Source organism: Coregonus clupeaformis, chromosome 6, assembly GCF_020615455.1.
Source record: "Coregonus clupeaformis isolate EN_2021a chromosome 6, ASM2061545v1, whole genome shotgun sequence".
Lineage (NCBI taxonomy): Eukaryota > Metazoa > Chordata > Actinopteri > Salmoniformes > Salmonidae > Coregonus > Coregonus clupeaformis.
In genome coordinates, this window is record NC_059197.1 from 52,698,610 (window position 1) to 52,842,788 (window position 144,179).

The following is a 144,179-nucleotide window of genomic DNA, read 5'->3' on the forward strand; positions in this document are numbered from 1 at the left end:
AACCTAAACAGCAAAGCGCAGAGACGCACAGCGTCTGTGTTCTGTTCCGCCAGCCGGGAGTGGAGCGGCGTTGGTTGGAATCGATGATTGATCAGCGGGTTGATTGATTATGATTCATTCATCTGTCGGCAACGTTCACCCGGATTGTCTCTCCCGACGCTGGCAGCTCATTTGTTTATATTAGAGGGACGTCAGGGTAAAGTAGCTTTGTGTTTTAAGGCCTGTGAGCATCAGTCTTCAGTCACTTCATCACAGCACCCATCTTTCTGGACTAGTCCGATAAAAATGTCATGGATTGTCACGCTCTGGCTCGGGGGACTCTTAAATGTTGAGCCAGGGTGTGGAGTTGCTGTTACATTTTCTATGCTTTTGTTCTAGATCGTTTATATCTATGTTGGCCAGGGTGGTTCCCAATCAGAGACAGCTGTAGCTCGTTGTCTCTGTTTGGGGACCATACTTAGGCAGCCTGTTTTCACTAGTTTATTGTGGGATCTTGTTCCGTTTAGTTTGGTGTGTATAACCTAGGACTTCACGTATCGTTTGGTTTGTTGTTTTGTTCGTGTTAAGTACGTTCAATAAAATGTACGCTTATCACGCTGCGCCTTGGTCCGAGTCTTCATGTAACGATCGTGACATGGATCCTGGTATCTAAATGTCCAATCATTAATACATTGTCAATAATAAATGTCCTCGACATGGATGAATGCTTGTGTCCACACTTTTTTCCAATACACATGTAAACCATGCAAATATTTAAGATGCTGTGATGTCAGTGAAAGCCATCACCAATCAACCATCAAATACAGGACAAAAGTTTCAGGTGCCTGGTCTCGTAAAACCAAAATATGCTCCTGTTTATCTGACCGTCCAGCAGTAGTATTGAACATTAAAGGTGGATATGATCAGTCAGAGAGTACGTGTTGATAATGTCAGACAGGCGTGTTGGTTAGAGGAGCTCGATGCCTCCCCAGACTGCTGTACTGTCCTGATATCTGACCTTTATTGTAATCTACCCATCTTTAATTGTCAGAGTGAACTTTATCTGAAATAGATTCATTATTATACCCCCTCAGTGCTCCAATCATCCCTTTTCTCTGGCGGTGATGTATATTGATATTTATTATTCTTCAGATGGCACCGGTAACCCTAGAGATTTTTATGGTTTATTTTTTCAGTAACTGAAAAACTGTCTGAGAGTGAAAGTGTTCGATCGATTTCTCTGTAATTATTTGAATTTCAATCCTGTCCTGAAATTGACTGAGTTGATTGAATGGAAGTTAGTGTAACGTGTCAGTCATAGTAGATTTGATAGAGTTGTTGGTCAACTTCATTAAGATATGATTATTATACCAATGTGTAGTAATTCATCTTGGTAGTAGTACATGTGTTCACCTCTTCAACACTAAGGACAAACCCCTGACACACACACGCACGCACACACACACACACACACACACACACACACACACACGCTCCTGTGTCGTTTCACCTGGAGGGACAGACTGTATACAAAGTCTGCTGTCGGTCAAAATCCCATTTTGTTTGACTTTACCGTTTCCCTGTTGAGCTTCCTTATGTAAAGCCTGCAGACATTTATTTCGTTAACACGGCACGGTAAGATGCAGTTTTGATTTATTTTAGCGCATTCGTTTCATCCTCTTGTCTCGGGTCTCTCTCGTGAATCCCCTGTTTGTGTTTTTTCCCAACCCCCTGGACATTATGTATGCGCCAAGCATGTCAGCCAGTAAATGGAGAATCAAGGTCATCGTTAGATGCAGGAAGCCTACAGTAATGAACCTTACAATCTAGGATATAGAACCAGAATGCATCAGAAGGCACTGCATTCTTCTCACTACAGCATGTTAACATTATAACCAGTCTAAATACAAAATAAGGTATGACTTTATTTGGATTGTCCATCTGTTGATGCTCTACAGACTATCTACTAACCCTAACCCTAACCTTAACCCTTATCCTAACCCTAACCTTACATTTTTTTCCAATTGCTAACACACTAAAATGACATGCACAGCACAATTATTTAAACTTACACACAGAGAGTGAAAACTGTTCTCAAGTCTCCAAAAGTGTAAACACATTTTCTGCTTTACACACATTTTGCAATTCAAAATGACACTTTTTAAATGCACTGCACATGGTTCTCTGCATAAGACACAACAATCTGACATAAAGTCACATGTTTGCCATTTCAAAACACTGCCATTCAAAATGACACTACATGAGCTAATTGGCCAATACATGTGCCACCTGGCCAAACACCTCAATGGTTAATTGTTACCACTTCAATCAGGAAGTAAGCACTATGAAAAGACCACAGGTGAGCACCTTTTGTTTTACAACAACAATGGAAGATGTTGCAGAGAGAGGAAGAGGAAGAGGAAGAGGGAGGGTGAAATGAGAGGGGGAGGAAGAGTGAGAGGTAGGGGTAGAGCTGGTAGAGGAGTTCATGGCCAAAGAAGACAACAACTTTTAAATGAAATCAGAGCAACCTTAGTTGATCATGTCATCAACCATGTGCTGACAATGCAAGAGGCTGGACAGAGAGTGCAGCCCAATTTGAGCCGTTTTACTGTCGCCTGTGTCATCTGGACATTTAGACTGGAGTACAGGTACAATGAGGGAAAAACGTATTTGATCCCCTGCTGATTTTGTACGTTTGCCCACTGAGAAAGACATGATCAGTCTATGATTTTAATGGTAGGTTTATTTGAACAGTGAGAGACAGAATAACAACAAAAAAATCCAGAAAAACACATGTCGAAAATGTTATAAATTGATTTTCATTTTAATGAGGGAAATAAGTATTTGACCCCTCTGCAAAACATGACTTAGTACTTGGTGGCAAAACCCTTGTTGGCAATCACAGAGGTCAGACGTTTCTTGTAGTTGTCCACCAGGTTTTCACACATCTCAGGAGGGATTTTGTCCCACTCCTCTTTGCAGATCTTCTCCAAGTCATTAAGGTTTCGAGGCTGACGTTTGGCAACTCAAACCTTCAGCTCCCTCCACAGATTTTCTATGGGATTAAGGTCTGGAGACTGGCTAGGCCACTCCAGGACCTTAATGTGCTTCTCCTTGAGCCACTCCTTTGTCGCCTTGCCCGTGTGTTTTGGGTCATTGTCATGCTGGAATACCCATCCACGACCCCATTTTCAATGCCCTGGCTGAGGGAAGGAGGTTCTCACCCAAGATTTGACGGTACATGGCCCCGTCCATCGTCCCTTTGATGCGATGAAGTTGTCCTGTCCCCTTAGCAGAAAAACAACCCCAAAACATAACGTTCCCACCTCCATGTTTGACGGTGGGGATGGTGTTCTTGGGGTCATAGGCAGCATTCCTCCTCCTCCAAACATGGCGAGTTGAGTTGATGCCAAAGAGCTCGATTTTGGTCTCATCTGACCACAACACTTTCACCCAGTTCTCCTCTGAATCATTCAGATGTTCATTGGCAGAACTTCAGACGGGCCTGTATCTGTGCTTTCTTGAGCAGGGGGACCTTGCGGGCGCTGCAGGATTTCAGTCCTTCACGGCGTAGTGTGTTACCAATTGTTTTCTTGCCTTGAGATCATTGACAAGATCCTCCCGTGTAGTTCTGGGCTGATTCCTCACCGTTCTCATGATCATTACAACTCCACGAGGTGAGATCTTGCATGGAGCCCCAGGCCGAGGGAGATTGACAGTTCTTTTGTGTTTCTTCCATTTGCGAATAATCGCACCAACTGTTGTCACCTTCTCACCGAGCTGCTTGGCGATAGTCTTGTAGCCCATTCCAGCTTGTGTAGGTCTACAATCTTGTCCCTGACATCCTCGGAGAGCTCTTTGGTCATGGCCATGGTGGAGAGTTTGGAATCTGATTGATTTATTGCTTCTGTGGACAGGTGTCTTTTATACAGGTAACAAACTGAGATTAGGAGCACTCCCTTTAAGAGTGTGCTCCTAATCTCAGCTCATTCCTATAAAAGACACCTAGGAGCCAGACATCTTTCTGATTGAGAGGGGGTCAAATACTTATTTCCCTCATTAAAATGCAAATCAATTTATAACATTTTTGACATGCGTTTTTCTGGATTTTGTTGTTGTTATTCTGTCTCTCACTGTTCAAATAAACCTACCATTAAAATTATAGACTGATCATGTCTTTGTCAGTGGGCAAACGTACAAAATCAGCAGGGGATCAAATACTTTTTTCCCTCACTGTATGTAACCAAAATGTATTTCACACCATGTCATAGTGTATCAGTTGGGTGACACCTGTTTACTTCATGAATGGCTGATGTCATACACTAACTGCACAAGTTTCCTGTACAATTTACTCTACTGTGGGGGAAATATCTTTAGACTGCATTGTCCAAGCCCTATATTTTTGTTTTTTTGTTTTTCTAAAGGACTGAGAGACGCAACCATGGTTGCCATTGTAAACTTGGTTTTGGAAAATAATGAAATCAGATTACGAGAAATTCAAAGCCACATCATCCAAGACAACACCATATACAACAACATTCAACGAGTCAGTCTGTCCACATTGGCTCGCATTCTCAAGCGAAACCAAATCAGAATGAAACAACTTTATAAGGTCCCTTTTGAGAGAAACTCTCAAAGAAACAAAGAGGTCAGACGAGCATATGTGGATGTACAGTGGGGAAAAAAAGTATTTAGTCAGCCACCAATTGTGCAAGTTCTCCCACTTAAAAAGATGAGAGAGGCCTGTAATTTTCATCATAGGTGCACGTCAACTATGACAGACAAATTGAGAATTTTTTTTCCAGAAAATCACATTGTAGGATTTTTTATGAATTTATTTGCAAATTATGGTGGAAAATAAGTATTTGGTCACCTACAAACAAGCAAGATTTCTGGCTTTCACAGACCTGTAACTTCTTCTTTAAGAGGCTCCTCTGTCCTCCACTCGTTACCTGTATTAATGCACCTGTTTGAACTTGTTATCAGTATAAAAGACACCTGTCCACAACCTCAAACAGTCACACTCCAAACTCCACTATGGCCAAGACCAAAGAGCTGTCAAAGGACACCAGAAACAAAATTGTAGACCTGCACCAGGCTGGGAAGACTGAATCTGCAATAGGTAAGCAGCTTGGTTTGAAGAAATCAACTGTGGGAGCAATTATTAGGAAATGGAAGACATACAAGACCACTGATAATCTCCCTCGATCTGGGGCTCCACGCAAGATCTCACCCCGTGGGGTCAAAATGATCACAAGAACAGTGAGCAAAAATCCTAGAACCACACGGGGGGACCTAGTGAATGACCTGCAAAGTAACAAAGCCTACCATCAGTAACACACTACGCCGCTAGGGACTCAAATCCTGCAGTGCAAGACTTGTCCCCCTGCTTAAGCCAGTACATGTCAGGCCCCGTCTGAGTTTGCTAGAGTGCATTTGGATGATCCAGAAGAGGATTGGGAGAATGTCATATGGTCAGATGAAACCAAAAGATAACTGGTAAAAACTCAACTCGCCGTGTTTGGAGGACAAAGAATGCCTAGTTGCATCCTAAAGAACACCATACCTACTGTGAAGCATGGGGGTGGAAACATCATGCTTTGGGGCTGTTTTTCTGCAAAGGGACCAGGACTGACTGATCCGTGTAAAGGAAAGAATGAATGGGGCCATGTATCGTGAGATTTTGAGTGAAAACCTCCTTCCATCAGCAAGGGCATTGAAGATGAAACGTGGCTGGGTCTTTCAGCATGACAATGATCCCAAACACACCGCCCGGCAACCGAAGGAGTGGCTTCGTAAGAAGCATTTCAAGGTCCTGGAGTGGCTTAGCCAGTCTCCAGATCTCAATGCCATAGAAAATCTTTGGATGGAGTTGAAAGTCCGTGTTGCCCTGCGACAGCCCCAAAACATCACTGCTCTAGAGGAGATCTGCATGGAGGAATGGGCCAAAATACCACCAACAGTGTGTGAAAACCTTGTGAAGACTTACAGAAAACGTTTGACCTGTGTCATTGCCAACAAAGGGTATATAACAAAGTATTGAGAAACTTTTGTTATTGACCAAATACTTATTTTCCACCATAATTTGCAAATAAATTCATAAAAAACTCCTACAATGTGAATTTCTGGATTTTTTTTCTCATTTTGTCTGTCATAGTTGACGTGTACCTATGATGAAAATTACAGGCCTCTCTCATCTTTTTAAGTGGGAGAACTTGCACAATTGGTGGCTGACTAAATACTTTTTTCCCCCACTGTAAGTACAATATTGAATGCAATACACTACACGCAACATTGTTTCCCAGTGTACTGGATAACATCATATTGACTGCTTTTGTTCTTTCTTTTCAGGGAGTACTGGAAATGAATGCTCATGCAATCCCACATGAGTTCATCTTTATAGATGAGGCTGGGTTCAACCTAGAAAAGACCAGAAGAAGGGGGAGAAACGTCATTGGACACAGAGCCATTATAGATGTTCCTGGCCAACGTGGTGGGAACATCACAATGTACGCTGCCATCTCCAATACGCATGGTGTCCTCCACTGTCATGCCAACCTTGGACCATACAACACAGCCCATATTCTCACATTCCTGGACAGACTCCACAACATTCTCATACCACCAGAGCGTATGAATGATGCAGACCATCAAAGAACCCGGTACGTTGTAGTATGGGACAACATGAGCTTTCATTGTGCAGCCCCAGTCCAAAACTGATTTGCTGACCACCCACCATTTCTTGTGCAATACCTGCCACCATACTCACCATTTCTGAACCCCATAGAAGAGTTCTTTTCGGCATGGCGGTGGAAGGTATACGACCGGCAGCCCTTTGTGCGCATGCCTCTTGTGCAGGCTATGGAAGAGACATGTGATGAGATTGATGTGGGTAAGATTCAGGGATGGATAAGGCACTCAAGGCAAGGGAAGATATTGCCTGTGATATGGACGAGGCGTTGTGACCAGACCCAGCTGTGCGGCAAGATGCTGCCTGATTATTTTTCTTGCCTCTTTTTTTTTCTGCAAATTTTTTCTGCAATTTTCTTTTTCAGTTTACTGTTTTTTGTGAGCATAGTTTTTGTTCAGTCCAATGTAAATATATCTGCTGTGCATATGTTGCACTGACTTGTGGTCCTCTGTAGCTCAGCTGGTAGAGCACGGCGCTTGTAACGCCAGGTTAGTGGGTTCGATCCCCGGGACCATCCATACACAAAAAAAATGTATGCACGCATGACTGTAAGTCGCTTTGGATAAAAGCGTCTGCTAAATGGCATATTATTGTTTGGTAAAAATAAAAAATAAAAAAATGTTTCAACAGCATGTGTGTGTATCTGCAAATATTTCTGTGCATGTGAACAATCTGAATAATTTTCTACAATATGAACTATTTTAGTATTATGGCAAAGCATACTAAAGATGAGAGTGCTTTTCATTATGCCCAACAGTGTGTAGTTGGTTAGACAAAAATCTGGTAATATGAATGAAGTGTGTGCCATTTCGTGCAAACGTTTAATTTTGATAATGCTATATGTAGTTTTTGGTTGCAGTGCTTCATTTTTCAGGATATATGAGGTATTTTGCAGTTTGGGTGTGTGGTTTTGTGAATTGTGTTAAGTATTTTGATAAAACCAGCCTAGTTTGCAAAATTGTGTTTTAGCAATTGGAAAAAACTGTAACCCTTACCCTAACCCTTATTCTATACCTAACCCTAACCGTAACTTTAGAAACCAGTTGCTTATTAACAGAGAGTTTGTTGATAGTATGACCATATTTAGTGCATCTCCAGATGGACAATATAGCAATTTTACAATGAATAGGAATATTTGTATTAGCTAGTCTACATCTTTCGACAACATTTGCTACAATGGTCTGTCTATTTTTGAAAAATACAGCTTTCACACCTGAAATATTTGTGATGTTTGTTAAAATCTCACTGACTATAGTAAATAGTGCTGTCTTCTTTGGGCATGTCTCCCTTGTAGAACACTGTAGTTGTGTAATGATCACTGGAGGTTTACAGGTAACTGCCAAAATAATGGAAACTCTTGAGTAAATGAGGGATACAAAGTATATTGAAAGCAGGTGCTTCCACACAGGTGTGGTTCATGAGTTATTAAGCAATAATCTATAAAAATTCTGGGCAGTCCATTATTTTGGCTACAATGGCTACGCCCCCATAGGATGACAATGCCCTCAGCCACAGGGCACGAGTGGTCACTGAATGGTTTGATGAGCATGAAAACTATGTAAACCATATGCCATGGCCGTCTCAGTCATCAGTTCTCAACCTAATTGAACACTTATGGGAGATTCTGGAGAGGCGCCTCAGACAGCATTTTCCATCACCATCAACAAAACACAAAATTATGGAATTTATTGTGGAAGAATAGTGTCGCATCCCTCCAATAGAGTTCTCAATTTGTAGAATCTATGCCAAGGTGCATTGTAACTGTTCTGGCTCATGGTGGCCCAACGCCCTAAGAAGACACTTTATGTTGGTGTTTCCCTTATTTTGGCAGTTACCTGTATGTCAGAGGTAACCCAGCAAACCAAAATTGGTTCGTTAGGTTGCGGCAAATATTCTCATTACAAACAACTATCCAGTTGTGGTGATGATTATACAATGTTTGTACAAAACATTTGCCTGATGTTGCAAGAACATTCTCAGAACACATTCAATCTGTTCATTACCTGGATACCTAATGAGAACGTTTGGAGAATGTTCCGTGGTGATTGTTACAGATGTTGTGCACAACATTATTCCAAGGATATATATATTTTTTAAAATCCAGATATTATTATTTTTCATCAAAAACATTATTTGAATGTTTTTAGGATGTTATCATCCTAATGTTAGATAAAACGCTAACTTGAACTTATTCTGAGTCTTAGAAAAATTTCCAGGAATGTTCCCAGTTTGCTGGAAATACAGTATTCCCAAATGCCTCCTCTGATCTTATATCAGTTTCTTTCAGTGTGCCACAGTTACTACAACTACCATTGAGCCTGGAGCGGGTTTACTTTGTGTTAAAGATGAATTGTGTTGCCGCACCAACGGATCAGTCAGGGAGCATTTACATTTCTAAGGAAGATCCCAGAGACGATCGACTCCATGACCAGACATTCTGGCTCCGCAGATCCCCAGGCAAAGCCAACATGGCCGTCAGTTTCCACACAGGAAGTGACAGAAGCTGCCAGAGGGCAGCGACAGGTTGCCTGTCTGTCTGTTCCTTCTGCACCATTAGAGTGCAATGCTGCTCCCAAGGGCCTTTTTACTCACTTTAAGTCTCACTGGCATGTGTGATACTGTGACCATGGTGAGATATCACCAGCTGCACTGCCACTGACTGAAAGACGTACCATGTCAGAGATGTGAGAAGGATTGTGTTATTTTGAGAGGTCAATCATCCATGTCCTAGTAAAATCACATAGTATGATAACCTGCACTAGGACTAGACATATTGCAGCTGCTCTGTAAACCAAATGACAAAAATAAAAAATATAAAATCATGCATATCCATGCCAATACATGATTTTAGTTTATTTTCTTCAAATATATATACAGTACCAGTCAAACGTTTGGACACACCTACTCATTCCAGGGTTTATCTTTATTTTGACTATTTTCTACATTGTAGAATAATAGTGAAGACATCAAAACAATGAAACAACACATATGGAATCATGTAGTAACCAAAAAAGTGTTAAACAAATCAAAACACATTTTATATTTGAGATTCTTCGAAGTAGCCACCCTTTGCCTTGATGGCAGCTTTGCACACTCTTGGCATTCTCTCAACCAGCTTCATGAGGTAGTCACCTGGAATGCAATTCAATTAACAGGTGTGACTTGTTAAAAATGTATTTGTGGAATTTCTTTCCTTCTTAATGCGTTTGAGCCAATCAGTTGTGTTGTGACAAGGTAGGGGTGGTACACAGAAGATAGCCCTATTTAGTAAAAGAACAGCTCAAATAAGCAAAGAGAAACAACAGTCCATCATTACTTTAAGACATGAAGATCAGTCAATATGGAAAATATCAAGAACTTTGAAAGTTTTTTTGAAGTGCAGTCGCAAAAACCATCAAGCGCTATGATGAAACTGGCTCCAATGAGGACCGCCGCAGGAAAGGAAGACCCAGAGTTACCTCTGCTGCAGAGGATAAGTTTATTAGAGTTAACTGCACCTCAGATTGCAGCCCAAATAAATGCTTCACAGTTCAAGTAACAGACACATCAACTGTTCAGAGGAGACTGCGTGAATCAGGCTTTCATGGTCGAATTGCTGCAAAGAAACCACTACTAAAGGACACCAATAAGAATAAGAGACTTGCTTGGGCCAAGAAACACGAGCAATGGACATTAGACTGGTGGAAATCTGTCCTTTGGTCTGATGAGTCCAAATGTCTGATTTTTGTTTCCAACCGCCGTGTCTTTGTGAGACGCAGAGTAGGTAAACGGATGATCTCCGCAAGGTGTGTCCAAACTTTTGACTGGTATTGTATATAATTTATATTACACTACTCACAGGTAGTTGACATAACGACATTAAATATTGAATCAATTAGGAGAACTTCAGAATCATTGTGAACCTCTAGATCTCTAGCCTAGAAGGCAATCGTGTGAGACGGATTATTCATGAGACATGGCTTGCGTCCCAAATGGCACCCTACTCCCTAACCTTAACCCTATCGGCCCTGGTCAAAAGTAGTGCACTGTCAAGGGAATAGGGTGCCATTTGGGATACAAGAATCAAACGAAATAAGAACATGAGAGCAAAGAAGCTGCTCATTATCATTCAAGAGGAGCTGCAAGACATTGACCTTTCCTCTGTCTGCAAGCTAAAACCATGTTGTGTTGCTAAATCACAAGTGGACAATCATTATTCACAAGTCCTTGAGTGAAGAAAAAACCCTAGACTTTTACCATTCAGGATTACACTCAAGAGGTCTTGGACCTTGTGATGAAGGCTTATTTCAAGTGTATATGTAACCTAACATAGCTGCGTTTCTTTATTTATTTTCCTGATGAGAAAAAAAAAACTGTTGGGGGATGTTCTCCTCTGCACTGTTCAACCAATTCAGTAAATATGGATTAAGAGTTAAGATGGAGTGTCGCCTTGTTACCTGTCAAAACTGGAAGTCACATCACAGGCTCTCTTTACATTTCCCCTGAAAACCAGATGCATCCGGTTCTTGCCGACCTGCTGAGGGTGGTGCATATGCTACCTGAGATGTTTTTAATTGAATTGGATGTCAGGATGTCAGTGCTGACATATCGTTCTCTCCTTCAGAGAACCGAGGTTACTCAAGAGTAACCAATATGCTTTGGTCACCCTTCAGTCTGTTCTGTTGTTCTCAACCGTCTGAAACAAGTAACATAAAGCACCAGTGGACATACTGGACCAGATCCCAGAGGAATTGAGTACAACTTCAGTTTGGTCATCTCTAAGGCTGCCTGCCTAACCATACATACAGTGCATTCGGAATGTATTCAGACCCCTTCCTTTTTTCCAAATTTTGTTACGTTACAGCCTTATTCTAAAATAGATTAAATAAAAAATACAAATCAGCAATCTACACGCAATACCCCATAATGACAAAGCGAAAAACAGATTATTATTTTTTTTATTTTTTTTACGTATTCAGACCCTTTACTATGAGACTAGAAATTGACCTCAGGTGCATCCTGTTTCCATTGATCATCCTTGAGATGTTTCTACAACTTGATTGAAGTCCACCTGTGGTAAATTCAATTGATTGGACATGATTTGGAAAGGCACACACCTGTCTATATAAGGTCCCAAAGCTGGCAGTGCATGTCAGAGCAAAAAACAAGCCATGAGGTCGAAGGAATTGTCCATAGAGCTCCGAGACAGGATTGTGTCGAGGCACAGAGCTGGGGAAGGGTACCAAAAAATGTCTGCAGCATTGAAGGTCCCCTAGCACACAGTGGCTTCCATCATTCCTCGGTGGAGATGGGAGAACCTTCCAGAAGGACAACCATCTCTGCAGCACTCCACCAATCAGGACTTTATGGTAGAGTGGCCAGATGGAAGCCCTTCCTCAGTAAAAGGCACTTGACAGCCCACTTGGAGTTTGCCAAAAGGCACCAAAAGGACTCTCAGACCATGATAAACAAGATTCTCTGGTCTGATGAAACCAAGATTGAACTCTTTGGCCTGAATGCCAAGCATCACATCTGGAAGAATCCTGGCACCATCCCCACGGTGAAGCATGGTGGTGGCAGCATCATGCTGTGGGGATGTTTTTCAGTAGCAGGGACTGGGAGACTAGTCAGGAAAGATGAAAGGAGCAAAGTACAGAGAGATCCTTGATGAAAACCTGCTCCAGAGACCTCAGACTGAGGTGAAGATTCACCTTCCAACAGGACAACGACCCTAAGCACACAGCCAAGACAATGCAGGAGTGGCTTTGGGACAAGTCTCTGAATGTCCTTGAGAGGCCCAGCCAGAGCCTGGACTTGAACCTGATCGAACATCTCTGGAGAGACCTGAAAATAGCTGTGCAGCAATGCTCCACATCCAACCTCACAGAGTTTGAGAGGATCTGCAGAGAAGAATGCGAGAAACTCCCCAAATACAGGTGTGCCAAGCTTGTAGCATCATAAAAAATAAAATAAAAAAAATAAAAAATGCCATTTAGCAGACGCTTTTATCCAAAGCGACTTACAGTCATGCATGCATACATTTTTTTGTGAATGGGTGGTCCCGGGGATCGAACCCACTACCTTGGCGTTACAAGCGCCGTGCTCTACCAGCTGAGCTACAGAGGACCACAGAAGACTTGAGGCTGTAATTGCTGCCAAAGGTGCTTCAACAAAGTACTGAGTAAAGGGTCTGAATACTTATGTAAATGTAATATTTCAGTTTATTTTTTATTTTTAACATTTATAAAAAATGTCTAAAAAACTGTTTTTGCTTTGTCATTATGAGGTATTATCAATTTTCGAATAAGGCTGTAACGTAATAAAATGTGGAAAATGTCAAGGGGTCTGAACACTTCAATAATGCACTGTACATAATCTAGGCCTACCTTGCCATACCCAGACTAATACCTCAGCTGTCAAGCTAGAGTTGACCTTCTGAGTGACCTCAATTCAACCTATCATAGATTATGTGCGCCCCCTGCTAGCCTTCCCTCAGCCAGTGGACAGCAGGGTCTGACACTCATCAAATTAACCTCATTCTGGAGCTGGCTGGATATTTGCCAGGCAGTAAAAGCACATATTTCTGGGCTTCATGCATATTAACTACAAGCAACACAAACATATGCATAATGTTACAACAACAGAGTAATATCTTTCTAGCAGCCCTGAGTCACGTATTAGTGGCCCCCTCAACATCCACATCTGTGATAATATTGGCAGATTGTCAACAAACTCTCACACACAGTGTTGTTGTAATTGATTTGGTGTGTGTGTAGGTGGGAGTGTGCATGCTTGCTTGTGTGTGTGTGTGTGTGTGTGTTTAGAACCCAGCCTCAAAACTAAGCCTTAATTGGACAAAAGCTACCCCCTGTGGTGAGGGTGGGGTACAATGTAGACACACAGATGAAAGATGCTCTGTCCTACTTTGTTTGTGTTTTTTGAGTGCATGTGTGTATTTGTGCCTGTCTGTGTGTGTGTGGCTTTGTGCGTTATGTGTGTGTGAGTGTGTGCGTCCGTGCGTGTGTGCATGCAAGTGAGTGAGAGTGTGTGTGTGTGTTTGCCTGTACGTGTTTTCGCTTGAGTAGCTCATGCAAGTAAAGTGTTGATTAGGACTCACACTGTGTGTCTCTGTAGCAATTAACACATACTCAAAATTGCTAATTAGTCTGTTTTACTCTCTCTCTCTCTCTCTCTCTCTCTCTCTCTCTCTCTCTCTCTCTCTCTCTCTCTCGCTCTTGCTCTCATTCGGTCAGTTTTTTGTCCAAAGTAATGTGTTTACTGGGCAATATGGAGGCCATAGCTTGTTGTGTTCTTGAAAAGCCTGGCAAGGTCATCCAAGAGCGCAAGGCAAAATAAATTGGCCACAAAAAAAAGAAGATATAATTCCTGAAATCTTTGGTTGAATTTTATTTGTCATGTCATGACTCATAGGTAGTATATTTTTAAGAAAGGAACATTCATGAATTCTCGGGTACTGAAGACTGTTTCAAGAATCCCATACTGTTAGTTGCCTCTCTACCCTGTATGTTTTCTGCCACTGTTGCTATGGTTTTTGATTAATATCCCTAGTGATAACGAGATGGCGGTCATCTAAGTCAGAAAATGAAGCATTCTCCTCGGCTTTGAATTATCGAGAAAGCACAGAGCATTTACCTACAATACAAGGAAATATAATTAACTTCTATGGCCTTACATGACATGCAGCTCTCTTTTCATCAAAGGTCAAATAGGGGGTGCTTATATTTGTCCTGTTTCGTACATGTATAAGTATGTAACCTGTACAAGTGTGTGGTGTGAAATGGAATTGTGTTTCTAGCATATCCCACTCCCCCTGAGACACCCCCAGACAGTGGGGTCACGCCTCTTTATCAGTGAGTGGTATTTATGCTGAACCGTAAAAGGCCCTGAAAGAAGATGTATTGTGGGAAAGGATGTCAGTGATTATAGTTATTACATATAGGCTTTGTATGGTTATGATTGTAGAACATTTAAGATAACACATTTGCTGGGGGAAATATGGACATAGATTTTTCAATGAATGCTGTGAATTCAGAGGAGGCTGGTGGGAGGAGCTATAGGAGGACTGGCTCATTTTAATGGCACCAAACAATTCAAACATATGGAAACACTGATTCCATTCCAGCCATTACAATGAGCCTGTCCTCCTATAGCTCCTCCCACCAGCCTTCTCTATGTGAATTGTAGGTCATGTAATTTCTGTCACATACTGTAGTGTGACAATGTCAACAAAGCTCCCAACCTGCGTATCCTTACCTTGTGTGCTGAACTCACGGCCATTTTCAATGGGTATATGTAAGCCTTGGTGAAGTTACTCACACACCTATCTCTCAATCAATTGTAGGCCTAAGAGTAACATTAATGTACTACATTTTACATCATTTAGCAGACGCTCTTATCCAGAGCGACTTACAGAAGTGAGTGCATACATTTTCATACTGGTCCCGTGTAGGAATCAAACCCACAATCCTGGCATTGCAAGTGCCATGCTCTACCAAGTGAGCCACACGGGACTACTAACATAAAATTGGCAAAAAAATATATCTGAAATTTAACAATAAATCATTTTCACCAATATGGCCTGACATCATAATCTGTAATATTCCCTTCCTACTTTCCCAATCAACAGAATCTCAGTGGAACCTTACAGGGCATTCCATTCTGTGGAGCTATACAGCTGGAACAGGAGCTGGGAATGCAATGTCTTGATTTTAGTTGACAGGTTTCCTTCGCACTGCGGCTTGCTTTGCTTGTGAGCTGAAGTGGATCCCATGTTTAAAGACCCGAGGTCTCTCTCTGAGCAGCTCAAGGACATTAGATGGAGTTACAGCCGTTTATTCTAATACACTGCTCCTCAATGGGTTCGCTGGCGAGAGAAACAGGCGCTGTGCTAAAGAGAAATCCTTCCTGGGAATTGTATGTTGATTTGTTAAACATAATACTACTACAGTGTCAGAGACATTAATGTTTGTCAATCAGTTGTAAATCATATATATTAATACAGTACAGTACAATCTTGCATAATTATACAGTATTTAGCGTATACAACCTATTATTCTCCTTCCCCGTGCCATAAAAGAGAGTGTTTGACAAATACATTTAGGAATAATGGAGATTAACTGTAGAAGACAATAACAAATTAATCAAAAAAATTGAGATAATGAGATAAAAGTGATCATATCAATGGAGCATCTCCTATTTGTTTAAACAACTGGGTCGGTTATATTCAAACCAGGTCGTACCTATTTACACGTTACCCATGGAGGGAAACCACATGATTGTCCTGGTGTTGTGATTCTCTTTCACCAGATATACAAAAGGTGTATCTCGCACGGGGTGTGAAAATTAAACTTTGCATTTAGTTACATTTGATGGTGATGGTGAAGATGGTGCTGGGGGTTGATTTGTGACATACACTACCAGTCAAAAGTTTGGACACACCTACTAATTCAAGGGTTTTTCTTTATTTCTACTATTTTTTACATTGTAGAATAATAGTGAAGACATCAAAACTATGAAATAACACATATGGAATCATGTAGTAACCAAAAAAGTGTTAAATAAATCAAAATATGTTTTATATTTGAGATTCTTCAAATAGCCACCCTTTGCCTTGATGAAAGCTTTGTAGACTCTTGTCATTCTCTCAACCAGCTTCATGAGGTAGTCACCTGGAATCTATTTCAATTAACAGGTGTGCCTTGTTAAAAATTAATTTGTGGAATTTCTTTCCTTCTTAATGCGTTTGAGCCAATCAGTTGTGTTGTGACAAGGTAGGGGGGGGGGGGGTATACAGAAGATAACCCTATTGTAACGACAGACGCTGGGAGACAGGAAGCAAGTACAAGGTGAGGATGTAATAATAAATAGACATGACACAAAGCAAGAACAGTGCCTGGACGAAAGAAGCAAAACAACATCAATGCAGACACGGGGATCAAACTGAGGAACAGACAGATATAGGGGAGGTAATTAAGCAGTGATGAAGTCCTGGTGAGTCCAATGAAGCGCAGATGCGCGTAACGATGGTGACAGGTGTGCGTAATGATGGGCAGCCTGGCGTGACACCTATTTGGTCCATATTATGGCAAGAACAAGCTCAAATAAGCAAAGAGAAATGACAGTCCATCATTGCATTAAGACATAAAGGTCAGTCAATACGGACATTTCAAGAACTTTGCAGACCAAATAAATGCTTCACAGAGTTCAAGTCACAGACACATCTCAACAGCAACTGTTCAGAGGGGACTGTGTGAATCAGGCCTTCATGGTCGAATTGCTGCAAAGAAACCACTACTAAAGGACACCTATAAGAAGAAGAGACCTGCCTGGGCCAATAAACACGAGCAATGAACATTAGACCTCAACCCAATTGAGATGGTTTGGGATGAGTCGGAACGCAGAGTGAAGGAAAAGCAGCCAACAAGTGCTCAGCGTATGTGGGAAATCCTTCAAGACTGTTGGAAAAGCATTCCAGGTGGAGCAGGTTTAGAGAATGCCAAGAGTGTGCAAAGCTGTCATCAAGGCAAAGGGTGGCTATTTGAAGAATCTCAAATATAAAATATATATTGATTTGTTTAACACTTGTTTGGTTACTACATAATTCCATGTGTTATTTCATAGTTTTGATGTCTTCACTATTATTCTACAATGTAGAAAATAGTAGAAATAAAGAAAAACCCTGGAATGAGTAGCTGTGTCTAAACCTTTGACTGGTACTGTACATTCATACATCCACCTACTTTCAATTCATGTTGGGTTAGCACTTTTCATTTATTGGGTATACCTGTGAGACAGTGTTGTTTATTGCCTCCTCGCGCCTCGTTACTGCCATTTGTTTCCTACTGCATAATACAGGAGCTTTGTGTACATTAAACACGTACCGGGAGGTGGTGAACTGAAAATCAATACAATCTCCTCCGGCTGTCACTACCTCCCCGTCTTCCTCTCACTTTGACAGGTCTTTACCTGGCCCTGATTAGGATCCCTTGGCATCCTAAGGGGGATGCTCGCTTGCATGATAATGTTGTCCATTTAGAATAGAGAACATGGGCCTCAGGTGAAGAGAGAGCGAGAGAGAAAGAGAGAAAGAGAGATACAACAACTTTGTCCTCTGTTAAGAACCTTTCAAATAATTTTGTTGGATTGCTGCTTGCTTCGCTCTTCTCTCTTTATCTGGAGTCACAGGAAGGGGCACGGCGTTACATTCTTGGCATAATAATTACGGATGACCCCATTAACCACAGGATAGTTCTGTGGGTGAGAAGAAGAGCTCTAGATGATAATGTCCTTGCTAGGGGGTTTCAATGCGCTCATTAACCCATCCTAAAACTCCTAAACGTTCAATCGTAAAGAAAAGTAGAGGAGATTAACATTTCATTTTGGGGGGATTTAATAATGCATGTATTCCTCCACCTTTGACATAGCAATGCAAAATGTTTCCCTCAATCCTAATCTTTGTTCAGTATGAATATTAAAACCAACTTAGTGTCTAATAAATATATCGGTCTGCATGTACTCCTGCAATCGGAACGCTGAAATATTAGTTGGGTATACAACATATCAATTTGAATGAGATTCAGTGGAATATACAGTATGTCTGCCAAATATATATTTTTTTTTTTTAAAGGAGAAAAAAAAGCATAACATCTGTTTTGGTCATGTGTGTTTCCTTTCTTTTTAGGAAGTTGTTCTCCTTATTACTTGTTACATGTGACCATACCATCGGTCTATTGACAGGGTCAGAGGCCTTACTCAGCACTCTGCGACTAGAATGCCAATTGTATTTTAAATAGACTATCCATAAACCAAGTAATAGCTGTAACCATGTTGACATGTAGCTTTCAATTACTGTGATAGAATTTAGAACTTAGAACATTCAACTAAAGCTACTGTTGAACGGAAGCCCTTGAACACAGGTGTCAAACTCATTCCATGGTGGGCTGAGTGTCTGCGGGTTTCCACTTCTCCCTTGATTGATGAATTAAGGTGACTAATTAGTAAGGAACTCCCCACACCTGGTTGTCTAGGGCTTATTAACTGAAAGGAAAAAATAAAAACCTGCAGACACTAGGCCCTCCATGGAATGAGTTTGACACCCCGTCCCTAGAAAATAATCTAATCCCCTAAATGTAATAGAGTAGAATGGAACAACTGTAGCGAATGTAACTTGCGTGATACAGCCTCTTATTTACAAAAGCCAATTTTACAGCAATAGATTTGGCCCTTTGAAATGAAAGAAAGCTATTCTAATCTCACAAACACACTACTCCCTCTATGGAGAGAGAGAGAGAGAGAGAGAGAGAGAGAGAGGAAGAGAGAGAGAGAGAAAGAGAGGAGAGAGAGAGAGAGAGAGAGAGAGAGAGAGAGAGAGAGAGAGAGAGAGAGAGAGAGAGACTGTTGTGTGTAGTATAGGCTGTGTGCAGCATAATCTTTAGGATCCCTAAGAGGATCGAAGCCAGGTAATTACAGATTTCTGATCCTGCAAATTGAAGTCAGTCACTGAGAGCATGGTCTATCAGATTTTATAAAAACATAGCAAATACGATGTGAAAATAAGTGCAATATCATTCATTCACACCCAAGCCTCACACACAGAGAGGAGAGATATGTTAGCCTGTAAGACCATGACAAATACCATTGTAATACCTGCAATTGTGGCATTACCCCTTCATCGGAACAATGAGGTATTCCAGTTTCCATACACCATTATGAAGCTAATCCACTACAGGCATTTGAGTACCACAGTAACTGAGTTTCTGTGAAGGAGCTGTCCCTTGGTGCGGAAGCCTACATTAAGCAAATGTTGAAGTGTCCAGAATTCTAAAGTACACAAGACTAATTTAAATACCTCTCGAGGCCAAAAATACAGTAGTTCATGGTTGGCTAGGCTAGGGGTTAGGATTCGGGGTTAGGGTTAAGGTTAGGGTTAAGGTTAGGAGTTAGGTTAAAGGGTTAAGGTTAGTGTTAGAGGAAGGGTTAGCTAAAAGGGTTAAGATTCATGTTAGGGGAAGGGTTAGCTAACATGCTAAGTAGTTGCAAAGTAGCTCAAAATGTGTTAATTAGATTGCTCAACGAGACCAGTAGCATAGGGCAGCTTTGAATCCCTGTAGCTGTTCAATTATGTTTGATCTGTGAGGTAAGCCCTTAGACAGATCATCACTGACTGCCTTGCATTTGCTCAATTCCATATCCATTTTACATTTGAGAAAAATGAACAGATATTGACATTTTAATGGAGATAATAATACAATAAATACCCATAATTTGTATGGAAATGATACTATAGTGAAGGTTTGAATTAATATGCTCGTCATTGTCAGTAATATGTTTTTCAATATGTGAAAGAAACGCCTCGATTTCACACCAATATCCAGCAACATGCATCATCCACAGATTACACACCAGTTAGGGAAAAAAAGAAAACGCTTTTGAATTCCCGAAAGAGGCTGAGGAAAGATGACATTTTGTGTGGCCAGAGAGCACCCTGTCATCCCGCATTATTAAAATGACCTCGCAGGAAGGAATGACTGATTGAATTTGTTAGCCTGAGACAGAACCCTTTGCATTTTGTGAGTAACCCAATTTTCTGTTGCATCTGCTAGGCCACTGAAAAGTTGTTCGCTGTGCTCTTGTCATCCTGAGATACAACATAAATCATAGCCGCCATTTTATCTCACCGGGGAAAGTGATAGGGCAAAAATAATCGCTGGCGACCCGTTTGTACTTCAGTGTGTGCATTTTATGTGCACTTATACATGTAGTTGATTTTGATCACATCATTAGTGATTTAAATGTTTCTGTCACAATTAAACCTATATTAAGACACGTTTGACTGATGTGTAAAGTTCAATGGTTATTGTTTGAATGGCTAAGCATAATCTAAATTTTTTCTAAATGCTGTATCTAAGAATCAAAAGGGACACAAAGGAATACCACAAAACACACACACACACACACACACACAAAACAACAACAAGAGGTTCATCTAATGAGAAACTCACATTCTTGCAATTTTGTACAGTATGTTATGAATTTCAATTTGTACAATATGTTGTGAATTTGCAAAACGTGCAATGTCTTACAAATTAGCAAAATGTATGATATGTTACAACTTCCAATTTGTTGTGGCTAACGTTAGCTAGGTGGCTAATGCTAATGTTAGCTAGCTGGTTAGGGTTAGGGGTTAGTGTTAAGGTTAGGGTTAATGTTAGGAGTTAGCTAAAAGGGGTAAGATTATGGTTAGGGGAAGGGTTAGCTAACATGCCATGTAGTTGCAAAGTAGCTAACAAGTAGTAAGTTGTTGAAAAGTTGCTAATTAGCTCAAATGCTAAAGTTGTCTGTGATGAGATTCGAACACTGTTGGCATTATACTGCCACCCATCCACCCCGACCAACATTATGTCTTATGTAACCATATCAAACATATTATACTACACTGAACATAAATATAAACACGACATGCAACATTTCTAAGATTGTTCTGAGTTACAGTTCATATAAGGAAATCAGTCAATTGAAATACATTTGTTAGGCCCTAATCTATGGATTTCACATGACTGGGAATATAGATATGCATCTGTTAGTCACAGATACCTTTAAAAAAAGGTAGGAGCGTGGATAGAAAAACCAGTCAGTATGTGGTGTGACCACCATTTGCCTCATGCAGCGCAACACATCTCCTTCGCATAGAGTTGATCAGGCTGTTGATTGTGGCCTGTGGAATGATGTCCCACTCCTCTTCAATGGCTGTGCGAAGTTGCTGGACATTGGCGGGAACTGGAATACGCTGTCGTAAATGTCGATCCAGAGCGTCCTAAACATGCTCAATGGGTGACATGTCTAGTGAGGATGCAGGCCATGGAAAACTGGGAAATGTTCAGCTTGTTGTGTACAGATCCTTGCGACAGGGGCTATGCATTATCATGTTGAAACCTGAAGTGATGGTGGTGGATGAATGGCACGACAATGGGCCTCAGGATCTCGTCACGGTATCTCTGTGCATTCAAATTGCCATTGATAAAATGCAATCATGTTCGTTGTCCGTAGTTTATGCCTGCCCATACCATATACCCACCGCCACCATGGGGCACTCTGTTCACAACGTTGACATCAGCATAGCGCTCGCCCACACGACGCCATCTGCCCGGTGCAGTTGAAACCAGGATTCATCCGTGAAGAACACACTTCTCCAGTGTCCCAGTGGCCATCGAAGGTGAGCATTTCCAACTGAAGTCGGTTACAATGCCAAACTGCAGTCAGGTCAAGACCCTGGTGACCCTGGTGAGGTAGACGAGCACGCAGATGAGCTTCCCTGAGACGATTTTTGACAGTTTGTGCAGAAATTATTTGGTTGTGCAAACCCACAGTTTCATCAGCTGTCCGGGTGGCTGGTCTCAGACAATCCTGCAGGTGAAGAAGCCGAATATGGAGGTCCTGGGCTTGCGTGGTTAAACGTGGTCTGCGGTTGTGAGTCCGGCTTTCTAAAACAACGTCATTGCCGGATTATGGTAGAGAAATGAACATAAAATTCTCTGGGAACAGCTCTGGTGGATATTCCTGCAGTCAGCATGCCAATTGCACGCTCCCTCAAAACTTGTTTAATTAGCTTTTTGATATTCCACACCTGTCAGGTGAATGGATTATCTTGGCAAAGGAAAAATGCTCACTAACGGGATGTAAACAAAATTGTGCAACCAATTTGAGATACTGTAAATTAGCTTTTTGTGCGTATGGAACATTTCTGAGATATTTTATTTCAGCTCATGAAACATGGAACCGACATTGACATGTTGCATTTATAGTTTTGTTCAGTCCAATTTAAGTTTAGTGTAATTTACGTTAACTATGTTACGTCTAGTCTATGACACCAGGCTGCTCAGAAAGATATCTTCAAGAGCAGATGCAATTATTCCGACAACTATAGAAATGGAAGAGCTAATCATAATAATGCAGTCTATCTCTCTGTAAAGCCTCACACATGTCTGCCATCCGCTAAGGCGTAAAGTTGGATCAGGTCCATGACAGAACAGCTTAGCACACAAGATGGCACTGCATCTGTGCTGTGTAGTCACACACTTCCAATTACATAATTATATTTCATCCCCCCTAAAAAAGTGTTTCTCATTCATTTTCTCCCTCTCTCTGTCTCTCTCTCTCTCTCTCTCTCGCTCTCTCTCTCTCTGTCTCTGTCTCTCTGTCTATCTCTCTCTCTCTCTCTCTCTCTCTGTCTCTCTGTCTCTGTCTCTGTCTCTGTCTCTGTCTCTGTCTCTGTCTCTGTCTCTGTCTCTCTCTCTCTCTCTCTCTCTCTCTCTCTCTCTCTCTCTCTCTCTCTCTCTCTCTCTCTCTCTCTCTCTCTCTCTCTCTCTCTCTCTCTCTCTCTCTCTCTCTCTCTCTCTCTATAACAACAATATTAATGAGAATAACAATACATTAAAGCAATAATAGTCGACCAGTCTCAACATGACTGAGAGGAACCATAACATGGTATGAAAGCCAAAACAAAACAGGAAATATTATTGACATTACATTACACTTTTCACTGGCTGTCCCTCAGGTTGTGGCAGGTTGGCTGCCAAAATTGCACATTTTGGCTTTTCACCCAATAAATATTAGATTTTTTCTTCCTCTTTTATAGTTTCAAATTCTTTGTACTGAATGATAATTTTGGGAAATAAATATTCTCTTAGGTCTGAGTATTTGTCAGTGTAATAGGAAATGCAGCTCTGTCTCTACCTCTCCCTGGGGGCAGAGTGAGCACAGCCTGTCCTCTCTGGGCAGCCAGGTTTGCCTGTGACGACCGGTCTCTATAGACTGTGCTCACTGAGTCTGTACCTAGTCTGCCACCATGTACTGTCTGTTTAGCGCCAAATAGCATTGAAGTTTACTTTGATTTTTTGTGGTATCTTTCCAATAGGTGATATATTTTTCTTTTTGCTTTGTGATGATTTGGTTGGGCCAGATTTTCTGAGTGCTGTCCTGAGGCTCTATGAGGTTGTTTTGGTTAGTGAACTGAGCCTCACAACCAGCTGGCTGAGGGGACTCTTCTCTTGTTTCATCTCTTGACATAGTAGAGCTGTGTGATGGAATGTTTTGGGGTCACTTGTTTTTAGATGGTTGTAAAATTTGATGGCTCTTTTTTCTATTCGAATAAGGAGGGGGTATTGGCCCAATTCTGCTCTACATGCGTTATTTGGAGTTTTTCTTTGCACTTGCAATACAGTCTTGCAAAACTCTGCATGCAGTATTTCGATTGGATGTTTGTCCCATTTGGTAAATTCAGTATTAGAGAACGGACCCCAAACTTTGCTGCCATATAGAGCAATTGGTTCTATAACTGATTGGACAATTTTGAGCCAGATTCTAATTGGAATTTCGATTTTAATATTCCTTTTAATGGCATAGAATGCTCTTCTTGCTTTGTCTCTCAGCTCATTCACAGCCATCTGAAAGCTATCTGTGTTGCTGATATTTAGTCCTAGATACGTGTAATTTTTGGTGTGTTCTAATAGAACTGTTTCCAAATAGAATTTATATTTGTCATCCTGATTTCCGGACCTTTTTTGGAATATCTTTATATTCGTTTTTTTTAGATGAACGGTCAGGACCCTGGTCTGGCAGAACCTGTGCAGATGATCTAGATGGTGCTGTAACCCCTCCTTAGTGGGAGACAGTAGCACCAGGTCATCTCCGTACAGCAGACACTTGATTTCAGTGTTGTGTAGGCTGAGACCAGGTGCTGCTGATTCTTCTAATGTTTTTGCCAATTCATTAATGTAGATGTTAAATAGTGTTGGACTTATTGGGCAGCCCTGTTTCACTCCACGTCCCTGAGAGAAGAAGTCTGTTTGCTTGTTGCCGATTTTAACCGCACATTTGTTTTTAGTCTACATTGATTTAATAACATCATATGTTTTCCCTCCAATACCACTTTCTATTAGTTTGTAAAAAAGACCTTTGTGCCAAATTGAATCAAATGCTTTCTTGAAGTCTACAAAACACGAGTAGATTTTGCCTTTGTTTTGGTTTACTTGTTTGTCAATTTGGAGTGTGGAGGGTGTAAATGTGGTCTGTTGTACGATAATTTTTTACAAATCCAATCTGGCTTCTGCTTAGGACGTTGTGTTCATCAAGGATTTTCCCCAAGTTGCTGTTAACGCAAATTCCTCTGTAATTATTTGGGTCAAATTTGTCTTCATTTTTATATATTGGTGTGATCAATCCTTGGTTCCAAATATCTGGGAAAATACCCGCAGTTAGGATAATGTTGAAGAGGTTGAGTATAGCCAATTTGAATTTGTGGTCTGTATATTTGATCATTTCATTTAAAGTACCATCAGCACCACAGGCCTTTTTGGGTTGGAGAGTGCAAAGTTTTTCCAATAATTATTGTTCTGTAATTGGAGTATCCACAGGATTCTGATAGTCTTTGACTGCTGATTCAAGGATTTGTAATTTTTTCTTTTTCTTGTATATCTTTTTGTTATATTGCTGTAGAGCAGGTTTCTTCAATTCCGGTCCTGGAGGGCCGAAACACCTCTGTTTTTCATCCTCTCCTTCTAATCAGGGGCTAATTCAGACCTGGGACACCAGGTGAGTGCAATTAACTACCAGGTAGGAATACAAAACAGAAGTGTTTCGGCCCTCCAGGACAGGAATTGAAGAACCCTGCTGTAGAGGTTTGCAAAGTGATTTCTCCACATATCCCCATTTTGGATAGCCAATTCCTCATTATGAGGTTTGTTAAATTTATTCAAATTCTCCCAGAAGTGGTTTGATTCTATGGATTCCTCAATTACATCCAGCTGATTTCTAATGTGCTGTTCCTTTTTTGTTCTTAGGGTGCGTTTGTATTGTTTCAGTGTTTCCCCATTTTGAAGGCGTATATTTTTGTTGTATATTATATTTTTGTTGTCTCTCTCTCTCTCTCTCTCTCTCTCTCTCTCTCTCTCCGAATTTGCTATGTACGTACATTATTTAATCGACTGGTATTAGTCAAACGTTGCTCTGAGGAGACGGTGGGAAAGTAAACCATTGAGAGGAACGAGCTACATTAAGGAGGCTGTCTGTCCAGATGCCGAGAGCTTTACGTCCCAAATGGCACCATATTCCCACTGCTTTTGCACAGGACCCACAACGCTCTCATCAAAAGTAGTGCACTGTATAGGGAATAGGATGCCATTTGGGATGCATGCTCAATCTCTCACTAGTCCAGCTGTGTGGTAATTGTTCTGCAAAATGTCCTGCAAAAAGTATTTGCTCAACCTCACTATTTCCTACCAAGCAAATCAATACAACTGGAAATCAGAAGCTACTGTGTAGACATGACTGTATCCTTTCAGTAACAAAGCTGTGAATCACAAGAGACATCCTTGAGCCAAGGCTCACACATATTGTTTATAAAGGAAAACTGTACTGGACACAAACAGGACTTGTTTCATTCACCTGTGAGTGCACAGTCACACTACTGTATGGAAACGTACAGAATATATAATGGTGAATGACGGCAAACTAAAGAAAGAACATAAAGGCCTATGTGTCTTTCGATATTACTTGGAATGACACCACATCCAGTTACATCAAGGTCTACATCAATGTAGTGCATTCTGTGTCCTCAGAGGCCTGTCAGCAAGGAAGATAACAACAGACAAGCTGGAAGGCACCAATGAGACAGCCAAAGCTATCAGGGTGTGTCATTCGTTTACAATGCTCCAGATTTAAAAATTAAGACAACATACTAGTCAGAAACACATGCAAATGCCAATTAAAAATGTTGCACACCCACACACCATTCACATGCATTCGCATACACGTACACACATACATACACACATGCACACACGCACACGCACCCTCACACACACACACACACACACATGCAGGCACCTGATGTATTACTATCTGAGTCATCAAACAGCAGCAGTCAGCAAATGGTTATTCTGTGGGGGTATGAGTGTGTTTGTTATGACAGAAGCTGCAGTGATAGAATATAGAAAAAATCAATTTACATAAGGAAAGAAATTGGTAACACTTTATTTGACACCCAGCGTCATAACACGTTATGACACGGTCATAACCATGTCATAATATGTCAAAACAGCTGACATAACTTGTCATAACCTGTTATAATATGGTCATAACACTGTCATGACACATATATTTAGACCTGTTGTTACATATATTGCGTTATTTTATGGCTGGTTATGACACCTACAAAAGAGTGTCAAAACCCACATAACCTACCACACAAGGCAAAACATTACATTACACAATAACCTACATGTCAACAGTATGTTTATGTTATATATTCTTTTTTGATTGACCATGTTAATTGTAATTGCGCACACATTGATGTCAGACATTCACCTACCTCTATTGCTGATGACTGGGATGAATGCAGGAGCAGATTTCAGGAGCAGGACAAGACACCCTCTTTTTGACTGATGTGGGTTTTGAAACTCTTATGTAGGTGTCATAACCAGCCATAAAATAACGCAATATACAGTTGAAGTCGGAAGTTTACATACACTTAGGTTGGAGTCATTAAAACTCGTTTTTCTACCACTCCAAATAAATGTATTGTTAACAAACTATAGTTTTGGCAAGTCGGTTAGGACATCTACTTTGTGAATGACACAAGTAATTTTTCCAACAATTGTTTACAAACAGATTATTTTACTTATAATTCACTGTATCACAATTCCAGTGGGTCAGAAGTTTACATACACTAAGTTGACTGTGTCTTTAAACGGCTTGGAAAATTCCAGAAAATGATGTCACGGCTTTAGAAGCTTCTGATAGGCTAATTGACATAATTTGAGTTAATTTGATGTATTTCAAGGCCTACCTTCAAACTCAGTGCCTCTTTGCTTGACATCATGGGAAAATCAAAAGAAATCAGCCAAGACCTCAGAAAAATGGTGGAACAAGCTCCCTCACAACGCCAGGACAGCGGAGTCACTCACCACCTTCCGGAGACATTTGAAACCCCACCTCTTTAAGGAATATCTGGGATAGGATAAAGTAATCCTTCTACCCACCCCCCTAAAAAAAAAAAAAAAAAAAAGATATTGTAAAGTGGTTATCCCACTGGCTATAGGGTGAATGCACCTATTTGTAAATCGCTCTGGATAAGAGCGTCTGCTAAATGACGTAAATGTAAATGTAAATGTAAAAATAATTGTAGACCTCCATAAGTCTGGTTCATCCTTGGGAGCAATTTCCAAATGCCTGAAGGTACCACGTTCATCTGTACAAACAATAGTACGCAAGTATAAACACCATGGGACCACGCAGCTGTCACGCCCTGACTCTGGGAACTCGTATTTGTTGAGTCAGGGTGTGTATTTTCTGTGTGGTATGTTCTATGTTGCATTTTCTATGTTTTTATCTAGATCGTGTAGATCTATGTTGGCCGGTGTGGTTCCCAATCAGAGGCAGCTGTAGCTCGTTGTCTCTGATTGGGGACCATACTTAGGCAGCCTATTGGCACTAGTGGGTTGTGGGATCTTGTTCCGTCTTAAGGTACGTTGTGTTGTGCTGCCTTGGACTTCACGTTTCGTTTTGTTTGTTATTTTGTCGTTGTGTTTGATATTTAATAAACATGTAGGCATATCACGCTGCGCCTTGGTCCGTCCCGTTCATCAACGATCGTGACAGAAGATCCCACCAAACGAGGACCAAGCAGCGTGTTCAGGAGCAAACGCCGGGAATTCAACAGGAGGTTACATTAGTAGATGTCCTCCTCGGTTGGGGGAGAATTACGGAGGAGGAGGCCGTCCGTTACCGGAAGGCGATGAAGGAGGATGCCCAGGTAGGAGAGGAGAAACGGTGCCAACAGTGCCGACGAAGGAGACCCGAGAGGCAACAACAAGAAAAAAAATTTGGGGGGGCACACGGTGTGGACGACGAGGCAGCAGGAGGCTGCGACAGGGTGGATCTGCAGGTTAGGAGAGGAGGCCACCATGTTACGGGGGCTATTGGTTCAGAGGGAGCAGGAGTTATTCGGTCAGAGGGAGGCGCTACAGGAGGATATAAGGGAGAAGGAAAGTGTAGAGGCACGTTGAGAGGAGCTGGTTAGGCAGCAGAAGGAGCGGGGATTAATAAAGGAACCCAATCCCGCTCCTCGCACCAAGCAAGTGGTGCGTGTTGCCAGTCCAGTCCGGCCCGTTCCTGCTTCCCGCACTAAGCCAGTGGTGCGTGTTCCCAGTACGGCCCGGCCCGTTCCTGCCCCTCGCACCAAGCCAGTGGTGCGTGTGTCCAGTCCGGCACGGCCCGTGCCTGTTCCACCGGTGCCTGGTCCGGCACCGGTCAGCTGCTCCACTCCTGAGCCAGAGCAGTCCGCTCCACCGGTGCCCAGTTCAGCTCCGGTCAGCTACTCCACTCCGGAGCCAGAGCAATCCACTTCACCAGGGTCCAGTCCAGCTCCGGTCAGCGGCTCCACTCCGGATGCCAGAGTAGTCCACTCCACCGGTGCCCGATCCAGCTCCGGTCAGCGGCTCCAGTCCAGACCCAGACGTCAGCCCCTCTCCAGGTTCGGGGTCTCCCACACCAGGGTCCAGACAGGGCTTGGTACTTCGTGGGAGGAAGGAGAGGGGAAGCAGCGCGCCGAGGTCCAGACCAGACCAGGGGTGCAACAGGGAGGCGGAGAGTAAGTGGTCGTCACACCCTGAGCCGGATCCGCCTCCGGAATGCCCACCCGGCCCCTACCCTGTTATGTTTATGTTGTGCGGTCGGAGTCCGCAGCTTTGGGGGGGGGGGGGTACTGTCACGCCCTGACTCTGGGGACTCGTATTTGTTGAGTCAGGGTGTGTATTTTCTGTGTGGTATGTTCTATGTTGCATTTTCTATGTTTTTATCTAGATCGTGTAGATCTATGTTGGCCGGTGTGGTTCCCAATCAGAGGCAGCTGTAGCTCGTTGTCTCTGATTGGGGACCATACTTAGGCAGCCTATTGGCACTAGTGGGTTGTGGGATCTTGTTCTGTCTTAAGGTATGTTGTGTTGTGCTGCCTTGGACTTCACGTTTCGTTTTGTTTGTTATTTTGTCGTTGTGTTTGATATTTATTAAACATGTACGCATATCACGCTGCGCCTTGGACCGTCCCGTTCATCAACGATCGTGACAGCAGCCGTCATACCGCTCAGGATGGAGACGCGTTCTGTCTCCTAGAGATGAACGTACTTTGGTGCGAAAAGTGCAAATCAATCCCAGAACAACAGCAAAGGACCTTGTGAAGATGCTGGAGGAAACAGGTACAAAAGTATCTACAGTGGGGAAAAAAAGTATTTAGTCAGCCACCAATTGTGCAAGTTCTCCCACTTAAAAAGATGAGAGAGGCCTGCAATTTTCATCATAGGTACACGTCAACTATGACAGACAAAATGAGAACAAAAAATCCAGAAAATCACATTGTAGGATTTTTAATGAATTTATTTGCAAATTATGGTGGAAAACAAGTATTTGGTCAATAACAAACATTTCTCAATACTTTGTTATATACCCTTTGTTGGCAATGACACAGGTCAAAAGTTTTCTGTAAGTCTTCACAAGGTTTTCACACACTGTTGCTGGTATTTTGGCCCATTCCTCCATGCAGATCTCCTCTAGAGCAGTGATGTTTTGGGGCTGTCGCTGGGCAACACGGACTTTCAACTCCCTCCAAAGATTTTCTATGGGGTTGAGATCTGGAGACTGGCTAGGCCACTCCAGGACATTGAAATACTTCTTACGAAGCCACTCCTTCGTTGCCCGGGCGGTGTGTTTGGGATCATTGTCATGCTGAAAGACCTAGCCACGTTTCATCTTCAATGCCCTTGCTGATGGAAGGAGGTTTTCACTCAAAATCTCACGATACATGGCCCCATTCATTCTTTCCTTTTACACGGAACAGTTGTCCTGGTCCCTTTGCAGAAAAACAGCCCCAAAGCATGATGTTTCCACCCCCATGCTTCACAGTAGGTATGGTGTTCTTTGGATGCAACTCAGTATTCTTTGTCCTCCAAACACGACGAGTTGAGTTTTTACCAAAAAGTTATATTTTGGTTTCATCTGACCATATGACATTCTCCCAATCCTCTTCTGGATCATCCAAATGCACTCTAGCAAACTTCAGACGGGCCTGGACATGTACTGGCTAAGCAGGGGGGACACGTCTGGCACTGCAGGATTTGAGTCCCTGGCGGCGTAGTGTGTTACTGATGGTAGGCTTTGTTACTTTGGTCCCAGCTCTCTGCAGGTCATTCACTAGGTCCCCCCGTGTGGTTCTGGGATTTTTGCTCACCGTTCTTGTGATAATTTTGACCCCACGGGGTGAGATCTTGCGTGGAGCCCCAGATCGAGGGAGATTATCAGTGGTCTTGTATGTCTTCCATTTCCTAATAATTGCTCCCACAGTTGATTTCTTCAAACCAAGCTGCTTACCTATTGCAGATTCAGTCTTCCCAGCCTGGTGCAGGTCTACAATTTTGTTTCTGGTGTCCTTTGACAGCTCTTTGGCCTTGGCCATAGTGGAGTTTGGAGTGTGACTGTTTGAGGTTGTGGACAGGTGTCTTTTATACTGACAACAAGTTAAAACAGGTGCCATTAATACAGGTAACGAGTGGTCAGAGGACAGAGGAGCCTCTTAAAGAAGAAGTTACAGGTCTGTGAGAGCCAGAAATCTTGCTTGTTTGTAGGTGACCAAATACTTATTTTCCACCATAATTTGCAAATAAATTCATTAAAAATCCTACAATGTGATTTTCAGGATTTATTTTTCTAAATTTTTCTGTCATAGTTGACGTGTACCTATGATGAAAATTACAGGCCTCTCTCATCTTTTTAAGTGGGAGAACTTGCACAATTGGTGGCTGATTAAATACTTTTTTCCCCACTGTATATCCACAGTAAAACGAGTCCTATATCGACATAACCTGAAAGGCCGCTCAGCAAGGAATAAGCCACTGCTCCAAAACCGCCATAAATAAGCTCGACTACGGTTTGCAACTGCCCATGGGGACAAAGATCGTACTTTTTGGAGAAATGTCCTCTGGTCTGATGAAACAAAAATAGAACTGTTTGGCCATAATGACCATCATTATGTTTGGAGTAAAAAGGGGGTTCTTGCAAGCCGAAGAACACCATCCCAACCGTTAAGCACGGGGGTGGCAGCATCATGCTGTGGGGGTGCTTTGCTGCAGGAGGGACTGGTGCACTTCACAAAATAGATGGCATCATGAGGAAGGAAAATTATGTGGATATATTGAAGCAACATCTCAAGACATCAGTCAGGAAGTTAAAGCTTGGTCGCGAATGGGTCTTCCAAATGGACAATGACCCCAATCACACTTCCAAAGTTGTGGCAAAATGGCTTAACGACAACAAAGTCAAGGTATTGGAGTGGCCATTACAAAGCCCTGACCTCAATCCTATAGAACATTTGTGGGCAGAACTGAAGAAGCGTGTGCGTGCAAGGAGGCCTACAAACCTGACTCAGTTACACCAGCTCTGTCAGGAGGAATGTGCCAAACGTATTGTGGGAAGCTTGTGGAAGGCTACCCAAAATGTTTGACCCAAGTTAAACAATTTAATAGCAATGCTACCAAATACTAATTGAGTGTATGTAAACTTCTGACCCACTGGGAATGTGATGAAAGAAATAAAAGCTGAAATAAATCATTTTCTCTACTATTATTCTGACATTTCACATTCTTAAAATAAAGTGGTGATCTTAACTGACCTAAGACAATATTTTTACTAGGATTAAATGTCAGGAATTGTGAAAATCTGAGTTTAAATGTATTTGGCTAAGGTGTTTTGTAAACTTCCGACTTCGCTGTATGTCACAACAGGTGTAAATATATGTCATGACACTGTTATGACCATATTATGACAGGTTATGACAAGTTATGTCAGTTGTTAATGTTTTATGACACTGGGTGTCAAGTAAAGTGTTACCCAGAAATCAATTCTGCAAATTCCTTTCTCTCTCTCTCTCTTTCTCTCTCGCGCGCCCTCTCGGCGCCTCTCTCTCTCTCTCTCTCTCTCTCTCTCTCTCTCTCTCTCTCTCTCTCGCGCCCTCTCTCTCTAATAGAAATTGTATTTCAATTACATAATTATACATTTTTATTAGGATTTGAATGTAATATGTTTGAATTTGTAATGCACAAATTGAATCATTGAAATAATAAATTGAACTTGTATTTCATGGTTTGAAAGTATTGCATTCAGTTTTAAAATTCAATTTAATTAAATATTTAAATTGAATATTTATATATTCAGTGTGTATCAAGTTTACAAACGATAATTTCAAGTTTATCAACCATATACAGTGGGGAAAAAAAGTATTTAGTCAGCCACCAATTGTGCAAGTTCTCCCACTTAAAAAGATGAGAGAGGCCTGTCATTTTCATCATAGGTACACGTCAACTATGACAGACAAAATGAGAACAAAAAATCCAGAAAATCACATTGTAGGATTTTTTATGAATTTATTTGCAAATTATGGTGGAAAATAAGTATTTGGTCAATAACAAAAGTTTCTCAATACTTTGTTATATACCCTTTGTTGGCAATGACACAGGTCAAATGTTTTCTGTAAGTCTTCACAAGGTATTCACACACTGTTGCTGGTATTTTGTCCCATTCCTCCATGCAGATCTCCTCTAGAGCAGTGATGTTTTGGGGCTGTCGCTGGGCAACACGGACTTTCAACTCCCTCCAAAGATTTTCTATGGGGTTGAGATCTGGAGACTGGCTAGGCCACTCCAGGACCTTGAAATGCTTCTTACGAAGCCAGGATTATTGTCATGCTGAAAGACCCAGCCACGTTTCATCTTCAATGCCCTTGCTGATGGAAGGAGGTTTTCACTCAAAATCTCACAATACATGGCCCCATTCATTCTTTCCTTTACACGGATCAGTCGTCCTGGTCCCTTTGCAGAAAAACAGCCCCAAAGCATGATGTTTCCACCCCCATGCTTCACAGTAGGTATGGTGTTCTGTGGATGCAACTCAGCATTCTTTGTCCTCCAAACACGACGAGTTGAGTTTTTACCAAAAGTTATATTTTGGTTTCATCTGACCATTTGACATTCTCCCAATCCTCTTCTGGATCATCCAAATGCACTCTAGCAAACTTCAGACGTGCCTGGACATGTACTGGCTTAAGCAGGGGACACGTCTGGCACTGCAGGATTTGAGTCCCTGGCGGCGTAGTGTGTTACTGATGGTAGGCTTTGTTACTTTGGTCCCAGCTCTCTGCAGGTCATTCACTAGGTCCCCCGTGTGGTTCTGGGATTTTTGCTCACCGTTCTTGTGATCATTTTGACCCCCACGGGGTGAGATCTTGCGTGGAGCCCCCAGATCGAGGGAGATTATCAGTGGTCTTGTATGTCTTCCATTTCCTATTAATTGCTCCCACAGTTGATTTCTTCAAACCAACCTGCTTACCTATTGCAGATTCAGTCTTCCCAGCCTGGTGCAGGTCTACAATTTTGTTTCTGGTGTCCTTTGACAGCTCTTTGGTCTTGGCCATAGTGGAGTTTGGAGTGTGACTGTTTGAGGTTGTGGACAGGTGTCTTTTATACTGATAACAAGTTCAAACAGGTGCCATTAATACAGGTAACGAGTGGAGGACAGAGGAGCCTCTTAAAGAAGAAGTTACAGGTCTGTGAGAGCCAGAAATCTTGCTTGTTTGTAGGTGACCAAATACTTATTTTCCACCATAATTTGCAAATAAATTCATTAAAAATCCTACAATGTGATTTTCTGGATTTATTTTTCTCAATTTGTCTGTCATAGTTGACGTGTACCTATGATGAATATTACAGGCCTCTCTCATCTTTTTAAGTGGGAGAACTTGCACAATTGGTGGCTGATTAAATACTTTTTTCCCCCACTGTATATATTCAACTTCTCAGATGCACTCAGATTCAGTTTTCAAGTTCAGTTCTCTAAATTCAGATTCAAAACCAGAGACAACATCCTGGTACATTGCCAGCCAGGAAAGGCAAACAGAAGCTTCTGGTGGTTTCTGAAGCCAATGTGGCATGATCCCTAAAAAATATTCAGATGAATTTGGTTCTAGTGTTTGCACCATTTTGGCTGTAAGATTTTATGACCCCATTCCTGAAAGCTAAGACTTTCTGGAACATGGACATGCCTTCTGTTCCCCACTATGATGATCACAGGCCACGCAGGACAGGTTGGAAGGGAGTGTCACAAAAAAAAAACTTAGATAGCCTTTCCACTCCCTATTTAAACGTGTGACTCACTGGGTTCAAAACCAGGTCTCTTGTATACCACAAGATTGTGTTAGCCCACTTAGCTAAAGCCTATAAAGAAAAGTTAATGTAAAGGATGACACGCTGCTTGATTATCGAGTACCGCTTCTCTCTGCGTCGCAAACACATGGCTGACCACCCTCCTGAAGAGTTCCAACCCACCACGCTGTTGAAAAAAGCCAAGGGGTGACGCTTCAGGCTGATGAGTGAGTTTCACAGATCCCATTTGCTACATTAATAAAAGTCTTCAAGGTTACTCATCAAAAGAGCATTGTTTGGTGATCCATGCTTATGTGATGAGAAACCGGAAGACATCATTTCAAGTCTCCGGCAAGGGTAGTCATTATAAGGGTAACGTGATTGACTGGGTTAAGACTGTGTTAGCCTGCTGAGCTAAAGCCTTGGCATTGGTCCTGTGACTTGGATGGGTATTTTCAAGAAGGAGGTCAAAGGGGGGTGCTAAGTGGGCTAGCACAGTCTTGTAACATGCAGGAGACCTGGTTCGAACCCAGTCAGTCACAAGAGCAAGATGAAATATGGAGTGGAAAGGCTATCCTTAGAATGGCTATGACAGGGCTATTCAATTATATTCTTATGGAGGCCAAATAGCGGGGGGGTTTTGGGACATTTCCTTCACACGTATCTTGCACGGCCTGTGATCATCATAGCGGAGGCCATGTGCTAAACAGAGTGAGTAAGGTAGTGTAGTAAAAAACCAATGATTTCAAGACTAAAAGTGGTGAAAATAGTAGCCTAAAATAAGGAAAAACTCCAGGTAAAAATACACTTTATCTAATAATATTGTATAAATATGATATAATTATTAGATGATGCTTACCTAGACACATGTCTAAATTGATGGGTCATATGAAAGAAATGCTATAACCACCCCCCAGCCTCATCTAGCTAAGTGCATGGGTCATAAGTGTCTAGACATGTACACATGTTCATGAAATACAATAGATGGCCGTAATCACCCCCTGACACACCTGGCTAACTTGATGAGTCATGTGATCATCTGGTAAAGTAGAGTCTTTTGTTTAGACATGTAGCTAGCTAGCTAAACAATGAACCATAATCCCAACCCATAGCTACAGTACAAACGGATTGTCATAGCTAGCCACCATGCATGAAATGCTTGGAGTATGAATCTGCAGGTAGCTAAAGCTAACCAACTAGGTTCAACATTAGCTAACTAGCTAACATTAAGCTATAATTAGTAATGCAAATTTCTGAGATACAAATAATATTACTACACAGATCATACACGTAACGCTAACTAGCTAGCGAGCCAGCAAGCGTACGTTCGCTAGCTAGCTAACAGTACGTTTTAACTTGCAATGAAAATGACTTTCTGACAAATTAGAAACGTATAATATCTGAAAATGTAGCTAGACTCTTACCGGTATACATGGATGAGCACTTCACGGCAGCGTGTCTTTTCCGTTTGCTTTGTAGCTAGCTACAGCTTATTTGGCCAGTTGTTGTGTCAAGACACCACGGTTCACACTGACCATGTGCAAAAACTAGTACATCACAACTTTTTCCCACTGATCTTTTTTTTTTTTTTGGGGGGTGGTTGGTAGATCAGTTTAATATTGCAGATAGATTGTAACTTCCATCAATGTAATTGTCTGCATCACTTCCAATCCCCCATGTTTATATATATATATATATATATATATATTAGGGGTGTAACGATCCATCTACTACATCGATGTATCGATTTATATTCCTATGATCCAACTACATCGATCTGTGCTCAGCGAGTTGGCCTTTTGGACAACATATATCAATCTAACATCGTTTTAAAATGTAATAAATCGATTGTATCGATACTAGGAAATAACCCATTGGATTTAAGCACGTCATACTTTATATGGATGTTTTTTCTTAGCACTTTTAATGATAAAGGCTTTAAACATTGCTCGATTCAGTCTGCCTATCCGTGACGTCATCGCCCCGCGCCAGCAGCAGCGCAAAGGCGCAAAGACAACAAAACATAGCATGGCGGACGACAGAGGAGAAGCCGACGAGCGAGAAATTATCAAGCCACCATTGCGGTCCAGTGTGTGGAAACACTTTGGCTTTTGCAAAGACGGAGATGTTCTAAATAAGTCGCTCGCTGTTTGTAGGATATGTAAAGGTCAAGTAAAGTACAACGGCAACACGACAAATCTCTCCAACCACCTACTAAGGCGCCATGGGATTTCACACAACACCGACCGTCCAGGCACCTCTTGCAGCGTTCCCGCTGCTACAGCAGCGAAAGGTAAAGTCAACTCTGCAGAAGCCTCAGGTCTCGCCTGCATGTTTAGTCAGAGACTAGGCCAAAACTCAGCTCGGGCCAAAAACATCACGGCAACAATTGCCAAGTTTATCTGCAAAGACATGCGACCCTACAGTGTGGTTGAAAATCCGGGATTCCGTTAAATGATTCAAACATTGGAGCCAAGGTACACAATACCAAGCCGACCACACTTCTCAGAAAAGGTTATTCCTGCATTGTACGAAAGTACTAAGAATGATGTGAAGCTGTCACTTTCTCAAGCTGAACGAGTAGCTGATAACGACAGATGGCTGGACGTCATGCTCAAATCAGGGTGTGTGACAATTACCTCTCATCACATCACATTGCTAACCAGAGTTTTAAATGAAGCCCATACTGGTAAAAATATTGGCGCTTTACTGCGTGAAGCCTGCATGGAGTGGAAAATCTACGACAAGAATCCTGCCATCGACACAGATAACGCCAGGAATATGATTGTGGCCGGTGCAGAAGCCCCAGTTCAGTCACATTACCTGCTTCGCACATACACTCAACCTTGCCTCGCAGAAGGGTTTGGGGGTGGACCGTGCTTCCAGGTTGTTGGGGAAAGTGCGAAAAATTGTTGGATATTTTCACCGCAGCCCGATTGCATGTCACGCCCTACAGGAAAAACAAACTCTGATGGATTTACCAAAACATAAACTGATCCAAGACATAATCACCAGATGGAACAGTTCATTCGAAATGCTTGAACGTTTTTTTGGAACAACAGCCAGCTATAATGTGCAACTCTGATGTCCAAGGATCTACGAAAGGGGGTCACAGATGTAGGCACGCTGAGTGAGAGTGATATTTCCAACATGGATGACATTGTTCAGTTGATGGGTCCTGTCAAAATGGCAACCACAGTGATGTGTGAAGAAGACCAGCCAACTCTCTCTGTAATTGCTCCTCTTCAAGCAAAACTGCTGAAACACCTACAGCCATGCGAAGACGACTCAACCCTGGTTGCAGAGATTAAGAGGGTGATGGCCAGTGACCTCTCCACACGCTACAGAGGCACCCAAGATGCTCTCAACATAGGTAATTAATTTGGAGTCTTAATTAAAATCAACTTGGTTAATATTTTAGGTTATTAGACTGTATTAATTTGTAAAATGCCACACCTTTGCGTTTTCAAGTTTGAATTTGAGTTGTTTTTTTCATATGGAAAAGTAAACAAGATATCTGCAATACAATTCTTAGTTCATGGTGGCTTTACATCATCACTGTGCCACATTTCTTTTAAACATACTAAAGTTTAATCTTCTGATTATTTTGTGTATGAGGAGGAGGTCATCACTTGCAATTTCAGGTCAACTTAATTTAATAATGCAATGAATGCAATATTCTTGTTCTTTAAACAGCATCAGCGTTGGACCCGCGATTTAAAGAACTGCCCTACCTGGAAAAAAGAGGACAGAGAACAGGTCTACACAAAACTGGTTTTTGAGGCAGAAGTGTCCCACCAGGTAACTCTTCTCTCCTCTTTCCTCTGCTCTTTTCTCTTCTCCCCCTTTCATTTGTCCTCTCTCAAATCTCATCTGTTCTTTATCTTCCTCTAAATTTATGTGTGCAGTATTACAGAGCAGAAATTTGAACAGTTCACACATTCTTACATCAATAGATGCAAGCAATGGGAAATCAGGAGGAAGACGAGGGAAGCTCAAGCACAAAGCTGTCAGGATTCAATGAAGAGACCACAGGTGTGTTTCATGTGATACCAATAAAAGATTGTTGTTGTTTTGTATTAATGAGAAACATGACTATATTTTGAAATATATTTCTTATATTGTAGCTCCAAATGAGTCACCTCCTTGTAAGAAGAAAGCCTTAGATGCGCTGTTTGGCGATTCCTTCACCCAAAGAGAAAGAAAATCCACAAGCGAGACAGCCAGAGCAGAGGTGTTAAGGTACCGAGCAAAAGATGCGTTGCCTTTGACTGAAAATGCTATGAAGTGGTGGAGATCTCAGGAGAAAGAGCTACCTGTACTTTCCACCCTTGCTAAACGGTACCTGTGCATTCCAGGCACCAGTGTGCCAGCAGAACGAGTTTTTAGTACTGCTGGCGACATAGTGAACGCACAGAGAAGTGTTCTGCGGCCAGATCATGTTGATCAGTTGATATTTAAAAAATAAAATCTGTAGTCATTGAAGAGTAGCCTAGTAGGTTACACTTGATCTTTTGTTGAATATTGTTTGTTTATTAAAATGAGAGTAGTAGCAGGTTCATCCACTGCTCATTCAACCTGAAGAAATGTTGGTTGCACTTTATTTTTGATATTAATACTGTATTTGTATTGTAATGTTGAAAAACAAAAGCAGAAGTAGCAGGTAAACCTACTGTTAATTCAACCTGAAGAGATGTTGGTTGCACTTTATTTTTGATATTAATATTGAATATTTTCATGTTGAAAAACAAAAGCAGAAGTAGCAGGTAAACCTACTCTTTATTCAACCTGAAGAGATGTTGGTTGCACTTTATTTTTGATATTAATATTGTAATATTTTTATGTTGAAAAACAAAAGCAGAAGTAGCAGGTAAACCTACTGTTAATTCAACCTGAAGAGATGTTGGTTGCACTTTATTTTTTATATTAATATTGAATATTTTCATGTTGAAAAACAAAAGCAGAAGTAGCAGGTAAACCTACTGTTAATTCAACCTGAAGAGATGTTGGTTGCACTTTATTTTTGATATTAATATTGTAATATTTTTATGTTGAAAAACAAAAGCAGAAGTAGCAGGTAAACCTACTGTTAATTCAACCTGAAGAGATGTTGGTTGCACTATACAAACATACATACTGTACATACACATACATATATATATTTTTTAAATATATTCCCCTTTATTACTTTCCAACCCCAACACCCTTTCCCTAATTGGAGTAAACTAGTGAACAACAATGCTTAGGCCTCTATTTCCAGCTTATACTTACTATATACATTTTATGGACACACTCAATTTTACAATAATTATATTTTGTTTGTTTTTTCTCCTGAACTTCTTCTACTCTCAACCTCTCCGATCATTTTCATGATGTCCATCCGGTTTGCTTCTACAGTGGGGAAAAAAGTATTTAGTCAGCCACCAATTGTGCAAGTTCTCCCACTTAAAAAGATGAGAGAGGCCTGTAATATTCATCATAGGTACACGTCAACTATGACAGACAAATTGAGAAAAAGAAATCCAGAAAATCACATTGTAGGATTTTTTATGAATTTATTTGCAAATTATGGTGGAAAATAAGTATTTGGTCACCTACAAACAAGCAAGATTTCTGGCTCTCACAGACCTGTAACTTCTTCTTTAAGAGGCTCCTCTGTCCTCCACTCGTTACCTGTATTAATGGCACCTGTTTGAACTTGTTATCAGTATAAAAGACACCTGTCCACAACCTCAAACAGTCACACTCCAAACTCCACTATGGCCAAGACCAAAGAGCTGTCAAAGGACACCAGAAACAAAATTGTAGACCTGCACCAGGCTGGGAAGACTGAATCTGCAATAGGTAAGCAGGTTGGTTTGAAGAAATCAACTGTGGGAGCAATTAATAGGAAATTGAAGACATACAAGACCACTGATAATCTCCCTCGATCTGGGGCTCCACGCAAGATCTCACCCCGTGGGGTCAAAATGATCACAAGAACGGTGAGCAAAAATCCCAGAACCACACGGGGGGACCTAGTGAATGACCTGCAGAGAGCTGGGACCAAAGTAACAAAGCCTACCATCAGTAACACACTACGCCGCCAGGGACTCAAATCCTGCAGTGCCAGACGTGTCCCCCTGCTTAAGCCAGTACATGTCCAGGCCCGTCTGAAGTTTGCTAGAGTGCATTTGGATGATCCAGAAGAGGATTGGGAGAATGTCAAATGGTCAGATGAAACCAAAATATAACTTTTTGGTAAAAACTCAACTCGTCGTGTTTGGAGGACAAAGAATGCTGAGTTGCATCCAAAGAACACCATACCTACTGTGAAGCATGGGGGTGGAAACATCATGCTTTGGGGCTGTTTTTCTGCAAAGGGACCAGGACGACTGATCCGTGTAAAGGAAAGAATGAATGGGGCCATGTATCGTGAGATTTTGAGTGAAAACCTCCTTCCATCAGCAAGGGCATTGAAGATGAAACGTGGCTGGGTCTTTCAGCATGACAATAATCCTGGCTTCGTAAGAAGCATTTCAAGGTCCTGGAGTGGCCTAGCCAGTCTCCAGATCTCAACCCCATAGAAAATCTTTGGAGGGAGTTGAAAGTCCGTGTTGCCCAGCGACAGCCCCAAAACATCACTGCTCAGAGGAGATCTGCATGGAGGAATGGGACAAAATACCAGCAACAGTGTGTGAATACCTTGTGAAGACTTACAGAAAACATTTGACCTGTGTCATTGCCAACAAAGGGTATATAACAAAGTATTGAGAAACTTTTGTTATTGACCAAATACTTATTTTCCACCATAATTTGCAAATAAATTCATAAAAAATCCTACAATGTGATTTTCTGGAAAAAAAAATCTCATTTTGTCTGTCATAGTTGACGTGTACCTATGATGAAAATTGCAGGCCTCTCTCATCTTTTTAAGTGGGAGAACTTGCACAATTGGTGGCTGACTAAATACTTTTTTTCCCCACTGTATATGCATTTACATTTTAGTCATTTAGCAGACGTTCTTATCCAGAGCGACTTACAGTTAGTGCATTCATTTTTTTTTTCATACCCCCTGTGGGAATCGAACCCACAACCCTGGCATTGCAAACGCCATGCTCTATCAACTGAGCTACATCCCTGCCGGCCAGTCCCTCCCCTACCCTGGAAGATGCTGGGCCAATTGCGCGCCGCCCCATGGGTCTCCCGGTCGCGGCCGGCTACGACAGAGCCTGGATACGAACCAGGATCTCTAGTGGCACAGCTAGCACTTTGATGCAGTGCCTTAGACCACTGCGCCACTATATGCCATATCTTTCTAACTGTGCTCTTTCACAAAAGCTCCCAACCTACAACCTATATACTTATTATGGACACAGTATGCTTACATTATTAGTTATCTTGTTGTTAGTTGTTATTAGTCCCATCCTTCAACTCCATTCAACACCACCCATCTATCTCTTAACACCATCCATATAGGATTTCTATTTGCCATATATTTTTCAACTGTACTGTGATGTTTTACAAAAGTTCTGAACCTTTCTATTCTCATTGTTTCTACAGATTGTAAATATTCCAAAGTATTATTATATTATTGATCGATTGACAATGACTTTTCAGATCACCCAGTAATGCTATCTGCAAGGTTAGCTCCAGGTAAATATTGCAATCCTTTAGCCATTCCTGAACCTGTGTCCAAAAACAAGCTACAAATGGACAGTACCAAAACAAATGATCTAATGATTCTGTCTCTTCGCAGCAAAATCTGCAGAGCTGGGAAGATTGTATCCCCCATATAAATAACATTCTATTGGTAGCAAGAATTTTATATAATAATTTAAATTGAAAGATTCTAAGTTTTGAATCCGGTGTCGTTTTGCATATCAGCTCATAAACACTATGCCATGGGATCGGTACGTCAAAAATTTCTTCCCAACTATTTTGTAATCTATATGGGACGGCTGTCAATCCTTTGGTCCTTAAATGAAACTGGTATACTTTTTTATTTATCACAGTTTTCTTTAACCAATTATGTTATTTAATGCAAGGCCAACAGACAAGTTCCTTACTTTCTCCCCCTTCCACTTTCCTCTTCCATTTTTGCGGTAAGGCTGCAATTATTTGGTTGTAATTTTGGGTAGAGCAGACATTTCCATATGTTTTTGTTTCCCACTGATCTTTGTCAATAGCGCCTGCTAAATTCTGGGCAGCAATGTTGTTTAGAGCAGTAGCAACACAGTTCTCCATGGCAAACGATATATATTTCAAAAAAATATGTGGTAGCAAAGATTATCTACACATACTGAGCAGTTTACGTTATAGAAAGAAGCGTGCTACATGGCAGACCAATCTGAACTCATCTCTTGGCATGTCCAGCCCATCCATTATCTCAGCCAATCATGGCTAGCTGGAAGGTTCCTGTCTTTTTCTGTTATTCATTCCATTCAGTTTTAAATCTTGAAATACAAGTTCAATTTATGAATTCAATGATTACATTTGTGCATTACAAATTCAAAGTCTTAAATTCAACTACAATATCCTAATACAAATTCAAAAGTATGGAATTCTAATTCAATATCTTAATACATATTCTAAATTATGGAATTCTAATTCAATATCCTAATATAAAATTGACATTATGGAATCCAAATAAAATTAATGTTGGCACTGAAATAGCTCCATATGTCTCTCTCTCTCTCTCTGCACAACTGATTTGAAAACTATTGGCAAGTACTGAGAAGGTGAAAAGGACACTATTTTTCTCAAAGTGAAAGCGTGAAAAAGTAAAAGGGAATTTTCTCTAGGCCATTATCATTACCTTAGCAGCCAGTCAGGTCTGCACCACACACAGATGAGAGTTCCTCTCCACTTAACTGTTCAGCATATATATTGGCTCAGAAGATTTCATATTCATCTATTAGGGTCCTGCCACCTAGAGAGGGAATGCAATCAACTGACTTCGATGCAAGGGGTATTTACCTGCATCTTAATTCATGGTTAGAATAAAAAAAAACACACACAGCAGTAATGTGAAGGGAGGGTGTAGTAGTATCAGTAGCTGTGTACTAGCGAGCTATAGGCTGGTCAGGGTCAGAGTCCAACCCTCCTCATTCCTGCCCACTCTTTATTTGGTTCGCTACCTTGTCACCGCGGCGATCGATACCGCTCGGTAATGGCTGCTTGGAGAGCCGAGGGACTTGAATGACAGACAGTGGTAGGACCGAGTTGAGCATGTCCCAGGCTGAGCTGCCTCTGAGCTGAGTGATGGAACTCTGTAGCCGGCTAATTAACTTCCAGTCGAGTCTGGAGTATTCATGCTCAGTGAACCCCACACCATTACCCCTAGCATAAACAACATGCCAATTAAGAAGAAGAGCTGTTTGAGCGTCCAAAATGACACCCTATTCACTTTATAGGGCCATAGGGCTCTTGTCAAATGTAGTGCACTGTAAAGGGAATAGGGTGTAATTTGGAACGGAGCCCTGGTCTACTCTACAGACACACTCCATGCATGGTCCTGTGTTTTCATTGGTTGTCTTAAGATAAATATTTTAACATGTAGTTTGAGACATAACCAGACCAGACAGGGGGTGAAGATAATGAAGACAACATATATGAAATGATCTTGGCACTTTTTCTTCTGCCTCATAATGACAACGATGTTCTTCTCCCCCAGCCTCTTGCATCTGGGCCTTATACACTGTAGGTCATCAAATGTTGTATAGAGACATCTACTTCGCCCCAGTAACTGTAAAACAACTATTAAAGATTTTCCTGCTGTCAAGTTAGTTTTAAGTGAAAAGCTAATTTGCTTGGGTTGTTTGAAAGAGAGATCAATACATTGACCGTGGGAAGGAGGGAGGGACAGCATTGCAAAGCAATTTTACACCATACAGGATGCAAACCCTTGTATGCAAATACCACTAGAGACCCTGCAAACCCAATGCAGCTACACACTTGGCAATTCAGCTCATACGTGTGCCTGTTTTTTCTTTCCCCTTACTGAGCAGAGTGGCAATTTATCAAGTCTGCAAGTCAGTGGATTTGGCTTGGCTAAACTATTTGCAAATTCCAATTTAACATTTTTAAAGTTTCGGTTGTTAAATTGCCATTGCCAACTCTTAATTGATAACGTCATGTGGTTCTTGAAGAGTGCATCTGCACAAAGTGAATAGGAGTAAAGGACGGAATTGCAACAAGATACAGTATATCCATTTATATGGAAATGCATGTCTTCATTGTCTTTGATAGCAAATGAACAAGGAGTCTTATTCAATAGCACATGTTCCAAATCCTGCATATCATCTAACATTTGTTACACAGACTGGCACACACACATAAAAAAAAAAATTCCATGAAGCTTTTCTTTAGAAAATACTGTGATATTTTATTAAAAATGTTGCAGAAAATCTTTATACAGGTGTCCAGCCAGAAATATCATCTATCACTTAAGGCAAAACCGCAAACAATATCAGACAAACTAAATCATTTCAAATCCTACATCAAAACCCTTGGTATCTTGACAGTTGATGGACCAATGGTAAGGATATATCTTTCATTAAATTTATAAATGTAGCATTATTATAAACCTTTTTATATGTACTTGCTTTAGTTTTTTTCTGTAATAGGATGCAGAACTGAAAGAATTTGGGTTAATGTTGACTTTTTATTGTACTTATAATTGTTATTATTAATAATATCAATATCATTTATCATTTTTATTATTTACACTCATTCACTTATGTAGTAGTAACCCAACATATCAAAAGCCTGGCACAATACTTTACATATTGCTAGCATATGACAATTTGAAATATCTAACATATACTTCTTTACAAACATATCCAACTAATATTGATACCAAAATCCACTGCCTTTTTTCTAAGTAATACATTGCTGGTCACATTTGAAGCTCAGGCAGTGGTGAGATTGTTGCTAGACATAAAAACCCTACAAACAAAATGATTAAAAGCAGAACGAGATGAATCAGGTGACAAAAAAAGGGACTCACTATCAAACCTCATTTTGAGACAGAATCAGAATGCTGTCTGAAAATGTAGATTATAAAGCAGTTCTCAGACATGCATTGTGTCAGAAATGGATACAAAAGATACACAGGACGTTATAATGGTTGTCTAGACGATGCACAGTATGCTCCCAAAATGGATAGTGTTTGCACTTTTTTTCTGCTGCTGTGAAAACAATTCAACAGATTTTAATACAAAAAAATGGATAATGATTGATACTGTTTATTTACACACACCTCAACAGAAAGAACACGCTTGGAAAAGCCATAGTTAAACTCAAACAACAATATAAGCTCTTTAAAGTACTCTTTTTTGTTTATTTTTTACTCACAACTATATACTGTTTTTAGTTTTTTACAAAGTTTTCATAAATACATTTCAGGCTGGGGGGAGTTTTAAATTCAGTGCCCATGATTAGTCTGTCATACTTTACCAATGCAGTAGAGTGGTATTTCACTGTACAATTGTGTGTTTTTGTACTATGATGTACATGATGGCACAAAAAGCTTTTTGAGTAATCCTTGTCATCACTGTAACCCTTCATGTTTTGTATTGTCTATTCAAGCATTCTAAAGCAGATGATTCCACTTGTTGTTTTTTTGGTAAAACTCTCTTCGATTCATTCGAGAAGCTTCGCTCCAAAAACAGTATTACTATAGTAACATTCACTTTTCAAACATGTCATTAGAAGTTCATATTTGACTTTGATATACTGTTCAAGAAGGCATGGTAGCAAAATAACATCTCATCCACTGAGATGAGTTCTGTGTGAAACACAGTCAGTCACTCTTCTCGCTTTTCTTAGTGTTTGTCCAACATAGGCCAGGCCACATAGACGTTTGACTCTGTCTTCTCCACATAGAGTTATACCCTGGTGGTGGAGTGTCCATGGGGCAGGTTGGTACTGTTCTGACTGCCGCCAAACGTGTTGAAGTTATGAAGTGGCTGCATGGCGGCCAGCGAGTTCGGGATCATGGTTATGGTGCTGGGCGTCATGAGGGGGATGTCGTCTGGCGACCTACGCAGTGTGAGGGTGTAGTCGGGCGGGCAAGTGAGGCGCAGCGTGTCGTGGGCCTGGAGCGACTCACACTCGTGGTGGTGCTCGTGATCCATCTGCTGCTGCTGCTTCATCTGCAGGGACATCAGCTCCTCGTTCTGCAAGTGGGCGATGTCATTGGCGTTGGCCACCGCGTTGGCTGGCCCGGCGGAGTTAAGCTGTGGGCTCGGCCCGCGCCGGTTTGACTCGTGCCGCCGCTTGTCCTTCTTGTAGTAGAGTGCCGCGAACGCCAGGATGTTGAGGAAGAGCAGCGAGGCTCCCACGGCGATGGTGACGCTCAGCTCTGTGGAATAGTCCCGTTTAGTCTCGATAACCACTGCTGATTCGTCTGTGAGGTCCTCACCTTTCCGCTGGTCGGTGGTCTGCTTGGTGTTGGCGGAGGGAACCCCAGGGTGGCGGGTGGTAGATGGCCGATTGCCCGGGAAACGCTTGGTGTAAGGAAACGGGGTGGTGTCCTGCGGCGGTATCTTGGTCGTTGTGGATACGTACTGGAACAACTCGTTTATGTTGTGGAGGTGTGGAACTAGTTCCAGCCAGAAGGCTACCTTGGTGGCCCGATAGTGGTCCCTGACCCTGGGTTTCAGGCCGATGTGCAGGTAGAGCTGGTCCTTGGGGTTGTACTTCGACCAGGCAACCTCTTCAAAGCGGTTGGGTTTTGTATGGATGAACTTGGTGTCCTGAGGAACGGGCTGGTTTGGATCTCTGAAATAGAGAAGATAAAAAACATTTGTAATTACGAATGTATTATACAATTGTTCTTTTCAGGACCGTATTCTACAAAAGGTTTAAAAAAGACAGAAAAAGAGAAAAGGGCAGTATTCTGATTAATTGCCACCAAAGCACTATTTTATCTCTAGGCTTGTGAAGTCAATGCTCGTGAAATTGAAAATGATTGACCCAAAATATTTAAAATATACTAGAAAGAAGTGTTATGTTATATTCCTCCCAAGTGAGTCAATGTGGTCATTATTAACTCTGTAATAATTTTTTTGTGTTTCTTTAAGCCTACTCAAGGGAATCTTCATTAAAGTAAAAAGAAGATGAAGTCACAAAATGGCCACTAAAACTGTCCATTAGATTCACTTTAGAGCTGAGTCATCCTACTGTACAGTTACAAGACTCATATAATTGATTAATACAAAGCATATCCTGTGCCCCCATTTTAACGTTCATAACAAACACCTCTGTGATTCATAGGAAAAATGTGTAATAGTATGAAATGTCCCAATGTCCTAGATCATGTTAACATTTTTCTGTAACGCAGGCTTTTTATTCTCCCATTGACATTGTGAAGTAGATGTTATAGTGGACAGCCTCAGTGTTGGAATCAAGCAACTCTCCTGTGACATTGTGACTGTGATTTCATTAACTTTCGAAGGGAGACAGAGGCGAGGAGTACAGTCGAGACGACAACCTTGGAGCCTGACACTGTCGAGTGAGTGGAAGGGTAAGAGGAATGGAAAGGGAAGGGGGAATGTCCAGCTGAATGCTGAACAGAAAGAAAGGCCTCATCTTGAGTCATGCACTGCACTCAGGCACCAGGGGACACTCAGGACCCATCAGACCTTTCAAGATGAGCTCGGATGCAGACCTGGGTTCAAATAGTATTTGAAATCATTTCAAATACTTTAGCTGGTTTTGATTTAGCATGCCTGACCCAATGAAACCGATTGAATAGGCAGAAAACGGCAAACCCCGCCCACCTGGCACTCCAGGCAGACTAGTGCCAATGCTAAAATGTATTTGATAGACGTCAAAATAGGTATGTACCCAGGGGTCTGCTCTGCTTCCAAAACGAGCTCTTACAGTACAGAGAGACTGTGAGAAGGCTGCTTTTATTACAGCTCCGTCCGTCCATCAGGTGGCCTACTAGATAACAGTGGTCTCAGGGGATCAGGAGATATTTTACTGGCTAATCCAGCATGACAGTATCTCCGGCTGATGGAGCACTGTTTAATCCTGTCATTACCGATTACAGCAGGATCTAAGTATGTCATTCATTTGTAAATGGAAGGGGGGACAGAGAGAGAAAAAATTGGTGTATGTCTGTGCATCCCTGGAGAGCAGGATTCAATTAGATCTGATTCAATATGCTATTATTCAATACAAAGCTAACCTTGTATCATTTTGCTATTTCATTCTATTTGAGAGAACCTGTACATTTGGTTGTATCACTCTTTGAACATCATGGGCCACATTCACCATAATACAATTGCAAAGATGTTACCAAAATGGGTATATTGCTCACAGTACTTTTAACCTATATTTATGTCAAACCCTAGTGCTTTGCTGAATATTTTAAAACACTACAGTATTTGTTAGTAACATCTTCCCATTTTACATGTTTTACACTGTCAAAATGTCACCTCTTGGTAAATTAAGCTAATCTCCCTGAAATGGATTCAGGTGACTGTCTAGTAATAGTTCCATACATAGTGTATGTGCATATGTTCCTTCAAACATGTGGAACCCAGTACAATATCACTTAAGGACTGTAGCCCTGATAGAAGCATATGGAAGCGCCTGCTGTAACAATATACAATTTTCACCGACAAAGACTTGCAATAAAGACAACACTCCAGACGTCCCGTGCTTGTCGGACTGATAAATACTTAGCAAGCTCTTCACATGTATCTCATAAGAGGAAGATAACACAGAGGTGGAAAGCGTTGGTCCATAAAACATATGCTTCCACCATGCTGTCAATCTGTTTTGTGTGATAACAGAAGTACATTCAGATGGAGGGCTAGTCTACACCTCCTAAGAGACTTGTCGTCGCAGGTTTATAGAAATAGCAAAGTCACAGATTTAAATAAACCCAGCTTCTGCTCTTCGCCGGGGGGGGTGGCTTGCACATTATACTTGCATGTATCTACTCAGATGCTCACAAATGTATTCAAGCCTATCTCCCTCTGTTTGACACAAAGCCTCTCTTTGCAGATGACTGTTGAAAAATCTGCTTTTCCAGTCTGCCATGTGTTCCCAGCTGTCTTCATTTTTAGTTTCGACTATAGCCTGCATGTGCAGTGTATACTAAGAAACAACACACACGCATTCAAGCACACACGCATGAATACAGACACACACCCAGGCATGCACGCACACATGCACACACGCCTCACTCATTGTTCAGTCCTGTATCCACTACGAATAAGAAGAACGCTTCCCTGTGCATTGTACTTTTCTATTTTGTATATTACCACACATTAAAGCACTGAGATGAGTAGTTAATGATATGCCTCTCATCCCTCCGAATCCCCTGTCTGTTGTTGGGAGCTTTTTTTCTGGATAACCCTCAATCTAGCAAGGAAATTGAGGATCGCAACGGGAGTATTTGCCTGCAGTTGGAGAGACTCTTGTGAAAAACGGACACTCTCGAAGCGATGAATTTGCTTTGGGTTCCTGCTTTGTTTGAAGCAGCACTACGGGAAAGCAAAAAACACTCAGACTAAAAGAGCCTCCCCATGCCAATAACGTTGCCAATCTATCCCCTGCTGAACTGGCATCAGGTGGACGCTAGCCAAGCCGGAGAGCTGGGGGAGGGAATGCTACAGCCTATGAAGCTGTTCAATAATGTATTTATTCACCTTAAAATGAATTTTCAGTGTGACTGGGTCGCAAACATCCTGCTACCTGGTTAATCCCAGGGTTCAGGAAACAAAGACGTGATCCAAATATCAAGTGATATTTGCAAACTGCAAAGCCTTAATGAAAACCAAAGCATTTACAATACTTATAGAAGCACTGATTTGTTCAGTGTAGTTGAAGCTATGCTCCCATAACTTGCTACGTGTCTTCTCGATCCATGTCGGATATTTATCCACTTCAAATAAACAATCTGACATACAGTAGAAAAACTGAATTGGACAACCTACCCTGTCTTGGCAAAGTTAGTCCAGTAGGTCATAACCACTGCGCTGAGCATGACGTCGTTCTTGGAGAAGTTGCAGTTGAACAGGTCCGTGGGTCCGATCATGGGGATCCCGAACACATAGGGCACCTCGTCCCCATGTGCCGAGTCAGCCCAGCTAGGCTTCATGTCGCTCTGGCAGTGATGGTAGAAGGCGTAAAAATATGTTGGTGAACCATACTGGGCATGGAGGTCCGCTGTGGCTACGGCCGGAGCCACCCACTGGTGGTCGGTGAAGAGTGCGACTAACGTCTTCCTCCGTGTCTCGGGGTTCTCCTTGTCGGCCCAGTCAGTGTACATGAACTTAATGGTCTCCCTTAGCGTGTCCTTGCCCTCCGGGTAGCCGTAAAGGTGATCCACAAAGTCCGACACGGCAAAGTCGAAGTCGTTGGCCGAGATGCCATCCTCGCTGTCCACGCTGCCCTCCACAAACTTGAACCCTTCGCCTTGGTTGACCCCCAGCATGATGTCGTAGTTGAGGAACTCGCCCTGCTCCATGAGGATCTGAGGGTCATCCGGGATGACGTCGCCGTCGATGACGGGGCCGAAGGCGATGTGGTACTTTGCGGGTAAGATGTTCTGTTCGATCAGCTCCTTGTAGTTCTTACTCTGGAGGCACTCCACCAGGTCGATGGTGTCCAGCATGTTGCAGCCCACCTTCTCAGCCAGCATCCGTGTGTACTTGGCAGGCTGGTAGTTGACCGCCCAGCTGGAGAGAGCTGTACCACTCTGGATGATGGCTTTCTGGAAGAGATCTGAGGGGGAGAAAACTGATGTTAGACACGACAAATCTCAGACATGGTGTTTGGTGTTTTTCACAAATGTAAAAATCTTTTAGCAATGAAAGTGCTGAAATAATACATACACACCCGGAACAGCCACATTGGTATTTACTCAGTATAGAAATAATTGGTATTTTCTGGTATTACTTTAAATAATTCTGATGTAACATCTTCGGTGAGTGCTATATTTTATTTAACTAGGCAAATCAGTTAAGAACAAATTCTTATTTACAATGACGGCCTACACCGGCCAAACCCAAACGACGCTGGGCCAATTGTGCGCGCCCTATGGGACTCCCAATCACGGCCGGTTGTGATACAGCCTGGAATCGAACCGGGGGGTCTGTAGTGACGCCTCAAGCACTGAGATGCAGTGCAATAGACCGCTGCGCCACTCGGGAGCCCAATACATACACATTACGTCCGTAACATCCACACAGATCCATACAAATCAGACACAGATCCATCTAGACTGCATATTATCCTATACTGACAAAAGATGAAGCAAAAGGATGATTAAGGACTGGGACAGGGACACCACATCCTGTCAACGCTGGTCATAATAAATTAATCAAACTGAAAATAAAAGACACATTTGTTTATTCTGCAATGAGGCCTCGGGCCACTTATTCATCCTGAATTATGTTGGAGCTGCATGCAGCTTCACGATCTGCCTGGCACTGCCACTCTGCAAATAGGCCACAGCGCACTAGGAACACTTCTTGTATGTTACATTTTTTCCCAGTATTTTCTAAGTTCTATTTATATCATTGTGTATGTTTCCAAGCCGCAGAAGCCGACATCTCCCGCAAGGCCTAGTTAGCAACAGAGGTTTATTTAGCTTTATTTCCCCATTTCCTCTGCTATTTGGATGAAGAAATCAGTTAAAGCCTGACTCACCAGAAGTGAATTTAAATATGTTGCATATGCTTCCTGTGTTTACCTCAGTCTGCTTACTGAGGCGTGCCTGTGGAGCCATGAAACAGAAACAGATCATGTCCTACATAGGGAGCAGCGATGAGGGGCTATGGCTTCCATGCCACCTGGGTATGGCTAACGGGAGTGATACAGGAACATAGCTGCCTGGCTAACAACAAATCCGATTCACAACACCAATTCAGGTGATAGGCTACTGGGCCAACCTTGGTAACCCAGAACCAAATCAGTCTATAATTTTAATGGTAGGTTTATTTGAACAGTGAGAGACAGAATAACAACAACAAAATCCAGAAAAACGCATGTCAAAAATTTTATAAATTGATTTGCATTTTAATGAGGGAAATAAATATTTGACCCCCTCTCAATCAGAAAGATTTCTGGCTCCCAGGTGTCTTTTATACAGGTAACGAGTTGAGATTAGGAGCACACTCTTAAAGGGCGTGCTCCTAATCTCAGCTTGTTACCTGTATAAAAGACACCTGTCCACAGAAGCAATCAATCAATCAGATTCCAAACTCTCTACCATGGCCAAGACCAAAAAGCTCTCCAAGGATATAAGGGACAAGATTGTAGACCTACACAAGGCTGGAATGGGCTACAAGACCATCACCAAGCAGCTTGGTGAAAAGGTGACAACAGATGGTGCGATTATTCGCAAATGGAAGAAACACAAAATAAATGTCAATCTCCCTCGGCCTGGGGCTCCATACAAGATCTCACCTCGTGGAGTTGCAATGATCATGAGAACGGTTAGGAATCAGCCCAGAACTACACGGGAGGATCTTGTCAATGATCTCAAGGCAGCTGGGACCATAGTCACCAAGAAAACAATTGGTAACACACTATGCCGTGAAGGACTGAAATCCTGCAGCGCCCGCAAGGTCCCCCTGCTCAAGAAAGCACATATACAGGGCCGTCTGAAGTTTGCCAATGAACATCTGAATGATTCAGAGGAGAACTGGGTGAAAGTGTTGTGGTCAGATGAGACCAAAATCGAGTTCTTTGGCATCAACTCAACTCGCCGTGTTTGGAGGAGGAGGAATGCTGCCTATGACCCTAAGAACACCATCCCCACCGTCAAACATGGAGGTGGAAACATTATGCTTTGGGGGTGTTTTTCTGCTAAGGGGACAGGACAACTTCACCGCATCAAAGGGACGATGGACGGGGCCATGTACCATCAAATCTTGGGTGAGAACCTCCTTCCCTCAGCCAGGGCATTGAAAATGGGTCGTGGATGGGTATTCCAGCATGACAATGACCCAGAACACATGGCCAAGGCAACAAAGGAGTGGCTCAAGAAGAAGTACATTAAGGTCCTGGAGTGGCCTAGCCAGTCTCCAGACCTTTAATCCCATAGAAAATCTGTGGAGGGAGCTGAAGGTTCGAGTTGCCAAACGTCAGCCTCGAAACCTTAATGACTTGGAGAAGATCTGCAAAGAGGAGTGGGACAAAATCTCTCCTGAGATGTGTGCAAACCTGGTGGCCAACTACAAGAAACGTCTGACCTCTGTGATTGCCAACAAGGGTTTTGCCACCAAGTACTAAGTCATGTTTTGCAGAGGGGTCAAATACTTATTTCCCTCATTAAAATGCAAATCAATTTATAACATTTTTGACATGCGTTTTTCTGGATTTCTTTTTTGTTATTCTGTCTCTCACTGTTCAAATAAACCTACCATTAAAATTATAGACTGATCATGTTTTTGTCAGTGGGCAAACGTACAAAATCAGCAGGGGATCAAATACTTTTTTCCCTCACTGTATATACACAGTAACAGTCAAAAGTTTGGTCACACCTACTCATTCAAGGGTTTTTATTTATTTGTACTATTTTCTACATTGTAAAATAATAGTGAAGACATCAAAACTATGAAAGAACATATATGGAATCATGTAGTAACCAAAAAAGTGTTAAAGAAATCAAAATATATTTTATATTCTTCAAAGTAGCCACCCTTTGCCTTGATGACAGCTTTGCACACTCCTGGCATTCTCTCAACCGGCTGCTTTTCCTTCACTCTGCGGTCCAACACAAAGGACACCAATAAGAAGAAGAGACTTGCTTTGGCCAAAAAACACAAGCAATGGACATTAGACCGGTGGAAATTTGTCCTTTGGTCTGATGAGTCCAAATTTGAGATTTTTGGTTCCAACAGCCGTGTCTTTGTGAGACGCAGAGTAGGTGAACGGATGATCTCCGCATGTGTGGTTCCCATCATGAAGCATGGAGAAGGAGGTGTGATGGTGTGGGGGTGCTTTGCTGGTGACACTGACAGTGAATTATTTAGAATTCAAGGCACACTTAACAAGCATGGCTACCACGGCATTCTGCAGCGATATGCCATCCCATCTGGTTTGTGCTGATGCTCCAGATACTCAACTAGTCTCAAGAAGGCCAGTTTTGTTGCTTCTTTAGTCAGCACAACAGTTTTCAGCTGTGCTAACATAATTGTAAAAGGGTTTTCTAATGATCAATTAGCCTTTTAAAATGATAAACTTGGATTAGCAAACACAACGTGCCATTGGAACACAAGACTGATGGTTGCTGATAATGGGCCTCTGTACGTCTATGTAGATATTCCATTAAAAATCAGCCATTTCCAGCTACAATAGCCATTTACAACATTAACAATGTCTACACTGTATTTCTGATCAATTTGTTGCTATTTTAACAGACAAAAAAAAGGCTTTTCTTTTGAAAACAAGGACATTTCTAAGTGACCCCAAACTTTTGAATGGAAGTGTATATAAATAAAATAAAAACTAGTTGATTGATAGTATATCCAGTGAAAGCTGAGTTCAAAAAAGTGTCAGCGCCCAGTCTAAAACCTAGTAAATGAGGCATCATGCAGACACAGTCCTCTAATCATCTCACATGACCTACAGTAGCACACATTTAAAAACAGGAAGTAGGACCATGAATGGCAAATGTTTGAATTGGACTTCTGAGAGAACGAAGATGGAAGAAGAATTCTCTGCTTTCAGTCTCTGCTTTCAGTTTTTTATTGGACATAATTCAGAACTAGATGTTTTCCCCTGAGGTTACTCTCACTATTGTCACTCAGTACCAGCAGCGGACATGGAGAGAAATTAAAGTCCATTGACGAGTGCAAGACATGTCCATTTCCTGCCGTAACTGATATTGATTTATATTGATGGAAATAAAGTCTGAAGTTGCGAGATGTGCCGGTTAAGATCTATCTGGGGTTTTGCCCTATGGAGACTGATTAGGTAATGCTGTTTTCACAGTCATTTACTCAAATAGCTCCTGATGAGATTCAGCTGCAGAGAAAGAGAGAGCGCAAGAGAGTGAGAGAGCGAGAGAGAGAACGCACAGCTAGCTATTCATTTGTCTATCTCTGTTTGCGTCCCAAATGAAATCTTATTCCCTATATATTGCACTACTTTTGACCAGAACAAAAGTAGTGCACTATAGGGAATATGATACCATTTGGGACGTAGACTTTGTCTGCCTCTCTACACTGTGCTGTGCACTGGGCTGAGGAGAACGACTATGACAGTTAATGACACTCACATTTCTAGGATACTATTTTCTAATGATAATAAAAAACAGAGAGATGTAAATGTACTATAATGTGACGGCGGTTAACCATTCTAATATTCTTGATATCCACCTACCACTTTTCTCTGGCTGGTCACACAAATATCTAGTGACTGAGGTAGGCAATATTTTACACTTGGGTGAACCTGTGAACACACTCTAGTTGTTATCTCTGTCATGTGGCGATGAAATGTGATGCTACATGTTCTCTGAAAAGTCATAGTGGTGTATCCTGACTGTTTAAATCATTCATAGGCTGCATCCCAAATTGAACTCTATTCCCTATTTAATGCACTACTTTTGATCAGGCACCATAGGACTCTGGTCAAAAGTAGTGCACTATATAGGGAATAGGCACTGCCATACCCTCTCAGTGAGAGAGATATTCCTATTTGAAAACAAAATTATATCTATCGAATAAAGCAATAAATATAATAAAACATTTCCCCACAGGTCTTTATTTAATTCCTACATTCTAAAATGATAGCTGAAGTTCATACGACCATATGAATTTAATTAATAATCTTTAATTGCAGTGTAAGTCTCACGGTAGACGCCGAGAATGATTCATTTTATGATTCATAAAATTTTTTAAAGGACTTGTACTCACTGACTTTAAGGATTCAAACAATATAATATAATCTCAATGATTTCCAAGGAGGTAAGGGAATATTTTGGGGGGCTAAAAATACCCGATACATACCTTCTGAGTAGTGAGAGAGAGTGAGCAAGCTAACACACGATGCCCCTGCACCAGAGCCGAAGATTGTCACTCTCTTTGGATCTCCTTTGAAGGCCTGAATGTTCTCTTTGATCCACCTCAGGGCTTGGATCTGGTCCAGCAGTCCATAGTTCCCCTTGGCTGCCTGGTCCCCTGTGCTTAGGAAGCCTGTGTGAACAACAAGAGACAGAACAAACTCATTGAACACCTGCTTCTTGATTTCCCTCTAAAAACAGCTTGTCATTGGAACAGAGGTGTGCCTGGTGGTGATTTAGAAATGCATCATAAAGCAAATGAATCATAAATAAAGGATGAAGTGTAAATACAAGGAAATTGAATTTAAATTAATACATTATTGCACCTGCTAACACTTTTCATTATTGATATTGTTGTCTTTGGGACCATGTGACAAGGAAACACAGTACAGTTACAGTCACACACACACAAATAACATTACTTACATCCCTAGGGGGTGTGTCTCAAAACATATAGTAATGGCCCATCTTACACTATATTTATCACCACAATGGATGGAGGTAAATGTGATGTGAACACATTGACGTAAGTTCCAACGATCAGTGAAATAATGGATGACCCCACCCAGGTATAAATGGCCTGTACAACACAACACAAAGGGACAGGAAGGAGTTACCTGGCATTCTCAAGGAACGCTCATTATGGAACCAATTGTTACTGTTCAATTCATAAGATTTGAAGCACTCAGCAAGTCAGCGACACCTGCATGCTTCTAGTCTTCTTATCCAGTCAAATAGCAACACTCTTCAGTAAGTCACAGTGGTTCCTAATGACCTGGGAATCATCCCTTGCTGTTTAGACCAAGAGGATAATGTTGGATAATGTAGGATTGTACTCCCTCAGTCATTCAACCTGAGCTGACTGGAGTGCTTCTAACCGAACCACCATTATACTGAGAGTAGTGGAAGAGAAGACAGAGAGACAGACAGAGAGAGGCAAAGCTCCTTTTCATAGTCAACATTCACTTGGTTTGGCTTCGACTATACAGTCGAATGTGCAGATAGAGAGACAGACAGAGAGAGAAGGCAAGTTCCTTTTTCATAGTCTGAATTCAACCACATGGCTTTGACTTGGATTCGACTCTATACAGCCGAGTGTCAGGCCAGACAGACAAGCTTGTTGATATGCTTGTCGAAATCAGAAACTTGTTGACAAATTAGCAGATTTGTCTAAACCCATTAGGTGGTGGGCCTTTAGAGTCTGCGAGAGACGGCCACCGGGGTGTCTGGTCCACGCAAGCGCCAGGCCTTGGATCTCTAGGCCGAGTCCCTGGCACAGGCAGCCCCCAGGCCAGCCAGGGCTCTGGTCAAAAGTAGTGCACTAGGTAGGGAATAGGGTGCCATTTGGGATACAGACTCAGCTCTCAGCCTCCATCCCAGGGGGGAGAGCCCAGACAGAGCAGTCTACAGGCTACATGACAAATCCGATAAAAATATGGAGAGAAGGAGGAAATGGAGGAGGAGGGAGAAGAAGAAAGGTGTCCTGTGGCCCTGTGATAGGGAGCAGATCCAGTTAGCCATGGTCTGGCTGTGAGGTGGAATGGATAGAGGTGTGGAGGGATGGAGGGGTGGAGGGATGGAGGAGGAGTGGAGGGATGGAGGAGGGGTGGAGGGATAGAGGGGTGGAGGGATAGAGGGGCGGAGGGATGGAGGAGGGGTGGAGGGGATGGAGGGATGGAGGAGAGGTGGAGGGGTGGAGGGGATAGAGGGATGGAGGGATGGAGGAGGGGTGGAAGGGATGGAGGAGAGGTGGAGGGATGAGGAGAGGTGGAAGGGATAGAGGGATGGAGGGATAGAGGAGGGGATAGAGGGATGGAGGAGGGGTGGAGGGGATAGGGGGATGGAGGAGGGGTGGAGGGGATAGGGGGATGGAGGGAGAGGATAGATGGGTGGTGGAGGGGATAGCAGCAGAGGGGATTGTTGGATTACAAGGCCCCTGGCAGGACTCACACTCCTGGGTGAATGACCTCCAGGCCTCAGCTTGCTCCCCTCTCTCTCTCTCTCCTCTCTCCCCCTCTCTCTCCACCTCCCTCTCTCTCTAACTCTCTCTCCTCAGTCTCCACTCACCATGTCTGTCTGAGAAGAGGAGCTGGGGAGAAGGGAAGCGGTGCAGAGAGGATAGCCCACCAGTAACTCCTCAGGGTGTGTGAAAAGATTAGTGAAAGCTTCCATTTCAAAGAAGTTGATGTGGATAGTACTGAGGAGAACATTGCATTAAGATGTATTATGAACATGAGCTTTTGAAACTCTTTCTACTATTTTAACTGATATTGATAGCTGTTATAACTGATATTACAAAGCTTGTAAAAACACGCTATTCTAGTATATTTAATATCAATATCAATGCTTTGCATGGAAGAGCCTATTGCATATAAGAACCTATCTTCATCTGTATCAAAAGAAGTGCAACACAATGCCTGATTAAATTCACTGTCACAGACAAGACAGCTTAAACCTTCATAAATATTTAGCCAATCAAACATATTCTTCAGAAATAAAATATTCCTTCAGCAATATATTTCACAAAGTATTTTAGTATTGATCTTACTCGGAATGCAGTAAAATGTTAATATCACAACAAAATATTGCAGGGTCAGCCTCACAATAAGTAGAATGTTAATATTATTACAACAATATCACAGGGTCGTCGCAGAAATTACGATGTCCTTCTGATGTATTTTGATGTCTCTGGCTTATGGCGTCCGCATTCGGAACGGTTTATGCATATATTATGACGACATTAGGTGACATTTTCTTTCCCTTTTGGACTTTGGCCAGCCGAAGTTCGGGAGCCGAAGTCTACGCCCCTTTGTCCGTGATTGGTCAAGTGTAGGGATTCTTCAATAAAGTCTATGTTGTCATTCAACGAGAGACGACTCATTTTCATGCACATTTTTACATTGAGAAATACTGCACCAAACATATTAGTTAGATTGGGCGATTAAGATCTCCTCGACAAAAACGTAAAAATTAATGACAGATTTCTTCAGTTATCTTCAATTAATTCTGACTATTATGGTGCCTCAAAATGGCTTGTTTTTCAAGCGAAGGTCTTTTAAGAGAGTATGCGAGCTCACTCGTTCGGTTCGCCTAGCCGACTGACGCCTTTAGAGGGAGACCTTCATAAGAAGCAGATCAGTCCCATTGCACCATCAGACTAATCTCTCTCTCTCTCTCTCTCTCTCTCTCTCTCTCTCTCTCTCTCTCTCTCTCTCTCTCTCTCTCTCTCTCTCTCTCTCTCTCTCTCTCTCTCTCTCTCTCTCTCTAACACTCTCTCTCTCTCTCTCTCTCAGCCAGCCTTGTACTAATGCTAATGCTGCGGCAGGGCAGGGGCTGCAAGCTTAATGTAAGTCGGACAGCCATCATTCAGCCTCACAACAGTACAGCTTGGACAGATCTGGGGTTTGAAGGTCTGCTTGGCCACACTGTCATTTAATACCACTTTGAACGGCTAGGAAAGGGCTCCATCCATGTTACCAAGCATGTAGCAGCAGGTAGCCTAGCGGTTAGGAGCGTTGGGCAAGAAACCGAAAGATCGCTGGTTCGAATTCCCGAGCCAACTAGTTGAAAAATCTGTCGACGTGCTCTTGAGCAAGGCCCTTAACCCTAGTTGCTCTGGATAAGAGTGTCCGGTAAAATTTGATGCTACCAAGCAAATTTCTCTATGGGATAATAAAGTATTCATTCATTCTCCCCTGCATGATACTGGGTAGTAGCAGAGTCATGCATTGCCTAAGGAATTTTTTGGTGGGGTATTTATTCCAGAATGCATTACCTGTGTTTTGTGTATACATAGAAATCCTGTGAGTATGAAGGTGAGTGAAGCATTAAAAGGAAGTACTAGCTACAATCTTCATGCAGTTGTTTTTCTTTGATACTGTGTGCCTATGATACAGTATTATGCCAAATGCATGTATTCTCATTGAAATGTCCAAATACTGTAATCACTTGATGTATTTGATACCATTTCACTTATTCCGCTCCAGCCATTACCACGAGCCCGTCCTCCCCAATTAAGGTGCCACCAACCTCCTGTGCTCGACACTTTACCTAAATGGCATTGATCCTGTGGAACCATGCTGTGCATTGACAGGACGACTGCACCGATTACACACCATGGGTCTGCAAGAGATTTTCCACATACTGTGCTAGCCTATTGGCCAGATGCCAGGTAGGCTAAGAGCACAACACACACATTGTCACGTTCGTTGAAGGACGGGTCAGACCAAGGCGCAGCGTGATATGCGTACATGTTTATTAACTTATCAACACAATGACAAAACAACAAACCAAACCAAACGAAACGAAACGTGAAGTCCTAAGGTAGATACAACAAACCTTAACCGGAACAAGATCCCACAACAGACAGTGCCAATAAGCTGCCTAAGTATGGTCCCCAATCAGAGACAACGAGCAACAGCTGCCTCTGATTGGGAACCATACCGGCCAACATAGATCCACACATACTAGAATATACAACATAGAACATACACAACAAAGAATATACACACCCTGACTCAACATATAAGAGTCCCCTGAGTCAGGGCGTGACAGTACCCCCCAAAGGTGCGGACTCCGACCGCACAACATAAACATAACAGGGTAGGGGCCGGGTGGGTATTCCGCCTCAGAGGCGGATCCGGCTCGGGCCGTGACGACCTCTCACTCTCCGCCTCCCTGTTGCGCCCCTGGTCTGGTCTGGACCTCGGCGCGCTACTTCCCCTCTCCTTCCTCCCACAATACGCCAGGCCCTGTCTGGACCCTGGTGTGGGAGACCCCAAACCTGGAGAGGGGCTGACGTCATGATCTGGACTGGAGCCGCCTACCGGAGCTGGACTAGGCACCCTTGGAGCGGACTACTCTGGCTCCGGAGTGGAGCCGCTGACCGGAGCTGGATCAGGCACTGGTGGAGCGGACTGCTCTGGCTCCGGAGTGGAGCCGCTGACCGGAGCTGGACTGGACCCCGGTGGAGCGGACTGCTCTGGCTCCGGAGTGGCGCAGCTGACCGGAGCTGGATCAGGCAACGGTGGAGCGGACTGCTCTGGCTCCGGAGTGGAGCAGCTGACTGGTGCCGGACCAGGCACCGGTGGAACGGGCACGTGCCGGACTGGACAAACGCACCACTGGTCTGGTGCGAGGAGCAGGCACGGGCCGGACCTGACTAGGAACACGCACCACTGGCTTGGTGCGAGGGGCAGGAACGGGCCGGGCCGGGCTGGCGACGGCGCACCACTGACTTGGTGCGAGGAGCAGAACAGGCCGGGCCGGGCTGGCGACGCGCACCACTGGCTTGGTGCGAGGAGCAGGAACAGGCCGGGCCGGACTGGCGACGCGCACCACTGGCTTGGTGCGAGGAGCAGGAACAGGCCGGGCCGGGCTGGCGACGTGCACCACTGGCTTGGTGCGAGGAGCAGGAACAGGCCGGGCCGGGCTGGCGACGCGCACCACTGGCTTGGTGCGAGGAGCAGGAACAGGCCGGGCCGGACTGGCTACGCGCACCACTGGCTTGGTGCGAGGAGCAGGAACAGGCCGGGCCGGCGACGCGCACCACTGGCTTGGTGCGAGGGGCAGGAACAGGCCGGGCCGGACTGGCGACACGCACCACTGGCTTGGTGCGGGGAGCAGGAACGGGCCGGACCGGACTGGCGACACGCACCACTTTCTTGGTGCGAGGAGCAGGACTGGGTTCCTTTATTAAACCCAACTCCTTCTGCTGCCTAACCAGCTCCTCTCGCCGTGCCTCTACTTTTTCCTTCTCCCTTTTAGCCTCCTGTAGCGCCTCCCTCTGACTGAATAACTCCTGCTCCCTCTGAACCAACAGCCCCCGTAACATGGTGGCCTCCTCTCCTAACCTGCAGATCCGCCCTTCACGGCCTCCTGCTGCCTCGTCGTCCACACCGTGTGCCCCCCCCAAAAAGTGTTCTTGGGGTTGCCTCTCGGGTCTGATCCCTTTCAGGGCCTCCATCTGCCTTGCCAGATCCTCTCTTATCTCCCGCCAAGTCCATCCTCTCTGCTCCTCCTCGGCACGCTGCTTGGTCCTTGTTTGGTGGGATCTTCTGTCACGTTCGTTGAAGGACGGGTCAGACCAAGGCGCAGCGTGATATGCGTACATGTTTATTAACTTATCAACAAGTCCTAAGGCAGATACAACAAACCTTAACCAGAACAAGATCCCACAACAGACAGTGCCAATAGGATGCCTAAGTATGGTACCCAATCAGAGACAACGAGCGACAGCTGCCTCTGATTGGGAACCACACCGGCCAACATAGATCCACACATACTAGAATATACAACATAGAACATACACAACAAAGAATATACACACCCTGACTCAACATATAAGAGTCCCCTGAGTCAGGGCGTGACACACATACACTGAGTGTACAAAACATTAAGGACCCCTACTCTTTCCATGGCTTAGACTGACCAGGTGAATCCAGTTGAAAGCTATGATCCCTTGTTGATGTCACTTGTTAAATCCCTTTCAATCAGTGTAGATAAAGGGGAGGAGACAGGTTAAAAACAGATTTTTAAGCCTTGAGACAATTGAGACATGGATTGTGTATGTGTGCCATTCAGAGGGTGAATGGGCAAGACAAAAGATTTAACTGCAACGCTGCTGGGTTTTTCAAGCTCTTCAAGCTGTGTATCAAGAATGGTCCACTACCCAAAGGACATCCAACCAACTTGACACAACTGTGGGAAGCGTTCGAGACAATATGGGCCAGCATCCATGTGGAATGCTTTTGACACCTTGTAGAGTCCATGCCCAGACGAATTGAGGCTGTTCTGAGGCCAAAAGGGGGTGCAACTCAATATTAGGAAGGTGTTCTTAATGTTTTGTACACTCAGTGTATAATACACTGCTGTATAATGTCCGTAAACAAATGGAAGTCAATGCACAGAGAATATGAAGCTGCTATATTTCTGCAGCAGTATATTTTGATTTGACACCAAACATTACAGTATTTTTTCAAGCTTCTTGCCACCAGCTGGTGCTCGCCTCATACCCGGTATCTACATCTTGATCTGACCAATTAATTGCACAGGCCTTTCCTATTGTACGCCTCTCTTAATAGAGAGAGACAACTCTTTTCATTTTTACAAGCCTTGTCTTTCACCAAGACCAAACAAACCATAGTTGGTATTGAATTGACAAGCCTAACTTTCTTTGTATCAACAGAACACATGGGAGCAAGGAAGAAAAAGCTCTTACCGGCGTCTATCCATCCAGACATTCATTGTGACAGTAATAGTGTCTAATTGTGCTCTCTGTCCAGAGAATAATCCACCCCATGGCTCCCAGATGAAATGGTAATTATCAAAGGGAGAGATGTGAGGGGGAATGTTTGGAATTAGCTGCTCAACGAGGTCAGGTCACAGCCACAGCTAGCTCAGAGGAAGCCAATGATTGGCTAGCATCCCAAATGGCACCCTATTCCCTTTATCCCATAGGGCTCTGGTGAAAAGTAGTGCACTATATAGGGAATAGGGTGCCATTAGGGACGCAGTCAGTGAATATCTCCAAACCAACCTCTGTCTGTATCTGTCAAAAATTAATCTCTCTGGCGAGTCCCGGGGAGCTGGGAACTCTCACAACATTGTCATCACTGGCCAGTCTGTCATATCAACACTCACTATGCAAATGTCTGTTTTGTGGTTTAGAATCCTTTATAGATGTATGTCTGCAAGCCACCAAATAACCCCATCACAATGAAAGACATTACATCCAGCATACACAAATGTAGTCTATCTTGTCAAGTGGGTATGTAGAAATAGAGCCTGTATCTATTTGTTTGATATAGCAACAGAATAATGTGTGTGAAAATGTGAAAATGTGCAAAATGGGGACGTAAAACATGCAAAGAAAACAGGCATTGTCCTGCTATCTATCTCATTCAGTTTTTACATTTCAGTCATTTAGCAGACGCTCTTATCCAGAGCATACATTTATTTTTATTTTTTTCATACTGGCCCCCCGTGGGAATCGAACCCACAACCCTGGCGTTGCAAACACCATGCTCTACCAACTGAGCTACATCCCTGCCGGCCATTCCCTCCCCTACCCTGGGCCAATTGTGCGCTGCCCCATGGGTCTCCCGGTCGCGGCCGGCTACAACAGAGCCTGGATTCGAACCAAGCTCTCTAGTGGCACAGCTAGCACTGCCTTAAACCACTGCGCCACTCAGTTGGAGTCTATAATCATGGTACAGAATTAGAGTACATCAGAGGCAGGTGGGCTGGTCGTATTTACCCATAATCCCCTGTGATTGACAGACAGCGACCCGGGGAAGCAAAACATAGCAGCTGTCAAAGTGCATTCACTGACGCTGGTAAATTTGGCCATATTAATGGTGGCGGATTTAAAATGACAGCAGAGCGATTATTCACACTCCAAATGGCATTATAATTATGAGTGAAAAAGACAAATGTGGACATTTTCCTCCCAGTTCTTTTTTCTCTTCTCCTCCCCGGCCGTCATCGTTTACACATTCAGCAGGCTGTGCCTTAATGTGGTTGCTGATGCGTGTGTGTGTTCTGTTTGCGCAGGCAGGCCAGGGGCTATACAGAATAATTTGGATTAAAGCCGCCATATTCGAGGTTTGTGATAAGGGGAAAGATTACAGGTCACTCTGGGTTGGCAAATCAGGAGCTAAGTAAACAATTCATATTAGTAACAATAAATGGAAAAAACATCCTGTCATCGTGTTCTGCTTTGATGGAAAGTTGGGATTGATGATTGATTCATTAACCTGGAAAACTCTTAGATGTAGATGTGTTTATTTCCTGGAAGCAATTTGATGTTGATGAACATGCAGACCTGATATGGGTTTTTGAAGAGACATATTTTGATGAGAGCTGACTTCTCTCTCAGTATGAAGCCAAATGTCTCACTGTTCAAAACAGCAGCATTTCTGTTACCTTCATGAAAATATATGGATTTGGCAACATCAAAGAATGTAGCAACATTAGGCTCATGAGGTTCAAGAGGAAATTAACATTTTGATTTGCTTTTTGACTGAATGAATAATATTCATTCATTTGTGCTTTTTAATGAATAACATTCATTCAAATAATGTGACAATAACTCTTGCAGTACAATATCTCTCTCTCTCTCTCTCTCTCTCTCTCTCTCTCTCTCTCTCTCTCTCTCTCTCTCTCTCTCTCTCTCTCTCTCTCTCTCTCTCTCTCTCTCTCTCTCTTTCTCTTTCTGCCTTATTAGAAAGTTACAGATGTAGGATCTTAATTTGATCACTCTTTTGTTGCTGAGAATTTTCCTACACATGCGAACTTGTAGTGTATTCAAGGTTTAAAAAGGCTTCTAAAGTCTGTAATTTCCACTTTAAAATGTCAGACTTGATTTGCCCTAATGAAAAACGTGTCAAACCCTACAAAAAATGTCCATTAATCATAATCCACATAAGAATTCACATTTCCTGTTGCTGCAGGATTATATTCCTGCTGTAGCAAACTGGCTCAAATGAAGATCCTACATCTGTACCATTAGAACAGCTCATTTGAAATACCTCAGAATGTCCATGAGATTTGAGCACCTTTCCTCCCTCTAACAATCAATTAAGTTCCGTAATACATTGAGAGAGAGAGAGAGAGAGAGGGAGAGAGAGAGAGAGAGAGAGAGAGAGAGAGAGAGAGAGAGAGAGAGAGAGAGAGAGAGAGAGAGAGAGAGAGAGAGAGAGAGAGAGAGAGAGAGAGGGAGCAGTACATTTCTCCCAACCGTGAAGAGTGCAATTGGTTACATCCATGGAGTTAGTGTACAACCCCCGTGATCCACCAGCATATGTTCATTAAATTGTGCAGAGGTAATTAGAATCTATCGGACACCAGACCAGAGACATTTGCACTGCTTGCAGAGTTCAGAACTGCACAAACATTCCCTAGGCCCCACAGCTCTGAACTGCATTACAGTAGCAACTGTTTTACAGGAAATGCTGCAGTATGAGGTACAATACAAGTATAGTGTGTTCCACAGCTTAAGTACCTGTAAGCCTAATTTCTGTATGCCTACTGGGAATTTATAAAATAATAACCAAAGCCAAATCAATATTTAAAAAATAACAGTATACTAAATGCCACCCCTGACGATTTGATACCTCTGTCTGTTTCCAAGGCATATGACTTCTCAAGTGTTGCCCACTCTAAAAATCATATTATTGATGATCCCACTGCCTGAGTCAATGCCATTCCTACTTATTTCTTGTCATTCTGTGCCTGCATGGCATCTATGACACATCCATTACCCCTCAGCCTGAGGCAGGGCTGTTGCGCTCCTCTGACTCCCACATCATATCATTAAGGCTTGTGGAATCATCAGTCTCAGAACAGCACTCCATGTGACAACATTCTGGAATCATCCGAGTCACAGCACTCCACGTGACTGATGATATTCAGAGACCGAGAGCATGAAGTACGCAGTATCTCTGACAAACCTCCATGCATCCAAACACGACCACTGAAGAGGAAGGAACGGTCTCCTTCACCCACCCACTCTTTTCCATAACATCGGGGGTATGATGCTAGCCGGTTAGTCATATAGACAGAATGACCTTTTGGACCTTCCGCAAGGACACAGAGATGATTATGATGATTTGGACGGTATCATGCAAATCTGTGCTATGAGTTTTGCATGGGTAATGGACCTAAAGTCTAATAAAATGATAATCCCTATCTAGCTGTTATTAATCCCTCAGTAAAAAAAATCCCAAACAGATCTTAATACTAAGTGTCAATTTTTATCCAGTATACATAGATGATGGTAGATAATTAATAGATAATGATATGCAGGAAAAATGTAAAGCGTTTACAAAATAAATCTCCAGTTGCATCTGTTTAGTTTAGTTTATTGTGCTTGTCATTGTGACATGATAAAGACAAGTCATCAACCCTTCGCTCCATGAACACACTCTGTGACTGGACACAGCTTCTCCACATGTTCAGTACATGTTATCTGAGGCTGTAGCTACAGATGGCATGTACTGTATGACAAAACAGTACTGTAGTATGACAGAGGTGTCAAAGGTATCAAGCCTCTGGGTGTGTGTTGGGGTAGGAGGTACATAGTAAAGCATGAAAGTAGGAGTACAAGAGGAGAGAGAGCGAGAGAGAGCGAGAGTGAAAGAGAGAGAGAGAGAGAGAGAGAGAGAGAGAGAGAGAGGGAGAGAGAGAGAGAGAGAGCGAGAGAGAGAGAGAGAGAGAGAAAGAAAGAGAGAGAGAGAGAGCAAGAGAGAGAGAGAGAGAGAGAGAGAGAGAGAGAGAGAGAGGAAGGAAGGAAGGAAGGAAGGAAGGAAGGAAGGAAGGAAGGAAGGAAGGAAGGAAGGAAGGAAGGAAGGAAGGAAGGAAGGAAGGAAGGAAGGAAGGAAGGAAGGAAGGAAGGAAGGAAGGAAGGATGACAGACTCTGTGGAATGACAGGTCGTCCAGGTAGGGGACAGCTGTGTGACAGTGATGGAGGAGGAGGGATACAGAGCAGCTCAAGCACACACGCTCTGCCACACGTCCCAGATGTCACACACCCACATGCACAAATGCGCACACAAACACACACACACACAGCTGTCCCAGTCACTCCTCCCTTCAGCTTCACCATTTCATGCACACACACAATGTCTATGTCACTCTTCCTTCACTTTACTTTGAGCCTCACCACACACACACACAAATACACACACACAAACACACTGGGGAAACATCACTGCTCAGTGCGGATCTGGGTCATGAAGCATTAAATCCCCTTGTTCATCAAGTACCGCTCTTCCTCCACGCACACACACACCACAACCACAGCCCATCACCTCAACGCACACCATCTGTCCTCCAAAGCTGGGCTATCAAATCCATTAGGGCCTCAAGCCGCGTTCACGCCATGTCGGAAACTTAGAAATTTCCGAATTGCTTACTTGTTGTTGAAAGAAAGATGAGATCGCGTTTCCCACTTAAGAAGTATCAGAATCAACCAATAGGAAGCTCTACGCAAATTACTTACTTAAATTTTAACTCGGAGGTCCCGTGTTTCCAACATGACGTGAACGCAGCATCACAGGGAGGTCTCTCTCCCTCTCCAGGAATGGACTGGACCACATGAAACAGCCATCTGACAGACACCCTGAGCTCTCTGGTAGCCATGCTACAGCTAAAACTACTCTACTGGAGAAGTGGGTAAACTCTAATTTGGAAAAAAATTATCCAAACGACCCCCCGGTGAAGGAAAGGTGCCCTGTGTGAAACATTCTATGACAAACAGCGACAGACACTCTGAATGACCTTAAATTATCAATCTCATATATTGGTCTTTCACAGTCAGGCCAACCCAAGCTGTACTTTGCAAGTAGGTTAATAGAAGGCCTACTATCGAAAAAGATAAATGAGGCTGTCAACTGAGTCAGAAATCCACAAGTTTCAGATTATTATTAAAAAATATTGGGGGGGGTTCGCTCTCAAAGTCACACTCTTTAATAGAAAAACAACAACATTGGATGTTTTAAGTACAAACCAATGCTTAAACCACATCAGGAGACCACTTTTGAGGTCTCTGAAAAATCCAGGATTTTTGGGGGGTGTAGTTACCCTTTAATTCAACTGCCCAGATACCTACAGTAGCACAGTAGGTTTGTTAGTACAGTTGTTTGGTTAGTGGTGTTTCTGTAGCGTACATAAAATGGAGTTTGCAAAACAAATGGACACTGGATGGATGCAAATAATCATGATATCATTCTGCCATGTCTTACCTTGCTTCAAAGTATCCTTTAGAAAAACGGGTGTTCAAATCAACTTTATTTCGTTGTCTAGCAGCCAAAGGCATTATCCTAGTCATATTAGCAACTCATGATAGTTGTTGCATCTTTAGATCTCCCCTCTTTCTAAATTTCTAACGGATATTTCTATCTCTGTCCATGAAACCGCTCGATTGTGTGGTTCGCATTTTAGAAGGTGTTTTCCCGCTAATTGCATTTTGGAACATTCGTGCGTAGCCTACTGCCATGTGCACATCGCTGCGCTTAAAATGTGAAGAAATAATAGTTTATGAACATTTTAAGCTAAAAACTTTGATCTGCTCCATCAACCTTATTAATTGATATGGCATACACCTCCACTACACTACTTTTACACGCATCGGGGAGATTAAGAAGTGAGTATACGCAATGCCCACAGCAAAAAGTGGGTATGCGGCATATACCTGCGTATACCCTCCACTACACCACTGGTTAGCTGTGCTACAGCTAAAACTACCCTGACCCCTGTTAGCCGTGCTACAGCTAAAACTACCCTGACCCCTCTATTAGCCGTGCTACAGTTAAAACTATCCTGGCCACTCTGTTAGCCATGCTACAGTTAAAACTACCCTGACCTCTCTGTTAGCCGTGCTACAGTTAAAACTATCCTGGCCACTCTGTTAGCCATGCTACAGTTAAAACTATCCTGGCCACTCTGTTAGCCATGCTACAGTTAAAACTACCCTGACCTCTCTGTTAACCGTGCTACAGCTAAAACTACCCTGACCCCTCTGTTAACCGTGCTACAGCTAAAACTACCCTGACCTCTCTGTTAGCCATGCTACAATATACAAGGCCAAAACAGTCCACTTTCCCAATCTGCAATATTTATAGTGGTACAACAGTAATTTCAATTGCATATATGTTATACACCCATTGAGTGTTGAAGAAAACAAATTAAAGGGCATCATAAGTAGAAGTCCCAGCTCTGTTAGCAATGCTACTGCTTTCCATTTATAACGGGAGTCCTACATAGATCAATAACTACATAGTGGAAGCCGTCACACTCTCCCAGTCTTGTACGTAGGAAGTCTCTTAGTTGGTATACGTTAAACCATTTAATCCAGAAATACGAAAACACAGTAGGTCCACACTCAAAAAGCATTGCAAAATGCTAACTTAAATTTACAATTTGTGTAATGTTTATTTTCTGCATCATAACCAGCACAGCCTCATTATCTTGCAGATCAAGCTCAACAGCATGGGGGAGTTCAGTGTCTCTGTCACCCTTCAAAGCGAACAGGTTTGCCATCCAGTCAGCAGAGTGAGATGCTTAATGATTTAGCGGCACATAAAAGCGTCGGAGGAGCTCCTATGGATTGTCACCTCGCCATGGCTCAGAGAGAGATAAGGGACTCCAAATGTCCTTGCTTTGGAATTATATGGGGTACAGCAGTTAAACATCTATTTGTTTGAGTCAGGATGAGGCGAGTGAGTTTTAGGAAACATAATACAACAGCGATCACTATCTTTTCTATACAGACAAGACTATAAGACGACACAGTATTGTCTGCAACCAAATTATACATTTACTGTACATAAAATGCTGTTTGACAATGGTGTACTGCCAGTTAGCTATGACTGGTCCATCCATCCAAACCCTTAACACAGAAATACATCTGCTTTTCCTCAACCAGGCATTGGCCCATGTACTGTAGATGCGTAGCCCCAAGCAACATGCTGTCAAATAATGTGTTATAGCACCATTATAGCACCTTCTGAGTGGTTCTCCAAGACCCACACTGAGCATGATTTACCCCAAATAGTGTAACCAATAAAAAACATCAAGACACCCCTGTATGAACTAATTGGCTGCAAAAGATAAAGAAATAGGACCAAACTGTTTATCTAAAATGGGAATCGTTGAGGATAATACAGTCAAAGGACCCCAAAGTGGCACTGATCGAAGAGTGCACGTGTCATTGGTTGTTGCAGTGTTGTTTATTGGCTTGCCTGGCAGCACATAGGGTGCTAATCCACACATCCTCTCCACCGATGTTTAGTCAACAGAAGTAGGTGCCTCGGATCGAGGCAGAGAACACATTACACAGGGAATCGATACTAAGCAAATACATAACCATGTCAAGAAGTGGATAATCCTTTTTGTCTACAAGAGGCACAGCTCTTACAGTGACTCAATCCAACAGCAACACTGTCTGACGGCTGGCTGCATCCCAAATGGCACCCTACTCCCTACAAAGTGCATTACTTTTAACCAGAGCCCTATTGACCCTGGTAAAAAGTAGTGCACTAGGGACTAGGGTGCCATTTGGAACGGAACCAGCGCTGTGTGTAAATGAAGTGAAGAGGAGGCTTCCAAAAACGCTCTCTGGAAAATCAATGTGCCACAGTGCTCTAATTGGGTGATAAAAAAAGCCTGTCATACAGTAATTGCATAGTTGGTTATTTGTTTATTTTGTTGTTTGTCCTTGGTTTCCCCTTACGACATGTTTAAAAAATAATAATAGCCCTTCAATAATCAAACCGTAATTTGCCAGAAAAAACACCCTGTCTTCTCTTGCTGTTAGTTAGATGTTGTCATGGTGACTCATTGATCATTTTCTTGGAACACCTCATTCTCTCCTCCATTCAACCTTTGCACTGTTTTGATGTGATTGACAAAGACTGTCGCTTTTGACAGCCTTTGCCTTGTATATGAGAACTGATGAACGCTAGGCTCACTTGTTGCTATGACAAACTCGCTGTCTGTGAATAAGAACATGTTATTATGTTGAGTAATAATAATAATTTATTAAACTTTTATAGCGCTTTTCTTTACAGACAGAATCTCAAAGCGCTTGTTCAGCGAAATAAACAACAAGTAGCAATTTTAAAATAAATATAGGCTACAACTGTAGCTAGATCAGCTGGATCAAATCTGTTTGAGTGAGCATAGGCCTTTCCTGCAGTCAAATGACCAAATCGCCCTCTAGTGGCCTCATGTGTGGAATATTTTTAATATTTTTCATAATTTCATAATTAATAAACAATCTCTTTTTTTAAACGCTGAAAATCTGGTGTTTCTATGTCAAACGGTTTTGTTATATTTCAGTCTTCTGTGATGTATATAAAGTGTAATGTTGGGATACAAATTCAAAATGGAATACAATTCAACTCTATATCTTACATGGTACAAGTGTCTTCTTTTTTTAAAGCCCATAACCATGTGTGTGAGGTGTAAACTTTTGTTTCAAAGTAGATTTGTTTAAGACTACCAAGAATCACTCTATGACCCTGATTTAGCCCACTGCAGTGAAAGGATAAATACAATTTTAGAAATATGCATTGTTTGTAAAAGAGCAGATTTACATGCGTTCATAGCCAAATTAATATCTATCAGAGAGGAAAAGCAATCTGGTGACAATGTACTGTATGTATGTATGCACATTCATTTGGATTCAGTCTGGTTAATTAGAGAAAATACAAACAGTCTCTGAACATCAAAGACTCACTACGTTTGGTGGTTGGCCTTCTCTCTCGCTCTTTTTTTCTCTCTCTCTCATCTCTCTCTCGCTCTCTCCTGCCCCCACACTCTCTCCCCTCGTCCTCTCTATCTCTCTCTCTCTCCTCCCTCTCTATCTTCCCTCCAGTTGTTGAACAACATTACACTTTAATAAGCTTTTCATCTGGGGAGGAGAATTCTACCCTAAAGAAATCTGAATGAACCCTACCCAAAACTCTTTGCTTCATTGATTTCTTAATCTGAGGAATCACTGTGGCAAAGACTGTAGTGGATTGGTACTTAAAGTTTCATAGTTTAATGTTATATCTTTGTCATAAAGTACTCTTAAATGTACATACTGTATATACTGTATCCTGCTGTGTGAGGACATAATATCATAGGTTGGTTGCACAGGTTAAGTTTGACCAATAAGACAGTTCCTCTGTTATTCCCCAGCCTTAGAGAAACAGAATTGTACCCCTTAACCCACCAATTCAGCTCTGGGCACAGTGTGGTGGCCTGTGTGAGCTTCCAGCTGGATGGAGCGAAAGTGATCCGACGCTCCTCTCCAGAGAGGTGTCTGGCGGGTGGACACACACACACGCACACACACACACAGTGTGGGTGGCCACCTGGGTCAGTGAGCACGCTCACATTGGCTTGTTGTACCTCCTCCTTCTCTTTTCTCAAGTCTTAGTGGTGTGTCTATGGCCAATAATAGCCAGCCCCAGCAGAATGTACTGGCTAATGCTCCAGACAGAATAAAGCCATGACCTCCTAGCCGTTCCTATCCTTATAGGAAGAGCCTGAAGAAATACAATATCATATCCTTTCTGAAGATATAAGACAAAATGGCCCTGATATTTCAGAGCAGGATGAGGCAAAGAGAATTGTGTAGCCTACTTTTCTTTAACTGTAGAGGACAGAGGATTAGACGTTATCTTACAATGCATTCAAAGGTTTATTTGAGGGCTATATTAAAAGCTTTTTAAGACCTTTCTTTCAGATTATACACCACTTGTACTGTATGTGCCCAGTTCATGATCACATTTTACTCATTGAATACAGTAGTAAAGGAAGGAACAGACTAGCAGAGATAACATTTAAAAGGAAAGACTGGAAAGCTATAAACAAACAGTTGATTCATGTTGATTTATTGCAGTAAACTAGCATCTGTATTTAGCTGTCAGAAAAATATGGTTTGTTCCTTACTGGGGTTAAAATGTTGTTGCTTTGTATTTCCAAGGGAGCTAACTGGTAAATGTTATGTTCAGTAGCAATATTTTTCATGATAAGAAGTTAAAAGAATAAACTAAAAACAGTAGGCATATCTAAAATGCCTGCAGTATTTCATTAGTAACCAAATCCTATGATCCAGTCTGTCACCTGAAGTCAACAACATAGCAGTTAGGAGATTTTTTAAGCGTGCACAGAGAAGTGTTCTTAATTAGCAATGTAACGCGGTAGCAAAACCAATCCTTTAACAACCAGACATCAATCCACATCCTTAAACTTTATCTTAAATCATATTTTCATTATGTTCTTCATCATTAAGTTCTTCATCAATAAACCTCTCAAAATTGCTTTGAATATTAACCCCCCCCTAAAAACTTGGACCTAATATAAAGTTTTCTCCCTCCTTCTCAACAAGTAGCTTCTTTGAACAATACTTAAAAGCCTGCGGGATCAATATTTTTCAGCATGCATCCAGGAAAAGTGCTAATCGGATTCAAGCTCATGAAATTAAAATGACTCAGCAGGGATCAGGCTGTAATTAGTGTCAAGCTATTAACTTTCTTTTATATGTCTGTTAACTGAATACTTAAACATTGACTTTACTTTAATCATGAACATCATACACATACTCTATAGCACTATTGACTTCATTTTAATCAGAGTACCATTCATGTCCTGTATCGATATGTGTTATAAGAACACATAAAGCACATAAGCTATAATCCCCTGACATGGGAATACCATGCTCATCAACAAATCAAACGCATCTTTAACCAAGCACGATCTGGAAAAATCCATGATCTGCAAAACAGTGAATTTTCGACACAAAGCTGAAGTACCTGTTTCATCTCCCGGGTATTTAAGTGCCATAGTGTTTCAGATATCAAGAATAATCAATTATCTCCTAATTTCCAGAGTTATTCAGCCAGGCATACTGCGTGTGGCTTTGCCGTCATTAAAGTGCTCATCTAGGTGGTGTTGTACTGTCATAATTCAAAATGTCTTCATCCGTTGCCTGTGTAGAACACCACAGCAACGTTGACAACACTCTTAAAAGGTGCTATCTAGAACCTTAAAGGGATCTTCGGCTGTCCCCATAGGTACATGTACAGTTCACAACCTGATCAAATAATCCCTGCGGTTATATGGCTATGGCAGGAAAAATCCCTTCTTTCCCGTTTCTCTCTCTCTCTCTTTCTCTTTCTCTTTCTCTTTCTCTTTCTCTCTCTCTCTCTCTCTCTCTCTCTCTCTCTCTCTCTCTCTCTCTCTCTCTCTCTCTCTCTCTCTCTCTCTCTCTCTCTCTCTCTCTCTCTCTCTCTCTCTCTCTCTCTCTCTCACGCTATCTATCTCTCATTTCCATACCACTTTCGCCTGAGTGTAGGAATAAGAGTGAACAGATAAGAGCATTTTCGTAATATCCTCTAAAATAAGCTTAAGAAGTCTACACTGGATGAAGTGCTGTGTCTCTGATGTCTCTGAAGGAGACTATTTGAAGGAATAGTATCCAACCAAGTGAGATATAGGATGTTTCACACTGCATGTCTTCAATCATGTAGGGGAGAGAAGAGGATAATAAAAAGCAATCTAACATTTAAAAATGTAGATGTTGGTTGTGTCAATTGCTAAATGTAGCAGAAAATCTAGAATAGAATTGAAATCATGCCTCCGACAGTAAAAGTATGCAGTGTAATTGTGTAAAATGACGCTATCTAGTCTTGCTCAATTCCTTTCCTCAGTATTATACATTGCCAGTCTGTTACTGTTAAAGTGAGTCTTCATCCCCACCTCAGGAAATGAAGCATTTTAACACCTTGAGCTTTGCAAATAAACAAACTCTGAACATTAATATGCAAAACATTTTATGCTGCTAAATCGTGACGCTTAGAGGCTCCCAAAACCTTTAAAACTGGAATACTGTGTAAGAGAAGGTCAAACACAAAACATTTTCTCTTCTTTGCTAGCTTTTACAATAAGACTACAGCACAGCTGAGCAGAAATTGACAGCATCAGTACTGGTAATACACTGGGAGATCACATAATAATAATAATAATAATAATAATAATAATAATAAGAAGAAGAAGAAGAAGAAGAAGAAGAAGAAGAAGAAGAAGAAGAAGAAGAAGAAGAAGAAGAAGAAGAATATGCCATTTAGCAGACACTTTTATCCAAAGCGACTTACAGTCATGTGTGCATACATTTTTACGTATGGGTGGTCCCGGGGATCGAACCCACTACCCTGGCGTTACAAGCGCCATGCTCTACCAATTGAGCTACAGAAGAAGAAGAAGAAGAAGAAGAAGAAGAAGAAGAAGAAGAAGAAGAAGAAGAAGAAGAAGAAGAAGAAGAAGAAGAAGAAAAAATATTGATGACGATTATGATGATAACAATAATTATAATCATCATCATCATCATAATAATATGAAATAACAATAATAGGACAACTTTTCTTTGCTATTCCTCTATATATACAAGTGTATGGCCATATTTCAGTAAACTGCAACAGGAAATCATATCTGGGTTGCAACTCATGTGGCTTAATATAGCTGTAACGTCACATAAGACTATTCACAGATATTTTGAATCTGTATGCGTATTCAATTCAGAGCAACTCCAATAAAGAAAGTTAGCCTTCAAGTCAAAAAGCCTGGCTCTACAGTAAAGTCCTATACTGTGGAAATATAACATTGAGCGATGTAAGTTTATTGTTGCTTGGTTGGGTGGGTTTTGATTAAATCTGTCTCTTGATGTCTTCTAAACTCAACAGACTGTAATCTCAGAATAATAGTGATCATCAACTGATGTCAGATGACACGTCTGCTATGTTAAATCCCTCTTATGGTTTTAGCCTATTTTTGTTACTATCTGACAAGTATGTTAATGTATAAAACTGTAAGAGATAAATCATATATAATTTTTAGCACCTATAGCAAACAGTATCCACAAGAAACATGCAGGCACACCCACACACCACACTCTCCTAGGCCTCTACTGCTTCACATTACAGCTGGTATAATAGCAATTGAACCTGAAAAGTGTGGGTCGTGACATGCACGATCTCCAAACACGGAGGGAGTCACAGGGAGAAATAGACTGATGACCTGGTGTTGTTCAGCAGCACAGTCGGCCATAATGGTTAACCCAGGGGTAGAAACATTACCACCATCCTTACCGTTTACTAGCCCTCAGCAGAACCAAATCAACTCCACCAGTGCGTAGCGACTGTCAAAACGAAACAGCTATTTCGGCCACCACGCCATTCCACTTAGCCATTTGCAAATCAAGCATTTTCTGGCAGTCCGAGTCCCATTAAAAAATATTTACTGTGGCATTTCCCATCCTGTCTCATTATCCACCAGACTGGGTAGCAGAGGCTGAGGCTCTTTTAAACCATGGAGGGAGACGAGCGAGCAATGCTCGGTCATCTCAACCGATTGTAATTGCCAAAATTCAATGCAGCGTGCAATTACATTCACTATACTCTGTGTACCAGACCACTTACTTAAAACAAACTCTACAGGATAAACAATACATTAGGGAGAGGAAAGGAAGATCGAGAGGGTGAGAGAGGAGGGCATCAGCCATGCAGTCATCATCTGCCATTTGCAGTCATCATCTGCCGTAAAAAAAAAGGATGCTTTCAGAGAGCGTGGAGACTTATTGAGCCACTGACCAAATCCATTTAAAACTCCAACTTTCTTCATTTTTATCATCCCTCGATCTTTCTACTGTTCTGAGATTCTGTGTTTGCTGTTACCAGTACAGCTATTTTGTCTCCCTATGTGTGTGTGTGTCCTGTATGTGTGTCGTGTGTGATGTGTGATGTGTGTGTGTGCGTTTGTTTGTGCGTGCGTATGTGCGTGTGTGTGTTGATCCACACACTGATGTCCATGTCCCCTCTCCTCTCCATCTAGCTCTGCTTGACACAACTGTGTCAGCTCTGTGTGTAGCTCAAACAGCTCAAAAGCTAATAAAACACTTAAAGGTGAATGAATGTGAATGTGATAAAATATCTCTGTGTGGTGGTTTTGGAGAGAGACTACATGCCTACTTCCAGAAAAACATAGCTGGCTTGTGTGTTTAGCTACTGCCCATTTTCATATTTATGTGCCTTATGAGGACATGAAAATAATGGGCACTATTTTTGGCCAAGTAACGATTTTTTACCTGAAAGGAACATTTACAGACAACAGAGAAGAGAGACAATATTTCAATATAAATATATTTCAGTGTTTTGTTTACAACTACAATGGGTGCTCTTCTGCTGAACCATTAAGACAACAATGACCTTTAAAAGTTAACCTGTCTGCAATCAGCCTTATAACAGTTTACAGTATTCACCCCCCTTGGCATTTTTCCTATTTTGTTGCCTTACAACCTGGAATAAAAATAGATTTTTGGGGGGGTTTGTATCATTTGATTTACACAACATGACTACCACTTTGAAGATGCAAAATATATTTTTTTGTGAAACAAACAAGAAATAAGCTTGAGCGTGCATAACTATTCACCCCCCCGAAGTCAATACTTTGTAGAGCCACCTTTTGCAGCTATTACAGTTGCACATCTCTTGGGGTATGTCTCTATAAGCTTGGCACATCTAGCCACTGGGATTTTTGCCCATTCTTCAAGGCAAAACTGCTACTTCAAGTTGGATGGGTTCCGCTGGTGTACAGAAATCTTTAAGTCATACCACAGATTCTCAATTGGATTGAGGTCTGGGCTTTGACTAGGCCTTTCCAACACATTTAAATGTTTCCCCTTAAACATTTAAATTTTTTACATTTTTAGTCATTTAGCAGATGCTCTTATCCAGAGCGATTTACAATTAGTGAGTGCATACATTTTCATACTGGCCCCCCGTGGGAATCAAACCCACAACCCTGGCGTTGCAAACACCATGCTCTACCAACTGAGCTACACGGGACCACTCAAGTGTTGCTTTAGCAGTATGCTTAGGGTCATTGTCATGCTGGAAGGTGAACCTCCGTCCCAGTCTCAAATCTCTGGAAGACTGAAACAGGTTCCCCTCAAGAATTTCCCTGTATTTAGCGCCATCCATCATTCCTTCAATTCTGACCAGTTTCCTAGTCCCTGCCGATGAAAAACTTTGGTGGATTGGTGTTCTCGGGGTGATGAGAGGTGTTGGGTTTGCGCCAGACATAGCGTTTTCCTTGATGGCCAAAAAGCTAAATTTTAGTCTCATCTGACCAGAGTACCTTCTTCCATATGTTTGGGGAGTCTCCCACATGCCTTTTGGCAATGGCTTTTTTCTTGCCACTCTTCTGTAAAGCCCAGCTCTGTGGAGCGTACGGCTTAAAGTGGTCCTATGGACAGATACTCCAATCTCCGCTGTGGAGCTTTGCAGCTACTTCAGGGTGTCTTTGTTGCCTCTCTGATTAATGCCCTCCTTGCCTGGTCTGTGAGTTTTGGTGGGTGGCCCTCTCTTGGCAGTTTTGTTGTGGTGCCATATTCTGGATTTAATAATGGATTTAATGGTGCTCCGTGGGATGTTCAAAGTTTAAGATATTGTTTTATAACCCAACCCTGATCTGTACTTCTCCACAACTTTGTCCCTGACCTGTTTGGAGAGCTCCTTGGTCTTCATGGTGCCGCTTGCTTGGTGGTGCCCCTTGCTTAGTGGTGTTGTAGACTCTGGGGCCTTTCAGAACAGGTGTATATATACTATGATCATGTGGCACTTAGATTGCACACAGGTGGACTTTATTTAACTAATTATGTGACTTCTGAAGGTAATTGGTTGCACCAGACCTTATTTAGTGGCTTCATAGCAAAGGGGGTGAATACATATGCACGCACCACTTTTCCGTTATTTATTTTTTATACTTTTTTGAAATAAGTTTTTTAAATTTTTTTCACTTCACCAATTTGGACTATTTTGTGTATGTCAATTACATGTAATCCAAATAAAAATCAATTTAAATTACAGGTTGTAATGCAACAAAATAGGAAAAACGTCAAGGGGGATGAATACTTTTGCAAGGCACTGTAGCTAAATAATGTTACAAAAAGCAGGACGTGAAAAGCTCAATCACATCCCTCCTCTAAAGGTCTTCCAAACAAAAAAAGCTATTCATATTCAACTGTAATCCATATTGATCTGACAATTACTCAACAGAATTAACTATTAATTTCTGATTTGCAAAGTCATTTTTAACAACTCCTTTGTTTTAAGATAGTCATGTGCTTTATTCACTCTTATGTAAAATGTAACTGTTCCAAAAAATAGTGATAATTAAATGTTATACATGGATCTGAATTAACCATTAAAGGTTAAACAAACATTCAACATGACGTCAATTACATTTTTATTTCCACTTATTTTACCAGGTAAATTGACTGAGAATGTTTTCTCTTTTACAATGATTTACCACCGTTTAAGTCCAAATCAACCATTGTGAAAAAAAGAAAGAACTAGCCTAGTGGAACACTAAGTCAAACAATCAGCGGTTCAATGTGATCTATAACACACTGTAAGAAAGGAAAAACTCTCACTCACTGAAATATTACGTTTTAATGTCTTAAGAATGTTCTGACCAATGCTGCAAAAAAAACTATATTAAAACGTAAAGAACATTTCACTGAGTGCAGGTTTTTACTTTCTTCCAGGATATGCATTTTAAACCCGCCACCCAATACTTTATGTTACTACAAACGTTTGAGCTGAGCACGTCAATTTCTCTTTCTATCTATAACACACCGCCATCTTCCCTGAGACACATCAGAGCTGAATCTGATATAAAGGCTTTGTGTGGAATAAAGGGTAGCTAATAGCAGTCAGAGTGGCTACGGTTCATTTGTCGAAGTAGGCATGAGACTGGCACACATTGTCAAAAGGAGCATAGTCAGAGAGGACCATTTGTCATGCTAATGAATGCTTTGCCAAAGTGAAAAGCGAAACGACTATTTTCAGCCTCGTTTTCCTGTCCCGGCCCGTTCCTTGCGTGTGCAGGCCAAAAGGAAATGCATGTTTGTTCGTTTCCTCCTTTTGAAATGAGCTGGGGCTGCTGAGGGAGCTGACCAGGCATCAACACTGGGGCTGCTGAGGGAGATGACCAGGCATCAACACTGGGGCTGCTGAGGGAGCTGACCAGGCATCAACACTGGGGCTGCTGAGGGAGCTGACCAGGCATCAACACTGGGGCTGCTGAGGGAGCTGACCAGGAAGTGGCTGCTGAGGGAGCTGACCAGGCATCAACACTGAGGCTGCGAGGGAGCTGACCAGGCATCAACACTGCTGTGAGGGAACTGACCAGGCATCAACACTGGGGCTGCTGAGGGAGCTGACCAGGCATCAACACTGGGCTGCTGGGGAACTGACCAGGCATCAACACTGGGGCTGCAGCTGCAGGCATCAACACTGGGGCTGCTGAGGGAGCTGACCAGGCATCAACACTGGGGCTGCTGAGGGAGCTGACCAGGCATCAACACTGGGGCTGCTGAGGGAGCTGACCAGGCATCAACACTGGGGCTGCTGAGGGAGCTGACCAGGCATCAACACTGGGGCATTGGGTTGTCTCTGTCTTATCTTATCTTCTCTTCTCTGTCACGTCAGAACAGCCTCTCTTCTCTCCTTTCTGTGACTCAGAATTAGTGTGTTTATTGAATATGTCATGAACAGCCTCCCAGCCATCCAGCTTCCCAGGCCCCCTCCAGTCTACACACATATTCTCTTCCCAAACAAGAGTGATACGTATGACATGTCTCCATCCCTCACTAGCTGGGGGAAATCGACAAGCGGTTCAGATCTGATCTCCTCCTGGCACTAGCTGTCCTTGGCCCAGTGTGAGTGGAGTAGTGTAGGGTCCCCTTTAGGCCCCCTGCGGGCCCCTAGGGCCACCACTAGAGAAAACACAACAGCACAAAAAACACAGCAGTATATATGTAGACAGTGGAAACATAAATACTATGATATGTTGTTGTGAGACACATCATTCACTGTCTCTCTCAGTTGTTGATGTGGCCAGTGGTGTCTAGTGTGTGTATGCAAATGCTTATTTACGTTCACAGACAAACAGGGATTAAATGACAGAATCTCAGGACATTGATATTCTGCTTTGTCAATATTAAGAAACCAGGAATTGTCTAGTATTTTATCATGTATCTCTGTCTCAATATCGCTGATGCTATGGCTACAGTAATACAGAAGCCTATAGAGTATTGAAATCTATAACTTAATCCCTTCATTATTGCTTAATCCTGTTGTGATTAATTGATGAATAGAAGCTGTCAATACTGGTGGTCTGTATCTAAATCATCATTATGAACAGATGTACTTAATCTATGCTTCACATAAATCAATTATGGTTCTAATTGGATGGAACGTCTTATTCCATATGTATCTCACATTAGACAACTGAACTCATTCTAAAGGGTTACCGAGGACATACAAGAAATGTGAAGAATGCTATACTGTACATTTATTTGTATTTTTTTAGGATTTTTATTAGGAACCCCATTAGCCAACGCCAATGGTGACAGCTAGTCTTCCTGGTGTCCAACAAATAATGAAAAATACATCACAGATAAAAAGACTACAAAGTACACACATTTAAAACATTAACATAGACATTACAGACTTACATAAAATAAACTACAATGAAAGACACACAATTTTACATGAGATTTTCTTTGATATAATAGTACTGAATAAATGGAATGCTCTCTCTCGTAACACTCTTCACAGTGCAGGAAACTGCAGTTCAATATGTGTCAGCTGACACAATCAGCAGGGGCAGGGAGGAACAGAGGCTTCAAGCAGTTTTAGATCTACGGAGACTGACACTGACAAGTCCTGCTGCGACAGACGCTATCCTAATATGGACACTGTATCTAGATCAATCAGCTAAAATAATATTGTGCTAAAACTGTTCTCCTCATCCGACTGAATAGGCCTAGAATCTGGGAAATATCGTGTTCCAAAAACAATATTTCCATTCCGTTACAGATTCACCAGTAGAACAAACTATTGGTAATCCCCTGTTATATTTCCAGACCTTGTAGGGGTGTAAAAGCCCTCATCTGGACCTATATCTGGACTGGATTAAGTTGGTATTTAATTGTATTTTAAGACCTAAATGCCAAACACTCAGAACCTGTGTTTACCAGACAGAGAGAGAGAGAGCAGTAGATAGAGTGAGAGAGAGAGATAGAGAAGAGAGAGAGATACAAATATATATAGAGAGAGAACGAGAGACAGAAATAGAGACAGAGAGAGAGTGAGAGAGAGAGAGAGAGAGAGAGAGAGAGAGAGAGAGAGAGAGAGCGAGAGAGAGAGAGAGAGAGAGAGCGAGAGAGAGAGAGAGAGAGAGAGATAGAGAGAGAGAGAGAGAGAGAGAGAGAGAGAGGTGTGGGGGAAGGTAAGGATAGGGAAGGTTAAGTGAAGGCAGACAAGACACATGCGTCTGTATCAGGGAGCCATCAGCAGGCCCCTCATGTCTCGCCATAATAGGATGGAGAGAGGAGAGAGGAGGAGAGGAGCAGAGTGCCATGTGGCTCTGACACATCCTAGTTCAGAGTAATAGAGCTCAGGGAGAGCTCGTCACACAGATCGGCCCATGTGGCGCTTGGACACAGATGGTGCAGTGTTACGAAAGCAGCGTGGCAGCATGGCATGGTACCAACGCGGCCACAGCCTGGGCCAGCCACTGGATACAGAGCAGGAGATGCTACACACACATACACACACACACACACACACTCACACACACACACTGCACAGATGACCCACTGACTGCTCTTGATTCCAACTCACACACACTCTGCTGCACGGACACCATGCCAACCTTCTGTGCGTTTGTGAGATTAAGAGGCTGAACACACTATTCAGACATGAGACTATCTGAACACACTATTCAGACATGAGACTATCTGAACACACTATTCAGACATTAGACTATCTGAACACACTATTCAGACATTAGACTATCTGAACACACTATACACAGACACTAGCCTATTTTATAGAGCGTGTCCAATGTTCTGGGAGCGGAAGGTGCTGAGTGTCTGAGGAGAATTAACATCCTGGTCCTTGTCTTTATCTGGGATGAATACATTTCTTTTTCAATGGGAGAATAGTGACCATGTAGCTGAGGGATGCTCTAGCCTGAACCTCTACTCTGAGAGACACGCACGCGCATGCACGTATAGGTACGCACACCCACGCATACATGCACACACACACACACACACCTCATCTCTCTCATGATGTCTCCCTCCTCACCCAGTCTGTCAAAGAGGCAGAGAGACAGACTTAACGAGGGCCTCCTTTCTCCTGTCTCTACGTTTTTTTCTTTCTTCCGCAGTGCACACTTTTCCAGAACACCTTTTCCCCCTGGCTCTCAATCGCTAAACTAAATATAGCGAGTGGTGCAGACAGCTCAGCTTTATAACAAATGGAAAGCAGAGCAGCAGTGGATACCGGGGTGTGAATATGAATTGAACACCCTGGATGTAGCTTTGGTTTTCTTATGGGCTTAACAACAATTCCGCATCTTGGTCTCCATGAAACTACCAGGTATAGTCTCAGCTCGTCCCCAGGCTCAATTATTACCGTGTATAGAAAGTGAGGTGTTGTACTTCTAGACAGAGAGGTGTGACAGAGACAGAGAGGTGTGACAGAGACAGAGAGGTGTGACAGAGACAGAGAGGTGTGACAGAGACAGAGAGGTGTGACAGAGACAGAGAGGTGTGACAGAGACAGAGAGGTGTGACAGAGACAGAGCCGGCTGGTGGACGAGATTAGGAGTCTATCTGAACACTGCAGAAAGAACAGCGAAATGTGCTGTACAGTGGATTTAGAAAATAGACCTGGATAAATCTTCCAGCTGCTTCTGACTAATATAGCTGTTGGTAACAATAGATATAGGGAGAAAGCATAATGTGGGCCCACATAGTAGAAGCAAAACAGTATAGCTTGAGTGTTTGTACTGTATATCTTCCAATTCGTAGGTCTAGTATAATTTGCTAAAACGTACACAGTATCACTATGGACTTGGATGACAAAGCATATCAGGTTGATAACCTCTCCGACACCATTATTCCCAAAGTTCATACTGGAGTTACAGGACTGGATATGCTGGGAAAAGATTGCTTAATTCCATGTCGGAACATTTAACGTTGTTTTACCAGAAACCTCTCCTATTATAAATGTCCTCTCATATCATCACATTCTCCTCTCTTGTACTATTAGAGCAATCTTATTTGAGATGTAAACTTCTGCCAAATCAGGTAAAGTATTCACTGCCTTAAAATATTCTCAACTCATTTACTTCCTATTCAATTAGTATGGGTTTATTCCCTGCTGTGGCATACTGAATTACAATCCAATATCATTTTACAAAGAATCCAAATCTAGAAAAATACAAATTATACCACATAAACCTCACAATTTTAATCGCCAGCATTTACAGTACCACAGCCAACCGAAACACACGTCAAACAAACAACATGGATGAATCCATCAATCCATAGAAAACACAACACAAAGTGATAAGACCCAAATGTTATGCTGTGACTTACCTAACACTCCGAGTCTGTAGTTTATGGTGATTACGATGACGTTTCCGTAGCTCGCCAGAATACTCCCATCAATCATGTTCCCCGTTCCCTCCATGTAGGATCCACCATGGATGTACACCATGACTGGCTTCAGCCCGTTCTCATCATGGATGTCTGGAAAGAAGAGCAACAAGCATGAGCACCTGTAGATAACACTGAGTCTGGTAGTGTGTCCCAAATGGCACCCTATTCCCTATATAGTGCACTACTTTTGACCATCGCCCTATGGACCTTTGTCAAAAGTAGTGTAGGCTACTATATAGGTAACAGTGCGTCATTTGGGTGGTTAGGAAGGAGCCAGCCACATCCTCTACTTTGGATGCATATGTTCTTGACATTTTAATAACATCCGTAGTGATCAATATCTAGTCTGCACACTGCAGGGAAATCCAATTAACCTTTTTGGTTGTCTCACCTCAAGAGAAATCAATTTGTTAGTAATAATTTGTGTCCCCTTTTTTCAGTGATTAGAGAATCGTACTGTAATGTTGTTGTGTAGAAATCTGATACTACATATAATATGCCTTTGAAAATCCATGTAAAGTGAGCCATGGGGGAAAGAAGGCAAGCTGACATTCAAAGTGGGTGTCATATGCAAACACAATTGGATGAGATAGGGCCACTGTAAGTACTGTAGTATTGGGGATGCTTAGATATGTGATAGCGGCATCATTCTGCAGAGATCTGTACAGGGATTATGTTCTTGGAATTACACCAACACACAAGGACTGTTTCCCAAATGGCACCATATTTCCTACTTAGTGCATCACTTTTGACCAGAGTCCGTATAAAGGGAATAGGGTGTAATTTGAGACGCATCCAAACATGACTGCTACAGTACAATTAGGCAGGATGAATACCTTATCTGGTTCTGATTAAAGCTGGTGATTAGTACATGTGTAGGTGGTGATTATAAATTAAGAGGGTAGAGCCTTAGTATGAGAGAAGATTGGAGAGGGATATCATGTTCCACAAACACCCAGCCTGCTAGCAGGATAAATGACCACTGAGTTCAACCAGCAGTCACAAGCCTCATTAGGGTGTTCATTACCTAATAGTTGATTCCTATGGGTCCAGCATTCCAGAATTCATAGCTCAGCATTCTACCACTGCATTCCCCCTTCTACCTCCTTAGGACATGGTGGAGAAGCAGTGAGTTTAGAATAAATGATTTAGGGAAGGAGGCATTTTTCAAGGATTTCATTACTTCAACCAAAAAAATAGAAAGGTGTTCTTCTAGCCTCTGGGTAGATACACTATACAGTGCAATCGGAAAGTATTCAGACCACCTGACTTTTTCCACATTTTGTGACGTTACAGCCTTATTCTAAAATTGATTAAATTGTTTTTTCTCCTCATCAATCTACACACAATACCCCAAACTGACAAAGAAAAAACAGGTTTTCAGATATTTATGCAAATTTATTTAAAGTAAAAAAACAAAATATCACATTTACATAAGTATTCAGACCCTTTACTCAGTACTTTGTTGAAGCACCTTTGGCAGCGATTACAGCCTCGAGTCTTCTTCGGTACGACGCTACAAGCTTTGAACACCTGTATTTGGGGAGTTTCTCGCATTCTTCTCTGCAGATCCTCTCAAGCTCTGTCAGGTTGGATGGGGAGCGTCGCTGCACTGCTATTTTCAGGTCTCTCCAGAGATGTTTCATCGGGTTCAAGTCCGGAATCTGGCTGGGCCACTCAAGGACATTCAGAGACTTGTCCCGAAGCCACTCCTGCTTTGTCTTGGCTGTGTGCTTAGGGTCGTTGTCCTATTGGAAGTTGAACCTTCGCTCCAGTCTGAGGTCCTGAGCGCTCCGGAGCAGGTTTTCATCAAGGATCTCTCTGTACTTTGCTCCATTCATCTTTCCCTCGATCCTGACTAGTCCCCACAGCACGATGCTGCCACCACCATGCTTCACCGTAGGTATGGTGCCAGGTTTCCTACAGACGTAACGTTTGGCATTCAGGCCAAAGAGTTCAATCCTGGTTTCATCAGACCAGAGAATCTTGTTTCTCATGGTCTGAGAGTACTTTAGGTGCCTTTTGGCAAGCTCCAAGCGGGCTGTCATGTGCCTTTTACTGAGGAGTGGCTTCCGTCTGGCCAATCTACCATAAAGGCCTGATTGGTGGAGTGCTGCAGAGATGGTTGTCCTTCTGGAAGGTTCTCCCATATCCACAGAGGAACTCTGGAGCTCTGTCAGAGTGACCATCAGGTTCTTGGTCACCTCCCTGACCAAGGCCCTTCTCCCCAAGATTGCTCAGTTTGGCCGGGCGGCCAGCTCTAGGAAGAGTCTTGGTGGTTCGAAACTTCTTCCATTTAAGAATAATGGAGGCTACTGTGTTCTTGGGGACCTTCAATGCTGCAGAAATGTTTTGGTACCGTTCCCCAGATCTGTGCCTAGACACAATCCTGTCTCGGAGCTCTACGGACAATTCCGTCGACCTCATGGCTTGGTTTTTGCTCTGACATGCACTGTCAACTGTGGGATCTTTATATAGACAGGTGTGTGCCTTTCCAAATCATGTCAAATCAATTGAATTTACCACAGGTGGACTCCAATCAAGTTGTAGAAACATCTCAAGGGTGATCAATGGAAACATGATGCACCTGAGCTCAATTTCGAGTCTCATAGCAAAGGGTCTGAATACTAATGTATAGTGTATAATTTAATTTTTAATACATTTGCAAACATTTTGCAAAACCTGTTTTCGCTTTGTCATTACGGGGTATTGTGTGTAGATTGATGAGGATTTTTTATTTATTTAATCCATTTTAGAATAAGGCTGTAACGTAACAAAATGTGTAAAAGGAAGATGTCTGAATACTTTTCGAATGCAATGTATATACAAAAGCATGTGGACACCCCTTCAAATTAGTGGATTCGGCTATATCAGCCACACCCTTTTGTTGACAGGTATATAAAATCGAGCACACAGCCATGCAATCTCCATAAACAAACATTGGCAGCAGAATGGCCTTACTGAAGAGCTCAGTGACTTTCAACGTGGCACCGTCATAGGATGCCACCTTTCCAACAAGTCAGTTTGTCAAATTTCTGCCCTGCTAGAGCTGCCCTGGTCAACTGTAAGTGCTGTTATTGTGAAGTGGATACGTCTAGAAGCAACAATGGCTCAGCCGTGAAGTGGTAGGCCACCCAAGATCACAGAACAGGACCGGCGAGTGCTGAAGCGCGTAGTGAGTAAAAATCATCTGTCCTCAGTTGCAACACTCACTACCGAGTTCCAAACTGCCTCTGGAAGCAACGTCAGCACACTAACTGTTTGTCAGGAGCTTCATGAAATGGGTTTCCATCCGAGCAGCCCACACAAGCCTAAGATCACCATGTGCAATGCCAAGCGTTGGCTCGAGTCGTGTAAAGCTCGCTGCCATTGGACTGGCAGTCACCATCTGGCAGTCCGACGGACAAATCTGGGTTTGGCGGATGCCAGGAGAACGCTACCTGCCCGAATGCATAGTGCTAACTGTAAAGTTTGGTGGAGGAGGAATAATGGTCTGGGGCTGTTTTGCAATGTCCAAACATCTAGTGGAAAGCCTTCCCAGAAGAGTGGAGGCTGTTATAGAGGGGACCAACTCCATATTAATGCCCATGATTTTGGAATGAGATGTTCGACGAGCAGGTGTCCACATATTTTTCGTCATGTAGTGTATCTCGTAGATATCTACTACACTGGCTGAACAAGTGGGGTCATACATCATCCGTGACCATATTATCAGGGCTCTATGTCACCAAGGATGAGAGCATCAACGAGGGAAAATCATAGCACGGCCCCACCACAGGATTGGATAACAATGTGAGTGTGCGTATGTGTGAATCACCAATGCATTTTTGAGTATGTGTGAGCCTCAATGTGAGTATGTGCGTGATAATGTTAGTCAGCGTGTACAGCAATGTAAATGTGTGTGTTCTGCAATGCTATTTCAAATCATGGATTTCCAAATAAATGAGATTCCACTTGGTCTAGTCTAGCAGGGGCCAAAGCATTGGTCATGGAAGCAGGCAGCGGGCTAAACGAGTCAGGGTTTACCCAGCCATGACCCAAACTATGTAATTGGTATTCAACCAAGGCCCTTTCAGTACACTCCGATTATTGGTTTCTGTTGCATCCGCCGTTGGCTGCTGCTGCAAGGGGGTGGGCCAGCTGCCTGGCTGGCCTCTAGGTCACATTGCTTCTGCCTCCGCAGGCTTGGCAGTGAATAGCAGGGCCTATGGGCCGACAGATGACCGCTTTGCATTGGAGCTCAGCTGTGTGTGTGTGCATTGTGTGTGTGTGTGTGCGTGTGTGTGTATGTCGCTTCCCCTCCTCCGCAAAAAAAACACCAATATATAGAAAGAAGAGGTGGAAAACAACCCACAGTGGTTATTAATTTCCGCTGTGTTCTGAGTGGGCGCCTAGTGCTACGATAATGTGAATGTATCTATTTCACAACTCCTCACCTGGTAGCACCAGCCTAGCCTATACAGTCTGTAGCCTGCAGTCTGCTGTTGTGGCCGAGGTCGTCTTGAGAAGGACCTTCCTTCACCTCTGCCATGCTCCTCTTGGGCAGGCAGCCAAATACAGTGCACTTCACAGAGAGACTGGGTCGATGAGACAAGTTGGAGGAAGGGTAACTAACTCATGTCTTATTTAATGGACCACTTTCTCCATTCCACGCTAAAGTTCTTACATTAATTTATTAGTAGGATAGGAGCTGCTGAAACCAAGTGGAAAATGCCAGATGGACATTAAAAAGAGGGGCACCACATAAAGTTGTCAGTGACTCTAGTCTAAAACAGATATTCATCTGATGCAGGCTCTTCTTTAAAGCTAGGCTCTGAGTTCTATGTTCTGTGATGGAATTTGGCTGGCCTTTGATCAAACATAGAAGGCAAATTGTCTGTCACTCTACATCTCTAATGTTGACCTGCTCTGGGGAGGTTGAACTGGAGGAGACTAAGACAGATAAGCAACTTTCATCCATTCTAAAAGACCTTGACAGATTTTAGAAGCATGTTAAAAAAATTAGGGGTGGAGGGGTCGTCTCCTTGTCCCAGCGTGTCCCCATCCGGTCACTGCAGAGCACTTAAAACAGAGAAATAGAGAGAGAGAGGGAGAGGGAAGAGAGAGTGGAGGCAGAGATAGAGGAGAGAGAGGGAGAGAGAGCACCACGAAAGAGAGAGAAAAGAGAGAGATGAGAACACTTTTCTCGCTTCTCTCTTCCCTCTACCTATCTCTCTTCTCTCTCCCATTCCTCTTACCCCCCCCCCCCTCTCTCTCTCTATTCTCTCTGTGCTCTGTCTCTGTAGAGGAGCTGTATGGAGCTGCCTATCAGAGAGCTGCCTGGCTGGGTGACTCTGCAGTGAGCATGCCCTAGATATTCATCACTGCCACACCGTGCCGGGGAGATAATATATTCCTCTACGGGCACAGCGGCGCCGCACACATTACTCATCTCCATATGGAGCGGGAGAGGGAGAGAGGAGGGAGAGGAGGTAGAGAGGGAGAGGAGGGAGAGAGAGAGAGAGAAGGGAGAGGAAGAGGAGGGAGAGAGGGAGAGGAGGGAGCGAGGTAGCGAGGAAGCAAGTAGGGGAGGGGGGTCATCAGAATTTTCCATTGGTTTCAGCATTTTCCAAGCATTAGTAATGGGATAGAGGGATGAAAGGGATGGATGGAAGGAAGGGATGCAGGGATGGAAGATGGCAGTTAATGACCATGCATGGGGAACAATCAGCTTCTCCAACCCCACAGTTAGACAGGAAGTAGCTAGTCACACTTCCTGTTCCTTTTTGATAGAGCTGGGTCGTAATCATTAGAGCACATCGTAGCAAAATGTTTCGCAACCGTAAACTAGTGTTTCTTATTGGACAAGTTAAGGTAATCCCTCCCTGTTTCAGTAAAAAAAAAATATCCAGTTTGGTGCCAAATGGATACGATCTTGCTTTAACACAATCTCTACACACGTCTCTATGTGCCAAAGACCTGTCAAGGAAAACAGAATAACAATTCCAAGAAGATGGTCCTCTGTAGCTCAATTGGTAGAGCATGGCTCTTGTAATGCCAGGGTAGTGGGTTCGATCCCCGGGATCACCCATACGTAAAATAAATATATGCGCACATGACTGTAAGTCGCTTTGGATAAAAGCGTCTGCTAAATGGCATATTATTATTATTATTTAAGAAAAGTGCTCAGAGCTTAGTGTCAGAAGTCTCAAAGGCATTATATTAGCTACCACACTATTGAGTTTTGAAGTACGTACGTACACACTCCACACCCCTAATGTACTTAGACATGGTCTCAATTACAGAGACACTTCAAATAATACCCTTTCTTTCTTACTCCAAACTAAGTAATTCAATAATAAGGATATATTTGATCGCACATTTCAAAGATTCCTTGAGGGCAAAGAAAAACTAAGGTTTTCAAATGCAGCCATTTAAAAATTCCAAGAGAATAGGAATGCGCTTCTATGTCATTTAAGCCTGAGGTGAGGGCTTTTAGTGAGGGAACTGCGGCAGAGAAGGTAGGAGTTAGAGGAAGGAGGGACTCAGTGAGCTGCATTGCTGTGGTGTGAGCGAGGTGTGTGTCTATGCGTGCGTGTGTGTGTCCCTTCCGTGCGTCAGTGTGTCTGTGCGCGCATGTGTGTGTGCGTCCTTTCCGTGCGTCAGTGTGTTTGTGTGAGTGCATATGAACGCGTGCATGTGTGTGCGTGAGGTGTCTCTGCTCTACAGCACACTGTACTCTATGGTAGCAGAGCTATAACCTCAGGGGAACTGGGGGGGGGAGTAATTCATCGCCGGTGCAGATGTTCAAACAGTCAGTGTGCATCGATCCTCCGCCTGCACTGGCCATAGCACTCCTGAAAACACAGGCGTGGGTTTGACATGACACGGCAGTAGTTCTTCAAATGAAGGGTTTATCCAGGCATTTCAAAATCGGACTGTTCAAGAACAGAATCAGAATCAGACTGAACTTTTAGTTAACATTGTGTATCTGCACACGAGTACACACAGAGAGATAGATTCTTACACAGCTGATCAGACAATACACATTGAGAAAATAGTAATAAATGCATTCATGGCAATTATCACTAGATTCTAAAGGTTACAATAGATATTTCTGAAAAACGTTTCACCATTTAAAAAAATTAAGAAAGAAACTGATTATGTAAGGTTATGAAGAAAAGGTAACACACACAATATGGCCTTTAGTAATCTCCCCTAATAAGGATTTAAGGTGAACCTTATTCACAGCTTTCACTCCTACCTACCAAGGCCTATTACCTTTTCACATCATCAAGGCGGCTATAAGAAGGCAATCTGGATTTTCTACAGTACGTCATTCAGAGGTAGAAAATGCCTGGATAAAGCCTGGTATGTACTGAGGAGATAAATATGCCACTTTCTAGTGTTGCAGCTTTTGAGCAAGAGAATGCCAACCGTCGTACCACAGTGATCTAAAAATGTCAGAGCTTGTTCTGCCCTTTGATTTTAAAACCAAGAAGACAACCGGTGCCTTATCATCACTGAAACATTTCCCCAGTGCTTCCACTCATCTCCTAGCCATCCCCAGATCTTTAGAGCAACTCAGACAAAATCAAACCACCATTTTGGGTTAATAGTACCATGCACAAGAAAGCGAGCAGAAAACATACGACAGAGATTTTGACAGAGTTACAAATGAACAAGGTGTCCAACTGTCAAAACTGAACAAAGGTGGGTTAGTGTAGTGCTCATGCTTCACCGAGCAATGAAAAAAAAGAAAGAAGAAGAAAATAAACTTAAGGGCAAACATGACTGTTTAATAACTTCCCCTCCGAGGAGGCCAAAGACAATACATGCAGAGTTTCAATTTAACATCTTTCACTTTGCAGCAAAGGGGAGTGAGGAAGAAGATTATTGTAAGTGGTGACTATTGGAGCGTACACCTCATTCCCATTTAGAGGTGACCTTTCACCCTTAGTACACGATCTTCTGATTCGGTGTAAATTATGATCTGCATCTCCAAAGAGGAAAGAGGTTGTTAAAAAAAAGGAAGATCCCAGAGGTGCCCATTGATACGCACTTCAAGGGTTAAAAAGGGAAAAAACAAAATAAATAACTTCACAAAAAATAGATCTATAAATTGTTTTGTACATGCACGAATATCAGGCTTTTATTTTTTGGGGGTCAAAAAGGGAAAAAGACAGAAAAATACCTTCGTCTTCATCACCATCATTATTGGTGAAATCACCGCCTTGACTGTTTGAGTTGGCTCCTACAGTCAACAACAGGAGGGAGAAAAGTACAGGGGATAAGGGGAGACAGATTTGTAAAAAAATATATATATATATATAAAAAAACAGAGGATCTTATCAAAAAAGAATGATAAAAATACATTGAAAACTTTCAAAGTTTGGGGGGTTTGTGTTGAGAGAAAAAGATCTTGTGGAAACATATTCATTCTAACAGTAAGTGCTTCAACCAATTGGATAGCATGACACACAATGTAAGGAGCACCAACACAGCATTCTGATAAGAACTGTTCACAAAACACAACTGTTTAGTACGGGTAAGTATATCTAATGAACAACTCCTTCCTATTAGACAATAGCCCTAAGTGGCAGAGTAGCTTTTAAAATGAATTCCCCCTTAGGGACACTGTATAGGCTACACCCCTCCCACTAGGGCAGAAATCACAACAGCATAGAAATAAATCACCTGAAGGACACTAATCAGCAGAGAACAGAACAACAAGTCTCAACAAGTCCACTCTAATCTTCATCCTAAATTGGATCAACGGTAAAATATATTCAGATTCTGTCACTAACTCGTCAACTATACTGACATCCCGAGGTCAAATTCCCTGACTAAAATATGTAAATCACCGTAAGCTATGCGAGTGTTGTCCCTTTCCTTCATATAAGACGTGGTAGACTGGTAAGGTCTACTACACCTGTTGTGTTCGGCGCATGTGACGAATACTATTTGATTTAGTAGTGTTATGACCTCAAGGCAATGGAGACACTGAGGTGATTTTCCTCGCCAGCCAGGTAACAGTGTGTGATTTATGAATACAGAGGTTGTATAGGTTGTAATAGTCTCTGTACTGTACTGAGCAGGTAGTGTTAGAACCCTTCTCTACATGGGGTCGGATTGGGGTCTTATGCTATTTGAGATGGGCGTGTTGTTAAGAGGAAATGATTAGCCATTGCTAGAACTTGATCTTCAACTGGACCTTTAGCCTGCTGTGGTGTGGGAATACCTGGCTGATAATAGACTTCATTCTCAGACCCATTAGTATAATAATAGTAATGGTCATTATGGTTAAGACAGCTGAGGCAGGACACAGAATGTGGACGATAATGGGATCAAAGTAGCATTCTGTAGCTTACATTCTGTAGCCACTGTGCTGGACTTAGACAGTGGTTGCATCCCACCCACCTTCAAGAAAAACCACATGATTTCACATGTGGAAAATTGCATGATTTCACATGTGGAAAATCACTTTTTTTTTGGAACACTTCGCATCCCACTGGGCACACACAGGTTGAATCAATGTTGTTTCCACGTGTAACCAATGTGGAATAGACGTTGAATTGACGTCTGTGCCCAGTGGGATGTGATCACGTGTAGTTTTACATGATCACATGTGTAGTTTTACATGATCACATGTTGCTTTATATGTTGTCACATTATCACATTAACTTCACATAAGATCACATGATCACATGAAAACATGTGTTTTTGGAACACTTCATGAGTTCACATGTGAAATTCATGTGATCTTTCCTATTCCCTATATAGTGCACTACTTTTGACCAAAGCCCTATGGGCCGTGGTGACAAGTAGTTAACTATATAGGGAATCGGGTGCCATTTGGATTCATCCTAGTACCAATTAAAGTATAATCTAATTTAAAGAAAGCAACAAACATTGCTATGATAACTGTTTGTTTTGACACTTTGTTGGTCTGGTGTCTCTGAGGCGCTAGATCTCTAGCTGGTTGGTACATAATGAGGCCTAAGCCTTGACACACACACACACACACACACAGCTGAACAGGCCTGTAAAAGTAATCTCACAGTTAACAATATCTCAAGCTGTACAAACAAAGGCAAGTGGCATGTCAGTTTAACGCATAAAAGCATAAACTCCCACATCTGTCCTGTACAGAATGTCCATACACACACCCACACACGTGCACGTGCACGTGCACATACACATGCATGCACTCGCACACTCACTGTACGACCATCAGACAGACACCCAACACATCTGTCAGACCAGATGAAAGAAGAATCCAGTCTCAGTGTTTGACTGAGTCTTAGTTTGTTTGTTGCCCTTGAAAAAGTCTAAGTGGTGCACGTCTTTGAAGGCTGCATCCCGAATGGCACCCTATTCCCTATAGTGTACTAACCTTTGACCAGAGCCCTCTTCCTCTTCCCTAAATAGGCACCCTATTCCTTATAGTGCACTACTTTTGACCAGAGCCATCGTCCCCTTCCCTAAATAGGCACCCTATTCCTTATAGTGCACTATCTTTGACCAGAGCCCTCGTCCCCTTCCCTAAATAGGCACCCTATTCCTTATAGTGCACTATCTTTGACCAGAGCCCTCTGGGTGCCATTTGTGCTGCCACATGACCTACCCTGGAGATATTGTCCTCTCTCTCCCTGCCTGGCCTTGCCTGCCTCTCCATGCATATGACTGACTGTCAGAATCACACACTCACCACAGACAGACTGACAGCTAATAGCTCAGGCTCCAGCGCTGTGAACCGAACTGGCATTGGCAGGCTACTTATGCTCAGAGAAGGGCTGCGTCCCAAATGACTCCCCATTCCCTTTTAGTGGACATTCCCTATGGGCCCTGGTAAAAGTAGAGCACTATATAGGGAATAGGGTGCCATTTGGGATGCAGACATGCTCAGAGAAGGACCCAAAGAGCACGGCTTTTTCTTACACAAGCCACTCACAGAAGAAGAAGCATTAGGTCAAGGTAAACCTACTATAATACTGTATTGAGCTGTCATTCAAGCCCTGTCAATGTACTTTTTTATCTTTCTTCAATGTAATGTAGCTTTTCTCCCTCCTGTGTTTCTATGTAAAGGATAATTTGATTAATAATGAAATACAATAATACAGGTTATCTGCTGCACTGTCCCATTGATGGATGTGAGTCTGAAATGTCACCCTAGTCCCTACAGAGCGCACTACTTTTGACCAGAGCCTCATGGACATAGTCAAAAAGTACAGTATGTAGGGAACAGGATGCCATTTTGGATGTAGCCAAGGTGTGGGCCACAGCCATCAGCCCATGATAACCAACAAAGATCTGATAAATTACAGCTCACCATTGAAATGTAGAGAGGCCATTATCTCTGGGAGCGCACATGAAGGTAACAAGCAGTAGATTTATAGTAATTGCTGCTTTCTATTTCTGTTCCAGTGTTGAATAGTAAAACAGAACTAATGTAGGACGGTGTTCACAATTAAAGATGGAGAGGGAGAGAGAGAAAGAGATGGGATGTATCCCAAATTGCACCATATTCTCTACATAGTGCACTACCTATGGGCCCTGGTCAAAAGTAGTGCGCTACATAGGGAATAGGGTGCAATTTGGGACGCGGCCCTGCTGTGGTATTGTCTCCTCACCCAGAAGAGCCCTCAAGAGGCTCCATATTCACTCTGATTAATTCACAATAAAACAGGATCACCTCCCGGGTCTCCGCTGTAGTACCCAGTCTGCAGCCACTGCAGAGGCAGATAAAGCCAGCTTCAGCAACAGCTCCAGGAGCTAGCAAGCAAACACACACTGCAGCTTTTTGTCTGCACAGACAAACATAGCACCTAAAATTAAAGGAGCTCTGGCATTAAAATACAATCCCAAATGTACCACAAGCCAACCCCCGCTAGCCAAAACGGCATTCACCACCCACACTGCACAATCAAAAAGGATACAAAAGAACAGAACTTGTGCAGGTTATCAATATTTAACTATATATGGCGTAGTCTTTTGTACTTAAATCAGACGACACAATGGAAGGCCTTTCTTAATCTGTCAGTCCACTTGAAGAGGAGAACTATAAATCTATGAATCCTCTTTTGTGATCCTGGGCTGGCAGGATGTCTCCACATTACACAGGATTTGAAAAGGGCAACTCTGAGGGCATCTGTAAGGATGACGGGCAGCCGGCAGTATGGAGAAGAAGAAGAAGATGAACAGAACGGGGAGAGAGTGTTGTCTTCCATGAAGCACTGACTGACTCCTCAAGAGGAGACAGTCTGTGTCCCAAATGGCAAACGTAGTGCACTACGTAGTAGTGAATAGGACCCTGGTCAAAAGTAGTGCACTATGTAGGGAATAGTGTGCCATTTGGGATGCACTCAAACAGAACATGGAGAGAGTTGTCTTCTTGACTCCTGAAGAGGAGACAGAACACTCCTCCACATCCCTGCAGCTCTTTTTGCTGTTGAGTTTTTCCTTCAGGCCAATTACCTTTAGCTAAGAACTGTAGCTTTAGTTCAGTTGATTTTTATTACATCAACATCCATGACCTGCATTCATACATTTTAATGCCAGCAAACATATCCTAATATTCTGATACTGAAATTGCCTTCATTCGGTAATTGACATCTATGAATTCAGGTTAGAAGGCATAATGTATCAGAATGAAAGATACCTGAGGCAAGTTATATTACCAATACACAGACCAAGGAGTTCAGACGATTCTGCTTAACCAATATATAGACAGCAGCACTGTCTGTCCACAAGAATTCGAACCCTTGATCCATCCACTCCACTTCTACAACATTGTTGGCGAAGCCACACTACAACAGAAATGACTGAATATAATGGATTAACTTGGACATCCTACATGTTTGATTCCAATTGCCTACATGTAAATGAAAAAGCCCACAGGGTATAGAGATTTCAGTTCATGTCTGTGATTATAAGAACTTTTGTTCTCTGGAGATTGTGAAATAGTATGTCAGCGTAGCGACCCAGGCTTTGCTTCCGGACTGGGATTTTCAGATTATCTATCCCCTCCTGTGGTATTTAATATAGCAAGAGCTCAGACTAAATGTAGCATAGAGAGCTGTAGAGTTCAGTATGAATACATTGGAGAATTCTCTTCCCATTGACCTTCATAGACCGGAAAGAGTCTATCTCTTCAGAAGAGACAGCGACAGCCCAGCAACAGTTCAGGTTTGACCTTGAACATCTGTGTTCCAGTTGCACTAAGTTAACCAAGCTTTTATCAAACACTCTTTATTTTATTTTATCTTGCTGTAGGAGTCTGATAGTGGGGCCTGAAGGGGGTAAGTGCATTAGGAGTGCTCACTCAAACGGGACCTCTGCCCTGCACCTAATCAACAGGAGAGAAGGCTAACTGCTACAGAATAGAATAGAATATAACTTTACTGCAGGAGTGGGACATCCTGCGCCCTCAGACAGTAGGATATACTATTTTCTATTTCTATATTCTGTCATTATTGGAGCACATTGTCCACTTTCACTTCAAGCCTTGACCTTCAGTCAAAAAAGCGTTGTGCCCTTTGGTGAAAGTATCGCACTTTGATCAAAAGTGCACCACCGTTTCTGGTTCAAGGAGTTATTCCAGCCACTTTGAACTGCTTCAGGACGAATGAACCTGCAAAGTGAAATGCCAATACAAACACAAAGCCAAACAGAGGGAGGATAACAAGATATTTGTGTTAATCAAGGTGTGACATACCATCCTCAGTTGGCACGTAAACGTTTAGGTACAGGCAGTCCTCGTTTTGATCCTGCATATAGGTTACCACTGTATCCAAGTTGGCTGTGAACCACACAGGCAGCATATCGTTGAGTAACTTTTCCTCCAGGTACTGTGGACACACAGGGGCGAACTGGGTAGCATTCCTGATCCCAGGCCAGGACATGGGCGGCTCGGGGGGCTGGAAGCGTCTCTCCCCTGTAGGGGCCAAAGCGTACGGGATCCCCAAGTACTGCTCCACGGGCCCTAGGATCTCATTGGGCAGTGTCGTCTTTAACCCCCTCAGTTTCCCGTAATTCGTGGTGACAAGAGGGTGGACCGGGGTCTGAGCCACGACCGGCAGACACACAGACACTAACAGGAAGCCCATCCATAAGAGAAGGTAGACCTTGGATAGGTAGACCATCCCCATTCCATGAGCTATAGTGGCTCCTCGAGAGCTCCATGGAGAGGTACTGGTTCCCCCTGGCCTGGTTCCCCTCAACATGCTCCTGCTGCGGTCAGCCAAGCAGATTGTGGTCCTGGAAGTTCTGGAACTCCTCTCCCCACCCCCCACAGCTCCCAGACCAATAACCTGCTCCTCAGGCTGTGATTGACAGCTGACAGACAGAGCTCCAGCCAATCAGAGCAGCTTTGTGCAACTCGGTGCCCCCCATCCCAAGAGAGTGGGTCTACGTATAGATCGTTGGTCGGGTGCAGTGCCTGTATTTGTCTCCAGATGTCTTTGCCTGTTGACCCAATTCCAGCTTGGTTGGTTACCCTGAAAGGAAGACAGAATGGGACATGTAAATTAATCCTCGACACATCAAAGACTACATACAGTATGATGTCCAAATCCCTTCCAATATATTGTCCACTTGTTGTGTATAATCAAAATGTGCAAGAGATGCAAGGCATGAAATTGTATATTTCTAACAAATCAATAGCATGGAATAGACAACAACGTAAAAGTGTGGTTTCTAATGGAATCAACAGCAGAGATACTACATTGGCAAACTGCTTTATTTCCTTGTGTGACTTCATTGTTATGGTCAGGATGATTTTGCTCATAGCAGCAGTTTCAATAAATGAAAACTCCAAGGCTGCATCCCGATCATTCTCCAACCATTTCCCTAAAGTGTGTACTTGCACACTTGCCATTATGGCGTTAACAATGGTGGAAACTCTCTAGCCAATGATTACATCAATCCAATGCTTGTAAATTCAAGACAGGAAGTGTGCAAGTACACACTTCTGGAAAAGGGGGGAGAAAAAGGATGCTGCCCAAAATTTTGTGGATGACTTTTTACAAGAGTCAGTTGTTGGTGGCACCAACACTTGACAACACAAATTTTAAAAAATCCACAGTTTACTGTAGAATACTACAGTACTTACTATAGAATTCTGTAGTTAACTGTAGTATACTGTAGAATACCATACTACACACTGTAGTATCTCTTGATCATGTGTAGTACTTAGTATTTTTTGTGTACTGTTGAATACTATAGGAAATACTACATCATTATCCAAACACACAATAAACGGTAGTAAATACTACAGAAATGTCCGCAAAAACACTACAGTCTGCAAAAACACTATAAAAAAACTATAGTAAATACGATAGTATTTAATTTGCGTATAACCTACCCATTCCCCTCCCCCATATCCCAATTTGTGCCACCTGTAAGTGACACAAACCTACATGCCAAATATAGACCATATATTGTGTTCCCTATGATTATAGAAAAGAGAAGAAGCTCTGAAATCTCTGTTCAGAACCCAGTTCTACCTACCTACAGGTTATGGAACATTTTCTTACAGCATTTAGCCTTTCTCCAGAAGGTTTCCTCAAGGAAAAAGCCCCCCACTACTATGTTAAATATAATAAAACAAAAACACTAATCTAAATATTACAGTAATGTCCGCAAAAACCCTACAGTAAATATTACAGTCCGCAAAAAACACTATAGTAATTACTATAGTACATACTACTCTTTTTTTTACTACAGTATTTATACTATAGTAAACTGTAAATACTACAGTAAATACTACAGTATTCACTGTAGTGTTTTTGAGGACTTCTACACTTCAATATAACCTATCAGCATTATGTTGGTAGTATCATAGCCAAGCAAGGGGGGAATATACTCCAGTCTACTGAGTAGATTATTTATCTTAGGGTACTTTACTCCACCAAGGAGCTTATGTATGAAGCATGAATAGGAGAGCTGGCCTGTTAAGAAGCCTCTCACAGACATTTGTGTCAGAAGCAGATGGCTTATGCATGCAGCAGGTAATTTAATTTTGGAGGAGGAAGAGACTCTCCTCTCTCGCCTCATTCCGCAGTATGCCCTCGGATGGTGTTGAGACTGAGACGATGTTGGTCTGCTAGTCATATCAGGGACATTGATGAATTACTTTCCCACTCTTGTAACACAGCATGACAATGATACTCACACTGCCGGGGGGATTACATATGATGCCTAACTGCCATTGTTGACTTCATATATTCTGTATGATAAAAAAATTGAATCATTCAAAAAATAATTACAAGTTTAATGTGAAAACAGAAGCAGGATCTAAACAAAGACAGGATAAGGAATGTGATCCAATAATGGTCCAGAATGTTGATTCAGGAAATCTCAAACAATCAAAAAGTATAATTTTTATAGATTTTATGATGTAGTATAGTAGGCTAAGTTGCTCTGTTGGCTGTCATGGACAGCCTAACCAGCATGGATTTGCATTGACTATAATAAGGTTGAATGGACTATGTTCATATATTTCAGAAGTTCCTGTATAAATGCAATACATTCAGTCTGCCTCCTTACCAGTAACACACAAGAAAGAGAGAGACTGAGGAGAAAAGGAGACAGGTGAGAAAATCAAATATGAAGAGATGGAGAGATGGGGCATACTATTCTCACTGTCTGTATGATTACAAGAGATAAGTCTAACGAATTTCAATAAAGGCTGAATCCATCATTTGAATTTTAATTATTATAAAACATCTGTTTCAGTTAGCTGTATCTCTTCACTGGAGAAGGTCGTAGATAGAAAATGTTGTAACGCTCTTCAGGTGCCAATGTCCTTGAACGGACAAAAAATAAAACAACGTCCAAAATGGCACCCTGTTCCGTATATAGTGCAGTACTTTTGACCAGGGCCCATTGGGAATAGGGTGCCATTTGGGACATGAACCAAACAAAATTCAACATGAACTTTACTTGACCTTCTCATGATGCACAGACAGGACATCTTTACTGGCCTCTTAAAGATGGTGATAAACCAATAGAAGGAAGCCAGACTTCCTCCCTCACTAAAACGAGATAGAGGGCCAACAGAGGTCCTTGACAACCAATAAAGGAATGATATTTATCAAAAGTTGACAGTACTGAACACAAAGATATTGTCAACTACTGAGCCCACACTGGAAAAAAGTAAACAGTGTGTGTGTGCGTGTGTGTGTGTGTGTGTGTGTGTGTGTGTGTGTGTGTGTGTGTGTGTGTGTGTGTGTGTGTGTGTGTGTGTGTGTGTGTGTGTGTGCGTGTGCCATTTGTAATGATACTCCTGTTGACAATTCCTGTTGAACTTGGACGGTATTGGATACATTTCTTTTTTTAACAGGATCGATTTGATAAGGATAGCTCATGACGATGTGATACCGTAATAACCTTGCTCTATGTAACCATGCCAGCAGACATGGGTCAAATGTGTATTCCAGGACATCCAAATATCAATTTACAAAATAATATCGGATACATGTAACAAAGTGTTGAACTATTGAACTTCAATAATAATAATAATAATAATAATAATAATAATAATAATAATAATAATAATAATAATAATAATAATAAAATAATAATAATACTGTGTAGGTCCTGTGTGGCTCAGTTGGTAGAGCATGGCACTTACAAGGCCAGAGTTGTCGGTTTGATTCCCACTGTGGCCACCCATATGAAAATGTATACTACCGGTCAACATTTTTAGAACACCTACTCATTCAAGGGTTTTTCTTTATTTTTACTATTTTGTACATTATAGAATAATAGTGAAGACCTCAGAACTATAAAATAACACATATGGAATCATGTAGTAACCAAAAAAGTGTTAAACAAATCAAAATATATTTTCTATTTGAGATGCTTCAAATAGCCTCCTTTTGCCTTGATGACAGCTTTGCACACTCTTGGCATTCTCTCAACCAGCTTCACCTGGAATGCTTTTCCAAAAGTCTTGAAGGAGGTCCCACATATGCTGAGCATTTGTTGGCTGCTTTTCCTTCACTCTGCGGTCTGACTCATCCCAAACCATCTCAATTTGGTTGAGGTTGGGGGATTGTGGAAGCCAGGTCATCTGATGCAGCACTCCATCACTCTCCTTCTTGGTAAAATAGCCCTTACATAGCCTGGAGGTGTGTTGGGTCATTGTCCTGTTGAAAAACAAATGATAGTCCCACTAAGCCCAAACCAGATGGGAGGGCGTATCGCTGCAGAATGCTGTGGTAGCCATGCTGGTTAAGTGTGCCTTGAATTCTAAATAAATCACAGACAGTGTCACCAGCAAAGCACCCCCACACCATAACACCTCCTCCTGCATGCTTTACAGTGGGAAATACCCATATGAAGATAATCCGTTCACCCACACCTCGTCTCACAAAGACACGGCGGACTCCAGACCAAAGGACAGATTTCCACCGGTCTAATGTCCATTGCTCGTGTTTCTTGACCCAAGCAAGTCTCTTCTTCTTATTGGTGTCCTTTAGTAGTGGTTTCTTTGCAGCAATTTGACCATGAAGGCCTGATTCACACAGTCTCCTCTGAACAGTTGATGTTGAGATGTGTCTGTTACTTGAACTCTGTGAAGCATTTATTTGGGCTGCAATTTCTGAGGCTGGTAACTCTAATGAACTTATCCTCTGCAGCAGAGGTAACTGTGGGTATTCCATTCCTGTGGCGGTCCTCATGAGAGCCAGTTTCATCATAGCACTTGATGGTTTTTGCGACTGCACTTGAAGAAACTTTCAAAGATCTTGAAATGTTCAATATTGACTGACCTTCATGTCTTAAAGTAATGATGGACTGATTTATCTTTCCTTATTTGAGCTGTTCTTGCCATAATATGGACTTGGTCTTTTACCAAATAGGCCTATCTTCTGTATACCCCACCTACCTTGTCACAACACAACTGATTGGCTCATACGCATTAAGGAGGAAAGAAATTCCACAAATTAACTTTTAAGAAGGCACACCTGTTAATTGAAATGCATTCCAGGTGACTACCTCATGAAGCTGGTTGAGAGAATGCCAAGAGTGTGCAAAGCTGTTATCAAGGCAAAGGGTGGCTATTTGAAGAATCTCAAATATAAAATATATATTGCTTTGTTTAACACTTTTTTGGTTACTACATGATTCTATATGTGTTATTTCATAGTTTTGATGTCTTCACTATTATTCTACAATGTAGAAAATTTTAAAAATAAAGAAAAACAATTTTTTTAGTCATTTAGCAGACGCTCTTATCCAGAGCGACTTACAGTTAGTGAGTGCATAATTTTTTTTTTTTTCATACTGGCCCCCCCGTGGGAATCGAACCCACAACCCTGCCGTTGCAAGCGCCATACTCTACCAACTGAGCTACACGGGGCCCTTGAATGAGTAGGTGTTCTAAAACTTTTGACTGGTATTGTATGCCGGCACAATAGTCACATTAGAGAAAAATTTCTGCTAAATGACATATAATTGTATAGTATTATAATAGTACAGTTGGTTGAAGCAGTCTTACAGTGAATGGCTATGCCTACTATTGGATTCCAAATTGAAATGCTGCACAGAGTATTTGGATAGGCAGGCCTACGTTCTGTTTTGACACGTATGCCATATTATACCCAGAATGTCATCCATAGGCCTGTCACCCATAGACCTATTCTTGAGGAACATTGCACTAGTGAGGTAAAATATCTCACATTGTGAATTAAATGTCTTATTTTCTGATGGGGAGGCCTGACTGACTGACTCAAATAGGCCTATAATGATGACACCAACTGGGAGAGCTATGGTAACAGTGTGTCACTCCAAATATGTAAAGTGTATTTGAAATATGCCTAATGTTCAAATAATGTCAAAAGTAGGCCTATTTGGTAACACTTTCTATAAAGTACATACCTATTATGCTTTATAACGTATTTTGTAATGCATTAATACACTTATATTGTGTTATGACCATATAGACCAATTATTTACAATAAAATAATAATATAATATGCCATTTAGCAGACGCTTTTATCCAAAGCGACTTACAGTCATGCGTGCATACATTTTTGTGTATGGGTGGTCCCGGGGATCGAACCCACTACCTTGGCGTTACAAGCGCCGTGCTCTACCAGCTGAGAGACCTGATGCCTCTCCAAAGCTTTCAGCCTACCATCACATCTAATCAAAATGCACGTAGGCCTATTAGGGACCAGATGTAACCTATTGAATGTATTGGTTGTGATTGTCTTTATATTGATGTAATATTAGAATTTGGACAATTCATTCATTACAAATAAAACTGTTAAAACCTGTTACATTTCTTACAATGTTTATAATATTATTCTCAGTGTCAATTCGAATAGCCCACGCCTATTTATAATCTGGAGGAAGGCAAGGGGTTGGTGGAATAGACTTGAAGACAGCTTGAAGAATCATTCATAGGAGAGTGACAGCCTTCTCTCATGCTTGCCCGCCTGCGTACTGTAGGTTACTGCCTATATTGACATAGACAAGAGAATATGATCCCTTGCTTTCGCAACGACTAAAAATCTTAAAAGGCTCACTCTAGAATGCAACCAAGATAAAAAGGTCTTCCAGCGTGCGTAAAAGCAAGGTAGCAGAACATAGCAGGATTCGTTAAGGTGAATGTTCAAGACAGTAGCCTACGCATTTTATCCAATTCGTCTCATCCCCAAATATCCACCAGATATCCACAGTACCATCTTGTGGTTCTCCGCTGAACTCACTCTGGTAATGTGGTACCAGATTCAGCCTTGATGGGAATCTGCAGTCTACAATGCATCTCGCACCTTTTAATAGGTATACGGAGGTGTTCAAATTATGCTGAATGGTGGGTCAAAAAACAAATTCACTGCTATACGCTCCTCTTCCTTTCTAAAAGCCTGCTATTGCGTGGAATCTAGATGACAGACAGACATACCGTACATACAGACAGACAGTGGACCTTCAACACTGATGGTGAGTGCACTCATAGCCAGCATATACTCTTAAATTGCATTAATTATGGCATCTCCATAGCAGTGCTGCCAAGAGTCGCTTTGTCATCTGCATGGATTAAATAGCACTGGACATCATGGGTGGTGTTTTCTGTTTAAAGACAGCCTTTTCCTAGGGCTTGTGTGAAATAATTTGGCCACAGGCATTTGCGGTTATGAATGGCATGTCCCTTATGCGTTTTTCTCCATAGCCAATTTGTCATTATCGAATCCAACGCATGTTGCTGTGGCACTTTACATACGAAGCGAATAAACCCCAATTTGATCATTCTGGCTTTGGGCAAAGAAACCCCTCAACACGTCTTTAAAGTGCGTAGAGCATGGATCAATCGTCTTTGCAATGCCAGGCGATTTCGTTCAACACCTGGTTTGTTTTCATAATTACATTGCATAATGACCATACACATTTCTGAAAAACAGGTTGCGCGCCACGCACTTTAAGCAAATTACAGAATGAATTCCCTGTGGTAGTCAAGCTTTTCTCAAAATGTCTGCAGCGCGAGTCCTGGGGAAAGCCCCCAGAAAACAGCCAGAAAACAAACAATTTATAGGTGGTCTAAATAAAACTAAACTGTGTAAAAGAGAAATGTGTTTACTGACTATTTATAGGATAATAACAAGACTTACCTTTGCGGTATTCCCACTGTATGAATTTATCTCGTAGTCCTGACTTCAAGGGATGTGATAATAAAATATACACCACCACATAGGAAAATATAAAACTCCACAGTGTGCGCTCCTCTGAAAATCCCAACGTGATAGTGCGGTCCAGATAAAGATAGTCAAACTCAGCTTCAGGTCCTATGAGGAAAATAAAAATAGAGCTTTCCAGTTGTTAATAACCCACATAGCCTATAAGGTAATTTCGGTGAGTCAATGTAGCGGCACGGTAAATTGTGCTGAATCTAATTGCTGTCATAGAGAGAAAGCGCGGAGAGAGCAGACAGCAAAGACTAGAGATTAAGGATAGAAAGAACAGGGTTGTTCAGTCGCTCCCTCCTCCTCTCTCTCTCTCTCTCTCTCTCTCTCTCTCTCTCTCTCTCTCTCTCTCTCTCTCTCTCTCTCTCTCTCTCTCTCTCTCTCTCTCTCTCTCTCTAGCTCCAGTTGCTATTGGACTACACTAAATGAAATGTACAAAGCCTGTAGCCAATGGATTGCCGCATCCTCTCCATCACTGTTAACCAGCTGCCAGTATGGACCAGTTTTGGCATCCGAGAGGAAAGGACAGGAGGGTAGCAGGTGTAATAGGGCATACTGTAGTTTTGTTTTGCTGATCATATTCAACCAGGCTGGCTGTTCGACCCATGTAGGTACCTGTAATGAAACATGCATCAAATATCTATTAACTAACTATTCAGCTATACAGTGAGACAATTCATTACAACTGATATGCAACATGAATTCAGCTTAGGCAAAGTGTCGATCCAGCAGCCAAGCATTAACATATCTCATTTGAACTGTTAGTGTTTTCACATATATTTAATGAAGCTTAAATGGAGGTAATCTGCCCTTAAACTGGCGGAGACACAGTGCCCTATATCTATCAATAACTGAATAATAACACAAAGTGAAAACGTTTTTGGGATTTTCAACAAGCAGAGTGAAGCCAACAGAGCCAAAACGCAAGAAACAATGATATGGAAACAAACATTTACATTTTAGTCATTTAGCAGATGTTCTTATCCAGAACGACTTACAGGAGCAATTAGGGTTAAGTGCCTTGCTCAAGGGCACTCCGACAGTTACTGGCCCAACGCTTACATATTTTATCCTGCATTGCATAGAAAACATGTAGAAGTTAAGTATGAATTACCACACACATGCAGATAGACAGACCACATGAGACATGATCAGAGGGACCAGGAGGTCTCCCTCTGAGTTCTGTTTCCAGCATGGATGATTGTGGTCACCTCCGGCAGCCTAATGTAAATTCGGATAGCCAAGCTTACTTTGGCAGCTTCATTAAATAGTACCCACAAAACACCAGTCTCAACGTCAACAGTGAAGTGGCGACTCCGGGATGCTGACCTTCTAGGCAGAGTTGCAAAGAAAAAGCCATATCGCAGACTGCCAATCTTAATCTTTTCTTTTTATTGGCCAGTCTGCGATATGGCTTTTTCTTTGCAACTCTGCCTAGAAGGTCAGCATCCCGGAGTCGCCTTTTCACTGTTGACGTTGAGACAGGTGTTTTGCGAGTACTATTTAATGAAGCTGCCAGTTGAGGACCTGTGAGAGGCGCCTGTTTCTCAAACTAGACACTCTAATGTATTTGTCCTCTTGCTCAGTTGTGCACCTGGGCCTCCCACTCCTCTTTCTATTCTGGTTAGAGCTAGTTTGCGCTGTTCTGTGAAGGGAGTAGTACACAGCGTTGTACGAGATCTTCAGTTTCTTGGTATTTTCTCGCATAGAATAGCCTTAATTTTTCAGAACAAGAATAGACTGACGAGTTTCAGAAGAAAGTTATTTGTTTCTGGCCATTTTGAGCCTTTAATCAAACCCACAATTGCTGATGCTCCAGATACTCAACTAGTCTCAAGAATGCCAGTTTTATTGCTTCTTTAATCAGCACAACAGTTTTCAGCTGTGCTAACATAATTGCAAAAGGGTTTTCTAGTGATCAATTAGCCTTTTAAAATGATAAACTTTGATTAGCAAACACAACGTGCCATTGGAACACAGGACTGATGGTTGCTGATAATGGGCCTCTGTATGCCTATGTAGATATTCCATTAAAAATCAGCCGTTTCCAGCTACAATAGCCATTTACAACATTAACAATGTCTACACTGTATTTCTGATCAATTTGATGTTATTTTAATGGACAAAAAATGTACTTTTCTTTCAAAAACAAGGACATTTCTAAGTGACCCCAAACTTTTGAATGGTAGTGTATGTGATATAACATTAAAGGGATAGTTTTGGCAGCATAGCCCTTTATCACTTCTCCAGAGTCAGATGAACTTGTGGATACCATTGTTATGTGTCTGTGTGCAGTTTGAAGGAAGTTCCCAACTAGCATTAGCGCAATTACTCCAAGTCTATGGGAACAGCTAGCATTAAAGGGATAGTTCGGGACATTGGCAATGGCTCGTGAAACTATCTCTAACTTATTTCATACTGGACGCAGAGACATAAAAATGTTATCCACGAGTTCATCTGACTCTGGAGAAGTAGATAAAGGGCTTCATTGGCAAAATCCCTAACTATCCCTTTATTCTCAAAGCTACTGCCAAGCACACATTATTTTAAAACATAGAGGTGACAATACATCACTGAATGTATTCTTCTAATCTAGGGCCACACACACACACACACACACACACACACACACACACACACACACACAACACACACAAACACACACACACACACACACACCTGTACAGTCTACGTAAAGTAAGTGTCATGCAGAACCATCCAACAGCCTAGTCAGAAATATAAACATAATCATACTCATTTAAACACATGTTAACAATGACATTTGAATTTTTTTTTTTATATACTAATTTCAATGTGTTCTGATCATCTTTTCAGCCAATTAACTGCTGTGAAACTGAAGTCTGCAGATGACAACCATTCTCTCTCTTCACTTTTTGTATGCAATATTCTTATCTCAATTAAACTTTTCCCCTTCCTGCAGTTAATCAATGGAATGGTACCAAACACATCAAAGAAATGGAAACAGTGTGTTTGACTCCATTCCATTGATTTCATTCCAGCCATTACAATGAGCCCGTCCTATAGCTCCTCCCACCAGTCACCAGTACCAGTGTATACCATACCAGTGTCTACTATATCTACCACCATACATAGATTCACAATATTTGTGATGTTTGAGTTTCTCCAAGAAATGCAGCATTTCCAACGGCATAGTGCAGAAATTATAACAACTTGTGGGAGGCATGATTTACATAAAATATAGACCCCAATTCTATCTCCACAATAATGTTTGAAAACCTTCCAACAGCTGTATCATTTGGGTTGAGCATTGAACACCATACTGCACACCCGTCTAAGTTATATTGAAACAGGAATTACTTACAGTCTTTAGTTTGGGTATCTACTTGGCTTAATAAATATATAAATGCAGAGCTGCTATGTGAATATTAACGTGTCTGTTAAATATGAATGAATTCATGAATAAATCATTATTTATTAACTCGCTCTGCCCAGATAAATTAAAGGGGATTCTTTAAAGCAAGAAATTCTTCAACAGTTACAGGTTTCTTTCGGATTATAATGTTATGCAAATACATTTTTTTAAACAGTTACTGGAGGAAAGTCGCTAAAGCTACTGTAATAATTAATTTTCATGTAATTTTCCTTTTAAAATAAACAGGAACACAACAGGTCAATGGTCACACTGGTAGACATACAGTAAGGAGCTAAATGGCATTGGAAACGGTTTGGTATCTACCCCTGCATGTCAGGGGTCTGTTTACTCAACAGGACAAATCTATTGCTTGATTTTCAATTGTGTTATTTTTCTCCTGACTATGGCCTTGGCTCTTCCTTGACCTTACTGTGATCGTTGTATTTGAATGAGGATAGTGAGGTGCCCAGACAACTCTGAGCCTCATGAACTTGGAGTGATTTTATGCCCATCGGGGTTGCCCCAGCCCCACCACTGATCATGGAAAGTCCAGACCTTTGATCAAAATCACAAATGGCAGCTGCCACAGCAAGTGAGCACGATAGACAGAGACCATTTATTATACACTCAGATAGAAATAGGTTTGGTAGAGATCCAACATAACAAAAGACCACGATCACAATCATGAAGAAAGGTCAATGTCAATAGTCCTCTGACTATCGCTGTTAGGTATTTCTTACTGGATTCTCTCTCATCATTTACTGTACCACTGACCCCCTTTAGCCTCATCTATGATGTCTTGACTATAGTGTACATGTTGGATCCTGGTCATCTATGATGTCTTGACTATAGTGTACATGTTGGATCCTGGTCATCTATGATGTCTTGACTATAGTGTACATGTTGGATCCTGGTCATCTATGATGTCTTGACTATAGTGTACATGTTGGATCCTGGTCATCTATGATGTCTTGACTATAGTGTACATGTTGGATCCTGGTCATCTATGACCTCTACTGACTCACCATTTCCCAATTTAGATTTTTGTCATTTTAGCAGACGCTCTTATCCAGAGCGACTTACAGTTAGTGAGTGCATACATTTTTCATACTGGCCCCCCGTGGGAAACAAACCCACAACCCTGGCGTTGCAAGCGCCATGCTCTACCCATGCTCAACTGAGCTACAGGAGGCCCGATCAACTTGGCCATAATCACCACAAATCATCTCCAGTCACACCCTCTATTTGACTGAATCTGGATACTACAGTAACATACTGGATCATGGTGTGGTGAATTAATGAAGTTCTCTGCATGTCTGGTCTACAGTAAAATGGCTTTCAGTCAGATTATGTTGATCCCTGATCTATAACACAGTGGGGAGGAGTGTGAAATTCCTCCATTCTGAGGGTGATTAGAAAGTCTTTAGCCTAGCTAATTTGTCAATGAGAGGCCCCTTCAATGGTTGGACTGTGAATAAGGCCTGGGATGCTCAATAAAGGACTCTGTTAATCAGGGGAATGAGATGACGAGGACTGTTGACCATGTGGATTCAAAATCCCCTCCTAAATGGGGTTTATGATGATTGACTGGACTCGGGAATACATTGTAAATCATTAGGAGCAATGACTTCTGTTGTCACAGGGGTAGCCCTCAATCTATCTCCATATCTACATATTTGTGATGGTTTGTTTCATATTGTATGGTTTCCTACTTAGTTTTTCGAACATTACTGTAGTTTAAAGTGTAAACCGGCCTCTAAAAGTAATGTTTGTGCCATACCTTTGTGCCTTCCACTTCAGTTGGTGATTACCTAATAGAACATGCAATGCTCTTACCTAAGCCCCTAAATCACCTCTTGTCCCAGGTGGCTGTGGAGTGTGGAATGTGGAATGCACAGGAGGCCTCAGGTTCTGTCGCCTCCATGAGGAGTCTTTGCAGAACACCTGAGCCTGTATACATAAAACAGTGTGCTGATCTAGGATCAGTTCTTCTCTGTCAATATATTCTTATTCATTATGATCTAAAAGGCAAAACTGAGAGGCTTTGGATCTTACATAGTGGCCCTCAGTGGATGACAGCTTCTTTCAACATTTATCCACAGAGTTCCTGCCTTTCACTGTTTTAGGGAACGGTTTCTCAGACCCAGAGTAAGCCTAGCAAGAAGCTTACTCTGTATCTGGCAAACCGGCCCTAGAGTTTGTTTGTTTAAGTGTGTTAGTTTGGATCAGTAGAATCGATGTCCAGATCATTGAGGGGCAGCAGGACAAACATGGCTGTGGCCTGGGCACACACACACTGCTGATGGAAATGCTAATGTACTTACCCTTGGCTTTATGCAAAACATGTCATGATTGCCAGTGCCATGAAAAACAATGATATGCTATGTATTTATTTGCCTTGAGCAATCTGAAAGCTAATTTGTTCAAGCAGCCTATTGTTGGTGTCTATCTAGGGATGTCATTAAGTAGCAAAACAGCTATACTTATTCATTTATTCATTCATTTCACATTTGTGAACATCAATAAAAATGAGAGAAATGCGATACAGATTTTAAAGGTTTTAATTGCATTTAACAGTTAAATAGGCCTTATGTACATGTTTATTACCGTTGCTGAGATTTTCTGGTTTGTTCGGTATTAATGACTCTTAAAAACGGCCTTCGTGTTGATGTCTCTTCCTCAGAACAGCGTGAAGTGTCACAGAAAGGGAGGCGAGAGAGAAAGGACTCCAGGGAAGACGATCTGGGCAAGTTTAGCGAGACATATTTTTTGAATAAAAATAATTTCCCACTGAAAGTGGATCAGGGGAAGGGTTTCCAAAACACATATCTACAGGCCTTGTATTTGTTCCAGGCAAAACCAAAATACAGTATGAGCACAAAACACGGTTAAATACATGGTTCCAATTTGTCATCTGAAGTAATTGTCTGTTATGGCAACACTATTCCACTCACTGAGGAGAAACCCATTACCTATTATGAAAGACAGATATTACGTAAAACAATTACTACTACAGTTGAAGTCGGACGTTTACATACACCTTAGCCAAATACAGTGGGGAAAAAAGTATTTAGTCAGCCACCAATTGTGCAAGTTCTCCCACTTAAAAAGATGAGAGAGGCCTGAAATTTTCATCATAGATACACGTCAACTATGACAGATAAATTGAGAAAAATAATCCAGAAAATCACATTGTAGGATTTTTAATGAATTTATTTGCAAATTATGGTGGAAAATAAGTATTTGGTCACCTACAAACAAGCCAGATTTCTGGCTCTCACAGACCTGTAACTTCTTCTTTAAGAGGCTCCTCTGTCCTCCACTCGTTACCTGTATTAATGGCACCTGTTTGAACTTGTTATCAGTATAAAAGACACCTGTCCACAACCTCAAACAGTCACACTCCAAACTCGACTATGGCCAAGACCAAAGAGCTGTCAAAGGACACCAGAAACAAAATTGTAGACCTGCACCAGGCTGGGAAGACTGGATCTGCAATAGGTAAGCAGCTTGGTTTGAAGAAATCAACTGTGGGAGCAATTATTAGGAAATGGAAGACATACAAGACCACTGATAATCTCCCTCGATCTGGGGCTCCACGCAAGATCTCACCCCGTGGGGTCAAAATGATCACAAGAACGGTGAGCAAAAATCCCAGAACCACACAGGGGGACCTAGTGAATGACCTGCAGAGAGCTGGGACCAAAGTAACAAAGCCTACCATCAGTAACACACTACGCCGCCAGGGACTCAAATCCTGCAGTGCCAGACGTGTCCCCCTGCTTAAGCCAGTACATGTCCAGGCCCGTCTGAAGTTTGCTAAAGTGCATTTGGATGATCCAGAAGAGGATTGGGAGAATGTCATATGGTCAGATGAAACCAAAATAGAACTTTTTGGTAAAAACTCAACTCGTCGTGTTTGGAGGACAAAGAATGCTGAGTTGCATCCAAATAACACCATACCTACTGTGAAGCATGGGGGTGGAAACATCATGCTTTGGGGCTGTTTTTCTGCAAAGGGACCAGGACGACTGATCCGTGTAAAGGAAAGAATGAATGGGGCCATGTATCGTGAGATTTTGAGTGAAAACCTCCTTCCATCAGCAAGGGCATTGAAGATGAAACGTGGCTGGGTCTTTCAGCATGACAATGATCCCAAACACACCGCCCGGCAACGAAGGAGTGGCTTCGTAAGAAGCATTTCAAGGTCCTGGAGTGGCCTAGCCAGTCTCCAGATCTCAACCCCATAGAAAATCTTTGGAGGGAGTTGAAAGTCTGTGTTGCCCAGCAACAGCCCCAAAACATCACTGCTCTAGAGGAGATCTGCATGGAGGAATGGGCCAAAATACCAGCAACAGTGTGTGAAAACCTTGTGAAGACTTACAGAAAAACGTTTGACCTGTGTCATTGCCAACAAAGGGTATATAACAAAGTATTGAGAAACTTTTGTTATTGACCAAATACTTATTTTCCTCCATAATTTGCAAATAAATTCATAAAAAATCCTACAATGTGATTTTCTGGAATTTTTTTTCTAATTTTGTCTGTCATAGTTGACATGTACCTATGATGAAAATTACAGGCCTCTCTCATCTTTTTAAGAACTTGCACAATTGGTGGCTGACTAAATACTTTTTTTCCCCACTGTACATTTAAACTCAGTTTTTCACAATTCCTGACATTTAATCCTAGTAAAACTTCCCTGTCTTAGGTCAGTTAGGATCACCACTTTATTTTAAGAATTTGAAATGTCAGAATAATAGTAGAGAGAATTATTTATTTCAGCTTTTATTTCTTTCATCACATTCCCAGTGGGTCAGAAGTTTACATACACTCAATTAGTATTTGGTAGCATTGCCTTTAAATTGTTTAACTTGGGTCAAACGTTTTGGGTAGCCTTCCACAAGCTTCCCACAATAAGTTGAGTGAATTTTGGCCCATTCCTCCTGACAAAGCTGGTGTAACTGAGTCTGGTTTGTAGGCCTCCTTGCTCACACAATTTTTTTCAGTTCTACCAACACATTATCTATAGGATTGAGGTCAGGGCTTTGTGATGGCTACTCCAATACCTTGACTTAGTTGTCCTTAAGCCATTTTGCCACAACTTTTGAAGTATGCTTGGGGTCATTGTCTATTTGGAAGACCCATTTGAGACCAAGCTTTAACTTCCTGACTGATGTCTTGAGATGTTGCTTCAATATATCCACATCATTTTCCTTCCTCATGATGCCATCTATTTTGTGAAGTGCACCAGTCCCTCCTGCAGCAAAGCACCCCCACAGCATGATGCTGCCACCCCTGTGCTTCACGGTTGGGATGGTGTTCTTCGGCTTGCAAGCGTCCCCCTTTTTCCTCCAAACATAACGATGGTCATTATGGCCAAACAGTTCTATTTTTGTTTCATCAGACCAGAGGACATTTCTCCAAAAAGTACGATCTTTGTCCCCATGTGCAGTTGCAAACCGCAGTCTGGCTTTTTTATGGCAGTTTTGGAGCAGTGGCTTCTTCCTTGCTGAGTGGCCTTTCAGGGTATGTCGATATAGGACTCGTTTTACTGTGGATATAGATACTTTTGTACCTGTTTCCTCCAGCATCTTCACAAGGTCCTTTGCTGTTGTTCTGGGATTGATTTGCACTTTTCGCACCAAAGTACGTTCATCTCTAGGAGACAGAACGCATCTCCTTCCTGAGTGGTATGACGGCTGCGTGGTCCCATGGTGTTTATACTTGCGCACTATTGTTTGTACAGATGAACGTGGTACCTTCAGGCGTTTGGAAATTGCTCCCAAGGATGAACCAGACTTGTGGAGGTCTACCATTTTTTTTCTGAGGTCTTGGCTGATTTCTTTTGATTTTCACATGATGTCAAGCAAAGAGGCACTGAGTTTGAAGGTAGTTCTTGAAATACATCCACAGGTACACCTCCAATTGACTCAAATGATGCCTATCAGAAGCGTCTAAAGCCATGACATAATTTTCTGGAATTTTCCAAGCTGTTTAAAGGCACAGTCAACTTAGTGTATGTAAACTTCTGACCCACTGTAATTGTGATACAGTGAATTATTGTCACGATGTCCTCCGTGGCTGCCCCTCCTCCTTGTTCGGGAAGGCTTCGGCGTTCGTCGTCACCGGAGTACTAGCTACTGACGATCTCATTCTCATCACTCCACTTGTCATGTCTTGTCAATCACACACACCTGGTGCTCATTCCCCTAATTAGTATGTGTATAAGTGTTCCCTCTGTTCCCCTTGTCTTTGTGAGTGATTGTTTATTGTGAGAGCATGTTAGCTCGGTTGAGCTACTCTACATTGTATTTATACCAAGGTGGATGTTTTGAGCTTGTTCCTTTTGACGCTTGGGGCGTTTGATATATGTGAACGCATTAAACTCTAGACTTCGGTATTTTACCTCCTGCGCTTGACTCCTTTCATTTCACCACGTCACAATTATGAGTGAAATAATCTGTCTGTAAACAATTGTTGGAAAAATTACTTGTGTTATGCACAAAGTAGATGTCCTAACTGACTTGCCAAAACTATAGTTTGTTAACAAGAAATTTGTGGAGTGGTTGAAAAACGAGTTTTAATGACTCCAACCTAAGTGTATGTAAACTTCCGACTTCAACTGTATATCAATGACTGTATCAATTTTCTGTGAAATACCATTAAACATGGCACTGAAGCTACAGTATATTTAGATATGAGTACAAAGTATTAAATCCTTCAACAATGTGTGTTTTCTTGTATTGGGACTAATAGTCTCTCTATGAAAAAGAAACGTCACCCCTCAACCCCTTCTTGTCATGTAAGGTTTGAGGCATTCCCATACTGTATACTATTCCTGTAGGAGTCCATCTCACTTCCATGTTTTACACATGTCACAGAGACCTGGGTAAAAGACTGTGTTTGTGTCCCAAATGGCACCCTTTTCCCTATTTAGTGCATTACTTTTGACCAGGGCCTATTGGGAAACCCATAGAGCTCTGTTCAAAACTAGTGCACTACATTTGGAATAGGGTGCCATTTTTTGACGCAGCCTGTGCTTTTACATATCTCTTCGTTTGACCAGAACATTCTGACCTGGCCTAATATTGTGTAGCACAAATTCAACCTGAACCATTACTGCTCTCTTTACTGCAGTCAAACACACAGGAAACCAACTATTTATTTATAAAAATGCATTTTGAAAAGAGCAGATAGTTTTCATGTATGACATCACTAAACCAGTTATATCACCCACAATTTATCTTTAAGACTTCAACTGTGAACATCTTTAAGGTAGAGGCCTAGTGGACTCATGGGTTCTGGTCTTTAAAGCAAAGCTCTTATATAATAGTAGCCTAGTGTATGAGTGAATTGATGATGGTCAGTTTACTAAAACAGAAGAACCAGCTAACAGGGACTACAGTAGGTGATGATTCAACTCACATGGCACACACATGCTGTACACTGCTCTTCCACATGGCTTGGTAATGTGAACATGGCCAGCCAAGGTGCATCTGGTGCACAGGGTCCAACCTCTACACTTTTCCCAGAAGTTCCCTCTCTCTCTCTCTCTCTCTCTCTCTCTCTCTCTCTCTCTCATCTCTCTCTCTCTCTCTCTCTCTCTCTCTCTCTCTCTCTTCTTTTTTTCTGCCTCTCGCCTCTCGCTCTCTTCACTTCTCTCTCTCTTTTTCTCTTCTCTCTCTCTCTCTCTCTCTCTCTCTCTCTCTCTCTCTCTCTCTCTCTCTCTCTCTCTATTTGTTTTTTATTTACCATCAATTCTCCAAAAACCTCTTAGAAGATCTTCCATGAATCTGGGACAATGCAACTGTAGTTGTCTCGCTCTGTGAATTTATTGGTTTGCTCTTGTTGTTGTTGTTGTTGTTATTTTGGTTGTTGTTGTTGTTGTTGTTGTCTCTAACCTTGTGCTCTCATACTGTACATGACATGATGTGAGGACATGACTGGCCCATGTGAACAGCAGTTCGCAGACACTTCCCAGTCTCTCAGAGCCATCCAGGCCGTGAAAGAAAAAGGCAGAGAACGACCACCCCTCACTTCAGGCTCGGAGGCTCGGAGGCTCTGCTTTGGGCAACACTCCCTCTGACATGCAGCAACCCTCCACAACCAATGGCTCTCCACACCCCATGTTTCTGGCACATCCCACTTCTCCCTCCCGTTGTGAAAGCATTACCGGATTGCGCCGAGAGAGGACATGCATAAAACAAGGCTGAACTGAGCCCCAGAGGTTAGTGTGTGGACGAGGGCACAGACACAGAAAATTCACTGACACAGAAAACCTCTTATAAAACAAGAGAGGAAAGGATACGCTGCTGGACATGTTGGGAGTTCTATGCACAGTGCAAAGAACATTGTTTTTTACGACTTGGCTTGTAGGTGTTTCTATATTTAATGAGGAGAGTACTTATTTCTGTTGTTGGTTACATTCTATGTAGTATTTTCTATGTAGTGTATTGTATGTAGTGTATTGTATGTAGTGTATTCTATGTAGTGTATTCTATGTAGTGTATTCTATGTAATGTCTGCAGTAATATGACGTATTGAGGTTAGATATTGTACACAAGAAAGTAGTCTTCTGTATGTTTGTGAATATTATTCTAGGATCACAGAAGCTGATCAAGGTAGGATAAAAATCATTATTCCAAACGCATCAAAGAAGAATAGCTTATGTCCTTTATGAAGTACAGCAGAGTACACATCAGTAAAGGATGACGGATCACAGAGGCAACATCCCAAATGGCACCCTACTCTCTGCATAGTGCACTACTTTTGCCCAGAGCCCCTTCATCCCCTTATGGGCCATGGTCAAAAGTAGTGCCCTATTGTACTGCCAATTGGGACGCATCCAGAATGAGCCATGAACAGGGTGTTGGATCCATGGGACATTTTCTTGGAATTACTTAATGGGTTTTGGTTCGGGTCGATGCAGTCGCCACCTGCTGCCCATCTGTAATGTGTTGCTGGCTCCATCCCTCTCATCAACACCTGTGTGCCGCCTCTCTAACGCCGCAGCTTCTCCTGGAAAGAGCTCCCTGTCCAAGCGGTTACAACTTCCTCTACTAAAAAGGCAAAGGGGGGAAAGGGAGGGAGGAAGGGAGGGAGGGAGAGCTCTCCATTACGGTTTCAAGGGGCTCTTCATCAAAAATCATCTGCTTCCTGTAATCGAGTAGTGTATCAATGTTAAAATATTACACTAGGCATTTAGTCAGGAGGCAGGACTCTCCTTCTTCGTCCCAGTAACAGCACAGCCATGCATTCACAATTGCACACACTGTAGAAGTGGTCAGAGCCGTATATAACCTTAATGTATAGTCATGGTTCTGGATGTCGTTACTGTTTTGCTGTTGTTGTTGTTCTGTCTTGTGCGTTCACAATCAATCTTGGAAAAATTAAGTAAGAAAAAGCATTTATAATTTATCTTCCATTATTGAAATGAGCTTCTTGTAAAATGTGACAAAGCTACTTAATTACATTTGAATGTGTGTCAGATATATAGACCATTTGATGGGAGGGAGGCCTTGCCCCCTGAGCTAACCTGGTCAATACAACGTCTCCATTCTGCTGAGCTAGGAAAAGGGCCTTAGCTTGGACCGTCCATCAACTCTACCAGGCTCTCTTTATAGGCTATAGGAGTCTATGCTGATGGAAAGGGGGTTAACTAGTCAGTTGTGCAACTGAATGCATTCAACTGAAATGTGTCTTCCGCATTTAACCCAACCCCTCTGAATCAGAGAGGTGCGGGGGACTGCCTTAATCGACATCCACGTCATCGGCGCCTGGGTATCAGTGGGTTAACTGCCTTGCTCAGGGGAAGAATGTCCTTTACCTTGTCGGCTCGTGGAGTCGATCCAGCAACCTTTCGGTTACTGGCCCAACGCTCCTACCCGCCAGGCTACCTGCCGCAGCAGTATTACAGTACATTACTTGCATCATGATTCATTCAGACTGAGGTGTTCTGGTGACTTCTAGACTAGAAATGACACATTTCATTAAACCATTCATGCCATAATGCAGCTTCTGAATTAGCCACATCTCTTGAGAAAAACATCAATCTTCACTCATCAACATGTTATAAGGAAACAGGCATCACTGTAACAGGTGTGTGGAAGTCATGTGATATAAATCAGTAACATCTTAACATGGTTCTGATTGATTAATCATAGTAGACATCATGGGTTGGGAGGTTCAATTAGGTATTGAACCAGCCTCCGGCTGGTATCAACCATTTAACTGGACCTAAACAGCGAGACTGGCGATTGCATAAATCACAATATCATAATCTGTTTGGGTGTTGTGTGTTTCTGTGTCTGTGTGTGTGTGTGTGTGTGTGCGTGTGTGTGTGTGTGTTCCAATCCTTCACAGGCATTACTGATGACTCTATTCAGCTCTAGCCATAGGATCATAAGGAGAGGCTGACCATAGTGTCCCCAGATACACTCTCCCACCCAGTAATGGTCAGTCATTGGATCTATCTATAAATACTGTGGTGGCAGTGCAACCCATTGTCCTACGATTTAACTAGATATGAACCCAAATGCAGACAACTCAACGGAGCCAGAGAAGGTTTAACAGGTTTATTTACAACGTGCAATTGTCCAGGTTTCCAAAATAGGGAATAGCAAGTCCAGGTTTACAGGGGAGGGTAACAGATCCAGGTTCTGAGCAGGAGTGGTACCGTAACGCTCTAGTGTCCGTGGTGAGTCCAAAAGGGAGGTCCGGTAGTGGAAAGCAGGATGGTGGTGGCAGGAGTGAAGCGAGGCAGGAGTCAGGTTCCAATAATCTGTGGCACAGGAGAAAAGTAAATAGAACAGGCCAAAAAACACAAAGAGCTGAAAACAAGCAGGTTGAGTCAACAGCGAGACTAACATGGTCGTCTTGACTATGATCTGACGATGAGTGGCAAGTTTGACCGGGTCTTTAAGGCTGAGGTGATTATGGTGAATGTGCTGCAGCTGGAACCCTGACTCCCGCACACCAGACTTCACTCCTGCAATCAAAACAGACAGAGGGGGAGGGAGGAGAGCAGAGAGAGAGCTACCTAGCAGCAGTAGGCCTAACAGTACCCCCCCTCTACAGGATGCCACCCGGCCGACAGGGTTTATCCGGATGTAACGTATGAAAATCCCAGACCAGAGCAGGATCCACAATGAAGCTCCTGGGAACCCAGGAACGTTCCTCAGACCATAACCCTCCCAATCCACCAGGTACTGGAAACCACGACCGCGGCGAACATCCAGAAGTCGCGGACAGTGTAGACAGGACCCCCCACCCACGATCCTGGGGCGGAGGAGGGGACGAGAGGGCGGGCACAGAGGGCTAACCCCGACACAGGCTTAATCTGGGAAACATGAAAAGTGGAATGAACCCGTAGGAGGCAGGAAGCTGTAGTTTAACCGCGCAGGGGGTTAACAATAGACAGTATCTTGAACGGTCCTATAAAACAGCGGGCGCCATCTCTCTTAGGACTCCACTTTCAATGGAAGATCAGCCGTGACTTAAGCCATACCTCTGCTGACCAGGAGAGTAACCGGGAGCCTGGGACCGGTGACGGTTGGCTGCTCCTGCATGTACGACGAAGCTCGGGACAGAGCTACCCTGGCCTTCCTCCAGACCTTGAAGCAGCGGCGCATGTGTGGGACTGCACCGAGGGTACCGCCAGTTCCCTCTCTTGGAGAAGGGAAGAGGGAGGTTGGATGATCCAGAGCACACAGAAAGGGGAGACAAACCAGAGGAAGCGTTAGTCAAGGTGTTATGAGCATATTCCACCCAGGGGAGCATGGAGCTCCATGACCCAGGGTTAGACCCTGTGACACAGCGGAGGCGGTCTCCATCTCCTGGTTCGCTTTCGGCTTGCCCGTTGGTCTGGGGTGATATCCAGAGGACAGGCTGGATGTGATGCCCAAAGCTTTACAGAAAGCTTTCCATACCTGGGAGACAAACTGGGGACCCCTGTCAGAGACAATATCAGTGGTAGACCATGAGAGCGGAACACATGTTCAACCAAAATATCAGCCGTCTCTCTGGCAGTGGGCAGTTTAGGTAGAAGTGCCAAAATGAGCAAACTTAGAAAAACGATCAATCACAGTAAGAATGACAGTCTTTCCAGACGAGGGGGAAGTCCAGTGACAAAATCCAATGCAATGTGGGACCAGGGCCGGCTGGTGTATTGGCAGAGGTCGTAGATGACCAGCGCTGGCCTGGGTGGAGTTCTTACTTCGTGCACATACCGTACAAGCAGCAATGAAGGCTCGAGTGTCGCTCAATACCTGGGCCACCAGAACTTCCGTTGCACAAAGTCCTCAGGGACAAACAACCGGTTAGGAGGACCGTCCCAGGGTCAGCTTGATGATGTTGAGCCTGTCTAACAACCCCTTCGATGTCACATGTAATGGCCGCAATACTGCAGGTAGGAGGCAAGATGGGTTCAGGGTTACTACCAGTATCAACAGCAGAATGAACACGAGACAGGGCGTCAGGCTTGACGTTGCGTGACCCAGGACGGTAAGACAGAGAAAAATTGAATCTACCAAAAAAATAGTGCCCACCTGGCTTGGAGGGGATTGAGCTGCTTCGCTGACTGGATGTATGCCAGATTTTTATGATCCGTCCAAACGATGAAGGGTTGTTCCGCCCCCTCCAACCAGATGCCGCCACTCCTCGAGAGCCAGCTTAACGGGGTGAGCAGTTCACGATTGCCAACATCATAATTCCTCTCTGCCTGAGAAAGTTTCCGTGAAAGAAAAGCACAGGGATGCAGTTTGTTATCTTCTCAGGAGAACGTTGTGACAACACCGCACCTACCCCAGTGTCGGATGCATCCACCTCCCACGACAAACTGGCGGTCGGGGTCGGCTGCATCAGAATGGGAGCAGAGGCGAGGCGATGTTTCAGTTCTTCGACGCTGATTCGGCCCCTTCATTTCCAAGCGAACGGTAGTGATATGGAGGTGAGAGCGGTGAGTGGCGCCGCAATGCGGCTGTAGTCCTTGATGAACCTCCTGTAGAAGTTCGCAAACCCAGGAATCGTTGAAGTTGTTTGCGGGTGGAGGGGGCTGGCCAGTCCGTGACAGCAGAGATCTTAGCTGGGTCCATCCGCAACTCCTCTGAGCTATTATGTAACCCAAAAAGAGGTCTCAGACACATTAAATTCAAATTTCTCCATCTTCACAAATAGCTTGTTCTCCAACAACCTTGCAACACTTCTGGCGCACATGCAGTTCATGTTCCTGGGAGGACTCTGAGAAAATCAGGATATCATCCAGATAGACAAAACAAAACGATTCAACATGTCCCCGAAGGACATCGTTCACTAGTGCCTGAAAAACAGCAGGGGCATTAGACAACCCAAAAGGCATAACCAGATACTCAAAATGTCCCAAGGGTGTGTTGAAGGTCTTCCATTCATCCCTTTACGAATGCGCACCAGGTGTTACGCATTTCATAGATCCAGTTTGGTAAAGATAGTTGCACCATGAAGGAGGGGAAAAAGCAGAATTAATTAAAGGCAGAGAATATTTGTTCTTAATGGTGATGTTGTTAATTACCACGGAAATCAATACAGGGTCTGAGGGTCTTATCCTTCTCCAACAAAAAAGAATCCCGCTCCTACAGGTGACGAGGAAGGACGAATAATACCTGCAGCCAAGGAGTCCCGAATGTAGTTCTCCATAGCCTCCGTCTCCGGGCGGGAGAGACTGTACAGGCGACATGCTAGGGAGAGGGCTCCTGGCTGGAGGTCAATGGCGCAGTCGTAAGGCCGGGGGAGGAGGAAGAGAAGTAGCTCTGTGTTTGCAGAAAACGGATGCCAGGTCATGATACACGTCAGGGACAGCAGAGAGATCCATGGACTGTCTGAGTCAACAGTGAGAACCTGTCCGAGTCAACAGTGAGACTAACATGGTCGTCTTGACTATGATCTGACGATGAGTGGCAAGTTTGACCGGGTCTTTAAGGCTGAGGTGATTATGGTGAATGAGCTGCAGTGCTGGAACCCTGAGCCACCGCACACCAGACTTCACTCCTGCAATCAAAACAGACAGAGGGAGGAGAGAGCAGAGAGAGAGCTACCTAGCAGCAGTAGGCCTAACACCCATGGGGATGCTGCCAATGATGGCTTCATTTGAAGGTGGAAATTGTGTGTGGAGATTAGAACAGTCACCTCTGAGTGTGTGTGTGTGTGTGTGTGTGTGTGTGTGTGTGTGTGTGTGTGTGTGTGTGTGTGTGTGTGTGTGTGTGTGTGTGTGTGTGTGTGTGTGTGTGTGTGTGTGTGTGTGTGTGCGTATGCATGTATGCTGAGTAAGTTCCATCAGCTTTATTGTTCTGTGTCTATAAAGTACAAAATGTAGGTATACTATGTGAAAATTCAGTTCATATTAAATTAACTCAGTTCAACCTTGCATGGAGCTGCCCATGCTCAGGTGTTCCAGTGAGAATTACTCAGAACCCTATGGGCAAATAAGTCATTGGATCACAGGTGTAAAACTAATCCCCGCGTGGACTATAGTAGTTGCTAGGCGGATTTGTCAACAATTACAGAACATGTCCTGGATTTGACAGCCATGAAGTAAGGCTATTACAAAAGACAGATAGGCAGATGTTGCCTCCCCCTTCTTCCTGAAATATCTGCCACAGCCAAGGACACATCAGACAACACAATTAAATAATCAACACATCATTTATTTTGAATTATACTCAAAATGATTCCATGCTTTTTGTATTATTATGTTACAGTGAATAGGCACATTAGCCATCACAATTCAAGAGACCGTCCTTTAAATTATAATGCTTCAGGTTATAATCAACAAATATATGTTTTAATTGTGCTCAAAATGATTCCATGCCTTTCCTCATGATTAAGTCGTAATGAATGGTTGACAATAATATCTCTGAGCTGGACTGTTGGCTGACAGTAGTGTTGCAGCTGCCTCTCTCTCAGTCCAACTGTCACAGTCTGAATGCTTCATCCTCCTCTTCTCTTCCCCCAGCTCTCTCTCTCTCTCTCTCTCTCTCTCTCTCTCTCTCTCTCTCTCTCTCTCTCTCTCTCTCTCTCTCTCTCTCTCTCTCTCTCTCTCTCTCTCTATCTCTCTCTCTCTCTTTCCCTGGTGAAAGCTATGATCCCTTATTGATGTCACTTGTTAAATCCACTTCAATCAGTGTAGATGAAGGGTAGGAGACAGGTTAAAGAATGATTTTTAAGCCTTGAGAAAATGTAGACATGGATTGTGTATGTGTGCCATTCAGAGGGTGAATGGGCAAGACAGAATATTTAAGTGCCTTTGAATGGGGTATAGGGGGCGTGCAACTCAATATTAGGAAGGTGTTCCTAATGTTGGTATACTCAGTGTAGGTCAAATTAAGATCCTACACCTGTGTGGCTCAGTTGGTAGAGCATAGTGCTTGCAATGCCAGGATCATGGGTTCAATTCTTTCCACCAATACAAAAAGTATGCGTGGACTAATGTAATTTGCTTTGCGATCTAGTCTTTATTTTGAAGTAACTATCAAATTCATCCATCATCACATTAAACTCGACTCAACCCTGTAAACATTCCTGCAGCATTCTAATTGTTAACCAAGCTGAATTAAGTGAAATGTAATAAGCTTTTAATTGCTATTGATCTTATGGCTGTCTGCATTTGAGAATAATTCCATTTGGCTTGGGTACCATGTTCCACCAGTTGGTCTCTAAACTAGCCTACTGTCAGACCAACAAATGACTCACAAGCCAACAATACTTTATTTTGCTTATAATAAAAAAAAAAAGGATATTCATTTGCTTCATTATACTATTAAGTTACAGAATAGCCCAACGGAAGTATTTCTGATTCTGAATAATAATTCATTAAGCCGCCCCATTTTATTGTCATTAAAATATATATTTCAAACTCTCAGAAAGTAGATTATTAATTATTTTGTTCATTCGCTTTGCATTGTTCTAGATCTGCAACAGTATGAAAAGCCTCTCCAAATCCAGTGCTCTCTCGCGTTAAGCCTGTTTAATTCAGTCCGAGTTGGAGCATGTGGCTGAAGCAGCAACTGCAGACAGTGTCTATGAACACTATGGGTGCCATTTGGTACATAGCCTATATCTGAACAGTAGCCTAGCTATCTGGCCGATGGTACAAAACTAATTTGCAAGCCATGATGAAACATTGGCTTTTTCATAGCAGATCAGGATTTGTGACATTGGTGAGGAGTTTTAGACAGACTGGATTCAATTGGATGTTTGATGAATGGTCTGTACAGTAAAAGGCAATTGACATGACTAAAGCTTGAAGAGGAGGTGGGGGATGGGCTATGTGTGTTTGTTGACTGCAGTGATCAAGTTTGCTTATAATTTTGACATTACAAGCCAATGGCTTTTGCAGACAACAACAAAGACTCAAGGTCTCTATCAAAACTGAATAAAACATTTGCTACCCAAAAGTGCACAATGGAAAAATATGCGATCTGACATGCAAGTTTGGAAAAGTAGATGTAGCCATGATTCATTGAAACAATTGATAACTCCATGTAAAACAATAAAACAATTTACAACATGATAACAAGCACTTTCTGAAAATACTTATAAATAGAAAGACAAGCAAAGGGGCAGTATCCTGGACACAGATTAAGACTAGTCCTGGACTAAAAAGCAAGCTCAATAGAGAATCTCCACTGAAAGTGCTTTTTAATCCAGGACTAGGCTTAATCTGTGTCCGGGGAAACCGATCCTAACTGTTCATCGATAAAGGCAAAGAGTATTTGTTGTTCCCCACTTCTAAAACATGGAAGTCCTCTCCTTGGATTACCCACCCACACCATTTGAAGGAGTGAGAGACAGGAAGGAACGAGTGAGAGAGAGAAAAGATGCTCCACTTGAGCTGGGATCACACAGGGAGAAAACTTTTAATTAAAGACAATTTCTGCATCATTTATGAAGGCACCCTCTCTGCTGCCCAAGTTCCTGGGTTGGCTTCTTTCTACATGTGACCCAAATGGCACCCTATTCCCTATGTAGTGCGCTACTTTGACCAGGACCATTTGGGACGCAGGTGGGTGACGTGATGGCACACAGCCCATTGTAAAGAACTCCTTTCAAGACAGCAATTAACAATACATGGTTTAAGCATTAGCACAGAACAACTCTCTACTCTCCTGCTGCTGCCTGAACAGACAGAGAGAGTGTGTGAGAGAGAGAGTGAGAGAGAAAGATAGTGAGAGTGTGTGAGAGAGAGTGATAGAGAGAGAGAGAGTGAGAGAGAGTGTGTGCGAGAGAGAGAGGGTGTGAGAGAGAGTGAGAGAGAGTAGAGAGAGTGAGAGAGAGAGAGAGTGAGAGAGAGTGAGAGAGTTTATGAGAGAGAGAGAGAGAGAGAGAGAGAGAGAGAGAGAGAGAGAGAGAGAGAGAGAGAGAGAGAGAGAGAGAGAGAGTGTGAGAGAGTGTGAGAGTGAGAGAGTGTGAGAGAGTGAGAGAGAGAGTGAGAGAGAGAGTGTGTGTGAGAGAGAGACAGAGAGAGACAGATGGACATAGAGACAGAGAGAGACAGAGGGACAGGGACAGAGAGCTACTACAGTGCAGTTGGAGACTTGTTCTTTTTAGCACCAATTATATCAGAGAGATAACATAACATAAATTATTTAGTGAAGTTGTCTGATGTTAGTTACAGCGCTGTTAGGACTATGCTTTTCAATCTACAGTAGTTTGTCTCTCAATATATGGAAAGATATGCTTGAACATATAGTGGCTCATTCATCTTAAGTTTCCGTTCAAGATTATAAATGTAAAGTGTGTTTTAAAAAAACAAATATTCTCCACATTATGCATTTATGCTAGATAGAACAACCTCTTCTTTCTCTTTCACTGGTTGCACTGTCTGCAGAGTAAACTAAGCGACAGCTACAGCCCCATACAGTCACTGTTATCATGGATGTGCCCTGACCAGCGGTTGTTAGACAGACGCTGTCCTTTTGTGTTGCACAATGGAAATAAGAAAGTGACTCATTGGCGGCTATCAGGCAGACATCATTGGGTTGTGATAGACACAAAATAGGTATTCTTCTCAGATACGCACTCAATGGTTACTTACTCTATAAAGAGTTCCGTGTATTGAATTTTTGTAGAATAACTGAATAAATAAACCCTAGCAGTGACGTGAAGTAGGGAGTTTGAAGGAGAGAAGAGAGACCAACTATCACGACTCAGGATATGACCCAGATGCAGACACAGGAGGCGGATAGTACAGTTCTCGATAATAATTTATTAGGGCAGGCAAAGGGCAGGTCGAGGGCAGGCAGAGGTTTGTAATCAGGACAGAGTCAGGCAGGTACAGGACGGCAGGCAGGCTCGGGGTCAGGGCAGGCAGAGGTTTGTAATCAGGTCAGAGTCAGGCGGGTACAGGACGGCAGGCAGGCTCGGGGTCAGGGCAGGCAGAATGGTCAGAACCGGGAAAATGAGGAAATAAACACTTGAGAAATAGGAAAATGGTAAGACCTGACAAGACAAGACGAACTGGCAACAGACAAACAGAGAACACAGGTATAAATGCACTGTAGATAATGGGGAAGATGGGCGACACCTGGAGGGGGGTGGAGACAAGCACAAAGACAGGTGAAACAGATCAGGGTGTGACACCAACGCTGTGTACAACAGTCCTTGGCTCTTTCAGCATTCCAAAAGTGTTCCCAAAGCCATATCCATCCAGGCCACACATTTTATAGCACAGATTATTCTGTGCTATAAAAAGAGTGCTGTGGTACGTCAACCAAAATTGTATCTAGTCTCTGTATCACAGTGTCTCTCTGACGGTGTCAAAACAGAATAGTGGTTGTCCTTTTAGTATTGATTCCTGTAACTACCTTGAACATGTGTGGAAATCAGCGGTTGCACTAAGGGACAATAGAATCCTCTGAAGAACAAAGTAATCCACTTCAGAACATCATGGTCCACTTTATAAAAGAGCCATATTCAGCCAGGTTTAAACTGTGTACTCCATGTCATCGCATCAGGGTTATTCATTCAGATAGTTATTTTATGGCTCACCTCTGTGATTCAGTTTTAAAAATAGGAAAATGTCCCTCATCAAGTATCCTCTCTTACTTTCATTCACCCTTATAGTAAGAGAAAACCTTTTTCTTCTGCATTGTTGCTGACCATAGAGAACGGTCTTAGGCAGGGCCGATTCTAGGATGATATTTCTGGGTGGGCACTGGGCAGACATACATTGTTTTGTCTATTTCTGAGCTAATATCCTGCAATTTACAGTTGAATATGACTCAAGCATAATCATTTGGGTGGGCAACATAGAGAGACATATGGATGCTCTCAAAAGCAGATCAGTAAAGCAAACTGACTGTAAGGTACATTTTCTCAACACGTTGTTTAGAAAGTAGTAGGGCTGTGGCGGTCACGAAATGTCATCAGCCGGTGATTGTCAAGCAAATAACTCACGGTAATTGACCATTAATTAATACACTGCTCAAAAAAATTAAGGGAACACTAAAATAACACATACTAGATCTGAATGAATGAAATAATCTTATTAAATACTTTTTTATTTACATAGTTGAATGGGCTGACAACAAAATCACACAAAAATTATCAATGGAAATCAAATTTATCAACCCATGGAGGTCTGGATTTGGAGTCACCCTCAAAATTAAAGTGGAAAACCACACTACAGGCTGATCCAACTTTGATGTAATGTCCTTAAAACAAGTCAAAATGAGGCTCAGTAGTGTGTGTGGCCTCCACGTGCCTGTATGACCTCCCTACAACGCCTGGGCATGCTCCTGATGAGGTGGCGGATGGTCTCCTGAGGGATCTCCTCGCAGACCTGGACTAAAGCATCCGCCAACTCCTGGACAGTCTGTGGTGCAACATGGCGTTGGTGGATGGAGCGAGACATGATGTCCCAGATGTGCTCAATTGGATTCAGGTCTGGGGAACGGGCGGGCCAGTCCATAGCATCAATGCCTTCCTCTTGCAGGAACTGCTGACACACTCCAGCCACATGAGGTCTAGCATTGTCTTGCATTAGGAGGAACCCAGGGCCAACCGCACCAGCATATGGTCTCACAAGGGGTCTGAGGATCTCATCTCGGTACCTAATGGCAGTCAGGCTACCTCTGGTGAGCACATGGAGGGCTGTGCAGCCCCCCAAAGAAATGCCACCCCACACCATGACTGACCCACCGCCAAACCGGTCGTGCTGGAGGATGTTGCAGGCAGCAGAACGTTCTCCACGGCGTCTCCAGACTCTGTCACGTCTGTCACATGTGCTCAGTGTGAACCTGCTTTCATCTGTGAAGAGCACAGGGCGCCAGTGGCGAATTTGCCAATCTTGGTGTTCTCTGGCAAATGCCAAACGTCCTGCACGGTGTTGGGCTGTAAGCACAACCCCCACCTGTGGACGTCGGGCCCTCATACCACCCTCATGGAGTCTGTTTCTGACCGTTTGAGCAGACACATGCACATTTGTGGCCTGCTGGAAGTCATTTTGCAGGGCTCTGGCAGTGCTCCTCCTGCTCCTCCTTGCACAAAGGCGGAGGTAGCAGTCCTGCTGCTGGGTTGTTGCCCTCCTACGGCCTCCTCCACGTCTCCTGATGTACTGGCCTGTCTCCTGGTAGCGCCTCCATGCTCTGGACACTACGCTGACAGACACAGCAAACCTTCTTGCCACAGCTCGCATTGATGTGCCATCCTGGATGAGCTGCACTACCTGAGCCACTTGTGTGGGTTGTAGACTCCGTCTCATGCTACCACTAGAGTGAAAGCACCGCTAGCATTCAAAAGTGACCAAAACATCAGCCAGGAAGCATAGGAACTAAGAAGTGGTCTGTGGTCACCACCTGCAAAACCAGTCCTTTATTGGGGGTGTCTTGCTAATTGCCTATAATTTCCACCTGTTGTCTATTCCATTTGCACAACAGCATGTGAAATGTATTGTCAATCAGTGTTGCTTCCTAAGTGGACAGTTTGATTTCACAGAAGTGTGATTGACCTGGAGTTACATTGTGTTGTTTAAGTGTTCCCTTAATTTTTTTGAGCAGTGTATAAACACATTTAGCATCTCCTGGCTTCCACACATAGCCTACAAGCCACTGATGCAGACCTTTGGAACAAAGTCTAGTAAATCCATGTACACCTGCACAATAAATCCATTATTTATTTTAACCATGTCTAAAGAAACATGAAATGAAGAAAATTAAGTATATTTCAGAAGAACAGAATAGCATCCTGATCTGGCTATGCCAAATGGCTGTGAGCTACACTAGTTAATTTAGCAGACAAGATTTGCTTAGAATTCCGTGGCATTGTTTTATAGTATTTCATAGTACGAAGAATACAATTGAACAAAGCTGAATAAAATAGAAAGGATATTTTCTCCAAACGATTTGAGGGAGTGTGCACGTGGCTGTTCTGTGTTGATCTGCGGCTATTCTGTGTTGAGCGGTTAACAAAGAAACAGGTACTCCTATATGCTTAATTTAGAGTTATTTATGTAACTTCAGTTGTGATACAAACGTTGGGCTATATGTTTTGATTTTTAATACATTCTAAGGCTGCATGATGCGACTATAATGATGATTTGAAAAAAGTTGCATGAAAGGCATGAGCTCTGCTTAGTTCTTTTGTGCAGGCTGTACACACTTCATCAGTCTCTCATTCACAATTTGACAAGCACTTGAGAATGCCTCAAATTTCCCGGCGGCATCCCCTTTGTGTGGTGGTAATGTACCCAAAAAAAATACATGCCTTTTTCAGCCAGTGGCCCTTGTGTCCTTGGGCTGAATATAATAATTGTAATTCCCTTCTCCCTGCATGCTGCTTGCTCCGAAGCACCTCTCACTCACATGGCTCTCCGTCATGTGATCGGGTCTTTCTTACAGGCTACAAGTGAAGACAGACACATCGGGGGCGCAACTGCGCGCGTCCTTATCCAATTTGGAGGCGCATATTGAAAATATTGGCAGAACTGTCCACATTTACTTTTCGTCAGCCAACAAGATGAGTAGGCCTAATGAACAGCAAAAGCACTAGCCTATGTCAATCTACTATCCCCCATAGTATAAAAGTTGACCTATTCTATTCTGTGCGAGAAAGAAATACTCCAAACATAGTCTGGGACAGTTGTGGGATGCGATAGAGCCCAAATTAATACAACCACTAGCATAAAAAAACTGTTTTACTCAATGAGGCTGACACAAAAGATCAGAATGTTTAGCTTAAAATGTTGATAAACTATTAGGCTATTTCTTCACATTATAAGTGCAGCAATGCGCACACGGCAGTAGGCTATAAGCGCAAATGTTCCATTAGCGGGAAACCACCATTATCAAAAATGACCGCAAGTGAGATTATCCACATAATGGTTTTATTATTAAGGTGCATTTTTATGGTGAAAATTATCTTACATTTTACATTTACGTCATTTAGCAGACGCTCTTATCCAGAGCGACTTACAGTTAGTGAGTGCATACATAATTTTTTTAATTTTTCATACCCCCGTGGGAATCGAACCCACAACCCAATGCTCTACCAACTGAGCTACATCCCTGCCAGCGTTGTGTTGCTTCCTAAGTGGATGTATGCCAGTTAGGCTCTACACCTTTTGTAAAGCAGATTAATGTGCTTAATTTTAAGAGGTAATTTGGCCACTTTAGTTGTGATTAAAACCTTATCAAAACATATAGGCCTATGGGCTAGGCTACATGAGGTGTGGGACTATGATTTGAAAAAGTCGCAAAAAAAAGGTATGCATTGTTTCTTGCCTTAAACTGGGCATCATTCACAAGTGATAAAATATAATTCACAAGTGATCGGCTAATATTGTCACACATCAGACTATTCTTAATTTAATCTTGTCTTTACATATACTAAATAATAGGTGTGAAATGTGTTTTTATTTAGAATGGACCATTATCATGCACCTGTCTCGGAACAGGGGCAGGGGGAAAAAAATACATGTCATCTATGTACTTAAATAGAAACTGGAGAACACTTTTCCCGTGGTTCATTTTCATGCCAGCCAGGTAGGCTATACTCCTGTTGTAAAGACAAGCAATGTGCTTAATATTAGGAAAGCTGAGAAATAAATATAGTAGGCCTAGCCTATAGAAGCTGATGGGATCCTCCTCTTTTTAATAGAGGCCATCACTCTATCACACCACGGCGGTGATAGAGTTAAGGATCACCCAGTGACCTCTTGCAGTCACAGACACTGCTCAGCCATGTGAACTTCAAAGTCCCAGGGGTAGTCGCTTTCAAAAAAGCCAATATTACATTGTACCAAATGGAGGTTTTAAAACTTAATCAGGTTTTCAATTCAATATAACCGGTGGCAGAGATGGATATGGTATGAATAAGGAGGATGGGGAATAAGCACTCAAAAGTATAACACCGATAACATATTTTAAATGTACAGGATCTAGGAAAATAGTTGTAGGGTAATGTGTTTTAAAAGGAGAAAAATCTGTAGTTTACACTGTTGAGGCTATGCAAATGGTGTGATAATTATTCCCCTCTCTCTCCCATGCATAAAGATAGCTAGATAGAGAAATCAAATGAGTAACACAAAACATCTCAAAATATAAATTAGCCCTTGCTAGTCTAGTCACCCATGGCCTCAACCTTCTGAAGTGGATGACATTTTTGATCCTGTATGTATACACATGATCTCATTCACACATGTGCGGACACACAAACACAACACACACACACACACACACAACCTGAAATCACTTAGTCACTCAATTCCAAGAAGGTCCTTTCTTGTGTAAACTAAAGTCACAGGAAACCTACACTTTACTTCATGAATACCCTTCTAACAACGTCAACTCCTTTCATCACCTTTATTTAGTTCATCACGTGTATTAATTCTATAGTTGCCATGGCACCTAGTGGAAGCCTAGGCAGAGAGCTCATGTAAATTCTGTACAATCATATTAAATCGTTTTTATGTAAATAGCTAAATAAATTAGAGCAGATCAAGACTTGATATCATTAACTAAATTACTGGCCGTAACTTAATGAAAATCAGTGTTTTCAACAAGCTAGCTAATGCTAGCTAGCAAGTGTGTGTTTTCATTTGAATTGCACCTACTGACTTTGGGTTGGTTTTCACCAACGGTGATCCAAGAGGAGGCTATGTATGCAGAGTTGGCAGTGGGCCAGCTTTTTCATTGCTCAATAAAATACTAATGAAGTAAGGAGTGGGCTGTACTCTGTGGGGAGCTCAAACTTCATCACTGAGGCTCAATACAAAGAAGCTGCAAACAGCGGAGACGCCCTGATGACATGGAGCTGCCTGCCTGCCAGCCCTTGGACATGCTGACATGACCACCACCTCCGACCACCACCTCCGCTGACCATCTAGCAGAACTATGAGCTTCCAGATCCTCTCATGTCCATGGCTGTCCATCTGCTGGATGCTTCAAGAAGCACTCAAACAAACTTGATCAAGCTGATCTAGCTACTGTAGGGTGGCAGGTAGCCTAGCGGTTAAAAGTGTTGGGCCAGTAAATGGAAGGTCGCTGGTTTGAATTCCCAAGAATCTGTCATTGTGCCTTTGAGCAAGGCACTTAACCCTAATTGCTCCTGTAAGTTGCTCTGGATAAGAGCGTCTACAAAAATGTACTGTTGTAGACTATATTTATTTTGAAATTAGTTGTTGTTTATTTTGCTTACCAAGCGCTTTGAGATTCTGTCTGTAATGAAAAGCTCTATAACAGTTTAATAAATTATTATTATTTCCTTGTCCTCAATGCTTCTTCTGTTAGAGAATGCCATGGCTTTTCACCTTGAGAGCACCTGGGTCAACACTTGAAAATGTCAAAATTGCTTGCAGATTTATTCACAATACCTTTAATATTAAAGAAGCACTTTTATCAGCTTCCACTGTCCTCCAATACTTTCTTAATTTCCTCATCACTTTAATATATACTGAACAAAAATACAAATGCAACATGTAAAGTGTAGGACCCATGTTTCATGAGCTGAAATAAAATATCCCAGAAATGTTCCATGCACACAAAAACCTTCTTGCCTCCAAATTCTGTGCACAAATTTGATTACATCCCTGTTAGTGAGCATGTCTCCTTTGCCAAGATAATACATCCACCTGACAGATCAAGAAGCTGATTAAACAGCATGATCATTACACAGGTGCACCTTGTGCTGGGGACAATAAAAGGCCCCAAAACAAAAATATGTTATGAACAGAGTGGACTAAGTTTTGTAGACTTTGCCCTTTGCCAAAGTTTCTAAAAATGGTGTTGTTTAGAAGGAGTGCATGGGCAAATTGAATTATTGCACACGCGCACTTCACAGAGTAGGCGTTCCCTAACGGAAATATCCAAATACATGCTAGCATGCCAATAGGGTCTCGGTAACTCGTGCTTGGCTCTGCCCACCTCCTTGCTTGTTCTGCCCACTATGATTAATTTGCTCCCTTTGGAAACGACAAGCTCAGGTCTATCTTGGGTTAGTTATAAAAATCTTTGCCACAATACTGCAAATTCATGTCTATAGGTAAATTCTATGTTGTATAGGTTTTTGATCATATGCACAATACAGTTGTTGCTTTCTTATGTTTTCAATATGTTTCTGGTTTCCCAGACTGCGAATAATGGTAGGTATTTATTATTGAAAATGTATCCTTTACTCCTTTATGTGCTGCTTGTTAAGTTCAAAGTCACTATTCACCCTTGCTTAAATCCGGGGCTGTAGCTCTCTTTTTGTCTGTGTTTTAATGTTTTAATCAGTCCTATTCCTTTCTTTGATTATTGCTTACGAAATTGATGTTGATATAACATAATCCTCCACTGGATTTGTCTCTCTCCGCCTTACTCAATTGTTTTAGCACTTCTGCACCTCTATTCAGTCAGCCATCTCCCAGTGGTGGAATTGTAACTATTTTCTGTTGTTCTCCTTCCTTAGTTTTTTGTTCCATTGCGGTTTTCTTTTGAATATCTGTTTCCCTAAGATAACATAATAACCCAGAGAAAGGCTTGCGACGAAAGCCTCACAACAATTCCTTTTCCAGGAATTGAGAGCTAGTCGAGAATAACATTAGTGGAAATTGAATATACAATGCCAACATATAGATATTTATGTTTTTTTTTACATTTTAGCAGACGCTCTTATCCAGAGCGACTTACAGGAGCAATTAGGGTTAAGTGCCTTGCTTAAGGGCACATCGACAGATTTTTCACCTAGTCGGCTCGGGGATTAGAACCAGCGACCTTCCGGTTACTGGCACAAGGCTCTTACCCACTAAGCTACCTGCCGCTAGACTACAGCTTATATGTACCTTAACATTGCTCTGCATAACCTAGAGGTCATTTCATGCTGTAAAAATAGTCACTTTTATATGTATTATGCTATGCTGTGGTACATGCGTCAACCAACATTTTATCTAGTCTCCCCGAGTATTATGGGCTGTTTGTCAAGTAGTATTCAACTACTTTGAACATGTTAGTTCAGAGGTTGTACTAAGTGGCAATATATCCTCTGAATCATCCATGAATCTTTGCTGACACTAGTCAGTACGCCATGTCATCCATTTCAGAACATCATTCACTTCAGAAAAGCCACAAGAGTTTTGTCAAATTCAGCCAGATGTAATATTTGATTCGTCATCATTATCTTAAGGTTGTACCATTGTTTCCATCTCTAGCTCCAGCTATTGTCACATCCTGAACTGACAAACAGTTGCCCAACAGCCCGGCCCCTTGATGAACGAACAACTTCAAGGAACAACTTGCTAAATGTGGATCCAGGATCCTCTGTCTTGCAGGAGAGAATGTCTATTTGTGGTGCGGTTTAGACATGAATTAATTCAATGTGATTTAGAATTCATGAGGAATGGCTGCTAAGATCTTTCACCAGTCAACATGGTTCGTCTTCTCATCCCTCTCCATCCTGCTGTTTTACCTGGCTGACAAATGAAAGGACTAATTCATGCAGATGCATCACAGGTCCCTCAGAGAGAGAGAGAGAAAGAGAGAGAGAGAGGGAGAGAGAGAGAGAGAGAGAGAGAGAGAGAGAGAGAGAGAGAGAGAGAGAGAGAGAGACAGAGAGAGAGACAGAGAGAGAGTGTGTGTGTGCGTGTGTGTGCATGCGAGTGGGTCTAGTCGGACGCATATCTTCTCTACAGTACATCTGGGAGTCTTATACATGAGAGTTGAGAAATGAGCCTCCCTAAATGAAAAATACTTTGGGGGGTCTCTAAATAATGCTAATTTAACCATTCTCCTATTTGTTTTAAATGAAATTTGTACTGCTAGAGTGGTACACATTAAAATAAAAGCTTATTCCAAATGGAGTGAAAACCTACGGACGGTATGAACAGGTTTGGAGAGCCCTGGTGTAGACCCAATTGCAATCGTTGAATGTCATTACACTTTTAGTTTTTTTGTAACAGATGTCTCTTTCCATTCATCAAATGGGCCGAGTGCAGAGTGCACTGTTAAGATGCTGGAATTATTTCGGAGTGGACGAACAAGCGCAGGTAGCATACTTTTTGAAGTGATTTGTTTGACAATATGATAAAAACATCATGACTGTGTTCAGGCCAAATTAAAAAGTACAAAAATGTTTTTATGTCTTTATTATTAGACCCAGTATTGTAATTGTCTTTTGCGCTACAGAGAAAATAAAAAGGTTTGTTTTGAAATGTCTGTAGTACTCTGTTCATGTACAGTATCTGAAGAGGAGTGCTATACTGTCTGTCCTGGTGCTGGTTTCCCCTCTTTTTTTTTTCTATTTCAACTCTCTCTAATTGCAACCCATTCCTCTGGCCAGTGTTACATTAATTCCAGTAGACAGTGGATCTTCTCAAAATTCAGCAGGCAGACCTTTGTAAATAAAGGGCTGGCAGGCTGAGAGGGGGTGTACACGACCTTGGTTCTGGCGAGTCAGGAGATTATAAATTGAAAAAGCTGCTAGAATGCATGGCTGAATGTTCGCCATTGTACGTGAAGATGCGAGCAACAGTAGCATAATCCGTGGTCATCACTTGAACGGAACACTTTCTACGGATGCGAGAGCGGAACAGTACTATGACCTTCATCAAACATATTGTAAGCCTACGTGTGTTTAATTTCAAGTGATTCAATCACAGGAGGTTGGTTGTACCTTAATTGGGGAGGACGGGATCATGGTAATGGCTGGAGCGGAATCAGTGGAATGGTATCAAACACATGGTTTCTATGTGTTTGATGCCATTCAATTAGCGCCGTTCCAGACATTATTATGAGCCGTCCTCCCCTCAGCAGCCTCCACTGGATCCAAGCAATGAAGAAATACTGTAGGTTGATTTTCTTAACATACTGTAGTTGCACTGTTGAGGCCTTTTGCTCCACAAGGAGCTAAAAGGAACAAGTCAAGTAGCTAAGTAAAGTCATTGTAATGAACATAGTGTACAATGAGGTCTCCTTTGTCTATTCATCAATTTAAAAAAATCCCTTCCATACCAAACCAGTGAAACAATTTGGTGTATGTGCATAATCTACTGTTGTTCCCAGCCCCTAGCGTTGTGTGCTGACAAAGCCTGCTTTGGCTGGCAGCTAGAGCTAGGCCCATGTCTGGAGGCTAGCTAGCTACAAGCAGGAACACTAGGCATAGCCTCCGTCCCAAATGGCACCCTATCCCCTTATAGTGTAATATTTTTTGACCAGAGCCCTATGGGCCCTTGTCAAAAGTAGTGCAATATATAGGGGATAGGGTGCCGTTTGGGATGCAGCCGAAGCACCCTAGCTGGCTCCATGCAGTAACACTAAGCGCCCTGGAACTAAACTCCCCCCTACCATGTTTCCCACAGAGAGGGAAGCTCCCAGGATCCCTTTGATGAGTGCAATTTCCGTCGAATTAATGAGGGGAAATTAGGGGATATGGGGCTTTTTTATATCAGCCTTAATTCTTCTGATGGCTCATTAAAAACCATTCTGTAAGCGCCCTGTGATGTGATAGCCTGCCCTGCTGTGTGCAGAGAGAGATGGGGGGAACGGGGAAGCCATAAGGGTCTTTCTATAAACTAGGGTACCAGGGACAATTTCCTATACTGCACAACTTGTTACAGCTGTTGATAAGTCATTGATAATAATCTGCAAAAAAAAATCACGTAATTACATTAAGATATCAGGGGGGATCATAGCTATATTCAATCAAATTCACGAGTTTAACCCTTTATCAGGGTTGGTATCTTGACGGATTTGTCCAAAATCGTGTGACATGAGACATTACTTTTCTGTCCTTGCATTTATGGCAGTGTAAGTTGTCATTATATCATATAATAAGCATTCATCAGTTAAATTAGACATTGAACTTGAACCCTGTCAGAATCCTGAATCTAGCTGTCGGACAGTTTTCTGTATAGAGAACTCAGAAATGCAGTTGAACTACAATACATAACAACTGTTTTCATGGCCACACAAATAACATTTTCTGAATGACAGTCAGGTGAGGAACAGTTGTTGTGATTGCACATCTAATGCAACAACAGAAGGGTGTAATTGCAGACCGCAATTAGGGCCGTTTTCTGATGTAGGCGTTTCTTGATGTCAAGTTACACCCATTGATGCTCTCTATTGGTCCATGGCCATTTATTTCGCGTCGGAGACAACAGTTGTTGACAACTGTAGCATTGTAGCTAAGCCTAAGCGTAACCATTTTTCTAACCTTAACCGCAGTCTCCTAACCTGCCACGCTAATTCACCTAACCTGCCACGTGAATTATCCTAAAATGCCACATTAGTTATCCTAACCTGTTATGTAAACAAATCATCTGTGTTGAGAAACCATCAGTCTCATAAGACTGGAGCTGACCAATGGCAGGTATCAATGGGTGTTTCCTGATTGCAGGGAACACCCACATCAAGAAACACCCCAAATTGCAGTCTGACAGCAGCCCAAGTGCTGAAAAAAAGCTGTTTGCAAGGAATGTCCAAAATATTCTGGTGTCTAATTAGTTATGCCGGTGAAGACAGTTGTGTCTGGATCCACGTTGGATCTAGCGAATTTATGTTGTTGTCTGCTTGATTTACAGCAGGGTCTCGTTAGATTTAACAGCGAAAGTATCAAGGTAATGAGTTCATGTCTTCATGGTTTTGTGCCTTGGATTGGACACCGAGTCTAGGTCTACTGTGCGCAATTATGTTGACAGACTATTGCGTAACACCCAACGCTATTCCTATTAATTATTTTATAATAATTTTATAATGACAACACATCACATAGCCTAGTGGGCTTATTCACAATATGATTTGGTACTGTAAATGTAATGAAATAACATGACAAATACATTTTGTTTTCCATGTTACACCTGCTATACAAGGGGCTTGAAGTAGCCTACTTTAATTTGAATTTGGAGCTCAGAAATTCAAGTAGCCTACAGGAATAAGCCTTTCTTGAAAATCAGACATTTCCTCAATTTGGTGCTTGAAAAGTCCTTGTAATTATTGCAGCCAATTGTTAAGTTCTCCTGCTCCCTTAAAATGATCCGTGATAACATGTTTGATACGTTTTTGTGGCCATTTTCGTTTGTTTTCCGCCGTTTCAATTGAAGGGTGTTGCACTACTCTGCTGTGGTAAAACCAAGTGAGGTTATTTTGAATGCGACAACATCTAATGTTGGCTTCAACTTGGCTTTCCATTCAAATCCTCCAATTAAAAAAGCAACCTGGTTTTTGATCACTTTCTCATTATAAAAACAGCGATAGTGAGATTCAAATGGTGAGATGAATGCTACCGCTATTCATGTCTTTATTATGTGTGCCTGCGTCGGCCACATAGGTTACAGAAAAATTGGCATGCATGCATCCAATCTATTTAGTCAGGCAATGTCCACATTATTCTCACAGATTTTACAATGTAATAATCATTTGAATTCTGTAGCAGGCCCTATATGTACAATTATATAAATTACAATTGTATAACATTGAGATCCTTGAAAATTATAATTAAGTGCTTGAAAAAGTCCATGAAATTCCTTGAATTTGACTTGCCAATGTCTGTATGAACCCTGCTTAAAGGATATATAGTCCTAGGGTTATGTTGTTGTATAGGTGGAGTTATGGGCCAATTTGCATATATTCACTTTTATTCGTCTAAGTACACATGTGGAACTGCATAAAAATCATTTTTATTTTTGTTTCAAACCTTTTTGAAAAGTTGATCCCAATGTTACACATTGGCCCCATTATTTATAGAAAGACCCATAAGCCCTCTCTCTCTCTCTCTCTCTCTCTCTCTCTCTCTCTCTCTCTCTCCCTCTCTCCCTCTCCCTCTCCACCCCCCTCTCTCTCTCTCTCTCTCTCTCTCTCTCTCCCTCCTTCCCCATCCAACTCCCACAGCGTTTAGTTTCTGGCAGGGTGGAAGAGGGTGGTAGAGGATCGGGGGGCGAGGGTTGAGTCCCCTGCGGCGAAAAACAAAAGGCCAAGGAAAAATGTCATCCTGGCGGGCCACACCATCAGGGGCAGCCGCTAATTTATCCCTGTGATAATTCCATTTTGTCAGGGTGTACCACCGAGGAACGAGCTCTGAGCCAGACAGACACAGGGGGATCACAGGCAAGCAGTCCCTTAGCCTTTTACGGCCTTACGGTGTGCCTCAGTGACTATTTCTCTAGAAAAAATCACTATGTATCAATTGTACATAATTGCAACCACCTGGGACATTGCTTCTGATTCTAAAGTCTGTTTCTGAAGTTCCATTGTGCACAGCTTCACACTGTGCAAAGGGCAGCTTTATATTTGGAAACCAATAGAATCTTACTAAATCCTGCCCTGACATTTCAAGACACCTGCATGTACCACAGACTAAAAACTATTTCCTCTCTTTAGACCCTAGCCTTCAGAGGGCCTGTGGTGGACACGGTCATCATGTAGCACACTGTAAAAAGAGAGCGCATTGCCCTGGTAGTTTCATTAAAGCAAAGGTATCCATATCAGGTATTTATACAGACCTATTAACTCGGATTTGGCCTTGACAGAATGTTTATATGATTGAATGCTCTTAGATGTACAGTGCCTTCGGAAAGTATTCAGTCCCCTTGGTAGGTTACAGCCTGTCGTAGAATGACAACATTACTTTTATATTAGAATGTATTCCTATATCAGTACATTAACACTGTCTGTTCTTCTGAGAGGCGACATAATAGGGTTTTTAAAACTCTCCTGTGTCTGTGTGGAACTGAGATGAGCCTCTGAGATTTAAACGCTGACAGTTGATTTGTGATGACTTGGTGATAAGACAACAATCCATTCCATGGTTAGTGTCTGTGTGCCTGTCTGTCAGTGCCAGGGAGACCCAATCTCCAGTTTATTTATCCTATATGGAAGATGAACACTGGACTTAATCATTTGAGGGAATGACCTAGTGTTCTAGGTTACATTGGTATGTCTGTATAAACAAGCAGTAAATGAACTAGAGACAGATATTTGGCTCCATGTAAATATTGATGTCTGTTGCATGAGAGCACAATGTACCTTTTGACCCATTCCACACTCTGCATTCCACACTCACAATGCTCACAATCTGCTGTTTGTCATGTATTCAGAAGGGTGTGTCTTTGCTATAAAGAGCTGTAACCTCAGTTCTGCTGTTCTGAGTTCTCAGTGATCACCTCCAAGGTGGTTACCGACCAACTCCATTACTGCAGTAATTCATAAAGTTAAATTGTTTCGAGGAAATCTAAAAGTCTCTCCTTTGATTAGAATAATTACCACGACAAGCCTTATTCTAAAATTGATTAAATACTTTTTTCCCCTCATCAATCTACGCACAATACCCCATAATGACAAAGCAAAAACTGGATTTTAGAAATGTTTGCTAATTTATAAAAAATAAAAAACGGAAATATTACATTTACATATACTACCGTTCAAATGTTTGGGGTCACTTAGAAATGTCCTTGTTTTTGAAAGAAAAGCAAATGTTTTGTCCATTAAAATAACATCAAATTGATCAGAAATACAGTGTAGACATTGTTAATGTTGTAAATGGCTATTTTAGCTGGAAACGGCTGATTTTTAATGGAATATCTACATAGGCGTACAGAGGCCCATTATCAGCAACCATCAGTCCTGTGTTCCAATGGTACGTTGTGTTTGCTAATCCAAGTTTATCATTTTAAAAGGCTAATT

General features: G+C 42.3%; 1 protein-coding gene and 1 long non-coding RNA gene across 3 annotated transcripts; one reads left to right on the plus strand and one right to left on the minus strand.

Moving 5' to 3' along the window:
• Nucleotides 1-38,650: 38,650 nt before the first annotated feature.
• LOC121535925 lies at nucleotides 38,651-39,360 on the plus strand. Its single transcript, XR_006661155.1, has 3 exons — nucleotides 38,651-38,712; nucleotides 38,868-38,946; nucleotides 39,039-39,360. It is a non-coding gene; the product is annotated as an uncharacterized LOC121535925 (long non-coding RNA).
• A 5,905-nt stretch (nucleotides 39,361-45,265) lies between these two features.
• nlgn4xa (neuroligin 4 X-linked a) lies at nucleotides 45,266-107,964 on the minus strand. Of its 2 annotated transcripts, XM_041874345.2 has the most exons (7): nucleotides 107,592-107,964; nucleotides 99,692-100,472; nucleotides 94,169-94,228; nucleotides 85,933-86,085; nucleotides 56,874-57,059; nucleotides 50,850-51,639; nucleotides 45,266-47,676 (listed from the first exon to the last, which is right to left on the minus strand). In XM_041874345.2, exons 2-7 carry the CDS (start codon nucleotides 100,197-100,199, stop codon nucleotides 46,782-46,784), a joined length of 2,592 nt encoding a protein of 863 aa, XP_041730279.1. In that variant the 5' UTR covers nucleotides 100,200-100,472; nucleotides 107,592-107,964; the 3' UTR covers nucleotides 45,266-46,781. The 2 variants fall into 2 exon arrangements, with proteins under 2 accessions (XP_041730279.1, XP_041730280.1); XM_041874346.2 differs by lacking the exon at nucleotides 94,169-94,228.
• Nucleotides 107,965-144,179: the final 36,215 nt, after the last annotated feature.

Coding starts and splice junctions, on each gene's coding strand:
- nlgn4xa (XM_041874345.2), bottom strand. CDS start 100,199: ATGTTGAGGGGAACCAGGCCAGGGGGAACCAGTACCTCTCCATGGAGC. Junction 94,229..99,691: donor TTACGTGCCAACTGAGGATG/GTATGTCACACC, acceptor TGTTGACTGTAG/GAGCCAACTCAAACAGTCAA. Junction 57,060..85,932: donor CTACAGACTCGGAGTGTTAG/GTAAGTCACAGC, acceptor TTGTTCACACAG/GCTTCCTAAGCACAGGGGAC.